Below are 141,768 nucleotides of genomic sequence, written 5' to 3'. Positions count from 1 at the left end.
TAATTCAATTTTCGATTTTATCCGTCGGGTTCATATTTTTTTACATCCCTACTTTTGGATTTTTCGACCCGGTTCTCAACTTAGCTCCTTAGACACAGAAAAGTACCGATTTTCACCCTCAACACCGGAAACTGACGCGTGGAATGCCTAATGTCGACACGTGGCAACTCCACACGTCTCCCGGTTAGCCACGTTGCATGGCAACCGCCCCCCCTTCGCCTCCTTTAAATTCACTACCCCAATGGTCCAACTCCATCATCGTCATCTTCTTCTTTTTCCATCTCTGAAACAAGTATAATCTGTTGCTTTACTTTTAACCACATTTTATATCAATGGCTTCCAAGGGAGTTCCGGTTTGGTTTCTCATTCTGTTCACAGTCCTAATCGCCACCACTTTCGTCAGATGCACGAGCGTCGGCCACACGCCGTCGACGGACGATGATGCTAAAGACTACTCGAAGATGAAAGCCAAGACGGAGGAGGCCACGGATGAGATCAACAGGCAAACACAACAAGCCAAGGATGAGCTGAAGAGCAGGACACAAAAGGCCACCGATAAAGCATCGAATATCGGAAAAGAAGCCAAGGAGTCGACCGAGTCGTGGACAGGATGGGCTAAAGACAAGATATCCGAAGGTCTTGGGTTCAAGCAAGACGACAATGCTAAGGATTCTGTTAAGAAAGCCTCTGATTCAGCTGCAGACACTGCCACCAAGGCCAAGGACAAGTTATATGACATAACCTCAGGTACACTACTAAATCGCCGTCAATTGGTGTCGACTTGTAAATGTTGCAGACGTTACAATATATATGTTACAATAATATATTATAATATTATAATGTAATATTACGATACGATTGATTGTTATACGGCGTATATCAGTTTATCGATTTGTTTGATATTGGGCAGGAGCTGGTGAATACAGTGCAGGGAAGGCAAAGGACATGAAAGATTCGGCCTACAAGACAACCGAGGACACCATGAGTGCCTCAAAGGTAAAGGCCAGTGACTTAACAAACGCCGCAAAAGAAAATGCGAACGCAGCTACAAGTAAAGCTAAAGAGGGAATAAACACGGCGAAGGAGAAAGCCAAGGACATAGCGGATACAACCAGCGAGATGAAGAACGAAGCCAAGGAAAGGGCTGATCGGAGGGTAGAAGAAGCGAAGGAGAAGGCGGCGGATGAGGCCGAGAAGAGGAAGGCTCAGACGGAGGAGAGTCTGTCATGGGCGAAGGAGAAAGCAAAAGAAGGCTATGATGCGGCCAAAAACAAAGCCGGAGAGACCATGGAGGCGTGGAAGGAGTCGATAGCATCGAGCTACGAATCGGCGAAGCAGAACTCGCAAGAAATGAAAGATAGTTATGTCAACGGCGGAGGGCGTGCGCGGGATGAGGAGCTCTGAGTTGCAATGGCATGAAGTTGAAGGACTATTAAGACCTGATGTATAAACTAAACCTGCTGGCTTGCGCTTTAATTTTGTACCTTTCTTTTAATAATAATTTTTGCTTTGTTAGGAAACTAGAAAAAGGTAAAAAGAGTTTCAGTTAAAAGTAAAATTTTATTTTATTGGAAAACTAAGGTAAAAAGAGAAATGGGTTTAATTTGTTGATTTTTTTTTTCAAATGGGTAATTTAAATTGGATAATTTTAAAATATAAAAGGGACAAATTTAATGGGGTAAGGAAAATATTATTTTTATCAAATTCACATATAATATTTTCTCTATTTTTTAATAATATATTAATATTATTGTTAATTTTCAATAGATAATTAAATTAAAAACTAAAACTATTGATAAATTAATATTATTATTAATTTTAACAATAGATAATTAAATTAAAATTAAAACGTAACATATTAATATTATTCTTTTAATAATAGATAATTAAATTAAAAATTAAAAATATTGATATATTAATATTTTTCATGTTTAAATGCTTGTTCATTGTTTAAATTCCTAGATTTGTAAGAACTTTCAATCTAGAACTTTCGAGAGATAATCGTTATCTATGTTTTATCTTCAAATTGTGACTCTTATTCTAAAATAATCTTTAAATTTCTAAACATTATAAATTCATCTCGAAACTATGACCTGCATTGTAATTTAGTGTTCCAATAACGTTCTTCAAAACCATTCAAAATTTTGGAGATGAAATTGAAATACTCAAAATTTGGGATCAATATAGAATGGTGGTTTTAGTTTGAGCATGAATTTAGAACATTCAAAAGTTTGAGAATTAATTTAAAATGAAAAATATAATTTAGGGATGAAATTGAAATGTTAAAAAATTTATGCACTATTTTGAATCAAGGATTATAATTTGAGGATGTACAATACAATTAATTTAAATATTATATATATTTACAATACACCAATTTGTTTCCGAACAATGAAAACGTAGACATTATACATACATGTTTCAAATCTAGATAAATTCATGCATACTTATATAATATAATAGGGATGAAAAATTTAATTTAAAATAGACATTTCAATTTAATTTGATAAGATTGATTTTTTTTTTATAAAAAATCGGGTTAGGGTCAATTTTTTTTAAGGAAATGAGGTTTGGTCGAATTCGAGTGGAGGGTAAAAAACTCTAACTTGACCAGAAGATAATAATGTATTTTTCTTTAAAATTATTATTATTTTTAATTAAGTCATTATTTTATACTGGATCAGATTAGGTTGGGTCGAATTTACACTCTAAAATTATAGGTCGAAATCGGAGTCAGTAGAGGATACTTATTTTTGGGTCAAATCAGATTGGATCGAATTGATGATATATACTTTTTGAATAGAGTCATATCAAGTTGAGTCCATGTGGAAAATACATATTTTATGAATCGAGTCGGATTAACCAAAAATCTAACTCAATCAAACTTGTTATCATCCCTAAAATAAACTACTAAAGTTTAAATAACTTAGGATAAACATACGTATACTACTTTTTATCACTTTGATCACTCCTATACAAAAAGATAAAATTTTAAATGCGTGAAAATACAAATAGAAAAAAAATTATATACATGTAAAAATTTACACAATCCTATCTATTTGAACTTTAAAATATAAAATTCTAAATCTTAAATTCTAAATAAAAGACATAATATTTAAAATAAATATATTTATATAAACTTTACTTATATATTAACTTTTTTTAGTACATTTAAATTTATGTCAGTGGTAGTAGCCCAGTTAAAGGTCATGACATACTTAAGACTCAATTAAGATTTATATAGAGTTTTATAGATTGTCCACCGAAAGTGACGGTGAAAAAATTCAAACTTAATCTTACAAATTTAAATTCATGAATCTCCACCATTTATGTCAACGTTCTCATTCAAAAAGGACGTTTCAAAAAGGGGTCGGACTTGAATTTAGCCCAAATTCCCCCACCACTCTGTTCAAATAAAAAACCCCGCCTTTTTCCCCCAAATAGAAAAACCCTACATTTCATTTCTGTTGTTTGATCTGTGTTCCTTCTATTCGACCATTTCTCAACGCTTCAATCATCAATGGTGGACTCCCTCTCCCTCTGCTACACCGAAACCCTAATCTATAACTAGTAATAAACTGGATCATTAGTCGGTATTATCTCAGTGTATTGAACTAACAACCATGGCGGCCTTATCGACCAGAGGCCTCATTTCTCGTCTCCACCACCACGTCATCTCCCCAAATCCCGTCCCTTTTCATCTCTTAACTGGAAGATTCTTCAGCTCCGATGCTTTACTGGATGGCTCCCAGATCGTCCATCAACAACCCACACGCATCATTACGGCCACCCCTTCTATTATGACCCCAAACTCCAAGCGAACCGGGATCATTGCCGTCAAGTGCGGCATGACTGCTCTTTGGGACAAATGGGGTGCTAGGTTACCCATTACTATTCTCTGGGCTGATGACAATATCGTCACTCAGGTCAAGACTGTTGAGAAAGAAGGAATCTTTGCACTTCAGGTAATTTCATTCCATTTATTTAGCTAGAGGTGATAGAGTAGTTAAAACTTTTTGATTTATTCGAGTTGATAGTTATATTCGAAATTTTTTCTTCAAATTTTTCGTTTTGAATTTATAAAATTATAGTCAAATTATTTGAGTTTTTTTAAAATTTAATAATAAATATTTATCATCAGATATTATTTAATTCTAATTTAAAATTTATTCTATAACCGTATGCAATACATATATTTTTATATATGATATACATATATCATAAAAATTTGATAGAATCAACTCAAATTTAAAAATTAATCCACTAACTATTAAAAATTTCACTTTATTTGATTTCTATTTTATAAAACAACTTGAATTTGATATTTTTTCAAGCAGTTTATAAAATTATAACTGGAAATATTTTGGAGTAGAAAAGATCGATTCTCCGAGTTGAATTCTGTTCACCCTATTTTTAGCTTTACTGGTCAGTCATGTTAATGGAATCGTGGGTAAACAATCACTTCAAGTGCTTTGATATATGGCGTTGCTTTAGATTGGTTGCGGCCACAAAAGGCCTAAACATTTGACGAAGCCTGAAATGGGTCATTTCAGAGCTCAAGGTGTTGATTTGAAGAGGAAATTGAAGGAGTTCCCTGTCACTGAAGAATATGCTCTTCTTCCTGTTGGTACTTCCCTTGGTGTTCGCCATTTTGTTGCAGGCCAATATGTAGATGTCTCTGGAACTTCTAGAGGGAAAGGTTTTCAGGTGATTCAGTTAATTGCTTCGATCAATTTTCCTTTTATGCTTTCATCGAAGTTCATTTTATATGTTGTTAGGACTTAAATGATGCATATATTCTGTATTCCAGTTGTTTTTAACAGGTTTTTTTTCCCTTGGAACTATATGTGTAGGGAGAGATTAATTGAGCTAGCAATGGCAGTTCAGATGCTTTTATAACTATTTATAGTATTGCAAATTTTATTAGTGAGACTTTTTTTTTTTTTTGAAAGCTTATTAGTGAGACTTGATTGTGTTGTTGACAGTCACTTTTAAATCCAGTGATGTTAATTCAGGCATCGAGCGAATTTTTTCTCATGTTCTAAACACAAATCAATTGTCTTGTTTCTTTACTTGACCAGGGTGGAATGAAAAGGTGGGGGTTTAAAGGAATGCCGGCATCTCATGGTGCATCATTATCACATCGGAGTATCGGTTCTACTGGCCAGAGGGATGCTCCTGGAAAGGTTTGTATTGCTAGTTTTTAATTTGCAATACCTTAAATGTATTCCAGAATACTTGATTATTCTGGAGAATGTGTAGCATTCGTATTTTAGCATTATTTTAGTGTAACCACCCCTCTTTTGCATACATATACCAGTATACCTTGGGCTAAACAATAGGGAGTAGCATTGTACTTGAGCCTCCTGGGCAAAAGGCTCAATTACTAACTGTTAACATTCCTTCTTGGAGCATCTGAATAATTTCTATTTTAGAGGTTCTTTGTTTTGCCTCGTCTACGATTTATTGCCTTGATGTCGATGGAAGATGATGATAACTTCTTAAGCATGATAAGAATATGTGCAAAGATGATTGGATCAGTGATTATGTATTTCGTATGCATGTATGGGCTCCTTCATGTTGTTTGAGCTTTCGTATTTTTGAATGACAATAATATATTACTTGTGGAATCTCTATTCAATCACGTTGGTTTGATTGATTTGTTTCCTATCACTTCATTGGCTCTTCATTGATCTTTTTCAAAGACACCGAAGCAGTTATGTTTATCTGAACTGGTAACTTCATCGTTGAAAGCAATCGTTGGGCCTATTACATCGCATCAGTAGTCTTAATATCCAGTTTGTTGCATTCTGTATAGTTTTTCAGTAGCAGCATTGTCAAGTGAGTGCGTTATTGTTTACAGGTCCCAGGTGCTGAAGGTAACTTTGTTTTCATAAAGGATTCCGTTTACAAGAATCCCGATGTTTCAACGCTTCCGTTCCCAACACACTTTGCCGGTGAAGACGAGGGCGAAACTAATATAGAACCTCTGGTTGCTGATCTTGGAGAGGTAGATCCATTTCTGGTAGCAGATTGAGGAAGATCCATTTTCCCGGAATCGGAAGAAGTTGTCAGTTTTCGTCTGCCGGTTATTTGGTACGACGAAGGAATGTAATACGAGATTTACATTCGAGGTTGCGGTTATAGAGACGAGCATCGACGTCTGAATTTTTGAAGCAATTGACCGTTGATTTTTCTGTAACAGGAATGAAGTTGCTTTAAATAAATGGGACGATTGCAAACTCAACAGCTCTTGATTCAATCTTCCTTTCTGCAGATTAAATCTGCAAGGCTTGACTCTGTAAAATTACACATGATTTATGCAGAGAAAGAACAATCGACTGTGGTGAATTCATTAAGGCTTATATAACAATTAAGTTATATATAAGTAATTAAAGTATACTTTTATTTTCATTTAGTATTTTTTTTATCAAAATAAATATCTAAAGTTATTTTTTTAGTCAAAATAAGTATCTAAATTATTAAAAAAAATTATTTATGTATTTAAAGTATTTTTTTAATTAATGTCACGTGTATGCTTTTTTAGAACTTAGACAAAAAAATTAGAATAGTTTAGGTTAGGGGTGGGTTGGTTGGTTGGTTTTTTGGCCGCCACAAATCTGACCCCAAAATCATCGCTTATGCTCGGTTCTGTCTTGATAATTTTTAGCTCTTCTCCCGTCTCGAACATGTTTTGATTTTTAAACTAAAATCCCGACCAGACCAGATTATATTAATATTTTAAAATAATTAAAATAATGTATTTTATATTTATAATCCTTTATTATTTTTTATATTATTAAAATAATATATTTTAATATTATAAAAATAAAAATATTTAAAATATATATATATATATATATATATATATATATATATATATATATATATATATAATCGGGTAGAGTCAATGATTTTTCGTCTTAAATCCAGTCTTATCCCATCTCGAACCTACCTATTATCGTTTAGAACTCTGAAATTTTCAAAAAAAAAAAAGAAGAAAAACCCGCTCTTATAGAGTCGGGTCAGGTCAAATTAGGTCAAAACCTGTTGAGTTTAGATATCCTAACCATCCTTAGTTTAACTTAAAATAGATTATTATTTTGATAAAAGAATAATTTTAAGTAATTATTTTATCTATAAAAAATGAAGTAATGGAGGAATATATATTACATGTCCATTTAAGAAATCAACAACGATAATGATTCAACTTTTATTTGTGGATTTCATTAATAAGATATAAAATTATTTGTTCTCTCTCCTCATGATATAAGTGGCGCTAAAATGATGAGGACTACTTAAACTCTTAGCCATGTTTAATTGAAAAGGAATGAGAGATTTATGTACTTTTGGGGGGGAGAGAATTAAAGTGACTCTCGTATTGATATTTTTTTAATGCGATTTTCAATTCGGAAAATAAATCGAATGTGATTTTTTTATCAATATTTTTTTTGTTATTTACTGTTACGGCGTTGACATGTCAATTTACGGTGTTGACGTGACAATCTATCTGTAATGTTTGAGTTACCAATTTAGTCCATATATCATGTCATTTACAACATTATCAACCACTATAGAATGTCACATCTGCACTGTGGACTGTCACGTTAGTACAGTAAATTGTCATGTCAGTATCCTAACAATTATTGACGAAAAACGTTAATAAAAATATTATATTAAATTTATTTTATGAGTTGGAGGACTACATTAAAAGAAAAAATAATACGAGGGTTACATTATCTTTTTTAAAGTACAGAAACCTACTATGCTCTTTTGCCTAAAGTTTATAATAATCTCTAGAGCACTTACGAGACCTATAGTAATATTAAATAATGATATGAATGGTAAAATCTCTAATATAAGAAAAGAAATTATTGATTCATACAAATGTATTTAACTAATTATTTCATAAGTTATGTCTTATTTTTATGTTTAATTTATAGTACAAAATGCATTATGTTCAGATTAAAATATTGATTTTTTATTCATTCAAATATATAAAAGAATTATTATAAAATATAAAATTTTCAAAAAAACTAATGGTAAACTATGCATTTAGTACCTAAACTATCAGTTTTGGCCTGTTTTAATACTTAAACTTTTAGTTTTTTTTTCTTCAAAACTATACCTAACGTTTAGTTCTCATTTCATTTTAATATCTACTGTTAAAAACTTAACGCGTTTTGTATCTAAACTATTAGTTTTTGTTCATTTTAGTACCCAAAACTTTCATTTTTTCGGCAAAATTTAACTTTAAATTTTGAATGAAGGTAATAAAATGAAACAAAAATTAAAGTTTTTAACGGCATATATTAAAATGAAACAACTAAACTTTAGGTATAATTTTGAAAAAATTAAAAGTTTAGGTACTAAGATGAATCAAAATTGATAGTTTAGGTACTAAATGTGTAGTTTATCCAAATATTAAAAACTAGTTTTTCTAAAGGCTTAAATATAAAATAAGTGCCCAAACTATAACATTTTTCATGAATAGGTGCCTAAACTATTTTTTGAATGATCTTAGTGTCTAACATTACAAATGTTATCACTTTAGGTATATGAGCCGTCAACAACGTTAATTTTCTCTAAGTGACACATGTTACAATCTGGTGATTTTGAAATTTATTTTTTTTAAAATTTTAAAAGTATTATTATACTTATAAAAAAAACCCCTAATTTATCTTAAATTACAAAAAAACCAAAATCCTTAAAATCTCTTTATCCTAACCCTAACCTATCGATATCTCCCTTTCAGACCACGACCTCCGCTATCGACGTGGTCCCTGCAATCCTCCTAGTCATATACCACCATAATTTGCGTCAATTAGTTGTTGGAATCATTTGACATCGCGATTTTCATCATAGAGTTTACAATGTATAAAAAGTCGATTAGTTGTCTATTGGTCACGATTTCAGAGGGGTTTGGTCGTCGAGGGAGGTGATGTCAGGTGGAACTTTGTCGATGGAAAAGGGTGGCAATCGACGTGGGTTAGGGGTTGAAATTAAGATTTTTAAAGTTTTGGGGTTATTTTATTTTATTTTGTATTTTTATTTTAAAAATGTATAATTTTAATTTTTTTAATTATAAATAAAATTTTTAAAATTACCAGATAATGAAACGTGTTATTTAATGAATGAAATTCATATCATTGATAGTTCGGACACTTAAAGTGGTATCGTTGGTAACGATAGACATCGAGATCATTCAAAAAAAATAGTTTAGGCATTTATTCATGAAATGTGGTATAGTTTGGGCACTTATTTTAAAATTAAGCCTTTTCTAAGTTCAACCCAATAATTTTCGGTCTTCATCCTCTCCTCTGAATTTTGTACCGTAACTGTTGTGTACTGTGACAACACAATTAAGTCGGGTCTTCCCCGACAGCCACACTCCATAGCCTACTCAAGGAGCCCCCACCGCACATACTCTTACATCTTCCCTCCATTCTCCCTCCATAGCCGGCCATGAAGCGGGATCAGCTCTCCGAATGCGGCGGTTGCGGCATCCCGGAGCGGTTCTTCCTCCACAACCTCCGCCACAGGGCTAGTTACCGACGCCTCTGCACCAACTGCGTCCTCAAGAACCACCAGGGCCTTTTCTGCCCCATTTGCCTCCAAGTCTTCAACGAGCCCCCTCCGCCTTACCAACGCCTCATCTGCCTCAAATGCCCTTCCGTTTCCCACCTCTCCTGCTCCTCCTCCTCCTCCTCCATCTCCCAATCCTTCACTTGTCCCCTTTGCTCCAACCCTAATTTCTCCTTCTTCAATCTCACCAGCAAGAAACCCAAGTCAACGCCGGAGGATCCATCCCGGACGACGACGACAACGACAACGGCAACGGCAACTACCTGTCGGCGAAAACGAGGGTTATCGACAAGGAAACTGCCAAAGCGCTTCAGGCCGCTGCTAAGATTGCTGCCGTCTCCATGACCAAAGCTGCCACCGTTGCTAAAATGGAGGCTGAACGGAGAGTCAAAGAGACTACTTTGGCGAAGAAGAGAACCAAAGAGTCTCTCGAGAAACTCGGCTTGTTGGCCCGTAAGGACAATGATAGACATAAATCGTCGCTTTTAAGCACTCCCAAATCTAGAGCAAAAACGAATACTTTAACTCTTCCTTCTCGTATTCATGAAAAGGGAAACAATGGGTCGTATTCTGTTTCTGCTGCTAATGTACCCAAGTTGCAGCTTCAGCATAGCGCTCATGGTATTCCTAATTGACCCATTGGTGAGATTCCAACAATCTCTGTAAAACTGTTTGTTTTTTGGTGGTATGTTTAGTCTGATGTTTATGGAACCATTATGTCAAATCTTTGTAGAGATGATTTAGGAAGCGAATAGCCTGTTTATTTGTACTCAAGCAGTTTGTTTGCATTCCATTGTAGTTTTCTCTTCTTCCTTGTATGTATTTTCAATTTTCATGAAGCTCGTTGTTTATGTTTATCCTATGCCTCAAAACCGAATTTTCTGGATCCCTTCTCTGATTAAGCTTATCTGCCCATTTAAGTTGTTTCGCAATAGGTTCAGTTTAGGCAATGCCTGCTTACAAGGGGGAAAAAGGTCAAAAATTGTCTTCGGATGCTTTGCATCCTTGGATATGTCCGTTATTAATGCATCGCGATAGCATATCTGGGTTTGTCTCACTTTAGATGCTGTTATTGTTGTATTGTCTGAGTGAAGCAGGTTATTATATTGCTTCTAAGTGATGTTAGTCCTGGAATAAGTTGATCAGGATTTGAGCCTTGATTGTTAACTTATCCAATATCGTGTATACGTTGTTGTTTCGGAAGCTTTGTTAGAAAGCCATCTACTTCTAATCAAAATGTCTGGCATTATCCTTGTACTTTTGTTTATGTGGCTTGGTTCGTATATGATTGATTACCTTCGTCTACATTGCACTAGAGAATAGTGGTAGAGTGCAAAGAAGAATAAGATTAAAAATAAGGAGAATCAAATTTCTGGCCTTTGTTCAGAGGTTGGTTGTGCAATGTTAGTGATAATCATTTTTAGCAGTAATTGCCTATGAAGAAATCAGTCTCTTTCTAGAGTGACTGCTGAATCCATAGGATTATATATTGTCAAATGGATTGAAGGTTCTTTGGGGATATGGTTTTGTTGCTCTACTAAAATCTCTGATAACGGGGAAAGGCCATTCCCATGGTAGTACTACGGGGAGGGACATGCTGAGTTTAATAATTGTTAAGGACATGGCATTAAGATGAGGATGAGGGTCACCATGCTGATGTTCACATGCCGGGGCCTAGGTGGAGCTCTATTTGCTTTTCAAAGTTGAAGAGGATGACAGTCACCTTGCCGGATGTTCACGTACCAGGGCCTAGGTGGAGCTTTATTTTCTTTTCAAAGTTGCATGGCAAGATCCAAGACCAAAGATAGGCTTCAAGCTGATAAATGTTTTGGTTTGCAATATGAGTTACTTCCTGGTTGTGTTCTGAAATGTTGCTGGAATTTGGATGTTGAGAAGAATACGTGCAATACGCATTCGATCACTAGTTTGTATCTCTTTATTCTGCTTCTTCTTCTTTGATGAATTTATGCCTTAGAAAGTGAATTTGCTTTGTGATGCAAATGTAAAAATGTTCAGAAGGCTGACAAACGACGGATCAACGGCCTACCTGTGGCATTGTCAACCCTATTTATTGATTGTATAGTGTATGTTGTTGGGTTGAGGTTAACATTCAATCATCAATATCTTCCACCGAGTCAAAAGAGCCTAACTGTTTAATGCCAGAAGCCAAGGAGAAAAGGTGCAGCGCAGCCTGGAAACCATGTCTGTGATGCAACAAGCTAGAGTTGTGCTAAAAATTATTGAAGAAACGATTTTAGTTATTTTGTACAACTAGTATGATGGTGAAATTCTTGAATATGATTGATTCTTCTTTGCTTTATTCATTTTCTTACTAATTACTTTTGCCCTTAAAATTGTTAAGGGTATTCATTCTAGTCCTCGAAGTTCGTTAACTGTTTTGACAACAAAACTGTGAAGCATTTACGTCTATTGACTAAATGATTAGGTTAAAATATTTATTAAACATAATGATTAAAATAAATTCTCAAAAATTCATTATTTATTTCAGTGAGATTAAGGAATTACATAAAATTTTTGGAGATTTTTTTAATCGTTGTATTTAGTAAATATTTTATTATTTATTTTTTTAATACATGTCACATCATCATCAACTCACATCAATAATATTAGGTGATCTAGAATTTTCTGGTGTTGAAAAACGCAAAAGACTAACAATTCTGTTATTCAGAACGGACTTTAAGAATTAAGATGAACACCTTAAACAACTTAATTGATGGAAAAGACAATAAGAATAAAATTGATAAATTGTGTGTACTATAGATGCAACAGTAACCCATAAAAATATCATATAATCACGGAGTTAAAGAAATGATGACATGATGATTAAAAAAAATCTATATTTAAAGTTTAATGATTAAATTTAAAATATTATTGTGGGTAGAGTTAATCATCCATGTATCCAAAGTTTATTCTCTATTTTTCTATAATAAATCCAAAACAAAGTTGATTGGTTTTGCAGATGTACGATTTATGTTAGATTCTCATAATGGTAAATCACTGACTGAATATGTTTTTACATATGGTGGTACAATAATCTCTTGGCGCTCCATGAAGCAAATAATTGCAACAATTTCTTCTAATCATGTAGAAATCTTAGCAATCTATTAAGCTAGTCGTGAATGTGTATAACTAAGATTTATGATTCGGTGCATACGGAATAACAGTTGTTTATCATCTGGAAAAAAGTTACTAATGTCTTGTTTGAAGATAATATAGCATGCATTGAACAACTTGAGAGTGGATATAGCAAATGTGATATAACAAAATACATTGCACCTAAATTCTTCTTCACTTATGACCTTTAGAAGCTTAAGGAGATAAAGGTTAATTAGATCAGTTCAAATGGGAATTTGATAGATTTATTCACTAAGACACTTCTAACAACTGTGTTTTAGAAGTTAGTACACTACATTGGAATGCGTCACCTTAGAGATTTCAAGTGATGTATCTATTAGGAGGAGTAAATGCGTGTTGTACTCTTTTTCCTTTAACCTTGATTTTATCCCCCTGGATTTTTCAAGTAAGTTTTTCTTAATGAGGCAGCACGTCAAGCGTATAATTATGTATTTTTTTACTAGATTTTTATCTCTCTCGATTTTTCCTAGTAAAGTTTTAACGAGAAACAATTAGATAATAGACATCTAAGGGGGAGTGTGATGAATATATTATGTGGATGTCATTATTACTCCTATTCGTTAATGTGATTTTTAGTAATCTTTAATAAATTGAGAATATGAAATGTCAAATGACTTAACTCTTCATATGTATTATAATTATTAGAAAATATATATCATCCTTATATATATACAAGGTTCATGTACTCATAAAATTAAAGAAATAAAAATAAAAATAAAAATAAATACATCTATCTCTATTTTCTATCCCATATAGAGATCATGTCTAATTATATTTTTATCGAAATTTTTTTCTATAAATTTCTAAATTATTTTTATTAAAATATTATTTTATTAATCGAAAGCCAAAATTCCCCTTCAAAATTCTCCAGAACCACCTCACTTCTCTCTTGACACGATCCCTGCCGCCAGACAAACGGCTCACCATCCCTCTGAACGGCCTCGTAATCCAAGTCTTGCCTTCAAGCTTCCGTCAGACCACGAAAGTAAGGTAATTTTCTGAAACCCTAAACTCAAATTGAATGTTAATTCATACCGTTTGTTGCCCACTCTCATCTCATACTATCCCTCTGGTTTTTTAAGTGGTGTCGGTTTAGGGAAATAGTAGACCTTTATTGCTCCATTCCACTGCTATTTGCGGCCGGGATCCGCCGCTACCGAGGTCTTTAGCGGTGGCGGGCAGCGCCGTTTAATATAAAATAAGTTTCGACTGTTATGAAACTGGTAATTCAATATTCAATTAATCTCTTCTTCTTTTCCCTATATATATTAGAATGAGCGCGAAAAGGAAACGTCCGGGTCCAGCTGCCGATCCCGGCGTAACAGAACATGAAAAGACTGTTCATGATGTTATCCGAAGCAAAAAAGACATGGGTGTGTCGCAATGGGACCTTAAACGAGAAATTAATATTGCCGAAAACATAATCACCAAATGTATTAAGTCACTTGTATCTAAGAGTCTGGTAAAAGAAGTGAAAATCATCCAAAATCGGGGTAGGAAGCATTACATGTCTGTGGAATTCGAGCCTTCCAGTGAAATAACCGGTGGGGCATGGTACGTCGAAGGCAGCCTCGATACGGAGTTCATAAACGTCTTGAAAGAGCAGTGTTGGAGGAAGATTTATGCTGTGAAAGTTGCTACTTTGGAAGGGATTGCAGATGCTATTAAGAGGAGCAATGTTTGTCAAATCGAGTTGACGAAACAACAGGTCGAAGAAATTGTTAAGGCTTTGGTTCTGGATAACGAAGTTATGGAGGTGAAAAGTACAGGAACCGGGGAGTTTGCTTCGATTCCGGTCGGGAAAGTTTGTTATAAATGCATTGGTAAGAGAGGTTATGGAGGAGAACCCAAGCTTGGCGCATTGGCTTCCATTCCTTGTGGAGTTTGTCCGCAGATAAGTCGTTGTACCCCTGATGGAATAATCTCTCCTAACACCTGTGCTTATTACCAGAAATGGCTTGATTTTTAGTTTGATTGCATGCTTTATAGTTTTAGATATTTGATGGACTTGAGTGAATGGCCTAAATTCTGCATTCATGAATGTCTCCTATATTCTAAGTTTATATTCTAAACTTATATACACTGCTCATTTGATTTGTTGGTTATTGCTTGTTTGGCCACTTGAATGTCTGATTCTTTCTGGGATTGTGAACTGATCCTTGATGAGGAATGGAGCCCAAGGTTGCCTCTTCAATCTCTTTATGTTTTGAAAACCTTAAACAAGTATCATCTGGTAATACATTGTCGATACCTGATAATCTTCTGAATGGATAAAAACATGCATGGTACTACTGCATTGTTTTGGAGTTGCCTAGACCGGTTCTCTTGCAGGTCACACATCGAAAGTTTCATGTGTCTTTGTACATTTGACTCATGGCTTCTGGTGGATATATAAGACCAGACCACATTAGGACACGTTAGATTTAGAAAGAATATTTCAGGCATATTTTTATCGTAGACCTCGGTTAGCCATTTGCTAGTTGCACACAGTCATGTTACATGTTCGATGGTACTTTGAATTCTGATGATCTGAATTTGGGAGTTTCTGAGGTAGAATTACAAAGTGACCAAGAAACTTGTTAAGTTAGTTTCTTCTTTTGTTCACTGCAAATAACAGATCTTTAAGAGTTTAAGTACACTCAAACCTATAATAGCTTCTTCTGCATTGCCGGTTAGAGGCGAGCTTAATTCGATTAAAATCGAGTTTACTGAATGAACCTAAGTAATCAAACCTACTTTGATAAAGGAATAAATTACGAACAAAAATGGGGATATATGCTGGATGTGGAGCATCCATTATGCAATTAGGATTACATGTACCTTCGCAATGTCGTCTTGTAATTTGTCGTCGACTCTAATATATATATATATATATATATATATATATATATATATATATATATATATATATATATATATATATATATATTTGGTTTTTTCTTTTAGAATTTTCACGTAAATTTGTACATTCTTGTATTTTTTCTTATTACTTTATAATAATTTATTCGTCCATATTACGTAATGTTTGACATGTTTATTTGAACACTTGTTAGAAACACTTGTTTCATTTAGGGTTGAGAATTCGATTGAGTCGAGTCAAAAATTTCAAGTTAGTCGAGTTGACGAGTCTTGTTTTAAGATTCAATTCTATTTGATTTTTTTAGGCAAATTGAATTTATGAAAATGAGTCGAATTTTCTAGTTTATATCGAATTGAGTTGTGAATGTTTATAATGTAATGGTGTGGATGTGGATTGATCCGGTTTAACGACATTCTTTAACCATAAGTATATATATTTATATATATTATATTTATTTTACATTGCAATGTTATTTAATAATTCAAATGATATTTAAAATCATAAAATATATTTATATTTTTTAAGAAAAGGTATTTTAGAAACAAATATCGATGAGAGCATAGAGTTAGAGAATGATGGGAAGAAAGAATTTGTAAAAACTCTACATTTAAAAAGTAAATTGAATAAAATATAAAATGAAGAGACTAAATTGTAAAATGAATAAATTTATTATAAAAATAAGGATTGGAAGTTATATAGATATTTTATATGAATTGAAGTTATATAGATATTTCATAGCGTTTGAGGAGCATGTTATTCAAATTTGGTTAAAATTAATTTTAGAGTGATAACGGAATTAGGAGTAAGAAGAATTAAGGGTGAATATCCGAGTTAATATCGATAAATAATATTGAGTTACTCGTGTTGATGAAAATAAGTAAAAATGAAATAAATACTTTGGAATATTGAGGTTTGAACGTACCCTTTCAGATTGATAAAGGACCACGAAACACTTTAATTGTGTAGAGAAAAAAAAAAAAAACAAAAGAATGATCAACGGCGTACAACACAACTCTTTAAGAAACAAGCAATGAGCTTCTGCATCTGTTTGAAAATCAAGATGCTTCCAAACAGAATAATGGAGGCAACAAAAGAGTCGATAGAAAACAAAAAAAGAATGGTTATTTATATAGAGATTGAAATTTAGATATATGTCAATTAAAAAAGATTTGGTTACAATTTTTTTTATTATTCTACCAATGATTAGTTATTTAAATCAACAAATTATTAAAAAAATATGAACATATACTACATTGTAATCACTACTATTTAAAAAAGAGAAAATAACCTCAGTGACCGAAAATGCCTTATAATATACGATTTTAACCAATTTTTTTTTGGATTTGCCAAAATGACCAACAAATTCGCAACGCGAACTCCAATTTCGCAACCCAGTTTCTAATATCGCAACGCGAATTTGTAAATCGCAACACAGAAGTCAAATTCACAATGCGATAGTCAAATTCGCAACACTGAATTTTAAATTCGCAACACAAAAGTCAAATTCGCAACACAAAAGTTAAATTCACAACGCGATAATCAAATTCGCAACGCGAAACACAATATTAATTTCGCAACACAAATGTAAACAGTATTATCGCAAATCATAACCTAAAACCCTAAATCACGACTCAGTCCCATCTTCATCTCTCACTCTCTACGAAGACATTTGTCCCCATCTCCGACGAAATCCGTCCACATCTCCGGCGAAATCCGTCTATCTCCATCTCTTAGAGCAACCCTCACAACCATTCACAGTCAGAAATGGAAAATCAACCACTGAGGGTTAGTTTTTTAATCTCTTATTTTTATTTTGAAATTTTTGTATTATTATTAGATTTTTCTTATATTGATGATAAATTTACTGGTAATTTCAATATATATAAAGATTAACCATTTCACTGAGATTGCTTAGTAAATTCATTCGGTTGCTGCCAATACTGCTAAACTGTTTAGTCTTTAACCCTGTGAAGTTAGTATTTGTCTTTGTTTTGTCTTTTTGTTGAAGAAATGTAATTCATTCAAGTTTCAATTTGTAGAAGAATAGTTTTTTAAACTTAAATTCGCAACACGAAAATGAAAATCGCAACACGATTTTAGTTTCGCGTTGCAATTTTCATTTTCGCGTTGCGATTTTCTCGTTGCAATTTTGGTGTTGCGATTTTCATTTTCGTGTTACGAATTTAAGTTTCAAAAACTATTCTTCTGCAAATTTAAACTTGAATGAATTGCATTTCTTCAACAAAAAGACAAATACTAACTTCACAGTATTGTTAATTTAAGTTTCAAGAATAAACTATTACTCTTTATGTTGTCATTGAACCTGCACTAAACCTATATGTTGTCCTTTTAAATGTTTATATAAGTGCTTACTTCTTGAATGTTACTTGATGCATTTTGTGAACTATGATGGAATAATGACAACATGTGAATACCGTGCTAGTTTGAAACATATTTGGCTTTGTTTTCACTGTTTAATATCATGTCTGTTTATAGTGTATAATTTATAGTTTTTGGTATATATAACTTGATATGTTTATTGTTTTTGTAGAAATTTTTTTCGGCTGTATTAACCTTAAGGAATAAATTAAGCCTAGCCACTAAAATTGCGTCGACGCTTACACCTCTACAAAGAAAATTGTTTGAGGATACTTGCTTCAGGCCATGGCTGAAAGTACAACATACGGGTGGAGATGTTATGTTGACACATTTGTTTCTTAAGACCATGACTAACGATCTACCCAAGAGGATACAATGTGGTGATGAAGAGATATTGTTTCATTTTCCTCCGGCACCGGTGTATACTTGTTTTGGGTGGGAGGAGTTTTGCTTAATCATTGGTCTACGCTTCGGGCACGATGAAGTAACCCGGTACACTAGTCATATCTCCTGCCCATTATGGTTATCTCGGGTTTTTCCTGAGCTGGCAAAGTCGAAGCCGAGTTTACATGTCGAAGACTTGAAGAGATTATTTGTTAAAGATGGTTTTACTCGGATGGATGACCTTGATGTTGTCCGAATATGCCATTTATTACTTTTGCATGCCGACTTTTTAGGCAAAGAGGGAAGACAACCTATCACTGAGGACCTAATATTATTGGTAGAGGACCTAAATGCATGGAACCTGTTTCCGTGGGGTTCATATATATGGAAAGCTACCTGAAAGAAGTTGTCGTCTGCCTTTGAGGACCGAAAAAGTTTGCGGGGCGATGGCTCTAAATACACTTTGACAGGCTTTACTTGGGCCTTTAAGGTAATAATTTCTATATAATGTTTCCAAAATTATAATTAATTATTTAACAATTACTAATGTTTGTGTATTATATTGTTTGTAGATTTGGATATTTGAGGCTTTCCCCAGCATGCAGACATATGGGATAAAAAGATCAAATGATATTCCTAGGGCTATTACCTGGAAGAGGATCTGCATGTTGGATTGGGAAGAGTTACTCCCATATACGACGATGAATGATGTAAGTTAACACACAAATAATACCATATATAAACAAGTTATTACTAGTACAAGTTTAACTTTGTTTGAGCTTTTATATTGTTAGGAGGCCAATTATCCATTACAGAGGCTGACACCCACAAAGGCTGAGCTTGCCACTGATTGGCGGCAAGCTAGTAAGCGGTTTTTTGATGGGACGGATGATGAGCACCCACCACTTCGAGAGCCATCACGTGATCGGGCCGATTCTACAGCTTGACACCCGGAGCCATCACCTGATCGAGCCTCTTCTCCACCTCCACCATCACCTATTCCATAACATCATCGAGCCTATTCTCCACCATCACCTCATGATAGGCGACCGACAAAGAGGCCATGACATTTATCTCCCTGTTCTCCACCTCCACGGGATGAGTTACGGGAGTTACGTGATGAGGTCGATGCTTTGTGTAATGAGGTTGATACTTTACGTGAAGATAATGGTGCATGGCGTGACGAAGTTCGTTCTTTACGTGGTGAGGTGGATTTTTACGCGATGACAATGGTGCGTTACGTGGTGAGGTATCTACTTTACGTGATGAATTTGCCACTCTACACAAGATTGTTTCATCGTTACAGAATGAGGTTCATACTCTACGCAATGAGGTAAATTTGTTTAATACTATACTAAAAATGCAAATAACTTTTTTTAGGCATTATTTATTTATTTATTTACTGATTTATGTATTAATTTATTTTCAGTGGCCCGATAAGGTAGATGTTTTACGTTGGATTTTTCTTGTACGACGGGGTTCACGCATCAGACGTCGTGCACGTGCCATTACGTCTCCGTTCACCCCACTAGTGCCAAGACTCCGTAAGAAGAAGCCTGATGCACCTATCATCATTCAAGAGGCACCTCCTATCGTTCAAGAGGCCCCTCTCATCATCAAAGAGTCCCCTCCCACCGTTCAAGAGGCCCCTATCATAGTTCAAGAGGTCCTGCTGGCCGTTCAAGAGCCCGATTCACATGGCGTCATATGTCGACATATTGATAAACCCCCTCTCGTACCCGGTATAATGGATGCGAGTTGGCTTTCATATGTTTTACCGGCCAGTATCATTCCTCAGCAGGAGAGGGAAACACTACCGGACACAATTACAGATAATACCCTTTGGGCTAAGACCGCGGTTGATTTTTATCTACATGAGCGGAGCAAGGGGTGTTATTCTGACCTATGCCAACTCGAAGATGTTATGCATTTGTTTCTTGATTGGTCTTGGTGGGGTATTTTATTAGAGGTTGAAGATAATGGCTATCTCGAAGGGGTGGTAAGTCTTATATTCTTCTTATATTGCATTTTGATTAATTTTTTTAAAATTATTAATAAATTTACTAATATATGTATTTTTTTATAAAATAATATATTGATGCATGGGTGTCACGTCTTCTAATAATAAGAAAATTGAGGAAAATAAGAAATACTCGATGGACTATTATGCCGACGTCTTTTCACGTAGCTCACTTGAAGGATCCGAGAGATGCTTCATATACGTTGGGTAATGGAAAAGCTAAACTTTATCATGAAGATAATGGTATATGATAGCATGTTGAATTACATACCATTGTCTGATTTGAGAGATATTATTTGTAAGGGATGGAGCGCTTATTTGGTGAAATACTTGGACACGATTGATTATTGGACTAATTCTGGAAACAAAAAGCCAAAAAAGTTCAAAGTTACAATGATCAGAGACGATACTGCGTCACAACAAACGAAGGGAGCCAGAGGGGATTGTGGTCCTCTTGTATGCATGTACTTCGAGTGTTTGACGACAGGAAGTAAACACCTTCTACCTCCCACAGATAGAGATAGAGCTGTAGTAGGCTTATGGTTTCGGCATTTTATGGCTCGAGCGATATATGCGAGACGTTGCCTACCTGTATCCGCGTGCTGAAAGTTTGCATAAACAATTGGTAAGTTTGAGCAAGTGTTGTTAACATATATACTCTTTGTTGGTTTGAAAATGTTTGGTTAAGTACCTAGAATTCAATAATTTGTTGTTTGTTGGTTTTAGATGTGTAGAAAGTGTTGTTTGAGCAAATGTTTGGTTTCTGCAGGTTATTCCTGACGTGAGCTGTGTGAAATTGATGTATTTGTGCATAAACAACAGTCTAGGGTACACTTTTTTTGCTTGTTTAATTGAATTGTACATTGAAAGTTGATTTGTTTAATTGATAAGGAAATAAGAATTATTTTTTCTTGTTTAATTGATTTGTAAAAGTTGATTTGTAAAAGTTGATTTGTTTAATTTGATGTGTAAATAAGAATTATTTTTTTGCTTGTTCAATTGATTTGTAAAAGTTGATTTGTTGTTTTAAATTTAATCTGTATTATGTTGAAGGCAAAAAAGACCTGTTGAAGGTATAAATTCGCAACGCGAAATAAGCGTTGTGATAGTCAAATTCGCGTTGTGATTTTCGGTTTACGATTTCGCGTTGCGAATTTGACTATCTCAACGCTTATTTCGCGTTGCGAATTTGACTTTCGTGTTGATCGCAACATACAACATCAAGTTATATACAACATCAAACACATTCCAAGCTATAAATACAAGCTAAGGACACTTGAAGAAGCAAGAGAACAACTATCCAAGCAATCAAACACAAGAGAAAATCCCAACATGATAACAACTGAACAGATCATAGCAATGTTCAAACTCAAGTTACTAATGAATGTCTAACTGAAAATGTATGCATTCACACATAAAATACACATAATACAACGTTTGCATTTAAAAATCACCTAAGTTAATAAGTCCCAAAAAGTGAAGCCGGTTTTGATTGGGATTTTGATTTTGATTTTGATTGTGATTTTGATTTCCTTTTGCTTGGCACCATATGAACTTTGGATTTTGATGAGGATCCATTTTTTGGTAGAGGAAAAGATGATTGTGATGGCACTAGTGATCCACATGTCGATATCCAAACATGATCAACATTAGATGATTTCATTCTACAAATTGTAAATTAATTTACTAAACAAACGAGCTATAAACTATATATTATCACTAACTTAGAGAAGAACATACCTTTATTAAGTTGATAGTTGATAATTTGGGAGAGAAATGATTGAAAAATTATATAGAAATAAAATTATGTAAAAAAAATGACTTCCGAATATTATCCATTTCATCCAACTCATGAAGATAGGATAACCGTTAACCGAAACAGTCTGAGAGAAACATAGCTGATGTAGAAGCAGCTGCATATTTAAAATCTCGGAGGCGATCTATTTGGTTCTCAAACATTTAAAGCATCGGAAGCATTTCAAACTTATGATTTGGGTGGTACTCGGAAGCATTTCAGCCTTATTATTTTTGTTATTATTACAAGTTATATCCCTCAATTATCAGGATTTTTAGTTGCCATTTGTTGCATTTCTCGTATACCACCCAGATCATACGCCCGAAACGTTTCTGACGCTTTAACTATTTGAGAACCAAATGCATCACCATTGAGATTTTAAATCTGCAGCTGCTTCTACATCAAGTATGTTTAGCTAAGACAGTTTTGGTTTAGGGTTAAGCTACCTCAGTGAGCTGACTGAAATGGATAATATCCGAAATACATTCTTCGGATATCCAATCTTCCTGCTTGTTAACCAAAAATTACGATGGTCAGGATTTCCCTCGCGTTTAAAGTTGAAAAAAAAACAATGGAAATTAGGAATAATCAATGATAACATGCATATTGGCTAAGTTATTCCATTGAGTAAGTTGTTGTTTGGATGGAACAAAGGCTTGGCCTAATATTTACAGTGGAGCCGAAATTTATATTGAAATTCAAATTCAAACTCCAATTACATATGAAATGAATTTGAAATACAGTGTTAAATTTAACATGGAAATTGTATAATTGATTCATACTGTTCAAGTATCATGCTTTATGAACTATCAAGCTAAAAGACAATATTGATTGAGTTCAAAGCTGAGTTGTGAGTTGATGGGGTTGTCACACTTGTCACATGGTTGAAATAAAGTACTCACATGGAAGAGATAGATTGTTTTGTTATGAACATCCCATCTCATCTGAATGAAAATATACATATAATATAATCAAACCAAAACATACATACACAATAAATTTATACATAACAATGTTCAAATAATATACCCACAAAAATGAAATTAATCCGATGAAAAAGTGTTATTTCTAACGAAGTTCGGAACATTATTTTCCAAATAATATACCCATAACAATGTTCAAATAATGTACCCACAACAATTTTTAATTGATTTGTTGTTTAATTTTCAATCTGCATTATGTTGAAGGTAAAAAAGACATGTTGAAGGTAAATTTTCGCAACGCAAAAGTCAAATTTACAACGCGAAAGGTAAATTCGCAACGCGAAAGTCAAATCCGCGTTGCAATTTTCGGTTTGCGAATTTGACTTTCGCGTTAATCGCAACATACAACATCAAATTATATACAATATCCAACACATTCCAAGCTATAAATACAAGCTAAGGACACTTGAAGAAGCAAGAGAACAACTATCCAAGCAATCATACACAAGAGAAAATCCCAACATGATAACAACTGAACAGATCATAGCAATGTTCAAACTCAAGTTACTAATGAATGTCTAACTGAAAATGTATGCATTCACACATAAAATACATATAATGCAACGTTTGTATTTAAAAATCACCTAAGTTAATTAGTCCCAAAAGGTGAAGCCGGTTGTGATTGAGATTTTGATTTTGATTGCGATTTTGATTTCCTTTTGCTTGCAACATATGAGCTTTGGATTTTGATGAGGATCTATTTTTTGGTAGAGGAAAAGATGATTGTGATGGCACTGGTGATCCACAGGTTAATCTTGTATGACCAATTTCCTTGCACCGACTACATGTCGATATCCTCTTCTCTTCACCCTTAGACGGTATACGATCGTGATTTTTTGGTCGGCCAGGTAGCATGCTGTCCATGACTGGTGGCAAAACTATTTGTAAGTCATCTGGTATGTCTCACTCAGAAGGATGTGGACATGGGTAGACAATCTCGGCATAAGTCTGTCGATATACTTCTATAGTGTAGCAATCCATGGCGTATGCGATTGAATCATCTTAGTTTAGATGAAGAGCAACTTTTATAACATGGCCACACGAATAACCAGATGTTTGTCATTTTTTACAACTACACGTCTTTGCATTTTGATCGACAAGCCCATTTAAGTTATTATCCAATACTTCAAACAAAGTGTTTGAACATGGTTCAACTCTCCATGACGTTGACTTCACAACACGTTTCGTTATCTTTTTTTTCAGTCCATGGTGTAACACGACGTTCCAATGTTCCTATAAATTTAAATAAATAATACTTAGTAAAATATATGATAAGTTACGAATTTAAAGAAATAATACATGCATGATTTCTTTTCTTGTAGTACCACTATTGAATAGAGGCTCGAAAAAACTCCATTAACATAGTAATGGGTAATTTCCGGGAATAACGACTTAGAGCGTTGATTGATTCTACACTATTAGACGTCATGAAACCATATTTTGCTCCAAGTTGATGTACTCTTGACCATATTTCAAACCCGACATCTTCTAGTGTTTGAGCACATTGAGGCAAAACACGTCTTAAACAATTTATATGCTTATTAAAATCCACTTCCCGATAAGCTTTTACAGCCTTCCAGTATGTCCATTTGTGATTTTTATACCAGCAGACATTGATTTTATATTTCTGTACAAATGAACACCACAAAGTCCATGAAAAACATCTGGGAAACACCTTCTAACAGCGTTGTCAATTGAGTTTTCCCTATCGGATATGATTGTCAGATTGTTAATAGGACTTATATAATCCCTAAGATGCCCCATAAACCATATCCATGAATCAGAGGTTTCAGATTTGCAAACCCCATAAGCTATTGGCAGTATCCCATTGTTAGCATCAATGGCTACTGCTAATAAGTTTACTCTAAGGTATCAATCTTTCAAATGTACTCCATCAACTATAATAATTGGGCGCATGCAAGTAATAAACGAACGAATCTACAAAATCATATACACAATAAATATAATCATTTAAATGTGAAATGCATGCAACTAACAAAAACGAGTCAACAAAATTATAATTATTTACTAACCGCAGCACCAATAGCGATAAACAGCAACTCAAAGCGTCCATCTCTATCTGTTTTGATATGAGTTACCGACCCAGGATTTTTCAGCTTTAAATTGTGACAATAAGCCGACAGTTGGGCAAACGATGCTTCTGGCGACCCCCTCAACAATTCCAAGGCATAACATTTGGCTCTCCAAGCTTGAGAATATGAGATACTAATCTTGAACCGAGCTTTCATGTCAGTCATAATTTCATGTCCCCGATATACCATTCCATTCAAAAACATTAACTCAGCCAGAAAACCACCAAACACCTTTTTGTTTGCCTGTCTATGGTGAGGAAAAACTTGGGTTCTTGATCATGTATGTTTATCAATAAAAGTCCTAACTTGAAACATTTCGCAATCTTTTATCCTCTTTGCAATCATACGCCACGTACAGTTTTTGTCAATCATACACATTGTTTCGAAACGATCTTTGCATGATTTGTTAACTTTTAGTTGATAGCCATCTTCCACACATTTCGTATACAAAGCTATCTTCAAGTCTTCCTTTGTATCAAAACAATCATCTTTCTTGATGCGAATAACTTTTGTGTAACAATCAACTGCTATCTTTACCAACTCTTCTTCCGGTATCTGAAGTAATTCTGGCATATTCCAGTTATACTCTCGTGGCATTTTCTTCTTTTTCTTTTCTTCGGGGACTTCTTCTTCTTCTTTTTCTTCTTCAGGGTTATATGAATTACAGAATGGATATTCAACATGTTCATTCACAGTCGTAACTTCCTCCTCATTATCATCAACATCTTCCTCGGTATCGGCTGTTTTATCATCAAAATTCGAGTATTGACCAATATCAAAATCATTACATGTAGGGTTTGTTTCTTCTTCCATCACATCATCAAAATCCGAGTATTGACCAAGATCAAAGTCCAGGTATTGACCAAGATCAAATTTCGAATACTGACTAGTACTCACAATTTTTTCTGTTGGCTCATAATCATCTAACTGGTCAATACGAAAACCGAAATTTGGTACTGAAAGTTGATTGGGATTTGGATTAGGAAAAGGTTGTGAGTTTTGAGATTGTGTTTGATATTGTGTTTGGTATTGGAAATGTGGTGAAACAAAATTTTCTTGGTGATGAAATTATGGTGGAACCATTAAATTTTGAGGTTGATAACAACGTTGTACATTGTGAGCACCATAAACTGGGGTTGAAGAACTTAGTTGATTACTACCCACTACTGACCCAACTTCACTACTTCTAGGTTCAACAACATACAATGTAACATCATCTTCTTGCGAAACACTAATGTAAGCAATGAATCGTTCAACATCTTCATTGTCGGTTAACAAATAAACTTTACCTTTTCTCTGATAAGATAGCCTAAATCCACTTAGAGGCTCTAAATTCAATTTCTTTGCAACACGTAACATTAGAGTTTCATAAGTTAACTTTTTAATGACAGTTTTAGTTGAAGATTCATGGGTAAAGACACATATTGTAAAACACCATGCACATTCTCTCATGACCCTCCAAAACACAAATCTATCCAAACATGATCAACATTAGATGATTTCATTCTACAAATTGTAAATTAATTTACCAAACAAACGAGCTATAAACTAGATATCATCACTAACTTAGAGAAAAACATATCTTTATTAAGTTGATAGTTGATAATTTGGGAGAGAAATCATTGAAAAGTTATATAGAAATAAAATTATATAAAAAAATTAGAGATGGGGAAGGATGTCGTTGGATATAGGAACGGATGTCGTCGGCTAGAGTGATAGATGGAGATGGAGTGAGTTGCGATTTAGGGATTTAGGTTATGAGTTGTTGTTGCTGCGTTATTATATACCCAAAACATTTGTGTTGCGAAACTAAAACCTGTTGCAAAATTAAATTCGTGTTGCGAATTCGAAAATCTAGTTGCGAATTTGAATTTCAGTTGCGAATTTGAAATTCCGCGTTGCGAATTTGACTTTTGTGTTGTGAATTTGACTATCGCGTTGCGAATTTGACTTCTGTGTTGCGATTTACAAATTCGCGTTGCGAAATTGGAAACTGGGTTGCGAAATTGGAGTTCGCGTTGCAAATTTGAGATCGCGTTGCGAATTTGTTGGTCATTTTGGCAAATCTAAAAAAATTTGGTTAAAATCGTATATTATAAGGCATTTTCGGTCACTGAAGTTATTTTCTCTTTAAAAAAAATCAAATTTTATCAAGTTAGAGAACTAAATCTTAAATTTAATTATAGTAGAGAGACCAAAACCGTAACTTCACCATTGGAAAAGAAAACACATCTTCATCATCTGGTAGGGTGTGCTGATCATGAAGTGATGATGCCGTGTTTCTTCATCTTCACGGCCACGGATGCAGCAGGCTGGAAAATCTCACAACACAGTGATGGATACCCCTTTTTTTCTCTTTTGTTTTTGGATTTTTTCTATTTTGTAAGGTGCAAATGGCGCACATGTGAATTCAGGTTGAGAATATATATATTATACCTTTAGTTTGTTCATACACAGGCATTGAGAAAGTGGCAATAGAATAATGATGAATTCCCCCCGTGGATGGTCATGATTGATGATAGATAGATAAAGAAGAAAGAAAAATGAATTAACATCTCATCATCATCTCTCTGTACTGGTAACTGATATCTGAAGCAATCTGGGGGCTTTGGCTTAGTTGAGTTCTACAATAATCATTGACCTTTACAAGGTAGATCAAAACATTGGATTATCTACACACAATAACACACACACATATATTAAGAAAGAAAAACATTGGATTATCAAAACAACCACCATTCCTCTGCACCTTATCATTCATCCTATGTTTCATTATTACAGCAAATTATGCCCTTCTATTCTTATCATCATTGTGGGGTTTAGCCTTGGAATGAATGCTTCTGCAAACTTTGTAATGCCAACCCCACTTTTTAACTTTTATCTATGGGGACTATGCTTGATTCCTCAATCATACATACTTACACATGGCCATCCATCTTGTATATACCATGAATATGTATATGGTCAATCAAAAGGCCGGTGGTATTCGCATCCAGTGTGTTTCTTTGACTAATGCATGCAGATCTAATACATAAAGACTAACCTCTATTTCAAAAGAAGACTGTTGAAATTACAAAATGAACATCTAAAACAACAATCAAGGATTTGGAATATATGGTCATAATGAATCAATATAAAAATTTGTGACAGATGAAGAAAGAAAAGTGAAAAACGGCAAAGAAAGCAAAGGGGTTTTTCAGTTGTTTTGTTTTGTTGTGTTGTGTAAGCTGCTTCCGTTTCACTGTTACTGTAAGGGCATGTCTTTCTTCATTACATACCTCTGGCAATTCCACGCCTTCTTCTTGTGAATAATTACCCATTTATCACATGGAAACCCCACAAAAATCCCATCTTTTTTATAGTCCAACACCCCCTTTTCTCGCCTCTCACTATGCTTTCATTTCCTCTGGGATTTACCAATGTCTTCTTTATAAACACCCACACGCCTAAATTTTGCTCCTTTCTTCTTCCTTTCCCCCCTTTGCCCCTCATATTAGCAGTGGTTCCAGTCTTTATTTGTGATGATTTGTCAAATGTAGAGTGTTTATTGGAAATGTGATGCCTGGTTTTTGTTTATTGTGTGAAAAAAAGGGTTCCTTTTTTGCAGGTTGAAGGGTCTTTTGGGGTTCTTTCTGCAAACTTGATTGTGGTTAGCACTCTATTTCTTCTTATTTTTTCGATTTTTGCTTTCACTCTGCACTTTTTTGCTGTCAAATAGATTTGATTGATATTTCCTTTTGGTCATAAACCACTTGATATATTGAATGAATGCAGAAATATGTATCTGTTCTTGATTGTTAAGTTATTTTAGTTAAACGTGTTTCAGGCATCTTGGTGTTGGTGAACAATGGCATCTGATCTAAACAAAACTCTGTCCAAAGTATACATTGGTCTGCAATTGTGGCTTCTTATTGTAATTGGCTTAGGGTTGGTGTTTGTAGTTATCCTTAGCGTGTCACTGTGGCTTAGTTTTCGGAAGAAAACCCGAAGGGGGAATGCCATGCTTCCTCTGAGCCAAGCGCCTCGTGTGTTGGAGGAAATTAAAGAGATAGGAGTTGATCAAGCATCGGCGAACAATGGTAGGGTGAACACCCTTAATGAGAAGTTCAGTGATAGAGATTCGGAGAAGGTTTTGTTTAATGTCGAAAATGGAAACGATAGCAGCCGGCCGGGGTCTTTTAATAATCATGTGGAGAAAGATGTTAAAGGGTCTCAACCATCTTCGCATCCTTTGACTGCTCCTTCGCCTTTGTCTGGCCTGTCTGAAACTTCACGTCTAGGCTGGGGTCATTGGTTCACACTCAGAGACCTACACCTTGCAACTAACCGGTTTTCGAGGGATAATATTATCGGTGATGGTGGATATGGAGTTGTTTATAGAGGCAATCTGATTAACGGGACTCCCGTAGCTGTCAAAAAGCTTCTTAACCATACGTATGTTGCAGTGAAGCTTATTTATATGGAAGATCAATCCTTTTGTCTATGTTATGCTGTCTGCAGATTGTAGCGTTGGCTGATAATGATTCTATGTTTTCTTTAGGGGACAAGCTGACAAGGATTTCCGGGTGGAAGTTGAAGCCGTTGGTCATGTGCGTCATAAAAACTTAGTTCGACTTCTTGGGTATTGCATCGAGGGCACACAAAGGTACTATGTTGTTCTATGTAGTCCCCAGTTTCGAATATTTCCTCAAGCATTGTTATGTCTGTTATTAGTGTGAGTATAATATGCAGAATAGAAAGAAAACCGATATTTACTGTTGTTTTCTAAACTTTCTGCTATAAAATCCAGGTTATTGGTTTATGAATATGTCAACAACAGCAATTTGGAGCAATGGCTCCGTGGGGATATGTCTCACAAGGGATATCTTACCTGGGAGGCTCGGATAAAGATCATTCTTGGCACTGCCAAAGCGTAAGTCAACCACTCGGCCTTAAACGAAAATCTTGGTTGTTAATGCTTACCTTGGTTTTAACCTTAATTGTTACTAAAATCTAAACTTTGCAGGCTGGCATATTTACACGAGGCGATTGAACCAAAAGTCGTGCATAGAGACATAAAGTCAAGTAATATACTGATTGATGACAACTTCGATGCGAAGATATCTGATTTTGGTCTGGCCAAACTGCTAGGTGACGGGAAAAGTTATATCACTACGAGAGTTATGGGTACCTTCGGGTGAGAATAGTGCCCTTCCTTTATGATATATACTGTTACTAGATAATTCATTCTCTGGTTTATTTTATCATTGTTTTTCAATTCTTTTTGTTTTTACTTCGAGTTAGGAGTTAGATCATTCGAGATGCTAAAAAATTGTTGGTTAATGACATCTTTGTCTCCTGTTTGCACGGTCTTTCAGTTATGTTGCTCCAGAATATGCCAACTCCGGCCTCCTGAACGAGAAGAGTGACGTTTATAGTTTTGGCGTTGTGCTCTTAGAAGCAATTACTGGAAGATGCCCCATAGATTACGGTCGTCCTAAGCCCGAGGTACTTAACAACACTTCTTCATCGGCATAGGCTTCGAAAAGACTTGGTATAACATTTTTCACATGACCAATTGTACCCTGAAATCTCAGGTAAATATGGTTGAGTGGTTAAAGATGATGGTTCAACTCAGACGTTCGGAGGAAGTAGTTGACCCTAACATTGAGACCAGACCATCAACTAGTGCCCTTAAACGTGCCCTTTTGACTGCTTTAAGATGTGTTGATCCTGATGCCGAAAAAAGACCAAAGATGAGTCAGGTTGCTCGCATGCTTGAAGCAGAGGAGTATCCTATTCCTCGAGAGGTTTGATTCTGATACTTTACTAGCTCGCATTTAGATTAATTGTTGTACAGGAGAATGTCTAGTTTACGGTGAAAGCTATAGCTTGACTCACTCCGAATATGTATCTGGACGGAATTTTCAGGATAGAAGACGCAGAAGGAATCAGTCAGTTAATTCAGATGTTGATACACAGAAGGAAAACTCCGATGCTGATCGGAGTGATATTCCGGATCCGAGGTTGGGAGCTGAATGAAAAAATCAACTGTAGACTCGGGGATAACACGGGGTTTGGAGGCTGAGAACAAGGGAAACCACCGCCATTGCATTCGATTCTATTCCGATACCTTCAGATGGCCCTTTAGTTGAATTATATATCTTCTTAAAGGTCATTGCCACTAGATTTTCTGTATATATCTATATGGATTCTATATAATTTTGGCCTGTTATTCAGATTAGGCGAATTAGATCGATATTATGAATTCTTTGTTGCTGGGATGGAGAAGAATGAAAATACTAAGCTTAGCTGAAAATTACGACCAAAAAAGATGCTGTTTGTTTGTGTGGCTGTTGCAGGAAGTACCATTATTGGTTCTGGTCCATACCTAAGCTTTAGCTGTTGTTTCTGCTAAATCTGTCAAATTTCGATACTTAGGTAAAAAAGAAATGTCCATTTGTTAATTTTTAAGGTTGTTCGTGCTCGATTTATGTTGGTTTACTGCTGCAGGAGTTACCTTAACTGGCAGATAATGTCGATTTTTGGCATCGCATTCCATGTTCTGGAGGAGGGGCAAAAATAAGTGTGCCCTCGAAGAAGATGGATGGCATCGGCATCTTTACACATGGTTTTAGGTCCAACGATAATGACATTACAGTTTCCAAACTTGTCCAGTCTGCAACAATTTCCTCAAGTGTCACAATCGTATTCTTTGGAATGAAAGGAAGATCCAATGTAAAAATACAGACAGGCAATACGTTAGAAACACTCTTTGGCCCGCACTTCATTACCATGATATTCCCTACAGATTCTGCCAGCACCTATCTACAAAACCAATCATAAGACAGATTTTTCGACTTCGACTAGTCTCGAGACGATAGCTGCTCGTCTTTCATCACAAACGTCGCCTGTCACTTTGGGCGTGGGAAGTTGTGGGGCGACTTGTGTTCAAAAGAGGCTGAAGAGCTTTCACCACGATGCTCATATTAGGTCGAAAATCGGCTTCAAATTGAACACACAACGCGGCAACTGAGGCCAGCTGTTGTCGGAAAAAAGCAGACGTCTGTTAAGGCCAATGCTTTGAACCGAAGCTCCATTATCTCTATCAAAATTCAACAATTACCTTTGCAAGTGCGTTGGGAGGGTATTGCCCTTCTAGTCTGCCATCAACACACAGCTTCACCTTGTCTTCGCTTAGTTTTGGGGTTGCCTAATGCGGCCGCAAATGAAAATATACACATGCAGATAAGATATTATTGTGAAGATACGGTGAATACGAATTTATCAAATAGTAATAGTACCCATGTAACGAGACTCTGCTGTCCGCGTGGCATCGTATGATCAACTGGTTTACGTCCAGTTAAGAGCTCCAGAAGGATGACGCCGAAGCTGTAGACATTGCTCTTCGAAGTAAGCGTTCCCGTCATTGCAAATCTACCATTCAATGTCACAAGCTGGAATTAATCACTATCATACTGTCAACTATCATGTGGCTGGTTTATATATTTGGCAAAGGGCAGCTCAAAAGAGATGAAAGAACATGTAGATTACATATGCCAACATACTTTCATTCTTGTTAGTTACTTCTGTTTGACTGATCGATTACTCGAACTCAGCAAGATGCAAAATCGAAAACTTAAAGCCAGAAAGAGGTGAAGGAACAACTTACTCTGGAGCATGATAACCAAAGGTTCCAAGAACGCGTGTGGAATGGAGACGAGCGGTTGCATCAGGGGCTTGATTCGACAAATCGAAATCAGCAATCTTGGCAACATTATCATCGAAAAGTAGTAGATTGCAGGACTTAATATCACGGTGGACTACACGAGGACGTGTCTTTTCGTGCAAGTATTCAAGGCCTTTTGCAGCCTCAACTGCAATTTTAACTCGCTGTGTCCATGACAGAACTGGACCTGGCTGTGCTCCTTTCACACCTTTCTTCCCTGTATATGTTAATTAACCAAATAATCGCATTAGTCCACCATGCAACACACACAGACACTCACAGATTGCTTACCGTGAAGCACATCATGGAGAGATCCATTAGGAGCATACTCATACGCCAAGAAACTGTGGGATCCATCACTGCAGTAACCGAGAAGCTCAACAACGTTCTCGTGTTTCAGTCTCGATACCATGGAGACCTGTTAGTTACGTTATTCGGAATAGCGAAGTCATGCATTCTGCAATACATGTCAGCATCGTTTTATTCGATGAAATTTGTTAAGGGAAGGTCCAACCTGCACTAGAAATTCTTGTTCCGGTTGCTTACTGGAGTCCAACTTTTTTATGGCAGCAGCCTTCCCATTCTTTAGAACGCCATAGTATGCGCTTCCATAAGACCCCTCTCCGATTAACGATTTGTTGCCGAAATTATCGGTCATTTCCTTTAGCTCATCGACCGACAAGGCAGGGACGGTAATCGGTTGAATGATAACAGGAGGCTGTGGATCCCTTGTAACAGCTGCTGCCCTTTCTTGATATCCATATACTCCAACATTGCCTACACACATATATGTTAATAATTTAAGCATATTTACGCATGAAACTTTACAAAGAGATGAGACTGTATAATTACTTGCAGGGTTATTCGTCATGAATGGTCCGGTTTTAGAAGCTTTATATGTGTCATCTTCTTCACAACAGCAAAAGCAACTCATGTTTCTTTCCTTTTTCCTGCTAGTTAGCATATAGACATTAAGAAATGAAATATTGACAGACAGGAAGGATGAAACACGTGATCATTTCGAAAATTATTATGTATATATTTAAATACCGAGCGCCTTCGTCAGCTAGCATCGTTATTGGTTCTTCAATTGACACCTAGTCTCAGTTCAAACTCCGGACAATCCGAAAAAAATACCAATGTCTTCTAGGACTGCAAATGTTTATCTCTCAGACTCAGGCTTTGGTCTGGTTTGCAACTACATAGCCTATATCCTAACCTATGAATATAGTCTGTTTTACCATAGCCTGTATAACATGGTAAAACATCACACAAGTCAAAAATTATCATTAAGATGATCGAACTCTTCTCGGATATTCGGTTTTTCCGTCGAAAAATCGACCCTTCAAGGTTTAGCTTATATCCTAACCTATCCATATATAGTCTGTTTTACCACTGCCCCTATAACATTGTAAAACATCACACTAGCCAGAAATTATCATTAAGATGATTGAATTCTTCCTGGATATTCAATTTTTCGTTGAAAAATCGAGACACCCTTAAAGGTATTGTCCCCCCGAGGCCGAAGGGACACCTCGGAAGTTCCTCAACGGCACCTAAACATGTTCATACCTCTATATGATGAGCATGATCAACAAAAAAGGCCAGCAACACAGTTCCTACTTCCATGATTGAAACCTCTTACTCCCATCAAGCTTATACTTAAAAGGAACCGTTTCAGTTCAATCATCAAAACATATACACTACCAGCAGATAAACAGAACTCTGTTCCGAGAAAGAAGAAGAAATAAACACCAAAACAAAACCATAGAAGTAGAACAAACCTTGAAAATCAGCAACTATGTCAACTCTGTCTGTTTGCAGAGTTTGGTCTCTGTCTGCGCTTTAAAAACAAAGTTTTTGTTCAGAATGAATTTGTTTATCAAAGCATACGGATGCTTGAAATATACTTTTACCAAAGCATTGATTATTATAACAGCGATGTAAGAAAGATCAAAGGGAGAGAAAAGGAGGACGAAGAAGGCGGCTGTGGTACAGAACCAAAGCAAAACACCTGTAATAAACTAGTAATGACAAATTCCATGCGGGTGTTGATATGTCCTTTTCAACTTTTATCAATTCTTTGACTTTGAATTTTGGTTTTACTGCAGAATAGTAATAGGGAAATGGCTTGATTCTATCCTTCCCATGAATGGATAAAGCAATCAACTTAAAGATTTAGTTCTACCAATATCATCATTGTCATGTAAATATTTGTGGAGCGAACAAGCATGGAATTAAAGAGTTTTGCTTGTTGTTTATTGAGCATGGAAAAAATATACTTGGAATGATGTCAAAAGCAAAGAGAAAAGAAGAAATTATTGAAATGAACACTTGAAGAAAGAAATACATAGGAACAGGCTGTTCCTGTGGCGGAATTGACTGGAAAAGGATGAATCCCATGTGCCATATGCAGTTATGCACCAGTTAGCATCTCATATTCATATGCATGCCATTAAAATGGCAGTTTACTAGTAGTTCCTTATTTTTATATATTTTTTTTAAAATAAAACGGGTTTTATAAGCTTAGCCGTTAAGGGCATCAGTAATAAGTACATCCGAAATATATGGAGGGTAGGTAGTCATAAGCAAAATACATAGCATCAGAAAGTGATAACGCATATTGAGCTACAATATGAGCTGCTGCATTAGCCGGATTCCATGTACACTGAAACCCCTATTGTCAGAGAGTAAACGACGTGCACCAGTAAGATGGAGGCCAATAATGGAGAGATCAAGCTGTGAACCTGTTAATTGACAGACTACGTTGGAAGCATCACTTTCCACCCCAACCTGCTTGTAATTGAGCTCAATTGCCAAGCGTAATCCCCGAGTTATAGTAATAGCTTCAGCAACCCCAACATTATAAGAGCCTGAGATTGGAATTGCATGACATTCAAGAACTAACCTATGATCACGTACCACAACCCCGTAGCTGACTTTCGATCTGAGTAGGAACATGCAGCGTCCTCGTTGATTTTGATAGTGGACACGGGCGGTTTGCTCCAATGGTCTGAAAGGTAACCTGCTGCAGACAATGGTGTACCTGAGAGTCCAATAGCAGTGTCAAATGAAGCTAATAAAGACTTGCTGGAAATTATAACTTGTCATCCTGGAGTTAATCGGCTGTCGTTGATAAAAGCGTTCCGACGATTCCAAACAAAATACAAGATTACCAGCAGTAGTCGATATTCATCATGAGATAGAAGACTCTGTAAATGATGTAACCAATCGCCACAAGACTGTCTTGGGTTCTGAAAAACTGAAGAATCGAAACCAGCATATTGCAAAATATTCATTGTATCCACACAATCTCGGATTGCATGTATGTTGGAAGCGTAGATAGACACTCAATAATTTATAACTCGAACTTTTAATTAATACGAAACAAAATATTTTACAACGACACTACCTTACTAATACAATACTGCAATACTAGCTGCTGCTAGTTTACAAACACAACCTCACTATTTTAAGATTTGCTAAGCTCTCTCAATTCTCTCTATTTTTTCTCTCTCGTTATTCACTCTTTTCCTCACTTTCCTACACTACCTGTTTGCTTTGCTCACATATATATATATATATATAATAAACCGACATTACTTGCTCTGGATGCTTCTCAATTCTTCTTGCCACCTCATGTTTGTTGCAACAATTATTGCTTTCATTAAAAAATCTTTGCCAGACATACTAGTGCATTGCCACGTTTTTTTCTTTATTATTAGCATGCTTCCAAAACTAATAAAAGTTGCTGCCACCTTTCTTTGTTTCTACATTTTTCTATAATAATTGAGTTTGACTTCAACACTCCCCTCAAACTCGACTTTCCATTCCAAGCTTTTCTTCACTTGTCTTTTCCAATTGATTCTTCATTTGTTATGAGATTACTCTTTGCAAAAAGACTGAATAGTGAAATATTATTTAATTCATAATCGTTGTACCTTTCTGGCATTCTTCTCTCTCTTGTGGATCTTCGAAGTTCTGTGGGAGGTGCTTCAGGATCTTCTATTATGTTGCTGGCATTGCTGCTGCTGCTTGAAGTCGATGGTACATTTTGTTGAGTACCTTGTTCATCATCTTTATCTTCATTAAAAAATAGTCCTTCAACTTTCTTTTCCTCTTTGCTCCATCTCCAATAGTCTGCTTCATCGAACTCGACATCTCTTGAAATTATTACTTTCTTGGTAAGAGGATTATATAATCTGTAAGCTTTGTTTCTTTCATCATAGCCAATGAAAATACATTTTTCTCCTCTGTCATCAAGTTTTTTTCTGGTCTGTTCAGGAACGTGGGCATATGCGATGCATCAAAAAATCTTGAGGTGTCCAACTCCTGGTTTCTGACCACTCCATGCTTCGTTTGACGTCATATACTTCACACTTTTTGTTGGACATCGGTTCAATAGGTAAACTGCACATCGAACTGCTTCAGCCCAGAAATTTCTCGGTAGTTGCTTACCTTTTATCATGCTTCTCGCCATGTCAAGAATTGTGCGATTCTTTCTTTCTGCAACTCCATTTTGTTGTGGCGTGTATCTGGATGTCAGTTGATTGATGATGTCATGCTCTTTGCAGAATTCTTCAAATAACTTTGATGTATATTCGCCTCCTCTATCTGATCTGAGTATCTTCAAATATTGACCGCTTTGTTTTTTCGCCATTGCTTTAAATTCTTTCAATTTTTCCAGCGCTTCTGACTTTTCTTTCAAGATGTAAATCCAACATTTTCTACTAAAATCATCAATAAAAGTTAGATAGTACCTATTACCGCCAAGCGATGATATATCAAAAGGACCAGCTATATCTGTGTGTATTATCTCCAACGGTCTTCGGGCACGCCAGGATCTACCAACTTCAAAGCTTTGTCTATGTTGTTTTCCTTTGATGCAAGCCTCACATATTTGATTTGGAGGGTTGATCTCTGGTAGTCCTTTCACCATGTTTGTTTTTTATAACAACTTCAAACCAGAAAATCCAAGATGTCCATATCTTAGATGCCACCTCCATGAATCATCTTTGATCGCGGTCTTCATGCACTTGACTTCTCCTGACTCGATATCAATTGTAAAGAGACGATTTCGAGTCATAGCAGCTTGGGCTATCAATTCTCCTTCTTTATTTTTGATGGCAAGCGAGCGATTCTTCATCTGTACTTCATATCCTTTTTCCAGGAGTTGATCAATACTTATGATATTTCTTTTCAAAGCAGGTACATAATAAACATCTGAAATATATTTATTTTCTCCATTTCCCTGAGTAATCATGACTTCACCTTTTCCTTTTAGTTCTGCGTGCGAGTCATCTCCGAACGTTACTCGTCCATGAATTGTTTCATCTAATTTCACAAACAGTTCCCTTTGACTACACATATGGTTACTGGCACAATTATCAAGATACCAAATATTTTTCTTGAATTCTTCATTTCCTTTATAAGTGAGGAATACATGAGATTTTTCAATTTTTTCTTCTTCAGCTGCTGCTACGTTATTTCTTTCTTTTTGTTTAGGAGCAGATCTACAGTCATAACTATAATGACCATACTTATTGCAATTATAACATTGTACCTGGAATTTATTTCCTTGCTGATATCTACCTCTACCTCGGCCTCTGAATTCTCTTCCACGACCTGATGTTGGATTGATTTCACTCATTTGATCGGTGCTATATGATCGGCCACCACGTCCACGAGTTCCTCGTCCTCCTCTGTATCTTCCACGATAACCACCACGATTTCCTTCACCTCGTGTGTAGCTGCTGGTAGCTTCTCCTTCGTTGACATTCATTTTGCTTTGTAGAGATTGCTCCAAATTTTCTGAATCTTCATTTTGTTTTATTTTCTGCTAATGGGCTTGAAGTGAACCCACAAGCTCATCGATCGATATCTGAGATAAATCTTTCGATTCTTCGATTGCCACCACCACGTAATCAAATTTTCTTGTCAATGACCGCAAAATTTTTTCCATCACTCTAACATTGTCGAGTGATTCACCATTTCTTTTCATTTCATTTACGACTGTTTTCACACGGCTAAAATAATCATCGATGTTTTCTGTATTTTTATTTTTAACATCTCAAACTCAGCTCTGAGAGTTTGTAAGCGTACCTTTTTTTTTTCTTTTTCGGCACCTTGTAGAGATTTTTGCAAGATCTCTCATGCTTGTTTTGCGGTCTTCGCATCAGAAATTTTTTCAAAAGTAGATTCGTCTACTCTTTGAAAAATAAAGAACAACATTCTTTTATTTTTTTCGAGATTCCTTCAATATCTTTTTTTCTTCATTGGCCAGGGCTGCTTCTGCTGCTGCATTTTCAGGCTCGGTATAACCATCCTCGATGATATCCCAACAATCTTGAGAGCCTAGTAACGTCTTCATTTGAATGCTCCAATTGTCATAATTCGTCTTTGTCAATCTCAGGATTTGAGGTTGAATCATGTTGGTCATCTTCTCCACCACGTTGAACTCAAACCAAGCTCTGAGGCCACTTGTTGAAAGCGTAGATGGGCACTCAATAATTTATAACTCGAATTTTTAATTAATACGAAATAAAATATTTTACAACGTCACTACTTTATTATTACAATACTACAATACTAGCTGCTGCTAGTTTACAAACACCTCACTATTTTAAGCTTTGCTAAACTCTCTCAATTCTCTCTATTTTTTTTTGTCTCTCGTTACTCACTCTTTTCCTCACTCTTTTCCTCACTTTCCTACACTACCTGCTTGCTTTACTCACATATATATATATATATATATATAATAAACCGACATTACTTGCTCTGAATGTTTCTCAATTCCTCTTGCCACCTCATGTTTGTTGCAACAATTACTGCTTTCATTAAAAAATCTTTGCAGACATACTAGTGCATTGCCACGTTTTTTTCTTTATTATTAGCATGCTTCCAAAACTAATAAAAGTTGCTGCCACCTTTCTTTGTTTCTACATTTTTCTATAATAATTGAGTTTGACTTCAACAATGTAAACATGTCTTTATGTAGCCCTACAAAACGGACAGGTTCCCATTGTCATGCCAGCCAGCTGAAGACGTCGCCCGATTGGAAGGGTTTCATGCGCCAACTGCTAACCAAACACTCTGATCTTAGGAGGGATGGGCAACCTGGACAAATGTAACCAAAGAGATTATGGAACAATGTCACGACGGTGTTGGCGAAGAAGGAAGAAGTAACTTGATCTGACTGAAAAAACCCTGGAAGAGTGACCACTCCAAATCAAACTTTCTTGCATAACCGGAGCAATGGGACAACTGACAAGCAAGGATTATCGCTGCATCCGCAGGCTGAAAAACTTCATGCGCCAAGTTCTCATTCCATCGTGATTCATTCAGATGCATAAATTGTCCACAACGAAGAGGGTTGAGACTATTATCAACATATGTTGTCTCAAAAGTAATCAGAGATGAAGCCCCCAACGATCTACTAACATACGGACTGTGCTATTTTGACCAACACGCCAGTGAAACCCCACACGAAGAGCCAAAATGGAGTTGTATATACCTTGCAAGCATAAGGTCTCACACCTAACTGGGCATAAAAAATGCAGCCATTTGGAAAGTTTTTCGAAGTTAACACGAGTAAGCAAACTCGATGTGGAATGACTGCAACGCCATACGAGCTTGCCCAATAAAGCAAGATTGAATTGGCGGAGATTACGGAATTCCAGGTCTCGTAGATGCTTCGGTCGACAAATAGTTTCCCATGCCACCATCGGCCATCCTCGCTCGGTCGGGTTACTCGCCCACCAATAAGAACGAAGAATAGTCTCCAAGTCTGTAATCACTCATTCTGGCAGCAAATAGCATCCCATAATATAAGTCGGGATAGCCTGCTCGACGGATTGAATGTAAGTTGCCCGACCACCGAATGATAGGAGATGTTTTGTCCAACCTCGAACATTTGCCAGCAATTTATTCCGGATGAAACCAAATGCTGTTGTCATGTTTCGGCCAATAACTAGAGAAGCACCTATATATCTGCCTGGGTCATCAATTACTGAGACCCCAAGAATAGCTCTTAAAGCAACACGAACGAAGATTGTTGTGTTAACACAAAAATAGACACTGAACTTGTTAAATTCACATGTTGAGTAGAGGCTGCTCCATAAGTATGAAGAATCTCCCTAACACAATTGAATTCAGCATTCGATGTGTGGAGAAATAATATGCTATCATTTGCATAAAATAGATCAGTGATGCGCGTCACCAATCGTCAAACCCTTAAGCCTTGAAGATGATGAGAACGCTGCTCATTATGTAGGAAACACGACATCCCTTGAGAGCACAACAGAAACAAAAAGGGTGATAATGGATCACCTTGCCTAAGATCACGTGATAGCCGAAAACGTTCTGTAAGACAACCATTAACTCGAGCACAGTATGTGACTGAGGTAACACAAGACATAATGAGCGAAACCCAAGAGAGAGCAAAGCCAAGACGAAGCATCATATTCCGGAGGAAAGACCACTCAACACGGTCGTATGCGTTTTCCACATCAATCTGCACTGCCGCACCCCGACTAACCCCGAGAGACGCAGTCTTGAGATAATGCAGTAACTCATGAGCGATAAGGACATTATCAGAGAAAAGCCGACCCATCACAAATGTCGCTTGATTTTCATCAATACAAGTAGGTAACAATGGTCTGTTTAATAAAAAATAGAGTAAAAACTCTAATTGATTGAGAAAAAGAAAAACTCTTTAGAATAATATCACAAAATTATGAAAGGTAAGAACTCTTAAGAAAACTTTCAAATGCTTATAATTAAGCTTTGATTGTTGGATGATAAAACTCAAATACAAGTAGGGTATTTATAGGTTACAAGAAACAATCTAAACCACTCATTAAAATAATCACAAAATAATCTAAACCATTGAAATTAAAACATGAGAAAAATATTTAATTTTCACCTAACTAAATTGATGTAAGCAATGACATCAATACTAAATTGATGTAAGCAATGACATCAAATTAATTTAGGTGTGAACTTATTTAGGCTAATATTGAATTTTCAACACTCCCCCTCAATGTTAGCCTCCATTCTTTGAATCACGCTATGTTGATGACGGAAATGTTCAAACTTTCCAACACTCAAGCTTTTTGTAAACAAGTCAGCAATTTGCTCATCTGTCTTGATTTGCCTCATCTCAATCTCTTCTTGCAAAACTTTTTCCCTAACAAAGTGATAATGTACTTCCACATGTTTAGTTCTTGCATGAAAAACATGATTCTCCGCCAGCCGAATTGTCGATTGGTTGTCACAGTATAACGGAATTGCATAATTTACTGGTTGATGTAGATTATTCATCAACTGTATCAACCATGTACTCTCTTGAGCTGCCATTGCTGCTGCTCGATACTCAGCTTCAATGGTTGACAATGATACAGTTGGTTGTCTCTTGCTACACCAAGAAATTGTTCTGGAGCCAAGCTTAAACACATACCCAGTTGTCGATCTCCTGCATAATCAGCATCACAATAACCAACTAACTTGCAGTCTTCACCTTTCTTGTACAAAAGACCATAGTAAATTGTACTCTTCACATATCTCAGTATTCGTCGAACTGCTTCCAAATGAGGCTTCTTTGGATTTTGCATATACCGACTCATCACACCAACTGCATAAGAAATGTCAGGTCGAGTCAAGGTTAAGTAGATCAGACTACCTACCAATTGTCGATACATTGTTTCATCTTCCAAATCTTTTCCTTCATGTGCACACATTTTGACATTTGGTTCCATTGGCGTTGAAGTTGACTTGCACTCGAGCATTCCAAACCTCTTCAACAAATCTTTAGCATATTTCTGTTGACACAAAAATATTCCTTCGTGTATGCGATCAACCTCTAGACCAAGGAAGTGCTTAACTTGTCCAAGTTCCTTAATCTGGAAACGAACTGATAAATTCTCCTTCGTCTGAAGAATTTCTGCCTCATCATCACCGGTTATGATTAAGTCATCCACGTACACTAGCACGATAGCTAGCTTACCTTTATTGGCTTTGACAAACAAGCTAGAATCTGTAGGTGTTACTGAATAACCACTTTTCGTTAGAAATTCAGCAATCTTACCATACCACGCCCTAGGTGCTTGTTTCAATCCGTAGAATGCTTTTCGCAGCTTACACACATATTCAGGATGATCTTGACTCTGAAAACCCATTGGTTGGGTTATATAGATCTCTCGATCTAGCTCTCCATGAAGAAAAACATTCTTCACTTCCATCTGCCACAAGTTCCAGTCTTTGTTGGCTGCAAGTGCAAGTAAGACTCGTACGGTTGTAAGTTTTGCCACTGGACTAAATGTTTCATCATAGTCTAGTCCATACTGTTAAGAGAAACCACGAGCTACCAATCGCGCTTTGTACCTCTCGATTGACCTATCTGGACGGCGCTTTATCTTGTAAACCCATTTGCAAGATATGGGTTTCACATCTTTTATCTTTGGTACAATATCCCAAGTTTGATTTTGCTGAAGTGCATCGATCTCTTCTTTCATAGCTATCATCCACTCAAAACTCTTCGATGCTTCTTCGAACGTCTCAGGCTCCGTTGCTTCTTCAATTATGGCTGCATTGGCATATTTGGGATTTGGCCTTCGTATTCTTGTTGACCTTCGGAGTTGAGATTGTGGAATTGATTCTTCTGTTTCACTAGGCCCACCTTCTTCGTTTCGTTGTTGATACACGCCAGTTTGCCAAGGATTCTGAGTCACTCTTTGTTCGATATCATCGTCATTTGGATCTTATGATTCATCTGAACTTGTTTGAAGTTGAACAACATGCTCCCCCATCTTTTGTTGTAGTTTGTCTCCAAATTCTCTCGAATCTGGCAACACCTCCTTCTCTGAGGACCACCAAGAAGATGCTTCATCAAATACCACATTTCGTGACGTGTAGCATCTTCCACTAATTAGATCACAACATTTTCACCCCTTTCTCTGGCTGTCATATCCCACAAAGATACATCTAACAGCTTTCTTGTCAAATTTGCTCCGTAAATGATCAAGAACAAACACATAACATACACAACCAAATACTCGAAAGTAGCTAACTGTAGGTTTTATGTTCCATAGTTTCTCAAAGGGTGAAACAAATCCTAACCTTGGTTGAGAAAGTTTGTTGATCACAAAGGCTGCAGTCCTCATTGCTTCAGCCTAAAACCTTCCAGGTACATTCTTTGCATGTAGCATACTTCGACAAATTTCTGCAAGATACCGATTTTTTCTTTCTGCTACACCATTCTGTTGTGGCGTGTTGGCACAAGTGTACTGATGACGTATTCGACATTCCCTTAGGTATTGAGAGAACTCGTTTGATCTATATTCTCCTCCGTTGTCTGTGCGCAAGCAACATATCTTCTTTCCCACTTCTCCTTCAGTTGAGTCTCTGAACACTTTAAACTTTGAGAAAGTATCAGATTTTTCTTTCATAAAGAAAACCCACACATACTTGGAGAAGTCATCAATGAATGTTACCATGTACCGCATACCGCTAATTGACTGTTGCTTAACCGGTCCGAACACATCAGAGTGAACCAACTCCAACGGTTCTTTTTCTTTAAACTTCGACTCGTCATATGATAATTGGTGTGCTTTACCATACTGGCATCCCGCACAAACCATGTATGTTCTCACGTCTAGTTGAGGAAGCCCCTTAAGCATCGACTTTTTCACCATCACACTTAGCTTGGAATAGCTAACGTGACCTAACCGTATGTACCATAGATCTGATGTCTCATTTTTTCTTGTCCTGTCTACATATGCAGACTCTGCTGACATCACGTAAATTGACTCCAAACGTCGTCCCTCCATTGTTGGTCTTTCTGAGATTTTGACGTCACGATAAACCTTCATGTCTTTGGGACCAAATAAGACATAACGGCCTGATGATGTTAGTTGAGCCACAGATAGCAAATTTTTCTTCATTCCTGGGATATGGTAAACATCTTGAAGTTGCACCTGGTTAGTATTATGTCAAGGTGTAACTATCGTCTTACCGATGTGAGTTATCGGTAACCTTGAGTCGTCAGTTGTCACCACCACACGACCTCCATTATACTCAGACAGGTTTTGCAACTTCTGTTTGTCACCCGTCATATGATTTGAGCAGCCCGAATCTACGATCCAATCATTCTTGTAGTCAATCCGTTCTGGTGTTGTTACCGTGAGAGTTAATTCTTCTTCTTCTGTAGCAAATAACGCTTCAGCATCCCAACCATCTTCACTATTCTCCTTCGAACTGGAAGTAGCAGTATTGCTTTCAACAGGCTTTTTCTTGGTCCAACAGTCTTTTTCCATGTGACCCATCTTTCCGCAGTTGTAACACTTGCCATCGAACTTTCTACTATTACCGCGATTCTTGGATGCTCCCCCTGAATGAGGGCCTCCCTTTCCTTGGTAATTTTTCACCTTGTCACCATCCTTTTTAGATCCACTGCCAGTATATCGCTGAAAAGTGCCTCTGCTTTTGCTGGTGTAGAGCGCTTCCTCTTCACCCTTCAGTGAGACTCATCCCATTTGCTTGGCCATGGTTGTGTTGGCCATCCTTGTACAGCGGCAACAAACCCTCGATATTCGGGTCTCAAACCATGGACAATTATTCTTTTTATCCTGGCTTCCCCAATAGCAGCTGTCGGATCTAATTCTGAAATTTCACGACATATCGACTTCACCTTGTGAAAGTATTGGGCAACCGCCATGTCGCGTTGCGCCATTGATAGAAGTTCATTCTCGAGAAGTTGCAATTTTGTATCGTTCCTCTTCGAAAAGAGTGTAACAAAAGTGTCCCATGCTTCCTTTGGTGTTTTAGCATCCCGGATGTGCTCCAACATTTCTTCTTCAATTGTGGTCTTTAAAGCAAACATTGCTTTGCCTGCTTTAATTTTCCACTTTCGCAAGATGCCATTGGCATCTTCTGTCGCCGGTTGTGTAACTTCACCACCACTGACAACCTCCCAAAAGTCTTGACCCTGTAAGTATGACTCCATACATGTTGCCCACGTGTTGTAGTTTTTGTTGTTGAGCTTCTTGATTCCTCCAACTACTTGAAGATCACCCATCTTAACGGCAAGACTTTGACTACACCGAACCAGCTTGAGTAACAAACGTGCAGAGTACTAAATTACTCTAAACACAAAGAAGCTCCATAAGGTTTGTAATAACCCCGACAATAACTCAAGAAATATTTTCTGATGTGGAAGATCAGTTAAAAACTACAGCCACAGAGCATACTCATAATTTCAAGAGACATTAAAAACGTGGCTCGGATACCAATTGTTGAATAAAAAATAGAGTAAAAACTCTAATTGATTGAGAAGAAGAAAAACTCTTTAGAATAATCTCACAAAATTGCAAAAGGGAAGAACTCTTAAGAAAGCTTTCAAATGCTTATAATTAAGCTTTGATTGTTGGATGATAAAACTCAAATACAAGTAGGGTATTTATAGGTTACAAGAAACAATCTAAACCACTCATTAAAATAATCACAAAATAATCTAAACCATTGAAATTAAAACATGAGAAAAATATTTAATTTTCACCTAACTAAATTGATGTAAGCAATGACATCAATACTAAATTGATATAAGCAATGACATCAAATTAATTTATGTGTGAACTTATTTAGGCTAAAATTAAATTTTCAACACGGTCGTAAATGATCTGGACTAGAAACTGTCGGAATTAACACAAGCATAGTTTCATTAACTGCCTCCATAGAAGTTCTTCATGTTAATAGATCCATGCATAGATCAATAACATCGTCTCCCACCAACTGCCAAATTGTTTTATAAAAACTCCCCGGCAACCCATCAATTCCATGTGCCTTGTGCGGTTGGATTTGTAAAAAGGTCGAATATACTCATCAGTCAATGATGCATTCATAGCCTCGGTTATTACCGGAACAACCGCTACCAAAATCTCATATGAAGAAGCTGGAGAGGAAGAGTGGTAAACAACTTGAAAATACGTGTACTTCATCAAGAATGAGTCTAAATCATCCGCCCATGAACCATTAGCCCGGTAAAATCCTCGTATAGTATTTTTCGTCGACAGCCAGATGAACGTGCATGAAAATAAGCAGAGTTGGAATCCCCATGTTTAAGCAACTGTATACGGGACCTTTGTCGCCAGTAAATCTCATCGCAGGCTAAGCGATGCATCAAATCCTCCCGAAGTTGAGTGAATTCCTGTAGTCTTGCTTCCGTGAGAGGATGCTAAAGGAGGTTGTTAATACAATGGTGTAAAGGCACGTATACTGGTTTGATCGTCTGTCCTTCGCAGATGTTGCCATCCCCGTAAATGGCGCCCAACAGATTGAATTTGTCAAGAGTGGTGCCAATCCCCAAGTAGTTTGTACACGTTCAACACAATTTCATTAATCCAACAATCCACAAATCTGAAGAAGTCTTCCCTGTGAGATGATCGTACGTGAAGGGTCGGTTTGAGTAGTGTCTAGCAACACAAAGCAATGGTCTGACGATTGAATAAATTCGCTGTAAATTAAACATGTGGTATGATGGGCAAGCCATGAAGAATTCCCAAGAAAACGATCAAGCCTCTCACAAATGATGGTCGAGGTAGAGCCCCCTTTAAACCATGTGTACCAACCTCGATGCGATCGAATGTCCCGTAAATTATTACAATCCAAGCAGGAACGGAAATCAGCCATATCAGTACGGGACCGTCGATAACCAGAAGTTTTATCCTCATCAGAAATACTTTTATTAAAATCTTCCCATACCAACCATGGAAGAGAAGATTGCATGCTTAGTTGATCAATCAAGGACTACGTATCAACATAACTCGTTTAGCAGGAGCAGACGATTCGCCCGTTGCAAAAGTTGAAGGCGTGCGTTTAAAAGACCTTAACCCTTTAGATCATTGTCCAGTAACCTTTGGTGGGTTAGAAGTGCCTGAAGCGTTAGGCTCGAGGGAGACATCAGGCACTGTAATCGCAGAAGACGGGACCAAGCTAACAATTCCTGGGCGGCCGCGAGGTTGATTAGGAAAACACGGAGGAGGAGGTACACGGATCCAATTAAAAAAAATAAATTTTAAGAGTATATAAAAATTTATCTAAAGTTTAATTTTGTGATTGTACTAGTTTTTATGATCGTTTTCGGGATAAATTAAATATTTGAAATTATAAGTGGAGAAATGTTTTGGAGAAGAAGAAAGTTGGATGCTGAATGTCGGAATAGGTATTTGATTAGAATTCGACGGATTTTGATTTGGTTGTGTTAATTTTTTTTAATTTAAGTTTAAATCATGTTGATCAATTGTTTTTTAAAGATTGAGATTAAGTTTAGGTTTAGAGTGAAAATTTTGATTCAACCCGATCTGATTATATATATATATATATATATATATATATATATGAAAGTTAAGTGCGTATTTTTAACTCAAAAATCGAATTGGATCCCAAATTAAGTAAAACTCTTAAATTTAAATTACATTAGATAACCAAAAATTAAATTAAATTCAACCCATGGCATCCCTATTTCCATGGCAGTGGCTTCCCAATTTCTTTCTGTTCTTGTCAGAGTTGGTAACTAGTAAAAGCAAACTACAACCTTGTCGGGTTAATTAAGATTGTCTTACTAGTTCTTATTAAATGGTAATCTTGTTTAAACTGATTTATAGACAACTATCGTCATCATAGGTTTGACACTGACCGCTCTATCTGGTACAGATATAGGATTTTAAGCTAAGGGGTTAACTTATAACATTTTAGGAGGAGGCGTATAAGATTTTAAGAGAGAGAAAAACAAATTATCAATTAAAAATATAAAAAAATATAATAGAATATATACTAATTTAAAAAATTTTAAAGGTGACTGCCCTCACGCATCCTTCTTCAGTTCATCCTTGCACTTTATAGTTAAGATATTTATGATTTAAGAAAAGAAGTACAGAGAAGATTTTTTCCAAACTCCTTAAAAAATGTCCATATTTTTCCTCACGACATCCTCGTTTTCTCTTATTCTCTTACATAGAATCATTGGCCAATGGTTAATCTTCTATCGGTCAAGATTAAGGAGTAATCCGTCAACGACCGATGAGATAAACTTATTCTCATCAATAATATATATAAATTATCAACAATCAATTGGTCCAATTAGGATGAGATAATAGATCTTTTAAATAATATTAGAGGTTCAAATCTTGAAATTGTAAATGAAACAAATTAGATTAAAAAATAATCCTATAATACGCTTTTAAAATATATATGTTGAGTTAATCGATTAATAAATCAAATACAAGCGATTAAATAATCACACGGAGGGCATTTCATAATTCGGATGTCTTCTACGGAACCTGCTCTCAACCTGGTGTTGGGGACAATCTACTATCTTACCTCCCCTTATCCCATTACATATGGGAACAAGGGACAATCATTAACTTAAAAATATTTCCTTTGTTCCATGACGATTTGAAGCCATTTTCAAAATTTAATGATGATAAAGGGCTAAACTTAAAATAAATGAATTATGAAAGTTTACTTTTTTTATTTATTGAAAGGAAAATACAAAATCTTAGTATTAATTAAGTTATGATTAATATATATTACCAGCGTCCCGCGACGCTCCAGGAAGAGCAAAATTCAACGGGGTATCGTCTGCAATATCAGGAAGAAACTGTGGATGTTTTCCCCGAGAAGGACATTGGCATATTTTTAGGGTTAATTTTACGAATGACATCTTATGTTTTCAGTTTATCTGATTTTAGTCATCAGTTTAAAAAAAAAGTGATTTTAGCTCCATGCGTTATCTTATGTCAATTTAAACTTTTTAGATTAACAAAATTTAACGTTCTAGGGATTAAAATCGAATGGATCGATAATGTTAGATGTTAAAATCATTTCTTAAATTGGTGACCAAAATTGGCCGCACAAAAAAAAGAGAGAATATTCATGTAGTTAACCCCTTTTTTTTAACCAACTGCAAAATTTGACTCCGGTGCTCCACTTTAATTAGAGGGAATTTTCCCCCAACCATAAACTTCCAAGAAACACAACTTTATTTCCCGAAAACGCCATTGTCTGAAAAGGCTACTTTTTTTCCCCACGAAAATACCATGTCGACGCCATGTATATATATGTATGAGAACCCCCTCCCTATGATTTCATCGATCGTTTTTCTCAGCAAAAACGGTAATTTTGTGTGTAATGGATTCGAAGAGCGGTCTATCTTCATCATTGAGTTTTGGTGGTTCCATATCAGGAACCCTTGAATTCGATGGCAAAACAACTGCTGCTGTTCTTCTTTTTGGTGCGATTATCGTCTTTTCTGTCGCAAAAACATGTATCAGAGGCCGCAACCGAGGCGGTCTCGACGACATTCATGGTGATTTCGACATCGAAGCTGATGTTGAACTTGGTGAACCAGCCCCAGAATGAATTCCAGGTCAATATATCTCAATGACAATACAATCTTCATATAAAATTACAGTGTCCGGTTGAATAAATATAACATTATAATGTTTAGTATCCCGATATGGCAACTGATGAAACCTCCATCTTCGCTTAGAGTCTTTTGCCGCAATGGACAATATATCAGCACATGAAACTTCTACTCCTTAGTCTTGTGTGATTATTATCAAACCATTCCAGCTCTTGTTACATTTTTATTGTTCTTTTGAGATTGATACCTTATAAGTTGTCCAAAATGGAACTGATAACTCACATATCTTCGTTTCATTTTCATCAATTTCAGGTTTTCATGTGTCCCCCCAAGGCCTGTCTTACCACGTACTGTAGATGGATGAGTTGTTGTATTTTATAAATAAAAAATTATGACGCTTGCTTTTGCTGTTATCATTGATATTGTTTTTGTGTGATGAATGACTCGTTTGTTAGATTTACTTATTCAAGTGTTTTAGATGGTCAACATAAACATAATATTTCATTCCATGAATCTTTATCTTGTATTATGTTATTTTTAATTATTTTACTGTGGTTTGGGTTTTTGTTACTTTTTTATAATATATATTTTTGGTAAACTATGCCTTTAGTACCTAAACTATAAATTTTGATCTTTTTTAGTATCAAAACTTTCAATTTTTTTCAAAACCATACCTAATATTTAGTTTTTGTTTCATTTTAGTACCCCACTATAAAAAATTGAACACGCTTAGTACCTAAACTCCAACCTATATCCAACTCGGATACGAATCTCAGGTGTCACAATGACTTTTCAAATCGTTTACTAAAAAAACTAGTCAAAATTTAAACATTTATTGATATAAAAATGGTGAAACCCTTAAATTAAATGAAAATATTTACGAAATTCTTATTCAATTTGAAAATAAAAACTTAATAATTGTCATAGATACAATAAAATAAGTTTACAAAAATTGATCAGAGCATATACTATTTAAACATTCATTTACATTCCAACAAAATTCAATATAACAAAATACATACAACTTAAATCGATTATGATCTGATCTTCTGTAGAGCTATGTTGTCTTGACTTGCACTATTCTTGATCTCTTGACTTCTTTGAACCTACGTGTGAAACACTCACACGCTAAGTCTTTGACTTAGTGAGACATATAATGCATAAATAAAATATTAACACATATAATCATATACTTAACTTTTAATAAACATCATAGGGTACATAAACCATCATACATTTCACCAAACAAGAACATATACATCATGCATTGTCAATTATCTTATTCTTTTAATAGCCTATGGTACATTTCTGAGGACTAAGGTATGTGAGTATATTGAGATTGTGCACAAATGTTGTCACCACAGCTCATATAAATTGCATTGAAGTGCCGCGTAGAATATGCACCAAAGTGCCACATAGAAATGTCCCGAAGAACAACATAGATATGTCCCGAAGGACCGCATAGAAATGTCCCGAATGACCACATAGAAATGTCCCGAATGACCACGTAGAATTGTCTCAAAGGACCGCATAGAACCCTTGACTCTTGGCATTCCAATTATACTTTTAGCTCTCATATCACATACTTATGGACTTTATCATTTACATATTTCACATAGCTTGTATTACATTGATTTATAATCACATATATCCTTGTCACATAGTTTATATCACATTTTCATATAATCACATAGACCATGTAACACATAGGATGACATGTAACATATAGATCATGTAGAACATTACATATAACATGTAGACAAATGTTGGTATTCATGTTCACATATAGACCATATCAACAACATACTAACATTCATGAGATCATGAAATCCAAACATTGGAAATAAACTTATTGCAAGTCTTATTTCCTATATAACCATATACTATAGTAGTATGCACTCACCTTAGCCTCACTTAGTCAAGCAAAACACTTAATACTCTTGATTGATCTTATAACTTCGAATCGTCCTGAACTTGCCTTCATTCGATATCTACACAATAATACGATTGGTATAAATGTATGAATTCACATCACTATAATCAATTCTGAATAACATAAGCTAAACGAAACACTTATTTCACAATTTTAATCTGAATAGTATCGGTACCCAAGGTATAGTACCGATACTTCTTTACTTATAGTATCGATACTATACTTCAGTATCGATACCCATTCTCGATTCTGGAATTTCATCTCTAAAAATGGTACTGATACTTATATATTGGTATCCATACCCTTGATATCGATGCTACTCCTTCGGTATCGATACTGATTAAAGGATTCATAAAAATTTACCTTATGGTATCGATACTGTTCTTCCAATATCGATACCTAACCTACATTTCACTTATTTTTATATTGAAGTATTAGTACTGTTCATCCAGTATTGATACCCCTTGCTCAGAACTTACTCATTTAACCTGAAAATTTTCCAAAACTTTGCTAAATTCCTCACTTTACTCTCCTTTTAAGCCTTAAACTCAACTACACTTATCCAAATCAACTTATAACACTTTAACACATTTTAACATCCAATATCTTACTAGAACACTTGAACCCAAAATCGTACCAAATAATCATCATGTCTCAAATCCATATCTAATACTTTAGATTTTTTATTTCAACTTATGACAAGTCAAATTTTACTTCAAAATCCATTAATTAACTTTTTCTCATCAATTCACTTAAAAACTCTTTATATTCAATCTCCCATAACTTGTACATCTTTTAGTTTCTACTTCCCTTTAAGCTTACTTAAGTTTTCCTAACACTCTAAGAATCAAAACCAACTTAAAAATGAAAGGAAACATCAACTTGAGACCAAATCACCTTACCAAAGGAGTCACAGAAAGAGAAGAAGAAGAAAAGGGTTGAACCAAGTCTCCAGATTTTTCTTTCCTTCACTCATCCTCCACGTGTATATAATACACTCTTAATGAATTTTTAATTAATTTCTTGTCTAATAACCATTATGCCCTTCTATCTCTAAATCTTTGTTAAACAATCCTACATAAATAAATTTCAATTAAGTCCCTAAATTTTTCAATTTATCATAATTTAACCACCAAGTTTTAAAATCGTACAATTTGATCACTAGCCTGATTTTTTGGATGTTACAAATCTAAACTATCAATTTTGGTCCGTTTTACTACCTAAACTTTTAATTTTTAAAAAAAAACTTAACGTTAAATTTTGAACATGATTACTAAAATGAAACAAAAACTAAATTTTAGGTATGATTTTGAGACAATTGACAGTTTAGGTACTAAAACGGACCAAAAATGATAGTTTAAATACTAAAGCGTAATTTTCCCTATATTTTTTTAATTAAAGCTCATTTGCATAACCCTAACGCGAAATACAAATCATTTTATATTAACTTGATTTATAAAATCAGACACATTGAATTGAATTAATTCATATAGAAAAAATGTAAACTAACATATGATCACTAATGTTTGAGTAAGTTTTTTTTCGCCACTAATGTTTCAAAAGTCACGTTGTTGAATCATGTTTTATAATTTTTTGATATAAAAAATTAAGGAAAAATGTTTTTAGAGTTGAATTGAATTTGTTCAATGTTTTCAAAAATAATTCAAAGTCCATTTAACTTGGAATTGAGCACAAATTACTTCTTTGTACAAGAAGTACCGATATTGTTCTTATAGTATCGATATCGCATGAACATTATTGATACTGTTCATATGGTATCGATACCAAAGGTAAGGGAAGTATCGATACTCACAAGGTAGAATCGATAATACCAACATTGCTCAAATTCCAGAATGCAAAAATGGTACGACACCCAAAGAGGTATCGATACTACTTTACATGGTAATATCGATACCATAGGCTTAGTATCGATACCATCAGGCCCAACGGCTAGTAACGACTAGTTTTATTTAAATATAACAAAGATAGTACCGATACTCTCTGTAGGAGTACCGATGCCCTCTGTTCTGGGCAATTTTATTTTACAAAGAAAAACATCCCCAACGGCTCCAAATCACTCCTAACGGCTAGAAATGGTTACAAACTCATTCCAACATATAAATACAAGTTCAAGACACTTGAAGAATGGTTAGAACACCTATCCAAGAAATCAAACACAAGAGAAGAGTTTTTCATTCATATTTTACTTTCTCTTGTAAATATTTTGTTCTTGTGAGCTTTAACTTGTAAACACCCTACCTTGTAGAGGTTTCTTTGTTTACTTCTTTATTCCTTTGTAAAAGGGGTTTTGGTTCTATCTTAGCCAAGTGAAAAAGATAAGGAGTGTAAATGTTATATTTTGATCCTTGAAAAAGAAAAGAAAAAAATTAGTGAATTTGTTGGAAAATCCTAAGTGAGGAGCTTAGGTAGTGGATGTAAACTTCATTGAGGGAGTTGAACCACTATAAATCCTTGTGCAACAATTTTATATCTCTTTATTTCTCTTTACTCCCTGAAATTCCTAAAAAGATAATTCACCCCCTCTTGGAATTTCCTTCTGTTGTTCAATCGAACTTCTTCAAATCTTAACAATTGGTATCAGAACTTGACTCATTTGAAGGTCTAACAACCTTGAGACGATCCTTGAATAAGTTCTACTAATTCTCGATGCAACCGAGAAGATGGTTTCGACCTCCGGTATATACTTCATCGAATATTCTCAATCGGTCAACAAGCCACCATATTTCAATGGAGATAATTATGTATATTAGAAGAATAAGATGATGTTCTTCATTCAAGTCAACGATCTAGAAGCTTGGAACTTAATCATGAATGTATACTCCATTCCAACCGATGAGATGGATGATTGGAGTGATGAAGAAAAGAAGAAGCTCCAACTCAATGTTAAGGCTATGCACATTTTATTTTGTGCATTAGGCTCAGATGAATATGGAAGAGTCTCATCATGTTCTAATGCCAAGGAGATTTGGGACAAGCTCCAAGTCACTCATTAAGGAACAGATGAAGTGAGAGAAACCAAAATCAGTCTTCTCAATCATAGTTATGAGAATTTCAAGATGAAATCAGATGAAGATATCAAAGTTATGACGGATAGACTTTTCGTGATTGTCAACGGCCTCAAGGGATTCGGGGAACTAATCCCTAATGAGAAGCTTGTGAGGAAGATGATTTACTCTCTTCCAAAGTCTTGGCAATCAAAAAGACAGCGATTATTGAAGCTAAGAACCTAAAGTCTCTCACTCTTGATGAGCTTATCGGTTCTCTTCTCACTCATTAGTTGATGGTAAAAGAAGGGGAAGAAGATAAAGAGAAGCAAAACAAGAAGAAGAATGAGGTAGGCATTGCTTTCAAAGCCACCAATGAGAGCAATCAAGAGTCAAATAAAATGTTGGATAAAGACGATGAAGAAAAAGAATAGATGGCTAAGCTCTTCAAAAGATTCATGACTTCCAAGGAAGTGAAGCATGAACCAATCAAAAAGAAGAGTCCCCCGGTGTGCTTCGAATGTCAAAGAATGGGGCATGTCAAGTATGATTGTCCCCTCCTAAGGAATAAGAGATATTCTAAAAAAAGGTATTTGTGGCTGCATGGAGTGATGAATATAACTCCAATGAAGAAGATGAAGTAGCCAACCTACATTGAAGAAGATTCAATGGTATCCTCTAACTCTTGTGATTTAAATTATTATTTATTCAAAGAGTTTCAAGATGCTTATGATGAATTTTATTTGGAGTTTGAGACCATGAATTCCAAATATAAGAAATTGATTTCAAATTCAAAGTTGAAAATGGTTTTATCTTGAAAGCAAAATTAGATTTTGAAAAATAAAATGAAATATCGAAAAATGATTTTAAAGTTTCAAAAATCAAAATCAATGATTTTGAAAAAGAAAATCTTGATTTGAAAGTTAAGCCTAAATGCTTAACAAAAGAAAAAGAAATTGTTTCTAAAAACAATTCATCTATGATAAAAATGCAAAAATGCTCACATTGCCATTTTCATGGTCATTTGAAACATATTTGTCCTATAAAGAAAAGAAAATCTTTTAAAATTAGACAAGTATGGGTTCCTAAGGGTACAAGGGGCATTGAATCTAATGTTCAAGGATCCAAAGCAATTTGGATACCAAAATCTATTTAAATGTCTCTTGTAGGTGTGTGGGAGGAATGGTGATGAAAGAGAAGTTATTCAAATGCTCTAGCCACACTTGAAAATGAATGGGTAACCTCTAAGCTTAATGATTTTATTTTAATTAATTGGTTGCTCATTTAGTTTTATGCATGCATGAGTTTTGATCTTAAATGATTATGCATTGTTTTTTAATCTCGTGTATGTTTAAAAATGTATTATGATGGTCATTTAAAAGTTTTAATGATTTTTTATAATTTTTAGTTCATGATTTTCAATGCAAATGATATCTCTCTAACAATAGATATCAACTTTTCTAATGTTTTGATTTTACAATTTTTTTATCTTTGACCTTAATTTTAAATGTTTATGCATATGTTTTATTGCAAACGATATCTCTCTAACAATTTATATAATTTTTTAAAATGTATAACATTTTTAGATAGCTTTATACACTTGCACTCAAATTCAACAATTGGTTTTGCATAAAGTTTATTTTAGACTTGGATATATTGAATTTCATATGCTACTAATATGTTTGTTCATGTTTATTCATCTTTGTTGAAATTCAATTTTTTAAGTGTCAATATTTTAAAGTCAAATTTTTGTTTGGAATGCTTTTATTGAGGATCCTGGCCCAAGCGCTCGAAGAATGTCCAAGATAAACTTGTCTATTCCACTAAGGCCCGCCAACTAGGCACTTGGATCCTCATGCTAGGATCTTTTACACGAATGTTCTTTCTACTTAGCTTACATGGACACCACAAATATGTGCATGGACTCACGTTTACTAATGCAACGTTATCAACCAAGATCTTGTGAAACATACTTGACATCTAATCTGCGACAACAAAATCCTCCAAAAAAAATCCTACGGTGATATATCAAAATAAGACATATGCAACTAAGTTTGGAGTATGTCGATCAAAATTGAAATAATAGAAAACTTGTTATCAACAAGAGGAATTAAAAAAACATAGGTATTCTACGATGGTTTTGGAGCATGTGGTTTAAATTTGGTTAAAAAAATGGACTTAAAATGAAGGATGAGAAGGAATAAAGAAATCAGAGACTAATATGCAAAATTGTCAAAATACTTAGCTAAAATTTTAATTTTTCGAGTGATTCAAAATTGTCAAATTTCAATTCGAAACAAACTCAAAAATCGAGTCGATAATTTATGGCTGCATGGAGTGATGAATATAACTCCAATGATGAAGATGAAGTAGCAAACCTATGCCTCATGACCATTGAAGAAGATTCAATTGTATCCTCTAACTCTTGTGATTTAGATTCTTATTTATTCAAAGAGTTTCAAGATGCATATGATGAATTGTATTTGGAGTTTGAGATCATGAATTCCAAATATAAGAAATTGATTTCAAATTCAAAGTTGAAAATGATTTTATCTTGAAAGAAAAATTAGATTTTGAAAAATAAAATGAAATTTTGAAAAATGATTTTGAAGTTTCAAAAATCAAAATCAATGATTTAGAAGAAAAAAATCTTGATTTGAAAGTTAAGCCTAAATGCTTAACAAAAGAAAAAGAAATCATTTCTAAAAACAATTCATCTATGATAAAAATACAAAAATTCTCACATTGCCATTTTCATGGTCATTTGAAACATATTTGTCCTATAAAGAAAAGAAAATCTTTTAAAATTAGACAAGTATGGATTCCTAAGGGTACAAGGGCATTGAAACTAATGTTCAAGATAAACTTGTCTATTCCACTAAGGCCCGCCAACTAGGCACTTGGATCCTCATGCTAGGATCTTTTACACGAATGTTCTTTTTACTTAGCTTACATGGACACCACAAATGTGTGCATGGACTCACGTTTACTAATGCAACGTTATCAACCAAGATCTTGTGAAACATGCTTGACATCTAATCTGCGACAACAAAATCTTCCAAAAAAAATCCTACGGTGATATATCAAAATAAGACATATGCAACTAAGTTGGGAGTATGTCGATCAAAATTGAAATAATAGAAAACTTGTTATCAAAAATAGGAATTAAAAATACATAGGTATTCTACGATGGTTTTGGAGAATGAGATTTAAATTTGGTAAAAAAATGGACTTAAAATGAAGGAGGAGAAGGAATAAAGCAATCAGAGACTAATATGCAAAATTGTCAAAATACTTGGATACAATTTTAATTTTTCGAGTGATTCAAAATTGTCAAATTTCAATTCGAAACAAACTCAAAAATCGAGTCGATAATTAGAGTTGATTCGAATAAATCAAAATTAAAAAATGATTTTCGTCTTTTTAATAGTATTAACTAATATTATCATTAATAATGCAATTACAAATTTGCCCCATAGTAGTTACCGTTGTGCTCATGCAAAACGGCTATTAAAACCCCTTTCCCTCCCTATTTTAAAAAACCCAATTACTTCGAGAGATCGAATCAAAGTCCGGAATCTACAGATCGAAATCAAGAATCTTAATCACCGATTGTAAGTTTTCTATAGTCCACATTTCTTTTCTCCCCCTTTCTGTGCTCTTTGTTTACTTTGGGGGAATTAATGATCTAGGGTTTGTATAATTTCCCCGATTGAAAAAAAATCAGAGTATGAAATTACTAAAATTAATTTGAACTTGTTTGAATTAGTTGTCCTCTGGAACAATCCAACAAGTTAAATTTTGGGTTCTTCCTGTTCACTACATGTTTCTTTATGAACTGATAAATTTACATTTTCATGTTGGTTTGGTATAATCACCACTCTTTTCTGATGGTTTTTATCTGTTGTGGTGCTTTTCTTTAGTTTGTTTAGTTTTATGATAGGGCTTGTGCTGTAATCTTCACACTGTTTTAGTCAATATCTATGTTATTAGGACTCCGGTGAGTGACCGGGTACGGATATTTGTATGATTTGTATGATGCAATTGTTCTGTTGATCTGGATGTTGCTTGTGTTTCACACCTCTTACACAATCTCAGACCTTGGTTTTTCTTCCCCTTTTGGAGCACTGCAAATCTCACGGGTATAATCAGAGGATTTGTTTCTTCCGTAATTTGCTCAGATGGCATTGCGTACGGTTGGTTTGATTCGAGATCAGAAATGTAAATGTTCACTACAATGTTACTATTCCCAAAACTTTCTCTTCTGTTTTTAGATTTTGTTTTTAGGTTTAAATTGATAACTGAAAGTTCAATATCCTGGCGCTTCTGTTGCAACCAAGGAAAATATGGCTACTGTACCGAGGAAAGGCGGTATTGGTGGAAGGAAACATCTACAAACTCATTTAACAAGGAGAACTCTAAAGTCCTTTCTTTCACTGAGAAAGTTACCACTGTCTCAAAAGCCACAAGCAAGAAGAAGAGTGTCTCCAAAGTCTCAGAGAAAGTGCAAGTTGGTGGCCGGAAGGCTCTCTGTGACATTTCAAACTCGGGTAACCCATGCTTGAAGGAGACGTCAAATAGAAATCAAACCTCGAACTTTACCATTTTGGCAGAGAATCCAATTGAACCCGAAGACATTGCGATGGAAAGATTTCGAAACAATCATGATGAATGTATCAAAGCTCAGAAAAAAGCTATGGACTGGGACGATCTCACTTTCGAGTTCTTTGGATCACCAAATGAAATGGTTGGTTTTCGTTTCATTTGTTTCCTCCCTTTTAGTTGTTTATATGCATAACGAAATGATCGGTTTTGGGGCATCGACTAGCTTTGGCATTCGGATTGTCATAGTGAATACTGGTTTATTACTTGTGTTACAGCCCATTGAATATAAGTCTGCTCCACCTAGTCCAGAGCCCATGGATTTTTCTGTTTATAAAGAGATGGCTGGTCTGCTTACCATAGATTGGTCTCCACCGGAGCATGAGAAGTCGACAAAACTCAACTCAGCTCCACCTAGTCCAGAGTCAGTGGACTGGGGCGATTCCCCTTTCGAGTTGATCCATCACCATGACGGGTGAAAGCATTGTTTTCTTTGCTTCTTGTTTGTTATTTTGGTTGTTGTGTGTATCTAGTTGAATCGAGTGCTACATTTTACAAATTTTTTATTTGTTCAATTAATGCCCTCATTTTTGTATTTCTTCAATTCATCATTCATTTCAAGTACGTTTTTTTTACTAAATTTAAACCATATTCTCCCCTACCACTCTAGAATACCTATATATGTAAAATGTCCTAACAATTATGTTCTCTAACCTTGTGGTTAAGCAGCACCCCCTCTTTTCTAAACTACTTTGAGTTTACAAAAGGCCCACAATTAACATTTTATCTAAGGTTCAAGAGTTAAAATAAAAATTAAATCTTTTTATTAATACATCACGTCGTCAAAGTAGCGATATTTAATGTCCCAGACTTAATAAAACGGGTTTAAACTTAAATTTTTTTAAATTTAATAAGTAAAACTGTACAAATATAAAAGATAAATTACCATCTTAGCGATATTTAATGTCCCAGACTTAATAAAACGCATATATGCATTTGTTTTCGAAACTAACAAGGGTTTAAACCGGAAAATGGTAGGTTGGGACTTAATTGTCTGCTTTCAAAACTAAAAGGACCTAAAAAGAAATTTCACCAAAAAATCATCTAACTGCCTTTGTTTCTATTTTCTTTTCTATAGATTAAGCAGTCAGCGAGGCATATGCAAATGATTAGGTCTAATCTAACAACTTCTTTGATCGAATAAAATTTATTTATTTATTTTCTATTTGTTTTGGTCTAATATGGTTGTAGTCTTTCTACTATATTGAAATTCAAAATTTAATTCTTCTATTTTAATTTAACATGATTTGATCCTCTACTTTGACAATATTATCATAGATCCAAGTCGAAATCACGTATATTTATATATATTTTTTATTCGATTTCATAATTAGAGTTTACCAACATCTCATGTCGATCGAATGTTCAAGACTATTCCAAAAACAGATTGTGTCTCATCAATTTAACGACGATAACTAAAAAGATGCGATCGATATTGAATGTTACAAAAACAGAATCAAATTAAATTAAACTAAAAGTAAAGAGCTTAAATTCAAATATGGAATAGTAGACAGACTAATATAAAAATTAGACCTTTTTCCCTGAAAATTGATGTCGTATCAGCTTGGTTGAACTGAAAGCGGTCTCTTAACCGAATGAAATTTCAAGCTGAAAAGGCGACATTTTCTCTGTCGGCTTTCTTCTTACAGAACTCTGGGTTTTGTCAGAGACATAAACAAAGGAGATTACTTGATATTGTTCTTCAAACTCATCAGTCAATGGGGAAGCATCAGCCTTTTCTAGAGGAGAGAACACTTGGTAAATATTATATTTTCGAGATGATATTATTGTTGAATTTTCGAGATTTTGATTTTTTTTAATATTTGCAGAGCAACGACAAGAAGAATCAAAAACTATTTTAACCAAATACCCAGATCGAGTTCCTGTAAGTTTTGATTATATATTTGTCTTAATTCATCCCAAAGCATTACACTATGTGCAACTAAGATAAGCATATGAACTGCAATATGGTCAGTCTATTGGAATCTCTGATCGAACAGCTAGGAATTGCTCTCTTCGGATGTCGTTGTGCCAAAAAGTGACTATTAAATAGCTGCGCTTCGGCTCAACGACACCCAAAGTGATTGTTTATCACCTTTTGCCTGCCTGTCATATGTTTGTTTATATCTCCAGGTGATGATTGAAAGATATTCAATGACAGACCTCCCAGATATAGAGAAGAATAAGTATTTTATTCTTCTTTTCTTGTCATTTCTTTGTTAATAGAGTTTGAACACCAAGCTTGTTGAGTGTTATTAATTGGTTTCTTGCAACTATCATGTTTTCTTGACTCTCAAGGTTCCTGGTTCCTCGAGACATGTCGGTGGGTCAGTTCATTCACATTCTAACTAGGAGGCTGCAGTTGAGTCCTGGAAAAGCTCTCGTTGTGTTTGTGAACAACACATTGCCTCAAACAGGTAAAAGAACATATGTATTCATGGATGGTTCTTGCTTACCGATCGATTAATCGGAACTTGTTGACCCTTTTTTTCGTTTTATAATTTCGACCATTAAACATCTGCAGCAAGTCTCATGGGGTCTGTCTATAGTTCTTTCAAAGATGAAGATGGGTTTCTCTACATGTGTTACAGCACTGAGAAAACTTTTGGCTAAAACTCTCATCTCTATCTTTAAACTCCAATGTAAACATTGCCAAATATATATATGTACATGTATATGTATGTATGCATTGTTCCAATTGTTTATAGCTCAACTCAACCCGTTGATCTGTAAATGATGTAACCTTATTTAAATAAAAATGATGATTACGTGATTTGTAATTGTACATTTGTGTTTCCTTTTTGATATTTTGAGGATTATATCCTCCTATATGCATCAGATGGAGTGCTGGATGCAAATACTTGAAGGAAAATGAAGACAGAATTCATTTGCATCTCGATTCGCTTACTAGATGATGAGTCTCAACAACTTAACTTGAGTGTTGAACATAGGTATGTATCCGACACGGACATTGTTATGTTTTTCTAAGTTTTTCAATGTATTCGGAGGATCCTTGAAGCTAATATTCGTATATTAAACATCGGTTACAATGTATTGGCAACGGCGTGGACAGTTACCTCTGCTTCCACCATGCACATATCATTCACTAGGCACCCACTGCTCGTATGATGGAAATAAGCCAAAGAAAATTAACATTTTCAGCTTCATACACACACACACACACATACATACATATACATAATTTAGGGTTTTAAACCTTTTCCAGCAATGTGTCTGCTCTGTTGTTGGTCTTTAATACGCAAAGTGAACTTATTATTTGATTAAAAAAAATTCCTGATTGTTAGCTGAAAAAAAAAGAAAAAAAAAGGATAAACTTATTATTTTCGGGATAAATTAAATATTTTAAATTATAAGCGGAGAAATGTTTTGGAGAAGAAGAAAGTTGGATGCTGAATGTAGGAATAGATATTTGATTAGAATTCGACGGATTTTGATTTGGTCGTGTGCGTGCGCACGCGCGCGTGAAAGTTAAGTGCGAATTTTTAACTCAAAAATCGAATTGGATCCCAAATTAAGTAAAACTCTTAGATTTAAATTACATTAGATACAAATTAAAGAATTTAATTTTGAAATTAAATTTGAATGAGCCAAAAGTTATATTCAATTCAACCCATGACATCCCTATTACCATGGTAGTGGCTTCCCTATTTCTTTCTGTTCTTGTCAGAGTTGGTAACTAGTAAAAGCAAACTACAACCTTGTCGGGTTAATTAAGATTGTCTTACAAGTTCTTATTAAATAGTAAGAAGGCTGGAATCGAAAAAGTGAGGTCTCGTATTAGAGCATTAGAAATTATAGTATAATTGAACGTTTATTATTAAATAATTAAGAATCTTTATAGTAGATATTATCACTTGCGAACATCCTAGATTAATAAAAAGAAACTATAGAGACAAACTTGTGACATCTGTAATCATCTTGCTTAAACTGGTTTATAGACAACTATCGTCATCATAGGTTTGACACTGACCGCTCTATCTGATACAAATGTAGGATCTTAAGCTAAGGGATTAACTTCTAACATTTTAGGATGAGGCGTATAAGATTTTAGGAGAGGTAAAAACATATTATCAATTGAAAATATAAAAAAAATATCTAAAATATATACTAATTTAAAATTTTTATGGATGATTGCCCTCACCCGTCCCTCTTCAGTCCATCCTTGCACTTTATGATTAAGATATTTATAATTTAAGAAAATATGTAGAGAGAATATTTTTCCAAAGTCCTAAAAAAATTGTCCATATTATTCTTCACGACATCCTCGTTTTCTCTTATTCTCTTAAAGAGAACCATTGGACAATGGTTAATCTTCTATCGGTCAAGATTCTTCGACCAAATCAAAAGGAATAATACGTCAACGACCAATGAGATAAATTTCTTCTCATCAATAATATATATAAATTATCAACAATCAGTTGGTCCAATTAGGATGATATAATAGATCTTTTAAATAATGTTAAATGTTCAAATCTTTGAACTTTCTAAAGTAGGGTTAAACTCATAATACAGAACTAACTCTTTCATCTACTGAAGTACTCGATGTAACACCATTAACTCGTGTACGCACTTCAATACGAGTTAAAGATGTCACATCAACTATTTAAAGACACTTCCTAGTCGAAAACTAATAAAATTTTGTTTTTTAAATTCATCAATCTTACTTCAATCACTAAAATATTTAATCGCATAAAATAATGTTAAAGGTTCAAATCTTTGAACTTTCTAAAGTATGGTTAAACTCGTAACACAGAACTAACTCTTTCATCTACTGAAGTACTCGATGTAACCACCATTAACTCGTGTACGTACTTCAATACGAGTTAAAGATGTCACATCAACTATTTAAAGATACTTCCTAGTCGAAAACTAATAAAATTTTGTTTTTTTAATTCATCAATCTTACTTCAATCACTAAAATATTTAATCGCATAAAATAAAAATAAAAATAATATTTTATCATTCATTTCAAACCCGATTTTAGGTAACTATGTAGTCGTTCGATATTGTTTGATATAAAGATTAAAATTACCTAAAATATGTCTAATTTAAAATCCATACCGACATCATTTAAAATGTAACTTAGTAACTACTATTCATGCTCTACTAATTATACCAAGTAATGTCCATATTTAGTCGATATATTTAACAATTTACAAACTGACTTATAACTATCATATTAGAGCAACATAATACTCATACAATATATGTGTCAGCTAGAAAAGTCAAAACATTATAAAATAACATATTGATATTGGAGAGCAGATATGATCTTCAAAAGTGATTCCAAATCACATTCCTTCATTCGCTTTTCTTTACCTACGCATGAAACAATCACACGTTAAGTCTTCACTTAGTGAGACATATAAACTAAGGTAAGACATTTTAAACTATGAAAATATTATACATAACCAAAGTGTTACCACTGTCGTAAAAAAATTATATAAAACTGATAATTCAAACGTTTTTCCTTATACTAAAATCGTAACCTGTAAAATCATCCTTTCACATATATATATATATATATATATATATATATATATATATAAGGTATATAATGCCAAATCAGTGAATTCATAAAAACTTTAGCTTTCTTTCAAATCGTAAAACATATATAGGCTCTTTATCACAATAAAGGCATATAATGCTAAAATCATCCTACATAGTGAACCATTTGATTTCATCAAAATCAAATAATTTGTATTGTTCACATATTTAGATCATGTAACTTTTACTTTTCAATTTCATATAAATATAGTCCAATGTGCGTTAGATGAGAATGCAATGTACATGAGTCATACGAGTGTGCGCAATATGCACTCCAGGTGCCATTATATATCAATTACACTCGAAAGTGCCTTATATAACTTGCACCAACGGTGCCACATGTAATGTACACAAATGTACCAGTTCAGTAATCACTCCACCTCGTGACATGCCAATTGTACCTACGACTCTCAATGCATATACAACATGCTTTTATGTCATAATCATATCCCATTCATATATCCAATGTATTCATATATACTGACATGTCCAAATATCATATAAAAGTGTGTTGAGCAGTTCATACCGGAAATAATCCATAACCATATATCAGAAATCGTATAAAATATTTTGAATAGTTCATACCATACAATCATTTCGAAACCATTTACAGATACTATTCAAATATTATTAAATAAAATATCATATAAAAATGTATTGATTAATCCATACTCAAATCATCTAAATATCGTTTTGTAAACAATATAAAACTAAATCAGAATATAATTTAAATACTTTTTTTCAAATCATTTGAGGTTGGCTCATCGCAAGACGTCCTCATATCATATACGTTAGTATAAAAACAATAATGCACTCACCTTGTAATGCCTCACTAGTGAACCCTTTATTCTCGTACTTTTCCTTAGCTTTAAGCTTACTCATCTCACGATCTCGAGTACAATCTACACGAGTATAATTTACCAACATATAAAATTCAAAGCATATGTTAGTTGTATCTACACTAACATAATATGTGTATATTAACATGAAAATTACTAATTGTACAATTAATGTATATTCAATATAAATTCCATTTCGCGTTTTCAATACTTCTTTTAACACTTTAAAAATACAACTTCAATCTTCTTACTACCCATATTCATTCACTAATCCCCATATTCATCTCAATTTCACATTCTTGACCAATGAAATTAATTCTTTTAGAATTCACCTTAACTTTTCCAATTTATTCAAAAATGGTCCCTTGACATTTTTCTTCAATTCAAAATTCAATTAACTTAATTAAAAATTCCAGCATTATACCTCAATAATTAATTAATTTTCATTTAAATGCCCAACTTTTCCATATTTATGATTTGGTCCTTAAACTTTACCAACTTCCCAAAACGGTCTAAGTTCACTTTCTAATATTGAATTTAACATTCTAACATTAAATTCTAGCATAGTACATCAATTATTGAATAATTACACTTTAATCCCTAAATTTATCAATATATAAATAGGTCCCTAAACTTTTACAAACTTCTAAATTGGTCCAAATCACATTTCAAAGCATGTAGAATCATTCTAATACCATTTCTAAGCTTAGGGAAAATTTTCAATATTTTCCCTAATTTTTTTTTCATGGTCGAATATAATAAAGTGTATCTAGCTTGATTTTCAACTTGATTCAAACATGAATTCATCTTCTCAACATCATTCTCAAGCAACCTCAATTATTTCCACATCGTATTCAATTCAAAATCAATCTTTCCTTTAATCCCTAGCCTTAGCCAAATCCTTATACATGTATTTTCAATTGATTTTATTCATCACACATACTTGGAAACAACTCAACTTCTACTAAATCAAAATCCATCCTTAAATCATTAAAATCCAACTTGTTCTTGATACACTCTAATTACCAAACCAATGATCCAAGAAAGAAAACCATGAAATATTTATACCAAATGATAGAGAATTTGATGTCGATTAATTCTCTATTTCACATCTTAGTCCAAAAACTTAACAAAATGGCTTAAAAATAATTTTTTTACCTTAGCTATGGAAGCCATGGTTTGGAGGAGAAAGAAGAGCAAATATCTTGATTTTTACATCAAAATATCATGATACACTTGTCTAAAAAATAATTAAATGAATTTAAAATTCATTTACAGCTAGTTTATCATTTTGCCATTAATGAAACTTGATAATTTCTAGTATGCCACCATAATATCTTTCATTTTAATAATAAAAAAATCAAAGATGAACAAACATAATTCACTTTTCACCTTTGCCCTTTGTAATTTTCAAAAATTACAATTTAGTCACTAAAAACTTCCAATTCGGCTTAACATAGAAAATCGATCTTAATTCCAACGATCCATTTAAAATTTCATCATTCTAAAATATGGAAATAATATTCCTAAGCATTTTCTATCATTCTTCATAATTTCTTGAAATTCTGATTCGATTAGATTATTCGATATCCTACTCGACTTTACTACTTTATAGTTTTTAATAAGATCCCAAATCAAAATTATGATTCTCACGAAAACGTCAATTTCATAGTAAACTATTCATTTATGGGATAAAACCTTTTTTGGGGAAATTACCTCTTTAGTCATTGAACTTTTCCCAAATTTTTTACTTTGACTATTAAACTTTCAAAACTTACATTTTGGTGACTTGCCAAAATTTTGGGGTATTACACTCGATGTGTAAAATATATATACACAAGTGTATATTTGGCCATCTTACCTCAGGATTTTAGTAAGTGTACTAGAAAAATTGTCTAACATTTTTCATAGAAGGTGGCTAATCCTTCTCACTTACGAATGTTATTTCATCATGTTTATCTCAATATAAACCACCCTAAAATCGGCATATGAAATAATTAAGAGCCTTTTACAATAGCTCAACCTCTCAAAGGTTATGGTGATTTTCTTCAAGTTCATTATAAACGAACCACCCAAACTCTGGGATAAAAAAATCATTAAGAATAAATATTCAACTTCATTAATCGGTGAATTTGATATGTCATTCTCACTAGGACATCCAAACTCTTGGATTTGAATTCATTAAGAGTTTTCATAAAAACTCAACCTTTCTAGCAATAAGTTCATCTTGTTATTCTCAATTAGGACTACCCACTCAACTCTAGGTTATGAATTTATTAAGAATAAATATTTAGCCAAAGTCAAAAAAATCATCAAGTCTTTCTCACTAAGACCACCCAAAGCATGGGCTATGAATTTATTAAGAATAATCAAGCACATCATGTGCTTGTATATTACTCGTCATAGGGATATGTAGGTAAATATACACTATAAGTCTTTTCATGGCTTTGTTTGACCACATTGAACTTAGATAACTAAGTTGGGTATTCACCATGGATTTCTCAACCAATGGGCTTTAAACCCACCCCTCGATGAATCTATGATCACTTTCCTACTTAACATTTTGGTAAGAGGATATGCTAGGTTCCTTTCCGACTTCACATACTCTAAAGAGATTCATACCTTATGTAAATATGCATTTTCTTATCATTGTAAGCTTGGTTCTTAGCCACACATATCTTAGCTTGTGAATCGTAAAGTAAGGAGACTAGAGGAGTCGATCTTCCCCACAACGAAATTTCTGCTAATAAATTCCTAAGCTACTCAGCTTATTGCCCGGCTAAGTCAAGAGCTATAAATCTGACTCCATATTGGAACGAGTAATACATGTTTACTTCGCAGACTTCTATGAGATTGTTGTTCCACCTAAGGTGAAAAGATACCTACTCATAGTGCTTACCTCATCATTATCAAAAACCCAATTGGCATCATAATATCCTTCTGAAACCATATGATATCCAATATACTCAAGTTTTCAATATATTGTACCACATGATAGCCAATAAACTCAAGCTTCCAATCTATTGTACCCTTAAGATACTTTAGTAATCATCTAAGAGCAATCCAATGTTCACCACTTGAGTTATGAGCATATTCTGTTTGGGAAATGCTACTTCCTTTGTTTTGTTAATGGACTCAATGTTAGTATTAAAAATCAACATGTCATCAACATATAAACTTATAATGATACAATCATTACCAAACATCCTTGAATACACATATGTATCTGAACCATTCACAACAAAACCAAAAATATGGATAGTTTTGTAAAATTTATCATAATACTATTTATGAGCTTGCTTAATGCCATAAAGTGACCTTTTAAGTCTACACACTTTGCCTTCAATGCCAAACGCCTCGAAGCCAAGAAGTTGCTCCATATAGATCTCCTCATCTACATCTCCATTTAGAAATATAGTCTTTACATCCATTTGATGTACTTGCAACTTGTGAATGAATGCTAGTGCTAATAATGCATGGATCGTTGAGATTTTCAGTACGGTAGAGTAGGTGTCGAAGAAGTCTAAACCAAAATTTTGAGTTAACCCTTTAACAATTAGTTTTTCCTTGTACCTCTGGATTGAACCATTTGGTCTGAGTTTCTTTCAGAAGACCCATTTGTTGCTTATAGGTTTAAATCCTCTATGCAAGTCAACTAGTTCCTAAGTATGATTAGACATTATTGATTCTAGTTCATCATTAATAGTGTTTTTCCAAAAACTAACATCAATGGATTTTATAACTTTCTCATAAGTCTTAGGATTTTCATCTAACAGAAAAACTTGAGCTTTAGGATCGAATATGGAGTCTAAATCATTTATCTTATAAATAAAGGAAGTTATAAAGTCTGGTCCAAAAGAGGTTTCAACTCTTTGTCTTTTACTACTTCTAGGCTTAAATTCAATATCTTGAGAAGTCCTAGTAGATACACTAGAATAAGTGGATGATATTTTTTCTATTTGTGTTTCTTGATTTAATCTATGTTTCTTTAGAGGAAAAGTATATTCAAATAAAACATCATCCCTAAATTCACAAATAGAGTAGTCATATAAAAACATAAACATGTATGCGACATTATTTGTACCATACCTTATAAACATTGCATCGATTGTTTTAGGACTGATGGTGGATTTTTTAAATTCTGGCAAGCCCACTTTAGCCAGACACCCCCACACTTTCAGGTATTGTAGATTTAGAGTGTTGCATTTCTATAATTTGTATGTTGTAGAATCTAATTTCTTGTGAGGTACTCGGTTCAAAATATAATTTGCCAATAGAATGACTTTTCCCCATATGTTGTCAGACAACCCAGAACTTATCAATAATGAGTTCATCATCTCTTTTAAAGTTCTATTTTTCCTCTCGACTATACCATTATGTTGAGGAAAATATGGAGCAGAAGATTCGTGATTTATGTCATTTTTCTCACACACATCTTTTAAAAAATTTGATCCATATTCACCACCTTTATCGGATCTAATCCATTTAAGTCTCCTATCTAACTGATTATCAACTTCTGTATTGTTAATAAGAAAGAAGTTCTCAACCTTATCTTTAGTTCTTAGAAGATATACTTTTGTATATCTCGAATAATTATCTACAAAAGTGATGTAATAGTGTTTTCCTCCTTTAAAGTCTGCTAGATCAGTATGTATAAGTTCTAACAGTTCAGTATTTCTCTTAGAAACAATCTTAAAGAGAGGTTTAGCATGCTTGGCTTCTACATAAGTTTCATATTTGTTAGAGTTAGTTTCGTCTAGTTTAGGCAAAATATTCTTTTTAATCAGTTTCTTTAAAGAGTGAATATTCATATGTCCTAATCTAGCATGCCACATATCAATAATTTCAACAGTGTAATTAGAAGTGGTAACTTTGTTCTCATTAAGTTGAGTTTCTATGACAAATAAACTCTAATATAAAAAACCTTTCCCAACATAATCACCATTTTGGGAAAGTACAAGTTTACATGCCTCAAAAACTAACTTAATGCATGCCTTATTTAAAGGTTCACCACTTATTAAATTTCTACGCAAGATAGGTACATATAGAACATTATTTAGGACTAAAGTTTTACCGAAAGTAAACTTGAGTAAAACCTTACCTTTGACTAGCACTTCAAAACTGCTAGAGTTTCCCATGTACACATGTTTACCTTTGTCCTCGTCCTTGAATTCAGTGAAAAACTCATTCCTTGTGTAGAAATGTTTAGAAGCGTCGATGTCCACAACCCACTCAACATTGTTCTCCACAATATTTACCTCTGAAACCACCGCTGCGATGACATTATTAGTATTGTTCTCCGTAACGTTCAATTATGGTTTGTTCTCATTCTGACGGTCTGACGATGTTGGCACTAGTAAGCTTTGTGGCAGACTAGACCGCATACATAACACTTGACTAATTTTTCTTCAGCTGTGGACTTCCCTGGTTTTTTTAAGGTAATGCCCTTCTGAGGTTTTGTTTTCTTATTTCAATTCCCTCTTTTTGCGGTCTTCTTAAATTTAGACCCTAAGGCAGCACCATATTTAACCAAGTTAGCTTTAAAGGACAATTGACCATTAGAGTTAGTAACCTTATCTTTCAAACGATTAGCCTTCTCTATCTTCATGTGGCCCACCAACTCCTCAAGTGAAATGTCATTCCTTTTGTGTTTGAGAGAGTTATAGTAATCGGACCAAGATTTAGGCAACTTCTTGATTAGGACATTGGCTTGCAACACTTTGCACATTTTCATTCCTTCAGCAAGAATGCCAAAGACCAAGTTTTCATAATCATAGACTTGATCTATTATCGGTTTGTCTTAGGTTATCTGGAATTTCAACCACTAGCCAATGACGTACTTCTTGATGCCCTCATCATCAGCTCTTTACTTCTTCTCAAATGTATCCTATATGACCTTGGAGCTTCTTTATTTGAGGAACATGTCGAAGAGCCTATTAAACATGAGGCTTTGGAAATTGCCTCACACAACCTTGTTATATTTCTCATATTTTACAACACCAGAGACGACAGCCGTAGTGGAGACAAAAATAGTGATGAAGTCAATCATGACCTCATCACTAGTGCAGTAGCAACACCCATAACTATACTGGTCGTCGGATTAGTATGTTGTGGCTTTAATAGCACATAGCCTAAATCAAGTTGCTTGAAGAATACTAAGATCCGCTAAGACCACTTTAGGTAATTGGACCTATCTAGTGCATCGAGCTTGGACAGATCAGGAATCAACTTGCTCAAAGGTGCCGACATTTTTACAGTAATGAATTTGTTTCTAAATTATTGGAAATGAATACTGCAAAATCACATTGTTAGCACTGACTTGACAAATTAAAAAATATAATCAACAAGTGAACAACCAAAATTGTGTCGTGGAGAAAACCATTTCCTTAGAAACAAATTCACCTCAATGTGTGTAATCGATGCGATAAGCGGATCGTCCCCTGTGGTTAACACAATCGCTCCATGAATTCATGCACCTAAAACTAGAGTGTATTGCTGGTGGTACTGCTCTTCTAATAGCAGCAGAGAAAGCCTTTGAATGTTGAGAGGATTTGTGAGTGTTGAGTGAGTTGAGAATGTAACATTGCTTCTTTTATAGGCCGAGTTCAAGGACAAAAACATCCAAGTAAAAGTTAGATATAAATCTGATTTAATTCCCAAATTAATCTATGTTAAAACTATTGTCATAAACAAATGAGGCACGAGCCACAAGCAAGAAACGAGCAGCAGCGCGCAAGATGGTTTCTTGTTCTCTATCACTCAACAAGAGAGGAAATAATGAACACTATAAATACTCATGTGGTATTTCCTACTCAACGTGGGATAGTGTCGAAGCATTCCCAAACAATAAGGATAAAGTTATAAGAACAAATACATATTTAGACCTTCAAATTTTAATTTATTTTGATTTGTTCAACTTTTTTATTGTTAACTATATTTTACTCCCACCATTTTCTATCGCGAACGATAATTCGATCCCTTTGAACTAGCATTTTGGCTTCGTTCATGGAAAAAACAGGGAAATATGCATGATCTTACATTTGGGGAGAAGTTATAAAATTTGAGGATACGAAAAAATATTATCAATTAAAATATAAAAAATATATCTAAAACAATCCCCACTATTCTTTTTCGATCCGATACTAAATATAAAATCATGGTATTGTCCACGACAACACGACTCCCAAGCAGTTGACATATGACATATGGAGCAAATTGAAATCAAATGGTGTTTTGACATTATATCATTCTAACACCATTGACGTATGAATATTGGATTGGCTGTGGCATGGGCTGAATGGCCACTCGATTAACAACATTTTGGGTGGAAGAATATAATTGGTAGAATTGTTGGTTTGTAAAATAAGGTAAGTGATTGGTGAGGTCCAAAAAGTAAACATAAAAAACAATATAGCCCTATCATCACCTGTGACGTGTGCTTCTTCAACCTTCCACCTCCACTACTGGAATCCCAAGGCTAGACGTTTATGCTTTCATTGTAGCTCCTTTTTCATAATTTGGTGGTGGTTAGCTTATTCATTATTTTAAATAGGTAAAAAAATAACAAAAAATAATTATCTAAACACCAAAAACAAAATATCTAAACAGCATAGATTATTATTCCAGATATTAAAATAAATTTTACACAAATGATAAAATTTAATTTTATTTATCTTATAAATAAAAAAATCAACCGCTAGAAATTTGAGAGAAAAAAAATAACAAAAATGATATTAACATAAAATAATACAGGCAAAGGAGACAATATTTAATGTGATTTTGCCTTGTCTACCTCCACGAACAAGATGAACAACAATCCACTACAAACGTAGAGAACATGAAGAATACAAATATAAATACATGATATCACATGTTTCTCAAAACATACCACAACTCGATATATCCCAAAACACTCTTCCAACATCCCTACAAAACTATCTCTGCAACATAAGTCCCAAAAGTTACGTTGCATAAATCCAAAAAAAATTACATATCTCCAGAATAATAATTGTCTTTCACGCTAACTTAAAAGTTAATATATAATATCTATTTATAAAGACATATATTTGATCATCGAAAATTTCTTTTACAAAAAAAAAAGAACTTTTACCTAAAATAAATATTTATTTTATCAAATAAACATAACTACCAAATAATCTTTAATCATTAAAATTATAATAAAATCAAACTTAATTATCAATTATAATTTGGGTGAAGAATATAACATTAACTATAAAGATAAAAATAGTAAGAGTTCATGTATAAATCAATTATCTAAAAATTCAATATATTTCAAAATATTAAAAAAAATTATCTTTTTTAATATATTTTTTAAATTAAAAAATTATTATTATTTATCTTTTTACAGCAAAAAAACAAAATAAATAAATAATTGTAGTCATTATAATCATTATTATCCAACAGATTGTGAAGGTAAAAAAGTCAACTACTCAATCCCCAACCCAATCAAGAGCAAAGCTTAACTGTAATAAGGGTAAATACGTCATTTCACGTATTCACCTCAGGTATAAAAATATCCATCCCCACTCCATCCAAAAACCCCACCTACACGTGCCGGTCACAATTACCGACTAATCCCGTTTTCCATATGGCCTTACCATATAATATCTATAAATAAAAGAAGAATATCGAGCACATAACTTTCCATCTTGGCTAAACCCTAGAAAGTGTTCATTTGATATTCTTGAAAAAAGAAATAAAAAGAGTTTTGTTAACCAAGGGGACGGAATTTGTCCGATTCGCCGTTGTTCTTAGAGATGATTGTTAGTTCTAATATGGGAGCGGAAGCCGATATCGTTTTTCGTCACCAAGCTGTTGATGTAATGTCCATATCTACCCAGGTTTCTCGCTTCGATTCGGTGAGTTTTTTTGTTAAAACCTTTTTTCTTCTCTATTTCCTTGGTTTATCGTTCGTTTTGATTGTGGAATTCTTGGGTCGAATTTTGTTATGATCAATTCTTTTGATTGAGCGGTGTTAGGGTTTGGATCTTATTTATTGGTTGATCGAAAAAGAGATTTCCCCCTCGAGTTTTGGGGTTTTTTAATTATTTTTTTGTTGAATTTTATCCATAATTGTACTCAATTTCTACCTTTTTGGTGGGCAATATAGAATTACTAGATTTCAATTAGGGTTAGCAAGAAAAGGAGGGAAAATGATCCTGCTTTGCTAACTAGCATAGATCCGAAGTTCAAGCATAGATTTCTCATGGGTTTTGTGGTTTATGAATGAATTATGCTTCTTTTCAATTAGGGGAAAATAATTAATGCCTTGCTAACTGGCATAGATCCAAAGTTCAACCGTAGGTTTTCTGGTTTTTGGATGATTTATACATATTTTTTATGAATCTGACTAACATATGGAATCACAATGTGAAAAATTTTAGTTTTGTTTTATGTGTAAGAACACGGCTTACCTTCTTCCTATCCTTTGTGAAGGTTGCAGCTTGTGCTGAGAACATTGAAGATGCTGTTATTGAGACATCTGTTGTCAAATTTGTGCCAAGAATTCGATCTGGGAGCTGTGTGGATATTGGTCCTAGGAGATTTATGGAGGACGAACACATAAGGATTGATGATCTATCTTCTCATCTGGGTTCTATCTTTAATCCTTTGATGCCAAGTGCTTTTTATGCTGTTTTTGATGGTCATGGTGGTGCTGATGCAGCTGCTTATATCAAGAGCAATGCTACAAGGTTATTTTTCGAAGATTTTGATTTTCCACAGGTAGCTGATATCGATGCTGTTTTCTTGAAAGCGTTGGAGGATTCTCATAGGAAGGCATTTTTGCTGGCAGACCTTGCCTTGGCTGCTGAAAGCAGTGTTAGCAGTTCTTGTGGAACAACGGTGCTGACTGCTCTTGTACTTGGAAGGCATTTGCTAGTTGCAAATGCTGGTGATTGTCGAGCTGTTCTTTGCCGAAAAGGTACCGCTGTTGAAATGTCCCAAGACCATAGACCATCTTACTTGCCAGAGCGCAAGCGAGTTGAGGAATTGGGTGGCTACATTGATGATGGGTATCTTAATGGTTATCTTTCAGTCACTCGAGCTCTTGGAGATTGGGACATGAAATTCCCTCTTGGATCGGCATCGCCTCTGATTGCAGAGCCAGATGTTAGACAGATTGTATTATCAGAGGATGATGAATTTTTGATCATTGGTTGTGATGGCATTTGGGATGTCATGTCAAGCCAGTTTGCTGTCAGCCTGGTTCGCCGAGCTCTTAGACGACAAGATGACCCCAAAGAGTGTGCCAGAGAATTAGTCAATGAAGCAACACGCTTGAATTCATCAGATAACCTCACTGCAATCGTTATCTGCTTTTCTACACCTGCTCGTGTTGAGTCATGCCCTCCCCAAAGGCGAAGGTTTAGGAACTGCAATCTATCTGAGGAGGCCAGGAATAGGCTGAAGAGCTTGCTAGAAGGCAATTGAATTTGAATGTGCATACAAATTAATTTTCTCGTCTATTTACCGTTTGTTACTCCTAGAAAACTTTTGCAATCTGTTTTGGGCTGTTTCAGAGAGTTTAGAAAGGAAAACAAAAACAAAAAGCAGCCTGCGGTTTTGTAGGTGTGGGAGAGTGCTAAATATCGGATTGTGTTTTTTTTTTTATGTTATAATGTCTGGTGGTGTAAAACTACATTGCCGGATGTTTTGAATTGATTGTAATGGGTTTTCCTCACTGCAGAAATGATGTCAGAAATTCGATGACATTCTTCGCCAGAAGGTGTTCTTTCATGAGGTGTTTCTTCTTACGACTATAAGCTTGACCTAACCATAACATGTTCTATGTTTGCCATGTTTTCATATACTTGGGAGGATATTTAGAAAGTTATATCTTTGATATTTATGTTTGAATGTGTCTGACATAAGTGGTAGTAACAGAGCTTGAGATTCATGGTTGAAATTGGGTTAGGATTGAATAATGTTATCGTTGGGGTTTGGAAGTTTATGCCAAGATGATGGGTGGATGGTGCAGAATAATTTTAATATCCTTGGCAGGAAATCCTACCATGCACACAGTTGAGGGTGTGACTATGAGGCCACCATTTATTTTCTGGGTTTCTTTATTATCTTCTATTATTACATGCAGAAATAAAGAAAACATTAGAGATAGGACAAAAATAATCCCATGCTGCAATCAATGAAACTCATCCCATCATCTAAGTTCTTAAGCCTCATTACACCCTATTGATGATGTTTCTTGTATATTATGTATATAGTATGAGATGATTATAAGATAATATTTGTTCTGAAGATTTTTAACTATTTTAATAATAAATGTTCAAATATTCTTACAGACGATGAGCTCAAATCTGAAATCTCTAGAAATAATGATCACTCCTTCAACTACCGAAGTCGTCATTTAGTTAATGTTTCTTTTATACATAGAATTTGAGTTTTAATTATATATTTCGAATATAAATAGTAAAATCGATGCGAAAAATATTAAAAGAATCACATATGATATTATCAACGGTTCAGCTCGGTAGAGAAGTTGTGAAAAAAGAGACCTCGCCTGACTCCCAAAATTGGTCAACTGATCCAAGTTCCACATCCTTATCGTACACGTGTCTTATTCCTATTGGGAAGAATACATCAACCTCATGTACAGCCGGCACAGGGAATAATAACCAATGAGACGTATTTGGAGGAGCATAGATGGGCCATTTTGATAGAATATTGCCCTCTAAGCCGCATTCTGAAAGTCTAAGAAGAAAGCCGCTTTGATCAAAATCAGACCCAGATTTTCTTTCGTCGTTCATAGAATAATACTTACAATTTTCTCAGGAAAAAAGAGAGATTAAAAGAACATGGCTTTGGCAAGCTTGGCCAGGAGAAAGGCATACCTTTTGTCGAGAAACCTATCGAATTCGCCTGCAGATGCGTTGAAGTATTCGTTTTCTCTCAGCAATTTCTCGAGGGGTTTCGCTTCAGGATCTGAAGAAAACGACGTCGTAGTCATTGGCGGCGGACCCGGTGGCTACGTGGCGGCTATCAAGGCGGCACAGCTAGGTCTCAAGACTACCTGTGTAGAGAAGCGCGGTACTCTCGGTGGGACTTGCCTTAACGTAGGTTGCATCCCTTCCAAGGTATGCTTTTCGGTTCCATTTTTGGATTTTTCTTTTTCTTTTTTATTAGAATATAAATTGTTTAATCGATTTTGATTATAAATCTCTAGTGAGATTTGGATTTGTTTGCTTGGTTTTTTTGTTTTTGTCCTTTTAAGATTGTGATTGGTCGTGAAATGTATATAGCTGGTCCTGGTATTCAAATGGTGGCATCACTCTCTGTTGTGAAAACCATAAAAAACTATTACTATATGATTTTCTATCTGTAAAACTGAGACTGGGTTTCTATCTGTAAAACTGAGACTGGGATTTGCCAATTGTGTCCTTTTGCCCTTTTGGGCATATTTGTTTTATCAAATTGAAGAGAAAATTTACTGTTCTCTTTAATAGAGTCAGTGCTGAAAACTCCTACTTGATTCATATTAGTACTAAATTGCGTCTGCGGTATTGCTGTTGCAGACTTTACAGCATTTGTTTCCATGAACTTTCTTAGTTGCCGTAAGAGTTTTTGTTTTGCTAATGTTGCATTTATTTATATCTAGGCACTTCTTCATTCATCCCACATGTACCATGAAGCTAAGCATACATTCGCCCACCACGGTGTGAAACTCTCCTCTGTTGAGGTTGATTTGCCTGCCATGATGGCCCAAAAGGACAAAGCCGTTTCGAATCTTACCCGGGGTATCGAAGGTCTATTCAAGAAGAACAAGGTAAACTATGTCAAAGGCTATGGCAAGTTCATTTCTCCCTCTGAAGTTTCTGTAGACACTCTTGAAGGTGGAAATACTGTTGTAAAAGGCAAGAACATCATAGTTGCCACTGGTTCTGATGTCAAATCTTTACCTGGTATCACCATTGATGAGAAGAGGATTGTGTCGTCGACCGGAGCTCTAGCTTTGACTGAAATCCCTAAGAAACTGATTGTCATTGGGGCAGGCTACATCGGGCTTGAGATGGGTTCAGTTTGGGGCCGATTGGGGTCAGAGGTTACTGTTGTTGAGTTTGCCCCAGATATTGTTCCAACAATGGATGCAGAAATTCGCAAACAATTCCAACGATCACTCGAGAAGCAGAAGATGAAATTCATGCTCAAAACTAAGGTTTTAGGCGTTGATACTACTGGAAATGGTGTGAAATTGACAGTTGAACCCGCAGCTGGAGGTGATCAGACCACACTTGAAGCTGATGTTGTTCTCGTCTCTGCTGGTAGAAGTCCGTTCACATCTGGACTTGGCTTGGACAAGATAGGAGTGGAAACCGATAAGGTAGGAAGGATCTTAGTCAATGATAGATTTGCTACAAATGTGGCCGGTGTTTATGCCATCGGAGATGTAATTCCAGGGCCTATGTTAGCTCACAAAGCAGAAGAAGATGGTGTTGCTTGTGTGGAGTTTATAGCTGGTAAACATGGCCATGTTGATTATGATAAGGTCCCTGGAGTTGTCTACACTCATCCTGAGGTTGCATCTGTAGGAAAGACAGAGGAGCAGGTTAAGGCACTCGGTCTCAACTACCGTGTTGGGAAATTCCCTTTCATGGCAAATAGCCGAGCCAAGGCTATCGATAATGCTGAAGGAATAGTCAAGATACTGGCTGACAAGGAGACGGACAAAATTCTTGGAGTCCATATCATGGCACCAAATGCTGGAGAGCTCATCCATGAAGCCGTCCTTGCCATTAATTATGACGCATCGAGTGAGGACATCGCACGAGTGTGCCATGCACATCCTACAATGAGCGAGGCATTGAAGGAAGCTGCAATGGCCACCTATGACAAGCCAATCCACATCTAGAAATCTGGATTTTACATGTTATTCTTCATTTTGATTCATGTTTGATAATTTTCTCGAGTGACTCGGCGGCAGTCAGTACAAACTGCTCGCTCATCTTCTTGTTTTTCACAAGCATATGGCATGCTTGAATAGACGTTTTCCATTCGCGCTTTACATTTTCTCAGTGACAGAATAACTCAGCACGTTCTGTCATTCGTTTGAACATTGATCTGCAATTAATAACTTAATACCTTCAAGCAGATTTCATGTTCTGATGATTCACTGTTATACATATATTGCAGTTTTCTCATCTTGAGTGAATATTTTGTTGGCCAAACAATACATGGTTCACTATGAAACTGAATGTGCATGTTTATTGAGTTATTCGATTTAGAGTTTTACTGTAATCGAATAAAAAGAACCAATATGATGTCGTTTTACACCGGGGTACAGGATATATTCTTTCTTAACAGAAACCAAAGGTACAGGTGATGTCTACGCTTCAACCAAACAGCTGTGCAATAACAAACATGATTCGATGGGGGGAAAGAAGAGGGAACTAGAAAACATTCACTAGGAAAATATTCACTCAGAAATGTCTTTGCTCTAGGTTTCCATACTAATCATGGGAATAAAAGGCCCCTGTTCAGTTCTCAACAACTCTGAGTCTTTCCAACAGTAGCTTTCGGCATGGTGGACCAAGAAAAAGAAACTTAAGGATGTACGCATTCAAGGGTCCTCCCGCATTTCCGGTCTCCTCCTAGCCTGTAGAGCAAGCCTAGCATCTCTCTCCCTCTCAAATTCGCGATAGTCAGTCCTCTGCAAGAAAGAAACCTTATCCAAATACTGGTTAGAACTCTTCTTATATGCATCCAGTTCCTCCTCCATCCCCTGATTTTCTTCCTTGAATTCTCCCCAATCTTTTTTCGTATTGTCAAGCACACTGAGCTTTTGCTTCTTCTTGATTTGTTCAAGAATGGCATCAACTGCAGAACGTGTAGTTTTTGCCTTTTCAGCTGCCTCTTTTGAATCGGCATGGATTCGTTTTTTAATTTCAATATCTTGACCAGCAAAGTCTCGAACCTCAGTTATCTACAAAAGGGAAGATCGAATCAAGATCATTGCTCAGGTCTGCTCATCTACAGGCATTTGAATTGCTCCAATATTGAAAATATATATGAAACCTTTTGCTAAAGAAAATTATGAAGCTATCGCAGAAAGAGGTCCAAAAACATACTTGCATGCTCTAATAAACCATTAAATTCCATGACTATGGCATTTTCTAATTGCCACCATTTTTTTCCTAACAGGGTGAAGGATGTGCTTACAGCTTACCTCGATTTTCCCTCTATTTGAGGCAGCTGCTGCAGCGGCAGCCGCATCTTTCACTGCTGAGAGGGAAGCAGCTGCAATCTTCTTTGCCTCTTCACTGATATTGTTCTGGACTACAGTAGTTTCCTTTAGCGCTTTATCCTTATTTTCGGCAACATTTTCTTTGGTCTCGCTCGAAGCCTTTGCCTCTGTCTTTCTTTCTTGATATCCCGCAGGCGATGCCGGTTTCATTTGCAGATAGTTCATCCAATTCTATGATTCAAAATCAAGGCAAACAATTACTACACAACACAATCTAACATGTAGTTGAACTAAAAACGACAAGCATATGAAACTGCTAACGTTTGAAGGTTTTTGTGAAACTTTATGTGTGGGTGTGGCTGAAGTATTACTGCTCGAAAATTGTCTCAGAGCATTCTTAGGTATTCCCTTATTCATTTGCTCCCACATCGATTCCACCCGTGATTCCGCCTCTATCATAACAAAACAAACAACAATCCATATGATAAACATAATTCCCACTCTCACAAAACCAAAATCAGGATCATTTAGGGGAATATTACGCTGAAAAAACAACAATATTTCACCAGTATTTGCACATTGGATCTCTGAATTCAAAGCCATAGCATCTTCTTTCCCAGACTTGTTCATTGTAACCTCTTTTCCATTTGCACTACCTGAAACATTATATATATATCACATATCAGGAAAACAGAAAATGAAAAAGACCCATACATTAAAATTCTCTAATATATAGAAACTATTACAACTAGAGGTAATAACGTTAAAGTTTCTTTTCCTAGAGTGATCAAAGAGTTAACTTTGTGCTTTTTAAAAATAAGAAACCTGAGTCGTGAGGGGCATTCGAAGTCGTAGCCATTGTTGAGACCAAATTTAGGGTTTTGTTTGGAAGAGAGAAAATCCAAATTTCTGAAAGGTTCAGCTGAAGGCGCTGTTTGGGTGGAAACAAAACGAGAAAATCAGAGAAAACTGGAAACCCTTGCGAGAAAGTGTGAGAAAGTACAAAAGAGTCGGAAAGTTGACAGATCTTTCGAGTTACAGTTGTCTTAAAAGGAATGAAACGGTGTCGTGTTCTTTATAAATTGTCTATACTTCTCTATAAATTTTAGATTATTTTATAATTTATTGTAAATTTTGAAAGGGTAAACTACATATTCAGTACTTAAATCATTACCTTTGTTCCATTTTAGTATTTAGTTTTTAATTTCAAAATTATACCTAACGTTTAGTTTATGTATCAAATTGTTACCTCGTTGTTAAAAACTTAATGACATCGATGACATGAAATTTACATTACAAGACGCGTGGAATATCAAAAAAGAGAAAATAACTCCACATCATCATTAACGTTAAGTTTTTAATGGCAGGTACTAAATTAAAATATAAACTAAACAATAGGTATGATTTAAAAAAATAAAATTTATATACTAAAATAAAATAAAAATGATAATTTCGATACTAAACGTGTAATTTACCCCTAAAAATATAACAAGAACCAAATATTTATATATGAACTTAAATTTAAACATATTATCTTAATCTAAGAATTTATATACGAACTTAAATATTTATATATCAACGTGTTATTTAATTTTTAAATATTAAAAAAATCTTTTATATAAACTTAAATGTAATATGAGGTGAATAAAAATTTAATAATATAAATATAAATAAATATATCTATTTTAGTCTTAAATATTAAAATTTAAAACTTTAAACTTAAAAATCTAAGATACTAAATTTAGTATCATAAACTCTACAACCTTAAAATATCAAACCTTAAAATCTCAAACGGTGATATTAAATCTTAAATAAAATAAATAATATTAAAATAGAGATTTTATAAATGTATTGAAAAATTAAATATAAATAATTAAATTTGTGAATTGGCCCAAATTTGACTAAAATTTACTAACATAAAATATTTATTATTAAGTAATTTGATAGTTAATAAATTGTTATACAATATGTAATATTTGTAAAAAAAACATAAATCAAATATTTACCATTTTTTTTTCATTATTTACATCCAAAATGGCCACGTCTGACTCACTCTTCTTCACCTTATGTCCTTATCTATCTATTTATCATTTCATCAGTCGAGAAATCCGAGAAACAGTAAACGAAGACGACCCTAAAAATGGCGTCTTTGGCTCAACAATTCACAGGTCTAAGATGTTCCTCACTCTCCTCATCTCGCTTCTCGGTGAATCCAAAGAAAACCCAGAAAGTGGGCGCTTTTTCTTCTCCGGTAGTTTCAGCCGTCGCTGTCTCAAATGCACAGACCAAAGACAGGCTCGAACTCAAGAAGATGTTCGAGGATGCCTACGAACGCTGTCGGACTGCTCCTATGGAAGGCGTTCCTTTCACTCTTGAAGATTTCCAAAATGCTCTTGAAAAATATGACTTTGATTCTGAGCTTGGAACCAAGGTTTTTCTTTTTATTTGGTTCTTTCGTTTAATTCGAACTTTCAGAATTTATCTGTATTAGCCTGGATTAAGAATTACTAGAGGGTTGTGTGAATTGGGTATTTATTTTACTGACCAATCATTTGAAAATTATCATTCAATGTTGTTGATGGTAATGATAGGGTTGTTAACTCGAGTTTGAGCTTAAATCGAGATAATTAAATAATGTTTTGAGTTCAAGTTTTTTCAAGTTGAGTTGAGCTTCAATTTTTTATTTCGAGTCAGCTTAAAAAGTTTAAGCTCTCGTGCTTTCGAGAGCTTCAAATTTTTATATCGAGTTTGATTCGAAATTGAAAACTTTAAGTTCAGGTTGAGTCGACTCAACTTTATATTTTTTGAGTTGAGTCGAGATCAGTATTCTATTCGGCTTAATACAGCCCTAGGTTCACCCCTTCTGGTTTGGGCAGAGAGCCTGAACCGGTGGTTTTTGTGGAGAATGGTGAGCTGAAGATGAGTAATGTCGATTGGGATAGTAAGGATAAGTAAGGTTGAGATTGCATGTTGCGAATATATAATCCAAAATCATCCTCTTTAGATACGCTTGGATCCTTAATGTTTTGCCACCCTTAGAGGCGGTGCTTCCACCGGTACGAGTCCTGGACACAAACTAGTACTCATTTGTGTGCTATGTTCCGGATTTAACTTCATAGAGATACACCAGAGGGTGACAAACCCTTGAAGGATCAATGAGTACTGAGAGGACAATTTTGGATTATGCTCTCAAAATATGATCCGATGGATTTGGCCGGTTTGTGACTGAGATTTTTGTTAATGCATGAGCTCAAATGAGGTGTTTTATGTGAATTATGTTTCAGGGTGAGGTTTGGTGGGCTTTTGAGTTAGTTTTGTCTTTAGTTGTGAAGAAGATTGATTGAACTTCTACAGTTTTACTTGTGTTGTGCTTGAGGTTTTGTATTATGGATAAAGAAAATGTATATGTTTTCAGGTTAAAGGAACGGTTTTCGCCACAGAAGCCAATGGGGCATTGGTTGATATTACCGCAAAGTCTTCTGCATATCTGCCGGTCCAAGAGGCCAGCATTCACAGAATCAAACATGTAGAAGAAGCTGGTATATTTCCTGGTTTGAGGGAGGAATTTATGATTATAGGTGAAAACGAGGCCGACGATAGCTTAATCTTGAGCTTAAGGTCCATTCAATATGAGCTTGCCTGGGAAAGATGCAGACAACTTCAAGCTGAGGATGTCGTCGTGAAGGGAAAGGTGCGTATTTCTGACAATTGTATCCCGATTTAGTAATGATATTGAAACTCTTATAAGTCTAGAGCTTCCCGACAATTTCATACTTGTTCAAGCATTTCATACTTGTTCAAGCATTTTCTCGAACTGCTCTTTGACTAATTTTACATACGAAATAGGTTGTTGGTGCAAACAAGGGTGGAGTAGTGGCATTGGTGGAGGGTCTTCGGGGATTTGTCCCTTTCTCGCAGATATCATCGGTTAGTTATGAGAACCCAACTGTTTCGTTTCTGTATGCTGTATTTCGCTTTACCGAATTTGCTTTGAGATCAAAATTTTGCACTAGTAGGTTAGCTCTGCTATTTTGTATACAAAATGTTGTATGGTGCCAATAGTTTAGTGTTATGAATCTTTCATTGTAGACTGATTCTTTTGTCTCATCAGAAATCCACTGCAGAAGAGCTTTTAGATAAGGAGCTCCCTTTGAAGTTTGTTGAGGTCGACGAGGATCAGTCCAGACTTGTCTTCAGTAACCGCAAGGCCATGGCTGACAGCCAAGCACAGCTCGGAATCGGATCGGTAGTGCTTGGAACTGTTCAGAGCCTGAAACCATACGGTGCATTCATCGACATTGGCGGAATTAACGGCCTTCTTCATGTCAGTCAAATCAGTCATGATCGTGTTTCGGATATTGCTACCGTTCTTCAACCCGGTGACACTCTAAAGGTGACTCATGTTACAACACTAAATTCTTGGCAATAAAATCCTGCTTTCTTATAACTATATTCTAAAAACCGTGTAAAAAACGGTGTAGGTCATGATATTGAGCCATGACCGTGAAAGGGGACGAGTAAGTCTTTCAACGAAGAAACTCGAGCCTACCCCAGGAGACATGATTCGCAATCCAACTCTTGTTTTTGAGAAGGTAGATCTCGAACCCCTTCTTTGTTGGTCGGAGTGATCGGAGCATAACTGCAAATTTGGTCATTCTTTTTTTCCAACAGGCTGAAGAGATGGCTCAGACGTTCAGGCAGAGAATCGCTCAAGCAGAAGCTATGGCTCGTGCAGACATGCTGAGATTCCAACCCGAGGTACGGTTTTAGTTAGACGGTGATTGTAGAAACAATGGTGTTCGATTAGTATACTTGTGTTAACTCGGTGATGGAATGTTGCAGAGTGGGTTAACTCTGAGCCCGGATGGGATATTAGGTCCCCTTACCTCAGACCTGCCAGCAGAAGGTTTAGACCTAAGTGATGTTCCTGCAGCAGATGAAGATTCTTAATTTATTTGGATTTGCTTTGTTTAAGTCGATCCAAATGCGTTCTTGCAACCAAATGACATAATTCAGCTGTACAACATAGCTTTGAGCTTTTAACCATTCGATGTTATTATTATTATGTTTGTTTTTGGGACTTTATTACAGCTTGCGATCAGATTGTTTAGCTGTCTCCCTTGTTGCTGCTCTTCTTGCTTTTCTTCTGCTTCCGTTGAGTAAGACTGGCTTCCGTGATCTTCACATTGCCGACGATAGCCGCCACAAGCTCGGGATCCGTGCATGCTTTCATCAATTCCTTCTCTCTGCTAATTGCTTCCCCCATGTGGCTGAACAGATTCATGGCAGTCTTTGCAGCTGTACATCAGAAAACCAACAGTTACAATCGACGACGATTTAATTTCGACGTGAAGTAGAGAACTTTAAAAACCTTTTCCTTTCTTCGCTGCTCCGGGAACTATCTTCACGCGGTACTTGTATGATTGAACTGCACTATATGGACCGCAGACAGGCACGGCATACAAGAATGTCATTGGGAAGAGGATTCCCTGTCAAGTAATCCACATCATTTAATCTCCCTTTGTCTTCTTCACCGATCTCGTTGACATCGTCTTCCTCCTTGGCCACTCGGTCCAACTCATTCGTATCATCCAAACCTGAACCGCGATCATCTTCAACTCCAGTTGCATGATGCGAGGTGGCATCAGGATGTTCAGGACAATCCCGGGATAGGTGGCCTACCTTTTTACATTTATAACATATTTTAGGGGCATCTTGAGGGCCTGAAAATTTATAAACAGGATTTTATGCTCCATAACGGAGGATTCTCTACTTCAAATTGCTAGAGACTCGGAACATATAATTTGGTATCAATACTTCTGGAAAGTGCATACCGCTAGCGTTGGCTTTCTGGTTATTGCTGGTAGTAGTTTTCCCATCGTCGGACCCTTCATTTTTGTTAGCTTTCCCAGAAGACTGCAATTCACAAAATTATCGGTGAGGCACGACTCCACAGAGAGAGAGGGAAGTCCACAACATTTATAGATATTTTTCTAAGTACGTAAGAAATAATCATGTTGGGGTACTAACAGCCAGCAACGCCATCCGAATGCTCCTCTCTTCCTCATCCTGGTCAGCATATTTCTCCTTTATTTTCTTGAGTTTGCCTCTCTGCCCACGGCTTATTTTTCCACCACCTGGTTTTGAGTTATTTCCAGTTACATTAACAGCATTAACATTCTCTTTTGTCTTCTCATTGCCCTTCTCAGTGTTGGCATTGGCAGCAGTACTGCCTGTTCCTTTCTTGAGCTTTCTTCTTTCTGCTTTTGAAATATGAGGCTTCTCCTTAATTGTAGCATTCTTCTCCTCATGGTTATCTTCTTCGGCCAAATTATTTTGGGATGTTTCCAGAACCGAAGATTTACTTGAGAGATTAGCAGATCCAAGAACTAGGGCATGGTCAAGGAGCTCCTCAAGTTGGGGACTTACAGAAGCAACAGTACTGTCTACAAGGTCAGATACGGTTGCATTATGGACATCATTAGAACCAGTATCGTTCTCAGCTGCTACTTCAGGCACATCAAGCGAAACAATAATCCAAATCCCATTATAAGAGGATGTGGAGGTAGAAAATTCTTCTTCCCGCGTATCATGAAACTCCCGACAGTAAGATATTCCCCTGTAGGAGCAGTTTTACTGACCTGATGGGGATAAACCCACCAAGCACTGGTAACAATCTTTGAATCCCATGCCTGGCTATGACAAACCTATTTCATGAAAAAGAAAACAAAATATGAGCTGCTTGTATTGTACTTTGTTCTTCCTGGAAAATAAAGTGTATTAACTAAGGAGCAAGGAAGATTATTTACGGTGAAACATCCTGCTTGGTTTAACGTGAGAGGTTGTACTGGCTGCTCGGGCCTGTGATTCTTGATTACTGTACTAGAAGCCCCATGCAAATCCGCATGAACGTACCTGTTTCATTAAGCAAGTAACTATCAAAATAATATTATAAACCATGTTTTTAAACTAGAAACTAAAGAAATACTGAAACAATAAAAAAATTGTTATTTGTCAATAAAGAAAAAGCAGATTTCAGTTAAAAACTCTTCCTCAACTCATGTTCTCCACTTGAGTTACTTTTAATGAAATTCTTCCCCAATCCAAACTAGAAGTATTGATTTTCATGGTGAACTCTATTGCATAGCAATTCAGACGAAGAACATCCATGAGAAATTCAAAATGCAATAGCTTGGAAGTAAAGAGTGAACAGAAGTAAACCTTTAAAAAAAATACTTACAGATCCCCTTTTGACATATATCTCTTCACAATCATCTCATTCTGTTGAGCATCACGTCCACTAATAACTAAATAATTTTCACTGCTGATGAACCAATTAAATTTCTCAAACCAATGAACTTTGCGCATGTGTGTAATTGTTGCGACAGTTATTTCCTGCAATTCATTAATGATGCACTCAGCAAGCTAAACAAGGGACAATTAAATAATGATCTCAATCATACAACCACGGAGCCAATTTGAAGTTTGTCAGAGTTGGAGCAGAACCAAAACCTATATCCTTTTAATACATATATATTTTATTATATTTCTCCACCAATAAAACTTGAGTTGTGTGTCAAGCTGGAAACAGGAATAATAACAGTTACAGCAACCAGTGAAAGCTGCAGACGAGTCTTTCTCTCAGCTGCTTTAAAAGCCTTCTCGTGAGCTACAATAGTCTTCTCCTGTTTGCTCTCTTGTTTTTTCTTCATCCCGTACCACCATCGAGCATTGGCATGAGCTGAAAGTGCCAAATCAACTTCAACCTTTTCAAAGTGAGAAACATCAATAGCAACCAGATAATTAGGGTGCAGTTTGTGGGTGTTACATCAGTTCCTGTTTATACATGCATGAGTTTATGTAGATGAAGAGAACACCCACATAGGAGGGAAAACTAATGGTGAGAATGCAGGTATTTATGAATAAGAGAATAAAAACATCAGAGTTCAATATCTAAGACTTCAATTTAATCAAACTGAACAAGATATGATTTGGACAATGCAGTAATTTTTTCTATGTTCCTCAACTCGTCGAAGTTATTCAAATTAACTTACAAATATATGCTGCAAGAACTACTGAAAATTGCCAATATTCGGCAAAGTCAGGTAATAGAAGCAGATTACTTCAGAAGCAGATCAATATGTGCATCGAAATTAATAAAAGCATAAATAAGCGTTATAGAAATGTGTAAGCATAGAGATGAAGCACTGGCAAGGGAAATCTAAATTTAAACTGAAATAGCACCTTATCCGCTGGGAGTGTCTTTTCATCATCATCCACTTCATCAAGATTGTTGCTCAGCAGCAATGTCATGCAATTCCTTTCAAGGTGCAGCTAGTTGATTAGGCCAGCCACAGGATTTCCAGATTTCTTCTCTTCCTTTACCATACGAGCAAGATCTTCCCAACTCATACCCTTTGCAAGAGCTACACGAACAGCTAATATGGCAGCATCCAAATCTTCTAGGTTGTACTCTATCAGTTCTTCCATTCTGACACAATTACCAACTTCTTTCTTCAGCAGATGAACACGGTTTTCCTGCAGCAAAACATGACCTGCATTAACATGACAATAAAATATTGACATGCCCTTGATAATCAGCATAAAGATAGCCATGCTATCAAGATTATAAAGAAACAACATGTAGAAATCATATCACAAACCTGATCCAAGCGAATTTTGTTTAATTTCTGACTGGCTGCGCTTTCCTTGGTCTTTTGCTGTTGCTCGGCCCTTTGGCTCTCAATTTTGCTGTAGAACTCATCCAAAGCTGCATCAAACGTTTCAAAATTCACATACTCTCTTGAGTTGAACTGATTCAATAGAATAGGGCAGCATTCATCATACATCTGCAGAAAATAACCAGAGAACAATTAGCAAGAACACACATGAATCAGGGAGTTCAATCAATACAATAGCTTCAGTCAATTATTTGAAGGATCAATTATCAACTCGGTCCTACAGCAAATTTGATAACTAGTAATACTTAATAATACAAGTGCAACCTGGCCAGTAGTTCCTTCAGAGGGGTGGCCATCCTTTCCTGAATTCCTTTTCTGCATTAAAATGTATCCTTCAGGAACCTTCTCACCAGAAATATCATCTTGCAGCCAATCCTCAAAATTTTCAACAGCTTGGGCCAAAGCTTGAATCTTATCATCATCTAACTTGTTATCTTTAGTTACTTTCGTGTTTGAAGCCAAGCCAGCATCTAAAATGATATGTTCAGCGAGTGCAGGACCGTAACCCAATGCCTCACCAAGAACATTCTTCAACGTAGCCTGTTTGGCACGAGTATTATCACTGACACTTTTGTTTGACTCAGAAGGTTTCCCACCTTTTTTACCACCCTTTTGACTAGCCTTCTTTCCTTTTTCATTTCCTTTAGCTGTATCAAGCGAATTATTTTCATCTTCAATACCCTTAGTAGCTTCATTCTCATCAGTTTCACCAGAAGAAGTGAGGACCGTATGCAGCTTCGAGATGGTGGTTCGTTCAAAATGCCGACATATCTCAGTAGGGTATAGGTGGCGAGACATGATTGCAACACCCTTATCATCATCCCTGCCATGAATGAATGTGTACAATTCCTTTGTCAAACTAATTGCCTTAATTTACAAACTAGAAAACATCCAAAGATCAAACCACAAATTTTCAAAAAGGAATAAATTGCCACACAAAAATAAACATCACCAAGTCCAATATTCTTACTGCATTTCCAAATTGCTGAGGATAATGTTTCCTTGGGCGTACAATTCCAAATTGCTGAATTTAAAGAGGATGAGAACAACAGCTACCTATGGGAACGAAGAAGAGTCAAAACCATGAATTCAGAATCGGTGAGGATAATGTTTCCTTGGGCGTACAATTCCAATATCACATAGTGAGCATTTGCGCCTAAGCCGAATTGAAAAAGGATTATCTGCAAACAAAATCTCCTAAAATTGAGACCAAAAAAAGAAACAAAAATCAAAGCAAGCTAATAAAAGATACCCTGTCATAACCGAGCTGCCGGACATCTTCAAGCCTTCTAGTTCTAATATGCTTTCTTAATTTGAGAGTAAAGCCAGAAGGAGTATTGCTCTTATCCCTATAAACATTTAGCACCGATTCGTAGTGTAAATTTAAAACAATCAAAATGAAATTTTATATTATAATAAACAAGAAAACATAAAAAAAACAGACCGAACATAAGCAGTTGTATGTAAACGTACGCCGCTCTCCATTAACAAGAGTACTTTCTCGCTCTCTCCCGACTCTGTAACGCCGCTGCTATTCATCAGATTGAATATATACGTCTACAAGCGTAAATCCATAAGCATTAATCATCAGATTTTATATTTAAAAACAAAATGGAGACTCCTGATGAACTGAAGAGAGGGGAAAGGGATTTAAGAAATGAAAAAAAAACCTTAGGAGTGAGATCGTAGACGTTTGAACAACGCATGCCGATCAACAGTCGCAAGCATTTGACTTCGGCGGCGACATCGGCGGTGTTAAGGCTCACCTTCACCATTTTTGCTACTCTCTTTTTCTTTTTCGTCGCTCGCTCGGTTTAGTTTTGGGGTACGTTCGAGCGCAGGAGAGGTGATTATGGTGTTGCTGTGAAACTCAGCGTGGGCTTGGAGTTGGGTTTTCTCGACGACGCTTTGCTAGAGCCTATATATTGAGACTTTTAAACCCAATATGATTGGGCTCTTCAAGTTATGGTTTAAAATTATATATTTAGTATCTAAACTATTAGTTTTGGTTCGTTTTAATACTTAAATTTTTAGTTTTTTAAAACCATACCTAAATTTTAGTTTTTGTTTTATTTTAGTACCCCATTCATTTAACGTTAAGTTTTGAAAATAATTGAAAGTTTAGGTACTAAAATGGACCAAAATTAATAGTTTAGGTACTAAATTTGTTAAGTTTTAACGACAGGTTCTAAAATGAAATAAAAACTAAACATTATATATGATTTTAAAAAAATTGCAAGTTTAGATACTAAAACGGACCAAAATGATAGTTTATGTACTAAATGCATAGTTTACCCTAAAATTTTAAGGCATAATATCAACAAATATCCCTAATGTTTGATTAAATAGTCATAGTCACTTTGATCCTTATTTTTTTGGAACATTTTGACCTCTAACATTTTGTTTTGGGACAAAAATAGAGTGTATATCCCTCATTGTTTGATCTTGATTTCGTCCCTACTCATATTTCAAGTATAATTTTTTTATCTGAAGAACTCATCAAGCAACTTCAGTGATAAAAGAGAATATTGTTCTCTCTAGAAGTCTCGAGTTTGAGCAACTATGTTAATTAAATTATAGGGTAAACTAAAAAAAATTATAAATATATACTACCTTATAATCGCAAGGAATTATTAAAAATATATATATTTTAAATGGAATCCTCAAAATGACATACATTTGACATAAGAGGTATATATATTAGGATAAGTGTTGAAGAGAAGTGGAAAATGCATGTCGTTTCCCATGGAGTTGATGAAAGTGAAGTGCCATTGAACCTGGACTTGGATGCTTTGGGAGTTTATTTTCTCTCCTTTCTTACATGTCTCTTGAAAAACCTCAATCCATGCCTTAAGCATCACCATATTTTTTTTAATTAATCACTAGTATCTGATCTACTGACCGACTAATCCAGATCGGGTACTGCAGAGGCGAGAGAGACTCTCCCAACCCAGTTTTCTCCATTCTTATACGTCAGGATTCGAACTTCTGACCTTACTTAAGGGACCTAATGCTTCATCCCACTAGATCAACTGATTGTTGGTTAAAAACATCACCATCTTCAACCCTTTTTCTATATATACATAATGTAGGGTTTCACCTCCATTTTCGAATGTCAACTTCATCATCTTTATCATCGTCACTTTTACATCTACTCTTATCGTCATCCTCTTCTCATCAATCATCAAGAGAGTTTATATGATAATGGTAAAATATATCTTAATTAAATTATGGGGTAAATTATCATGGAAGTAACTAAATTATAAAATTTATCAATTAGGCCTTTAAATTTTCTATTTGATTTCAATCAAGTTACTATACCATTAATTGTTAATGAAATTACTAACGCGGTAGTTAAGCACATTTTTACAATAACACGTTTGATGTTTATTAACTATTGATTGTTATTATATTGATTAGAAATGATGAGTACCAAATATATTATTATACAAATTTGTTTATTTATCACGTCAGTAATTCTGTTAATATTTAACAGTCAGTGGTTTGATTAAAATCAAATTAAAAGTTTAGTGACCTAATTGTCAAAAAATATGTGCAACTGTCAAAACAGAAACAACATCGTTAGTGACCCTGTACATCAGAAAAACACATCAGAGGTCCCTGTACTTTAAAAAATTGTTCCTTTGGTCAGACCATGATAGAATTTTTATACCTAAATTTAATACTTCATTTGTGAAAAATAATAATAATATAAATCCATGCCTAAGCTAGTCAAATAAATTGTTGTTTATAGGGACCTAAAGTTTGGGTCAAAGACGCTTCAGATTGCGAAGAATATTAAGAGAGAAAAAAATCAGAATATTATATATTATATGAATGCATCTTAGTTATCATTGGGTATCGATCGGTCACGATTTTGAAGGGTTTTTGGTCACTAGTGGAGATAAGGTCAGGTGAAACTTCGTCGACTGCAAAGGATGGTGGTTGTTGTGGGTTTGGGGTTGAAATGAAGATTTTCAAAGTTTTGGGGTTATTTCAAAATTTTATGTGTGTTTTTTAAAAATATAATTCTATTTTTAATTTTAAATAAAAAATTTAAAATCAATATATTGTAACACGTGTTACTTAACGGAGGAAATTAAGTCGTTGATGATCCGGACACCTAAAGTGATAACGTTTGTAACGTTAAAACCAGAATCATTTAAAAAATAATTTAAACACCTATCGTAAAAAGCTCTATAGATTGAGCACTTATTTCATGATTAACCCTATTCATAATGCAATATTCTTGTATTGCAAATATCCCATAAGAAAGGTTATTAGGTGGAATTTAAAGGGCAATGTGTCCAAGGGCAATGAATTTGTTCCATTTTGTATTATGCTTTTTCCCGTCAAGTTCCCTAACGGGGGATTAAGCAACTAGAAACAATTAAATAATATCAAATTTATTTAATTATAATTAAATTTCACAGCTCTTAGAATCTCTCTAGAAGTTAGAACCTCTACTTTCTTTTTTCTATATTTTGTAAAAGAAAAAACCCTTTTCACACTTGAGAAATCATCTAGTCTATATCCATTCTTCTAACTTAATGATATTGTGGCATTTTTGTTTACTTTTTATTCATTTTAGGATGTTTTTGAACGCTTATCATATAATCGGATTGAGTTGTAATTATATAGTTGCGGTGTATTTGGACAATCATTATAATTTGTAAATTGAGTTAGATTTAATGTAATTAGAGAGCCTTAATTATATTCTTTATTTTTTTAATAGTCTGCAGTGATTATAAGGTAGCATTTGTTCATAATCTTTCTTAATCATTGACAACGCACACACACTCTGCATATGCAACTGCTCAAACCTAAAACTTATAGGGAGAACAACAATCCTTTAAACCACTGAGATCACTAGATGGATTTGTTAGTAATGCTTTAGAAACTAAAAAAAAAAGCTTTATCCTACATTGGATAGAAATATACCTTTGGGAAGGTATTTAAAGGGACACCATTTTCCTTTTAAATTAAATGTGGCTAGATAACTCCCATGCGCGTTGTCGTTATCCGACTGGGTCAAGTTGGGTCATGGTTGTGGTAATTACGTGTTGAACTTTAAGGAAAATATTTTTGAGAAAATTAAAATGAAATTTTTGATATTGTATTTATATACACATTTTCTCAAGTGTGAAAACAGAAGTATGAAACAAATATTTTATATGAATTGGCATGGCAGAATTTTTAGAATTTTATTAATGTAATTTAACAACTATTATAGCTGGTTTCTCCTGTGCATTTTGACTATGAACCTAGACTGTTTTTCATCTAAGTTCGTAGCTGACAACTCTTTAATTTCCAGCTGTTACAACCTTATATTCTTAATGAACTATACTCGGCCAGACATTGCTTATGCTTACTGAAATACCTTAGAGGTACAATGGATTGAAAACTTGAGTTTATTGGCTATCCTGCAATCTTATAGGGTTAGTGTGATGCTAACTAAGTTACCGATGATGATGAAGTAAGCTCAACGAGTGGGTACGTCTTTACACTAGACGGAGCAGCGATCTCGTGGAAATCTGCAAAGCAAACGTGCATTGTTCATTCTGCGATGGAGTCAGAATTCATTACTCTCGACCTAGTTGGGTAAGAAGTCGAATGGCTTAAGAATTTATTAATAGAAATTCCTTTATGGGGAAAATCGACTCCTCTAGTGTCCTTATTGTGTGATTCTCAACCTGCGATATGTGTAGAGCATAGCTAAGCTTACAATGGTAAGAAAATATACATTCGTATAAGATATGAATCGATAAGACATCTAATAAGGAATGAAGTACTCTCTTTATAGTATGTGAAGTCGGAGAGGAACCTTGCTGATCCGCTAGCCAAAGGGTTAAGTCAAAAATTGGTTTAAGACTCATTGAGGGGGATGGGTCTAAAGCCTGTTGGTTGAGGAATTCATGGTGGACACCCAACTTAGTTATCTAAGTTCAATGTGGCAAACGAAACCATGGAAAGACTCATAGTGTACATAATCTCCTATCTCTATGACGAATAATGTACATGCACAAGGTTGAGTTGTTATGCTCTTAATAAATTCATAACCCATGATTTGGATGGTCTTAGTGAGAAAGACTTGATGAATTTATCAATTTTGGTTGAATATCTACTTTTAATAAAGTTCATTACCTAGTGATGAGTGGTGATTATATCGCGAAGAATCAAATGAACTTACCGTTAGAAAGGATGAGTTTTTAAATAAACTCTTAATGAATTCAATCCCAAGACTTTGAGAAGAACTTGTTGATTTCAATGTTTAAAGAGGTTGAGTTGTTTATTCTTAACGATTTCTTATCTCAGAGTTTGAGAAGTTTATTTTAAATGAACTTGAAGAAATTCACCTTATTTAATTTAAGGATGAGTTGTTGTAAAAGCTCTAAATTATTTCATAGCTCTTATTCGGGTGGTTTATGTTGAGATAAATTTGATGAAGTAACCTAGGTAAGGGAGAAGGATTAGACATCTTCTATGAAAACATTGGACTATTTTTCTACACTTACTAGAATCATGAGGATATGTAGGCTATATATATTGTATTGTATTGCATTGCATTGCATTGCATTGCATTGCATTGCATTGCATTGCACTGCATTGCATTGCACTGCATTGCACTGCATTGCATTGCATTGCATTGCATTGCTTGTATTGTATCGTATTATTGTTTATTTGTCGCGGACTTTGGTGGATGAATGAGGTTAGTTGTGTGTCATGAGTTCACTCATACCTTAACAAGTTCAAGACTTGTTCACTTAGTTAAGAGAAGAGTTACTTATTGTCACTATGCACAAGTTCAAGGTACGTCCACTAGTGCTTAAGCGATTAGTCTCGCTATTGCTCTTCACGTATCTAAAAAAAATTCTAAAAAAGATATTTCTTACGCATTAGTAAGGGATGTTAGTAATACTTTAGAAACTAAAAAAAAAAGCTTTATCTCACATTGGATATAAATATACCTTTGGGAAGGTATTTAAAGGGACACCCTTTCCCCTTCAAATTGAATGTGGCTAGATAACTCCTTTGCATGTGTGTGCCACCACTATCATCGTCCAAATCAGGTTGGCTCAGGCTCAGCTCGGCTTGGGTTGTGTTAACTATGTGTCTTTGACACGTACCGCAATTGTATTCTCTTTTTGGAGAAAATTCGTAAGAATTTCTTTAAGGAAAAATATTTTCAAGAAAACTAAAATGAAATTTATGATACTGTATTTATAGACACATTTCTCAAGTGTGAAAAAAAAAGTTTGAAACATATATTTTATCGTAATTGGCATGGCAGAATTTCTAGAATTTATTGTTGCAATTTAAAGGCTATTACAACTGGTTTCTCCTGTGCATTTTAACTATGAACCTAAACTATTTTTCATTTAAGTTAGTAGCTGACAGTTCTTTAATTTCCAGATGTTACAGCCAGTTATGCACATATTTATTGTTGTAATATTACAGCCAATACATCAATCTTGTAACTCATGTCTTTGTTTATGTTTCTTGTCTGGAGAATGCACTTATAAATACAGAACCTTTGTGGCATTTTCAAATCATCTCAACAAACATTCTCCTCTATGCTTTCAAAGTTTTTCTCTCTTCCTACAAACTATTCTTCAAAGTTTATTTCTTATGAAATTATAAGCGGTGAAGAGCAATACCACCTTTTGTCAACTCCAATCTCTTAGAGTTTTCACACTTGAGAAATCACAGCACAATTTTCACTCTTGAGTTTTTAGAGAACCGTGTTAACCTCAAGGGGCATTCCCCTTGTTGCGATTACATTCATCAGGCCGAATTAGCTTCTAAAGCAGTGGATTACCACGACACAGTTTATTGTTACGATTTATTTTATTTATTTATATTCCCAGTCAGTGCTAACGACTTTGTTTTTGTAGTTACTATTTCCAATAGGGTTCATATTCTCTAATTCCTAAATTTAGGTATAATTGTACATTTGTAGTGTGTTTGGATAATTATCGTAATTTTTTAGTCTTCACTCCATTTAATATATTGAACATGTGATTTTTTAAAAGATTTTCAAGACCTTCAAAAATAGATTAAATATTTTTACAAGGTTACATGTTTAATTTCTCTGACATTCGAAAACCAGTAAAGGGCACGTTAACATAATGATCAAAATAGAATGATATTTGAGAGTTTGAGAGTTAATAATAATATTTTAAAGTTTAAAGACCAACTTAAAATGAAAGTTATAGTTTGAAGACTGGTATAAAATTTAAAGCTTAGGAACTTATATGGAATGTGAGTCATAATTTGGAGACCTCCTGTGTAATTAACCCCTTTTTTTAAATCGGAATGGAGTATTTGAACTGCAATTTGTCCATAAAATATTTTACATAATTACAATCCTAGATAGGCACAATTTTAGATTTTCCCATATGGTGGAGGAGGACTAGTGAATTAAGTGAATTAAGTGAATTAAGCTTTAATAGAAGGTGGAGTCAAAAGTGTCTAACTTTTAATGCCTTTCTTGCTCTTTTCAAACCATATATAATATAATGTTAACTAGGGATGGGCATAGACTCGGATTCAACGGGTTCCAATTCGATCCTATAAGATTAAGTTTTTTTTTAAATAGGTTTAGTTTTATTTTTTAAGTATAATGTCGGGTGAGTTTAATTTAAAGTGAAAAATTATTGACCAGACTTCGCTCGAGAAAAGTATCCCTTATATATTCATGGATAATTACAAAAAAATACATATTTATATATTTTCTTTCAATTAGGTCTTTATTTTATCTTATATATAATTGTTTCAAATTGAATCGATTTCGGGTGTTTATTTTTACCCCAAAAAAAGGGTTGGGTGGAGACATGGAGCATCCCTAAACTTGGGTCAAGTCAAGTGATTAGCGGAGGGGTAGAATGCTTGAATCGTGTTCTAGTAGACCAAAAATCTGATCTGACCTGACCTATGCTTATCCCTACAACCAAGCTTTAATTAATTATAGGAAAAAATAACTTTTAGTCCCTCAACTTAACATTTTTTCTCAATTTAGCCCCGGATTTTATTTTTGGATCCACATTAATCTAAAGCTAACGTTTAGAGATTATGTTACGTCATCAAAATGACTACAAATAGTAGAAGATTCAAGTTCACGTCTATTGCGGACAAATAAATTTTAGGGGCCAATTTGAAAATATTGTCAAGTTTAGTCACTAAAAGTAAGTTAACCTCTTGATTAAATTTAGGCCAGAGCATATTAGAAGTCATTGGACTATGTTCAAATGATCATTTTAGTTATTAAAATTTTAAAAAGTATAAAATTTTCATTAGATTTATTGAACTATTATAAAATTTTATTTAGGTTTATCTAACTGTTACAAAATACTCATTAAATTTTATCAAATTATTAAAAAAATTGTCATGAAAATTTTAGAATCATTATAACATAGAAATTACCATTTTGTAGCAAATTGACCAAATTTAATCATTAGTTTGCAACATTTGAAAGTTCAATGGACAAAATAATAATTGCAGAATAATTCAATGACCGCTAGTATATTTAAACTCACAGTTAAGTTCTATTGCGGCTGTGCTTCTCTCTCTCTCTCTCTAAAAAAGGCTTAATTACCATCTTTCCACCATTTTCAATCCAAACTCCATCTATAAAAGCACCCCAATCATCTCTTATAATCAAAACCAAAAGACAAAAGAAAAAGAAGATTTGATCCATTTTGTGTCCTCAAATGGAAGATTTTAAAGCAAGGGGTCGCATGAGAAAGGTTCAAAGCAGTGAAGAAGATCAAATGGATTTGGTTCTTGGTCCTTGGACTGTTGAAGAAGACTTCAAGCTCATCAATTACAGAGGTTTTTGTCATGTTGATGATGATGTTTATTTTCAGACAATTTACAGAGGTTTTTGTTGTTGTTGTTGATGATGTTGTTGCTGCAGATGGTCGAAAATCGCACAGCATTTTCCGGGAAGAACCGACAACGAGATCAAGAACTACTGGAGAACTCGTGTCCAGAAACATGCTAAGCAACTCAAATGCGATGTCAGCAGCAAGCAATTCAAGGACACCATGCGTTACCTATGGATGCCTCGGTTAGTCGAAAGAATTCAAGCCGCCTCCGTAGCTACCGCGACCACTAACTCTGCGTCGCAGATGTTCTCTCGACGAGGGGTTATCTGCGATGAATATACGGCGCAAGTGACCCCGGAGAATTCAAGTACTGTGGCATCATCGTCGAACTCGTTCGAGGCACAAGTTTCGCCTGTTTCGGATTTAACCAATTGTTACAACAACGGCTTTCACGTTAATAACAACCCTAATCCTGGTTATAGTTTCCAATACGGCAGCCAAGTCGATTACTCCGATCTATCGGAAAAATATTACAACAGCAACAACAACCATGGCGATGTCGGCATCGATTTTCCGACCAACAATCATCAGCCCATGTTGGATGGTGGTGATCTTTCGGACAATTTGTTGAATGCTGATGATTTTTTGTTCTTACAGCAACAGTTCAACTTCAACATGTGAAAAAAAATACCTCTTTATAGAATTTGGGGTTAAATTCAACTGTATAGAAACTTAAGGGGGCAATAGAATAATATCCTTAGAATTCTAGATGTAGATTGTAGAATTTGTCTACTGGTGGATGAGTTTAGTTTGTATTTTGATACTTTTGTCTCTTCTTCTTTTATTGGGGAAATCTGTAATTTGAGACCTTTGTTTTCAATTATTCATTTTAATTCCAGTCATGGATATTGGTCTTATTTTGGTTTTAGTTCCTCTATCATATTGAAATTTTTGACTTAATCCCTCTATTGTCGTAATTTTGTCCTTCCATATGTTGATCTTAATAGATTTAAATCGATAACCTCGTGATAGATCACTGAGACACTAGAGGTGTTATCGTACTCTTGAAAATTTCAAATCTTCGTGTAGTTTTGTTTGTGATTTATGTGCTTCTCGTTTGGCGGTGATAACTATGGTATTACGTGGTTTAGGGTGTAATTCAAATATAGTCCCGCTTGAACATAAAATAATCCAATTTATAATGAAAGCCATAGTGGGGGGTGAAATTATATTATTTAAAAGTTTAATGACTAATTTAGAATGAGTCATAGTTTGGAGGTGAAAGTAGAACGTTAAAATATTTGAGAACCAATTTAAAATAAAGAATATAGTTTGAGGATTTATTATTGGATTAACTTTTTTCAATGAAAAAAAATATATAGCCGGTTATAGAACCATCCTCGTCTGTGAATACAAACTTTTGTACTATAAAGGGTTAACTACATGGATGATGACTTATCTTTGTGTTTTGTCCATTTTGATCACTGATTTCAAAAAAACATAAGATATGGTCATTTTTATTTTTATTTAATTAAGATATGGTTACTTACGTTTTTATTTAATTAAGTTTTGGTCACCGAGTTAACTGATGGGAGTTAAATATTTTTGATATAATCACACATTTAGTCCCTATTATTTATATATTCTCTCAATTTAGTCATACTTTTAATAAATTAAAATAAATTTAATCCTCCAATTGAACAATGCCACATGTCATGCCAGTAAGGTTGTTCAAAAATACCTGACCCGTTTACCCGCTGACCCAGTTAAAAAATATCAGTATTTATAATAAAAATACCCGGTTTTTTGGGTCGGGTACTCGGTCGGGTTTTTTGGTCGAGCATGGGTCATAAAATATTGGTTAACCGGGTACCCTCCGACCCGGTACCCGATTAATTATATACTTTTTATTTTTCATTTTTATTTTATATTAAATTTTTATTCATAATTCTCAAATTATTTCACTCTAACATTCTAAAGTCCTAATGTTTTAAATTTTGACACCATAACGTTCTGAATTCTTGATTTCTTAAATTATTTCACATTAACGCTCTAAATTATTTTTTAAAATGTTTATTTTAACTTCAAAACATTTGAAATTTAATTATATTTCTTTATTCTAAATTTTAATAAATTTTATTTCAATTATGTAATTTGAATTTTTAAACTTTATGTGTGGATTATATATATTATAGACTTTTAAATTCTAAATTTTAAATTTTGGAATTTTTATATAATTGTTTTAAAAATAATATAATTTTAAAAAAAGAATTATGAATCGGGTACCCGTGATCCAAATTATATATAATATAATTATATATATTAATTTAAAATATTTTTATTTCAACTTATTAAATATATTTTATTATTAACTTAATTTAAAAATGTTTTATTTTTATATTCATTTAAAAATATATAATTTATTTTAATTTATTAAAAATGTGACTAATTTTTATTTTCATTTAAAAATATATTAACTTAAAAAAATTATTTCAACTTATTAAATATATTTTATTATTAATTTAATTTGATCATTGAGTTGTTAATCTCTTATCATTAATGACGAGACATATTAACAAAAAAACATTAATTTCTAATTTAATCCTTAAAGTTTATATAAAATATCAATTTGAACATAAAATATTATTGTTTATTATTTTTCACATTCTTAAACAACCTAAAGATTATCTCAACCTCATAATCCAATAAAATCTCCCCTCACCAACGGTTGTTGATCATCGTCATTTGATCCATGATTTCTCAAATAAGGACTCATTTAATCTATGACAAAAAAAATAGGGACTTAATTGATTTTGTGGTACAATTGAAGGACATTATTCGGTTAAGTCCATAAGAACTTACAACATTCTAAACGCTATAATAATAATGATGTCAATTGAATTAAGATTCAATCAACTAACAAGTTAGTGCCCATATTTATTAACCGGTCTTGAAATAAGAACCAAATTAAAGTTGACTAAGAAGTTTGGGACAATATTTTGTATTCGTACAATTTTTTTTAATAATCTATGGTGATTATATGATAATATTTATTCAAAATTTTCTTGATCAGTTAACGACACACACTCGCTTCATATGTAGTTGTTCGAACCAATGACCTCTGGGAAAACAACATTCTTTTTATCGCTGACGCCACTTAATGGATTCACCCTACACAAAATGTATTAGAATAGAAATTTTAATTAATAAGTAACTTAAAATAACGATAATTTAAGTAACGTTTGTGATTTGAATCTAAACATTATGAATAAAACAAAATAAGTTAAATTGGTCGTCTCTGTAAGAATCATTAGATCAAATTTTAATAGGAAAAAATGAAATAGAGAGAATAAATTAATGGGAGAGACAAAGATATGGTTGCTTTTTTTTTTGTCCTTCAATTCTAAAGTTTTGTCATGATTAATTTAGACCAACCTGAGTCTCACGCCTGATTTTGGTGGGTGAGTCTCCCAACAAGGATTTTCTACATACACAAGAACTCGAACTTAAAAACGATATCAAGCTGCTTACCATTTGAACCGCGTTGGTAAGATAGGATTGCTTTTAGTTGCGTGATAAGAGGGAAAATGATAGGGCATATGTTAAACATGTTGTGCATTTTAATCCTCAAATATTTTCGGATAAGACTTAAGACCATCTTTAAATCACGACAATCACTTTTGTCCCCAATTACGCCATTTTTAATAGAGTTTAAGGAAATTAACTGTCCACAAATCTCATATTTCCTTGATAAAACACTTTATTTTAATCAATCCATTCTTCATTACCCTAAATGGAAACTGGGGTTGTCTATTTGGGATAAATCAATTTTAGCCCCCATAATTTCTCCAACTTCTTTCTTATATTAATCCCTAAACTTTATTTTTTTTATTACACCGATGATGTCAAACTCTCGTGTTATGCCATATCATCAAATGTACTAAAATGCAAAAAAAATCATCAAATTCGGGTACTTTTGTAAATAGAAATTTAGTGATCAACGTTGAAAAGAGTTTTCAAGTTTAAGGACTAAAAATTAACATATCCCTTTCTAGGGAAAATAAAATTGAAATTACTATGAATTTTTTTTACTAGCCTAGTATGACAAAGTCCTTCAATCAATTGACGATAACTATTTATACATCTTTATATATGCGGTGTTCAAACTCAGAACCTCAAAAGATAATAATAATAATAATATGATAATTATTAAAGTCTTTCGGTTCATGTAATTAGTATAAAATTGAATTCTCTAATCCATAAAATTAACACAAAAATTCTGAATTTAAAATGCAAATTCAATCTATTCCATCAATCAAAACTCAAATAATTTGATATTGACCTCAATAATTTAAATTTAAAGTAATTTAATCTCGAAAACATTTAAATTCCAAAATTAATTAATTAAATCTCTAACGATGGACGTGGTGTAAAAAAATTACAATAATTACAACAATAAAAACTTATAACAGTGGCGAGAAGATGGGTATATAGCAAAAATTACAGGAACTCCTTCCTTGCCAAGTTTCATTAAATTTGCTTACCACCGTACTGACAAATCGTCCTTTTCTCCCACTAAAAGTTTCATGTTTTCTTCTATCTCTTTGTCTCCTATTCTATAGGGAACATGGTCATTATATTTGACTAAATACTAATAGAGTTGACGATCAAAATCTCCAAGTAAAGATGAAGTAATTATTTGCTTTCTAATGGAGTGTGAGTTTAATTACATTTTATGACCTTTCACATTCTTCTCTCTGGTAATTGCTCTTTCCTTGACTTTCCTTGCTTTATCAATAACACAAAGATGAAGTAAATATGATCTCTCATATTCTAAAGCCTATTATGTATATGTATATATATATACTAAAAATAAAGGTGGGCTTTTTTATAAATGGGCAAACGGGTCCGCACCCGGTATCTTAGTATCAAATTTGAACTCGGATCCGTAATTTAGTCAGATGATTTAGATTCGGTCCAGATTCATTCGGTCTAAAATTTGAGGATCATACCTTATAAAATGGATCTAGATCTACGGATTTGGGTCGATCCGGGATCCATTGTCATGCCTACACGAGAGTTGGGAAATAAAGAGTGAAGCTTTCCATTGGCAAGGTAACGGTCTAATCTCTTATGGATATTACCTCTCGACCAGGTAAACGACGGATCTTGAAACCCCGTATCAACTAAACCAGCCTTATCGATGAACTCCCCAAATAAGTTGTTGGTCCTTAGAGGTCTTCCAGAGCCGTCTGTTCGTTCATCCGTGCTGATAATGGAGTTAAAGTCTATAAGCCACGGTTCATTCCCCTGGGGTCAAGAGATAGAAGAGATGACCATAGAGACTTTCGTATAGTTCGACTAGGGCTCGCATACACTACTGTGAGAGCAATCCAATCACGACTATTCATACTCCGCAATCATCCATGGAAAAATTGATTGAAAATAGTCGGAACTTCAAAATCGACATTATTTTTCCATAAAACCCAAATCTCATCACCATAGCCGTGGGCCTCCACTCGAAAAGAATGGGTATATTTCAAACGAGCCATTACTTCATCTGTTTTCCTGCCACTGTTTTGGGGTTCAAGTAGTGCAACTAAGTTTGGTCGAAACTCCTGCATGAAATTCATATAGATTCTGCGACTAGTGGGACTAGCCACCCCTTGGCAGTTCCAAACCATACAATTCATCAGTAGTGACAGCGAAAGAAGATGGACCAGAAAGCTCTCAAAAACCGACATTTCCAGCTCTTCCTCTGTACCCGATTCATCTATCTACTCACCTTCACTCATGAGCCCCGCTTTAATAAGCCTAGATTTTCCTTGTGCTTGTGACTTGTGAGATAGGGTCCTTCAAATTCCCAAACTCCTCTAACTGCTGTGAGAAATCCTTTAACCAATCTCTAGCTGACGGTCCCAGATCAAGTTCCTCCCCGCCTATGGCCGTTTCTCGCCGAACATTCTCCTTTGATAGTTTTGTCATAATCTTAGGGTGGGACATTATCCTAACGCTTGTGTGACCGTTATGCTCCTTTTCCTTCTCATTAATTGAAGCTGCCTTATGGTTGTCAGATACGTGTTCTATCGCATGTATGGAAATTGTCGTGTTCTGCCCCTTCTGAGTTGGTAGCACGTGTACACCAACTAATCCTTTGTCCGCGTGTTTCTCCTTCTTCCCCGGGTTAGAAGCATTACAGGCAGCCATAGGGATGAAAACTTTCTGGGTTTTGCTGTTACTAGCTGTGGCTATTGCTTGTTTCCCATTATTGTTCTTCTTCTCTTTCCCATAATTCAACGAAGCAGGCTTGCTAACCAGTCGAGCCTCTTGGCCTTCCTCACCTTGCAAATCCGAAAACACTGCAAAGCGTGAGGAGCCAGCACCTCTTGTGGATTCCACTTTCTTTGGAATATCCTTTGCCTCGACCACTGGCTTACGCTTCTTCTTCTCGACAACCATCCATGGACAAATGATTTTTCTTTTTCTTATTTTAATTAGGCAAAACTTTCGAGATAATGTTCTGGAAAAAATTAATTCACGAGATAAAGCACTCCCAAGATTAATTGCTCAAATAAGGTGAAATCCACAGTGTTGGCCGTAAGTCGCCATGCCTTCCGGGCGACCTACTAGGTCGCCATGCCTTCCGGGCGAGCTACAAGAGATTGCATGTGCCATGCACGTCCCAACACGCTGGGCATCCGAGGCCATCCGACCGAGGCCATCCTACCGAGGCTATTCGAGAGCATCCGAGGCTATCCGAGAGCATCCGAGGCCATCCGAGGCCATCTGTCCGAGGCCATCCGAACGAGCTATGCGAGGGCATCCGAGGGCAACCGAGCGAGCTATACGAGGGAATCCGAGGGAAGCCGAGCGAGGGTAGGTCGCCCGGAGTGCATGGCGACCTACAAGGTCGCCCGGAGTGCATGGCGACCTACGACCAACACTGTGGATTTCACCCTATTTGAGCAATTAATCTTGGGAGTGCATTAGCTCGTGAATTAATTTCGTTCAGAACATTATCTCGAAAGTTTTACCCATTTTAACTATATAAATTGCAATTTTTAAAAATAATAAATATATGATTATTTCCGATTCACTAAATGAGCATAAAATAAGATAATGAATTTCTAAATAAACAAAATAATCAATTTAAAAATATAATATTTATTATTATTTTTGAATAGTATGAAGTGATAGAATATAATATTTGTTCATAATTTTTTTAATCATCGATAAATTACACATCATGTAGACACAACTATTTAAATTTAGGACCTCAAAGGAGAACACTATTCCCTTAATCATTGAGGCCAGTTAATGGGTTTAACATATCATTTTTATTATAATACCAAATATTAATTCTCATACCGTAGTTAGTCCGATTGATTAACTTTAATTATGAGTGTTCATTGATAAGTATTTACGAAATTTTAGACATTGAATCTTTTAATAATAAAATGTGTGATTTGTAAAATTCATTCGGTGATTTTAGTGATAATAATTAAAATAAAATAACAACCTCAAAAGATTCAAATTCAAACAAAATTATTTAAAAGACGCATGTACATTATCGAAGATTAAAAATAATTTTAAATAATTATTACTTTATAATCATTCCATTTCAAAGATATTATTTGGAATGTTTAAAAGTGACATTGTTCAAATAATTAACCCTTACCCAAATACCTATCAGAAGAATAGGGTTAACCAGGAATAGGAGCCTCAAAGATAGAGCTGAGCAACCAACCAAACAGACCCCAAAAACAATAGCCTTTTCCTCTCTGTCTTGGGATTGGAACAACACAGCCTTCATCTTTCAGCTTCTTGTATTCAAACACTACTCCCCAAACTTTACTTATACAGTATCAAGAACAAAATAATATCACACTTTATTTTATGCCCATTTAATCCTCTAATTTTAGGGTTTATTTTATTTTGATTTCCTATTTTCTGGGTATCTCTCATTTTCCTTCCTTCTTCTTCTTCTCCTTCTCCTTCTCATCCGTTGTCATTGCACTTCACCAGTTCCCTTGGTTCAAGGTAATTGCTCATTTGCCTACCTTTTCGCCTATTAATGTCAACTCTTTGTTTGGTTTATAAATTTCCTTTGTTCTGTTATGAAATTTCTTGATTTTAAGATTCCTAAATGGGTTCTCTTTGTTCTTTTCTCTTGGTGTTTTGAATTTGGCTGTGTTTACTGTTTAGTATCAGCTTTTTTTAGTATAATAAATTGGAAGCAAGAGTTTGGTTTTTCTTCCCAGGACTTAATATTCCCTCTGATTAATTGATGAAGTTTTTGTGTAGTTCCTCAATTGACAATATCTTATCTCTTTTGCTTCCGTTTCCGGTGTGATATCGAGTGATGAAAGCTAAAAAAATCTCTGAAGTACTGTGTTTATGCACTTATATTGTATATGTTTCGGCTAACTATGTCTGTTCTTCGGTGGCAGGTGCGATGTTATGTTAAGGGGAGAACTTGTTCTTTTTAATTTCGGAACTCACTAGTCACTACCATCTTCCATGGTTCTCTTGATAGGCTAGAGATAGCTTAAACTGATTTGCATTTCCAAGGAAGCGATTGGCTATAATAATTTTATGGCTCGGAAAGGTAATCAGCAGAAGAATGGGAAGCAAAAGGGTTCAGAGGCAGGTCATCGAGTCTCCAATGTGAAAGGAAGAGGAAAAGCAAATGAGAAGGTGGTTTTTCATGGAGAGGAACTACCTAATGGTAATACTTCAGACAGTACTTTAACAGAAACAATTAGCAAAGGTCATCAGGCCGGGACTGAGAATTCTGAGATGTCTGCGACAACAGAGAAGCATGGTGATGCAGCTGAGGGTCTTCGTCAATCAATATCTTCTGGGAGTAATTCAGGGAATTGCATTGAAAATGAAGCTTCGGACGAAGCTTCAACTGGAAAGGAATGGAATGAAATAGCACCCGATGGAAACCTTAATCTGAAACATAAAAACGGAGTTTGGGGCTGTTTGTTGAATGGTTCTCACCTTAAAGATGCAATGGAGAATGTAAAGTTTTCAGATTATTTGGCGGTTAGAAATATGAGAGCAGTAGCGAGAGCGTCTGCTGCATCTACCTTGAAGGTGATAAGCCAGTGGCTCGAGAGGCAGAGGCCAATTTTAATTTCCCTAACGGCTAAAATGCATAGTGCTCGGGATCATGTTAAAGTAAAGGTTGAGTGGTTGTATCCCATCGTATTGACATGGCTTAGGCATTTTGGAAATATCATGCTTCTTTTGTCAATAGTCTGGTTCGACTGTACTCTTAGGGGAATTGATTCCTTTCTCCGAATGGGTACAACATCGCTTTTTTCAGTTATATGGTGTAGTATATTCTCAGTGATTGCAATGATTGGGATGTGGAAGTTTCTTATGCTCTTGGTAAGTTCTGGTTGCATCTCATCTTTGTTTTTCTTAATGTTTCTTTGTCCACGAGACCCCTATGCCTCCATTTGCATTTTATGAATCCCATGAGCATCGACTGCATAAAATTATTTTCACAAGGATTTATTTGATATTGTCAACGACTTTTTAGCCATCGATTGCCCAAATTTGTGTAATTCTTTAACAATGATTTATTGATCCTTTGGGGTATTTCTTGAGCTATTAACGAATTAGGCATTTACTTTTTTTAAATGCTGGCTACACAGGCCATAGCTGCTCTGACAGCAGTTTTTATCGGGTTTACTCTCACGATGTTGGTTGTAGCTGTTTTTGGATCTATTTTCCTGTGGTTTTATGGAAGTTTCTGGACAACACTTCTTGTGATCTTCCTTGGAGGTGATTGTATTTTTCCTTTTCCATTGGATTTGTTCCATCTGCAAAGTTATTCTTTCAAATGTATGGAATTCTAATGCTTGCTATTATTCAGGATTGGCATATTCGTTAAGCCATGAGCGTCTTGCATTATCTATTACCACTATATATTCCATATATTGCGCTTGGATGTATACCGGCTGGCTCGGTTTGCTTCTGGCTATAAATATATCATTCATCTCAAGTGATATTTTGATCTACTACATAAAGAACAACATAGATCAGCAAGCAAGACCTGATGTGAACCCAGAACAAACAAATGGAATGCATGCTTCCTTCTCTGAAAATGCTCCAGGGTTTTCAGCAGATCGTGGTCCTGGGATAGCTTCAACCAGTGGGGTTGATACCGAGATAACTTCTGAAGAAGAAGTTGCTCGATTATTGAACTGCACTGATTACTATTCTGCGTTGGGTTTGTCGAGATATGAGAATGTTGATGTTAATGTACTGAAGCGAGAATATAGAAAAAAGGTACATCCTATGTCTTTTTCACACTACTTGGATATGATCATACATCATATTTCTTCTAGTTAATAAGTTCGAGCGAGCTTCTACGAAAGTTCTATTGGATCAGTTTACACCTGGTATCCACCGTTTTTTTTTCTTTTTCTGATCGATTACCATGAAAATCGAACAAGACATCTGTGATATTGAAATTTGTCAACTGTTTGATAGGCAATGCTGGTCCATCCTGATAAAAACATGGGTAATGAAAAGGCTGTGGAAGCTTTTAAAAAACTTCAAAATGCATATGAGGTAATCTCTCGGTTTATTACGTATTTCCTCGGATATAGTTTTCATTTCTTTTCTGAGAATAATAATAATAATATAATTCCATATCTAGGTCTTACTTGATTCCATGAAGCGGAAAGCATATGATGACGAACTTAGGAGGGAGGAGCTGCTGAACTATTTCCGTAGGTTTCAAACTTCTTCTCGAAAGGTTTGAAATGTTCTTCACTTAAATATAAAGGCCGAATATCTATCATGTTCAAGTTTCTTATTTGAAATTTGATTATATATTTGCTTCATACTCGACCTTTTATTGCTTTTGATTGCTCAGAATGGTGAACATGGTATTTTTCCTTCTGGATTTGGATGGTCCGAGGCTGATGGGGAGGAAGCTTTTGGAGAACCTAGGCGAATCGCCTGCAAAAAATGTGGTAACTTTCATGTCTGGATACAAACAAAGAAATCAAAATCTCGAGCAAGATGGTGCCAGGTATTTTCTTTTCCTCCTAAAATATCGTCTATACTTTTTAAGTTGTCCTTCAAGCACAAGACCCCGATTTTGATAACATGGTGTCTTTAACAATAAATTATTTATGTTTTTTGGAATATCGTCTAAAGGAATGCAAAGATTTTCATCAAGCAAAAGATGGAGATGGATGGGTTGAACAATCTTCACAGCCCTTCCTTTTCGGGTTATTGCAGAAGGTATGCACTTTCCAGTTTCCAGTTTCCACCCCTCATCACATGCCAATACATTTTCTTTTCGTTTTTCTACATCCTTTCTTCAGCATATAATCGATTATACATTCTCTAGAAATAAAGTTGAAAATAAGAAGAATGAGAATTGCTTCTAAATACACAGCTAGTTACTTCCCCAAAATGTAACCTACTAGTTTATGGTTTAGTTTTTTTCGAGTTGATAGTCTTAAGATTCTATTCTGCATGTTTACATAATAGTTATTTCGTTATCGGTGTAGGTGGATGCTCCTGCTGCCTACGTCTGTGCCGATGGCAAGATATATAATGCTACTGAATGGTATATTTGTCAGGTAAAGCGAGTTTATAAGTAGTATTTGGTTATTACAAACGAACTATACAAAGTATATGCTGGAAGTTTGACCCTAAATACATGTTGGAAACTGGTTAGTACGAAGATATCCGGAGCTGAATACAGTTCTAGAACGGGTTTTGCATGGATTTTTCATTCGAAACTTGTAATCTGCATCCTTGTCTAGACTCTCTTAACCTCGATTTTATTGCAGGGAATGAGATGTCCACCGAACACACATAAGCCGTGTTTTCACGTCAACACTAGTTTGGTATCCAAGCATAGTACCAGCAAGGGCTCTAGTTCTGGACAGAGAGGCGGAAAAATACCGATGCCTAATCCGGAAGAAACCATGACCGAGGCAGAATTCTTAGAGTGGTTACAGAATGCAGTACAAGCAGGCATGTTTGACGATTTTCTGAGTAGCTCCTCCGTGGAGAGCCCTGTCACTAAACCCGGAAGTGGCTCGAAGACTAGTGGTAGCAACACTGGTGGTGGTGGTAGCGGTAGCGGCAGTGGAAACAAGAGGAAGAAGAAAGGAAAGAAACAATGGTAAACCGTCATCGACCAGTTCGGTGACTACGATGATTAGGAAGGCCCCGATGAAGCATAAATCATGCAGATTTTGTATAGCATTATATCTTCATCCTAACTTCTTATTTTTCGGTCAAATAAACAGATATGAAATAGATTGCAAAGGCTAGGCTTCGTTTCTTTTTCTCGTCTTTGAATGGAAAGAGCAGCTGACGATAGCTTATAACAATAGGAGAGGTTTTGCTTTAAAGGCTTAATTATTGTTTTAGTCCCTTTGTTATGTTAAAGTTGAACGATTTAACCCCTTCTATTTTTTATAATTTGGTCCCTTTATTTCTATAATGTTTATAATTATGTTTTTAAATTATAAATATGCTTAATTATTTTTTCATAACTAAAAAATCCCTAAAATCTCTGATAAAAAATTATTAAAAAACCCTTGTGATGTTAAGTTAAAAATTTATGTATAGTACAAGGGTCAAAATAGATATTTAACCAATTAAACGAGGTTCGATCTTATTGTTTTAAAATTTCACAATCTGCAAAAAGCTGCAACTGTATGCGTAACTTTTTATTGGTGGGGACCTTTATGTATTTTTAAAATAGTTTAGGGGAAATAGAGGAATTTGTTAAAAGTGTGAGGCTAGATTAATAAAGTGCAAAACAGATATCGTCTGCTATCTCGAAGTGAATTCTCAGTAGCAGAACAGAAGAACAAGCAAGCCTTTCACATCATATTCTCCGATCCTCTGGGTAAATCTGTGTCTTCGTTTTTCCTTTAAATTTCTTGTTTATGATTGTAATACACTGCCTTCTTATCGGAATCCGCTTTTTATTTATTTAAATTGTTTGTTTTTGAATGATTTCTCGATGCTTAGATCTAATACGATCCCTGGGTTTGAATTATCTAGGATGTGAAAAAATCACGTTGATTTTTCTTATTTTCTATCTTAGTTCGTGCTAATTAATTGAAATTTTGGAAATTTTGATATCTCATGTTCTTTTGAATCAAATCTCTAGAAGTTGCCGCCCTCACTTCTCTTGGGTTATTGGAATAGTAACGTTTAGCTGTTTTTTTTCTTTTTGCTTCTCTTCAAAATGCCTATGAATTTGGATTATTTAGTTTCTATTGGTCACTTCTTCTGCAAATCTCACTTTTTGATTTGTGTCTTCGAATTCGAAAAAACCTTGTTAATGTTCCTTTGGGATTTGACGTTCCTATGCTTTGGTCCAAGTAATTGTGTTCTACATCATTAGGTAATTGGCCTTGTGAGATGGCTGTATCGAGGGGGTGACCGTAAGGGCATTGGCTTCAATTGGCTCCTCAAAGTTCCTTCGATCTGTGAATTTTAACTAACATAAAAGCTTTGGTTTTGTTCTTGCCTTGCAATATATGAGCCCTTCTTTTTTTATTTGTTTCTTTAATATTATTGAATCTGTATCATTTGTGGTTTGTATGATATTCATGGTTAACTCCTTTATCTGTTTTCTTTCAGAAAGTTGTAGAGCACATAAATAATACATTATGACTGGACATAGTGATTCCAGTTCGTCTGAGAAGAAATCAAATGAAGAAATGAATGATGTACCGGTTTTTAGTGCAGAGAATATGCAAAATAATATGAAAGTTATATACTACAGGTTTGTTTTTCTTGTTTACAAGAATGCGAAATTATGTCCTGGAAGCCAATTTCTAAGTTCTGTTCTAATTTGCAGCCGAACATTTATGTCTATCATCGGAGGGGTTATTGCTGGGATTTTAGGATTCACAGGCTTTATGGGGTTTGTCTTTTATTTTCTTGTCATGACAATTACTTCAATTGGACTCATAGCAAAGGCAAAGTTCTCGGTTCATTTATATGTTGATAGCTGGAACCGGATTATACTGGATGGTTTCATGGGCGGACTTATGGTAAGCTTTATGTTTCGAGTTACCCTACATATTCCATGTTCTAAATTTCCATCAGCTAACAACGTACTTTAAATGTTTGCAGTCATTTGTGCTATTCTGGACGTATCCTTTCTTTCTATTAATGCTATATGGACACACACACACACACTATACACTCGATGTTGAACCCTAGTTATTAAATCGTATTATTCGGCTTTGCCTCTGCTTGTTTTTGTTATCTTAGTAGTAATCGATTGCCAGCATCCTTTTTGCCCATCGGTGCTTTCTTTAACATCAACAGATTCGCCTACGACATTGTGCATATATTCTGAAGAAGAATCTGCAACACCTCACCGGAAAGAGAAGCCGTTCGATCGCAACCGAATTCTAAGGTGTTTTTGTTTTCGATTCATGAAACCATTAACGGGTTTACCCTTCGATTACTTTGTTCTGGACCTTTTCTGTACCATTTTCTTGGATTCCCAGATTGAATCAAACGTCGGGGGAGGTATTTACATTTCTTAAATGTTGGTGGTGTTGCCCATTTCTTTATTTTTCTATAAAAAAATGCTTTAGAGCAGGGCTGAGTTGAGGTCTCCGAAATTCACCGTGTCCATACAGACCGAAAGTATGGACACCGAATGAGTTGGTCTTTGAAAATTTTAAATTCTCATATAATTTAAGTATTTTTTCTTCGTATTTTTTATTAATAATATGTTTTCGACATGTAAAACACCGTGCCATGTTCGGATCGTTGTTGTGTCCATGCAAGGGAAGATGAAACATCTTTTTCAATCATGCTACATGAATTCTGTTGGCACACGTCTCAGTTCAATCATTCAAATATTAGACTGTCTTGTGTTATTTATAGATTTCATGTTCGTTTCTGCTATTTATATTCAAGGTTCATGTTTAAGGTTTGTGGGGATGCCTAGGAAAGGTAGCCTCAGTCCATATAAGGTTAAGAAAAGACGTTACCGAAAATGTTAATATATTTTAAAATTTTCGGTAGATTGTTAAAATGTTATTTTTTTCTACCGAAAATAATATCAGATGCTACCTAAAATAACAACGAGTGCAAATCTAATAAATTCTTTTGGTGACAGACCGGGAAGTATGAGTTGCCTACACCAGTAATTGGTGATACTAAATTTTATTCAAATAATATTTTTAATCGGATAATCCGAATACATGGACAGTAACACCATGGCTTCGTTTGTCTATTTAAAGATGAGGGAGCATGTACAAAAACCCCAAAATCCTTGTCTTCCCTTCCATCACAAAAACACTAAAAAATGAACAAATTCATCTGTTTTTCTCTTCACTACCTCATATTTTCCTTCACTTTCTCGCCCGTAAATTCTCGAGAAAATAGAGCAAGCCTGATCGGCACGACTTGCAAAACAACGCCTTTTTACAACCTCTGCGTCTCGGCACTCCAATCGGACCCTCACAGCTCGAGCACCGACATACCGGGACTAGCTCAAATCGGAGCGAACAAAGTAAAAGCCAAAGCCACCGCAACGCTGAAACAGATCACAAATTTACTCGAACAATCCAAAGATCAAAGCTTGAAGAAGGCTTTGCTCGACTGCGTCGATTATTACGACGCCATTGTCGAGTACGACTTTCCGACCGCCATCGATGCCGTCGTGAAGGGTGACCCTAAATTTGGTGTACAGGGTTTAAATGATGCGGCCAATGAAGCTCTGGCTTGTGAGAGGAGATTCGAGAAGCAGCCCAAGTTCCCGATTGAAGGTGATAATAAGGTGGTGCATGATCTTTCGGCTGTGGCTTCTTCCATCGTTGCATTGTTGCTCTGAATCTGAGTGGCTTCATCTTTTTTCTTTTTCTTTTTGGTTTTAATGGTGTAAGAAATACTAGATGATTTAGCTTTATATTTGGAATTTACAGCTTATGGGTGGTGAAATGCATGCTTGCTACTGAGGTGTTATATCAAAATCTAGGAAATCAATTAAGTATTCATGAAAAATTTACACATATTTAAGTTATTATAATTTAAAGGATTAATTAAAAATAAATGTCGAAATTATACCTATTATAATATATTGGTTACGCTCCGAATTTCGGTTCGATGAAGAAGATCGCGAAGATGCTTTGGGGGAAGACGTCTCTGGTGAAGGTAAGCTTGGTTGGCCCTTGTCTCTATGACTTTTCCTTTGTCAATTCGATTGCTCGTGACTAGGTTTTAGAGAATGCACCCTGGCACATTCAAAACAAACCTTTGTTTTTGCGAAAATGGGAGCCAAATGTGCGTCGACTTGAGTTTGATCATGTTCGTATGCCTGTTTGGGTCCATCTATTTAACGTGCCACATGAACTGTTTTCCAAGAAGAGTCTGAGCTATATCGCAAGTGCCCTTGGCATTCCTTTGCACATGGATTCTGTCACTGCATCGAGGCAGCGTTCGGAATTTGCCAAAGTTTGCATTGAGATCTCTGTTGGGGCTGTGATTCCTAAATCAGTGGAGGTATTATTGAGGGATGGCTCTTCATTTTGGATTAGGGTTGAGGTTCCATGGCTTCCTTCGAGTTGTTCCGAATGTAAGATCTTTGGGCACTCGATTAAGGCTTGTCCTAAGTCTGGGGGAATGGGGATAAGCATGTTACTGTTAAGAAGGGTCAAATGAATGTGAGGGCTCTCATGGGGTTTCTGGTAGGAGTGGTTTAACGGATGTGCAGCCTGATAAAGATTCTGTTCGGCCTGTTGCTAAAGCCAATGAAGGTTCTGGTTCAGGCATAGTGGGTACAGCTGCTGGGGTATATTCAGACGCTGCTTTGAAGGAGGTACAATCTTCAAGGAGGGTTTCTAGTTCTGGAGGGAATTTGGTTGAACCTATTAATGTGGGTGAACCGTTTGAAACTTCTGGATGCAAGTGTGTTTCCTTTATGAAGAAAACTAAAGGAAAACTCAAGGAGGATACTGGGAAGATTCAATTTACTAGCCCGAAGAACAACTTTACTGTGTTAGCTACTATTGATAGTGAGAATACTTCTCTAGTGCCTGAAATTCCTGCTCGAAAACAAAGAGCAGCGGCTTTGGGGGTTGCTCATCTTCTTCATGAAATGAAAACGAAGAAGAATGAGCATTTGGAGAAGTCAAAGAAAGCTGGAGATGTCGTAGGCACTAGTGCTGGAGGTCCTCCAAGTAATTCTATTCCATGAAGATTTGTTTCTGGAATGTTAAGAGTAATGAACGATCCTCATAAACAGAATAAAGTTTTAAGCAGGTTGAATGCTGTGAATGTGGATGTGCTTTGTCAGTTTGAAACCAGAATTAGGGATTGCAATATTCCTACTGTGGTGGCTACTAAGTTTAAGGACCGGAATGTTATTTCCAATCATACGATCTCTGCTAATAGTCGTATATGGGTGTGTAGTAAGGAGGATTTTGGTGTTGCTGACTACCAAGTTACTGAGCAGGTTACCACTTTTAAGTGCTATTTTCAGGGAGTTGTTTTATATGTTTTTGCTGTTTATGGAAAGAATACTAGTTCTGAGTGCAAGGATCTTTGGCAGCAGCTGAGGAATGTTGGGGTTATGATAGGTTCTTCTCCTTGGATTATAGGGGGGATTTTAGTATCATTTTTGCCCCTAATGAATGTTCTAACTTTGATTGTTCTTCCCCTCTTTTTATGAGTGAAATTTTGGAGCTTTCGAAGTGTTGTGTTAACTTGGGTCTGTTGGATCATTTGTACACTGGACTGAAATTCACTTGGTCCAATAAGTAAGTGTAGACACCCGTTTTTGTTCGGATCTATAAAAATATTTTACTATATTATATATTTATTTATTTATTATTAATATATTTTTATTTTATTATTTTTGCATGCACCGCACTCAACAACCTCAAATTTACTGAGATTCGGAAAATAAACCAACATATTTGAGTCTTGTTGAAACACTAAAACCAACGTATTTGAGTCCTATTGAAACACTAAAACCGAAGCATTTTGAGTCCAAGTATGACTCTAAATCTGAGCTAAAAATAGGTTTTTTTAGACTATAAATAGACTCGTGCATCAAGAGGAAAGAACACAGAGAAAAAGGTGAAACCAAAATCAGAGGAAGGGGCAACGATTTAGAAAAACTGAGGGAAGAAAATGACAAAAAATAAGTGTGGAGGATCCAAAGACAGTATCTAAAAGCACGAGGAATGACAGAGCATTTTCATTGCAAATCTAGTTTCTTTACACGTAAAACATGTAAGATGTAACAACTTTTGACTTATTCTTTTTATTTTATTTTTTATTTATTTACTTTATATATATTTTTCATTTTCTCCTAATTTTAATATTTTTTATTTCTTTTTACATTGTTATATATATATATATATTTTCTTTTTTTATTAATATTATTATATTAATATTTTTTATTATTCTTTTCTCATGTTTATTTTCATTTTTACAATCCAATACTTTTTGACTTTTTAGGGATACTTTCAATCGATCAAAGATAATTAATTCGAATTGAATTTTTAAATTTCAATTTAAATTTTGATTTTCGCGATTAAGACACCCGATGAATTAATTGGTAACGAAAGGGTGGTTCAAGGGTGCTAATCCTTTATTGACCATAACCGACTCCCGAACCCGACACGTTTCTGGTACAACGCAGATCAAGTAAGGTGGTGTCCAACCTACCTAAATTCGTTTTAAATGGTCGGTGGCGACTCCAATTCATTTAATCCAAGTTGAAGCCCAATTTGGGGCCCAACCGAAAGACGATTTCGATAGCTTGGCGACTCCGCTGGGGACATGTAAGTGAGTCAGGCCAAAATTAATTTTCGGTTGTATTTTTTAGTGAAAATTACAAGTTTAAATTTTAATTTATTTATTTGATTTTTATTATTTATCTTTGATTATTTTTTCAAATAAATAGTTGTACTAACGTTTTTTTAATGATTTTAGATATTTTTCAAAATTGTCATCTCTAGCTCTATACCCGAGCTCCGAACCCTTTTAAGTGGGGGCGAAAGCGACGCCTTCGTGGGAATTTATTCTCCGTATGGGCCTAGCAAGTAACCTTCGGGATTCATATACCTTATGTCTTTGTGTGAATATATTCTCCGTATGAGCATAAGGGAATGTATCCTCTCGAGTTTAACTTAGTCCACATAAGCTTGTGATGGGCTTAGGACTAAGGGTCTGGCAAGCTCAAGGGGGCACCAGCAAGGAGAACTCGAGTACCTTTTTTAGAACCTAAACCGGGAGAGTACAAGGAATTAGAGCTCACCCCAAAACCTCATTCCAAACCCTATGCTGCTTTGTTTTCTGCCTTACTTTATGTTCAAAGCATCCAAACTAGACAAATATACGGTTAGGATTTGTTTGAAATTAGCATGCGGGATAGAGATCATGTCCGGGTAGAAATTAAAGCATATGGAGTACACATCATGTAGGGTATGACTTTTAGTTTTCATGATTATTTTTTATTATTTTAACCTCACTAACTCTTTTCATTTTCATTTTATTTTATTTTCATCACTTGCATCATTTAAAAGAGGTGTTGATCCACCAAAAATGTATTTGTTAAACATGAATAATCTGCATTAATGGACAAATAGGTTGTAATACAAGAGATGAAAATACAGAGGACAATCTACAAGGCGATTATGTGTCGCATTCAATCCAGAAGACGTTGTACCCACAATTGAAGAGTGTATCACTCTGCTGCATTATAAAGGACTCAGAATGAACCGGGTCTACATCAAGCACAATGAAAGTCTATCTTTGAAGAACTGTCTGGCAGAGGTTGCAGGGGCAAGATGAAGGGAGTCCCTTCAAAGACAACAATGGCAAAACGATAGCTGAAATTGGAGACCCTTGCTGACGAATTCAAGAAACAGACAAATGAACTTCACATAGTTCCTATCAATTGAGGGCTCCAATGATGTATTCGTTGGGAACAGGTTCAACAAAAGATAAATGCCAGAGATGCAACCATTCGAGACTTCTTGGGCCAGTACAAAAAGCAACTCAACATTTGCACGGTTTATCCAGAGAAGCCAAAGCGGTTCGACAGGTTATTTAACCAGTGACAGACGAAGGTAGAAGACTAATCAACATGTCAGAAGCTATCAGAATATTTTTGTCTCTTAAAAGATAAAACAATTTTTCCTCCAATAAGGATTATTTCTAATAACAGATACATTTTTTGATCAATGCCTCGAACATTGCATGCATCATGTAATCCTGCACATTTCGCATTATTTTTCTTTTTTATTACATTAACATGTCTCATAAAAATGAGAATATTTTGATTATATTCCCAGGACATACAAAGAGCTTTACTAGCAACTTCTTGACACCCATGTATTGTCACGATACCTGGTGGAAACCATGAAGTCCCCATACCCCAAGTGGTATGACGAGAATGCTCATTGTGAATATCACGGCGGTGTCCCAGAGCACACAATTGAGAATTGTTACGCATTCAAGAGATTCGTGCAGAATATGCGTAACCAGAACTGGATCGACTTCAATAACTTGGGGGCATCCAAGTGAGGAAGATCATTTCATCATTTGAGGTATTCTGTTTGAATTTGTTTTTCATTTTTTTTCTCAAGTTTTTGTAAGGACTTTTAAATAAATTTATGTTACTTTAAAGACGTTAAGTAATGAATCACATTTGCAAACTTGCAATTCTTTGAATATCATCTGAATTAAAAAACTCTGTAAATGGTTCAAAGTTACAGATCTTTGACGAAATAACATGATTTAAAATAAGGAATTTGACTTTACCCAGAATATGCACTCAAACACCGTACCCTGCTCTTGTAATAAACCAATATAACCTTTTCCTTTCATAAGGTACAGACAACATGGGACATCATTTTGCATATAACATTACTATACTTTTTATTTAAGGCGTTCAATGATGATCATTATCTTTACAGATGGAATAGTCGAGTAGGTAAATCTAGTTTAGGTCAGTTGCTTGGAAATTGAACTCTAAAAATGAGATTCCATGACTTTCAACAACACCTAGACTATAACAGGTTCTTCTTGACAAACTTAAGAAATTAAATCCGTAAAGTTGAGCTATTCCACTAAGGCAATTGGTTATAGAGGAAACTTGAAAGCCTTGGCCTTATGAGTAGATTACGTTTAAACCATGACATTGCTCTAACACTTGGAAATTCGGTGTTTGCTCCACTGCTATTGTCCGACCGAAGACTTTGTGATGAGATGAACCCTTCAGTTAACTTGATAAAACTGATTATAATGTTAAGTTGTCCCTCTAAAGCAATTGGTTAAACGCCCTGGCTTTATGGATTCAGCTAGCCAGATAACGACAAATTAAATCAAATTTATCTAAGCAAGAAATTTTCGGTAATGATGGACTAAGGGAGTTAAGGAACACCTGTTATAGTCAACTTCACACGAGCACTCAGGAATTTCATTTTTAGATCGATATTTCTGCACTACCTTTGTTAGAGGAGCTTACGAGGCTTAAACAAATAGAAGATTTCAGAGGACCGAAATAAAATATCTAGTAATTGATCATGCTAGTTGCGTCATTTTTTTCGCACCCAATTAAAATGCCAAACCAAAAAAAAGCACGTTGCAATAACAAAAAAATGACCTTTTTATGGCTGAAACCTTAGGTCAACCTAAAGCCAACTCATCCATTTGAACATTTGTCAAAGAGCTGTAACTCTGAAAGCATTAAAAGAGCTATCGATTCCTTTGATATACTTTGAACTCATGTTTATAATTTGATTCAATTGCAAACAATATTTTACAGAATTTTTATCATTTTCCCTCCTAAAACAAGAAAAATGAGAAAAATATTTTCAAACAGGACAGTCTCAAATATGAAAGGTCTGTAAAGCCAAAGCTTGAAATGGGGCATGGTCGATTCCAACGACAAGACCAGCAGACAAAAATGAGGCTCCATCCAAGAGATAAAACAGAATTAATTCATGTTGCATGCATCTTAGACACACTTAAGAGCATCACATTTATCATTTTTAGTACACATATTTTTTTTTACAGCTTTTAGAGTCAAATTTCAACTTCAAGATGAAAGATAATCGATTCAAAAAGTGCATTCGGAAATTGATGGTGGTTGCTCAACTTCACAACGAAGGGGCGACTGACGGTCAACAAACAAACTTTTCAGTTTCATTCAGAGTCAATTTCAACTTCACAGCGAAGGATATTGAACTCGAGACAACACAAGCTCAACTTCACAGCGAAGGGGCGACTGACTGTCAACAAACAACTTTTTCATTCAGAATCAATTTCAATTTCGCAGCGAAGGATATTGGACTCGAGACAACACAAGCTCAACTTCACAGCGAAGGGGTGACTAACTGTCAACAAACAACTTTTCAGTTTCATTCAGAGTCAATTTCAACTTCACAACGAAGAATATATGACTCGAGACAACACAAGCTCAACTTCATAGCGAATGGGCGACTGACTGTCAACAGACAACTTTTCAGTTTCATTCAGAGTCAATTTCAACTTCACAGCGAAGGATATTGGACTCGAGACAACACAAGCTCAACTTTACAGCGAAGGGGAGATTGACTATCAACAAACAACTTTCCAGTTTCAGAGTCAATTTCAACTTCACGACGAAGAATATCCAATTCGAGGCTCAACTTCACAACGAATGGGCCATCCACGGTTTCAACTTTACGACGAAGGGAATCGTGCCCACCAAAGGCCTTTGAGTTCGATTACGTTCATCTCCAAGGCACATCATTTGTAACATAACTTAAGTCAAGAAGGGTTATCTGCCAACCGAAGACCCTCGAGTTCGATTACACTCAGCTTCGAGGGCACATCATTTACAGCATAACTCAAGGTTAGAAGGGTTATCTGTGACCAAAAGGCCTTCGAGTTCGACTAAATGGTCGATGGCGACTCCAATTCATTTAATCCAAGTCGAAGCTCAATTCGGGGCTCATCCGAAAGACAGTTCCGACTGTAAGATAGCCAGTTTTTGGCTCAAAAGTTAGATAGGGTTCTTATCAATTATGTTTGGTCGACGACTTTTCCAAATTCTTTTGTTGAATTCAAGCACTTGGGTTGCATGTCATTGATTAGCTCTGGTTTGTTAAAGTATAGTTTTGTGTTTAAAACTAATAACGAACTTTACTCAAGTATGAATGAGTATGAATGAGTAAATGTACAAGAAAATTTGTTTACACTTTATTTAAGACACTTAAGGATTTATTTATATCTTAAAATTTAGTAATGTAGGGTGCCTTAAAAGGATTATTAAAGTCAGAGAAGAATCTAGTATATCCGCTTATTAAAGGTTAAAGTAAAGTTTTGTGGTTAAAACTAATAACGAACTTTACTCAAGAATGAATGAGTATGAATGAGTAAATGTACAAGAAAATTTGTTTACACTTTATCTAAGACACTTAAGGATTTATTTATATCTTAAAATTTAGTAATGTAGGGTGCCTTAAAAGGATTATTAAAGTCAGAGAAGAATCTAGTATATCCGCTTACTAAAGGTTAAAGTAAAAAACTGGTTCTTGATTCATCGAGGGGATGAGTCTAAAGCCCATTGGTTGAGGAATTCATGGTGGATACCCAACTTAGTTATCTAAGTTCAATGTAGTCAAACGAAGTCATGAAAAGACTCATAGTGCACATTTTTATTTTCCTATCCCTATGATGAATAATTTACATGAACAAAATGAGCTTAATTGCTCTTAATAAATTCATAGTCTAAGCTTTGGGTGACCTTAGTGAGAAAGACTTTTTAATTTACTGATTTTTGGTTGAATATATATTCTTAATAAGTTCATAACCCAGTGTTGAGTGTGTAGTCCTAATCGCAGAGGACTTTATGACTTACCGCTAGAGATGATGATTTTTATTTAAAACTTTTAATGAATTCAAACCCAAAAGTTTGGGTGTTCCTAGTGAGAATGACATATTGAATTCATCGATTAATGAGGTTGGATATTTATCCTTAATGATTTCTAATCACAGAGTTTGGATGGTTCATTTATAAATGAACTTGAAGAAATTCACCTTACCTGTTGTGAGGATGAGTTGTTGTAAAAGCTCTTAATTATTTCATAGCCCGATTTCGGGTTGTTTATGTGGAGATAAACTTGATGAAATAACCTATGTAAGTAAGAAGAATTAGCCATCTTCTATGAAAAATGTTGGGTCATTTTTCTAATACACTTACTATAATACTAAGAAACAGGGCTACACATATATATACTCTTGTATATACTCTTTGTAGAAACATCACATACTTCTGTGGATGAAGGGATTAGTTGTGTGTTATGAGTTCACCCTAATATTAGAAAGTTCAAGATTCATTCACTTATCTAAGAGTAGAATTACTCATCATCACTATGTACTAGTTCAAGACACATTCATTAGGGCTTAAGCAATTAATCTCGTTATTGCTCTTCTCGAGTTTTAACTTCAATGCTCTCATTTTTACGAAAGAATTATTTCGTATTAGTGGAGATTGTTGGTTAATGCTAAAAAAATATAACTCATTACATAATGATATTTAATTCTATTTTAATAGAATTAAATTGTGTGTTTGAAATGATGATTTTTCCCTCACTATTTAGCCTATAAATAGTGAGCAATTTTTCTCTTTTTGAGATACATCCTAAGCAAATGACATTTGCTTTGAAATACTCTTTCTCTTTTGAGTGTTGTTTGAGTTGAGAGAAGAGCAATACCACTAAGTTCACTCCATCTTTCGTGTGTACGAAATTTTGAGAGCCGTGTTACCTCGGGGGACCATTTGTCCATTGTAGCGATTACACACATCGGGACGAATTCGCTTCTAAGCAGTGGATTTCCACGACACGATTATCATTCTATTAAAAATATTTTATTTATTATTTTTAGTCAGTGTTAATACCTCGTTTTGCAGCAATCTATTTTTCCAACAAACATAAATAACTCAAAATTAAAAATAAATTCCTTAGGTAGAGTCAAGTTTTACTCACTTCTAACCATCACCTATTTACTCGTTGTCGCTCATCTATTGACCAATTATCTTCCTTATTACCGTCTCAAATTTTAATTTCATTCAAGTTTTTAGTCCTTATATTTTTCCATTTGATCCAAATTTCTTAAGTGTTATACGACTATTATTTTTCTTATTTCTAATGCTAAACTGACTCAAATGGAATCCTTTTACATAAGTGAAAAGGCCGTGACAAAATTAGCTCTTAATATTTGTACATATAGTTACTTTGATTTATATTTTTTTAAAATATTATAACAGCTAATGTTTAATATTTGGTTAAAATAGTTTATATTAGATAAAAATTATTAATCGACTAATAATCAATATATGTTACTGACGTATTATTTCTATTTGTTTAATTATTGATATATCATGTGCCACACCATAACCTCGAATGACAAGGTATACGTCACACCATAACTTTATATAATAAGTATATGTCATATTATCATTTTGAAAGATACGATACATATTACATCATTATTTCAGATGACATGACATATTCTATGTTAGCAATTAAATATATATGAAAATAACACATCAATAATGTGTTAACCATTAGTTAGCTAATAATTTTCATCCAATAAATGTTATTTTGACTTAAATTGAAATGTTGATAAATATAATGTACTAAAAAAAAATAAAATTCAAAATGATCATTTATGCAAATACAAGTCAAAATTTTCATTATGTGTTTGAGTCATCGACTATAAACGCATGATTTAAAACGATAAAATTTAGCAAATTTCTCCTCAATCGTGTCCTTTCCCAGATTTTCGATCTAAAACCCATTTCATAGACTTCAAAACCGCCCAAATCCGCCATGAACGACGACTACATCACCATCTCCCGCCATTACGACCCGAACCCATACAGTTTCAGGACTTTCACCGTAAATTTCTTCTCGACCCCCATCACAACCACCGTAACCGCTACCCCTGCCGTTGTCCGCGACTGGCTTTACAGAGTCCTTTCCGTCCACCGTTCCCGCCGCCACAAGCTCGTCGTCGGCCTCGGCGTTCAATGGAACGCATTCTCTTCTACTACTCCTCCTCCGGCAGCCACTCTCCAGCTCTGTATCGGACGCCAATGCCTAATCTTCCAACTCCTCCACACAAACACCGTGCCCTTATATCTCCGTCGCTTCTTGGAAGATCCCACCATCACTTTCGTCGGTGTTTGGAACCACAGCGACGAAGAAAAGCTGTATTGGTCGAACCATAGGCTCTCGGTTTCGAGGCTCATCGATGCTCGTGATGTTGCCGCCGATAGACATGGGTTTAGCCGGCAGTTGTCGATGGAGAAGCTGGCTGAGTATATTTTGGGTACCGGTGGAGTTATGAAGCCTCAAAGGATTGGTCTCAGTGCTTGGGATACTTATTGGCTTTCTTTAGAACAGGTCCAGTATGCTTGTGTTGATGCTTATATTAGCTTCGAATTGGGCAAGGAATTGGAAGTTTGGGATTGGGATTGGGATGACGATGACGATGCTGATGCTGATGATTATGATGATGATGATTACGAAGGCTATTAATTGGGTTTGCTTCAATGGGTAATGATGGTTTACTTTTTATCACGCTTCCTTTTGCTTCATACAAAATAAAAATATGATAGTGCAAGTATGAATTTCATATGAATCATGATGTTCATACATGATATTCTATGAATTTTGGATGAGAAATGCAATAAATTTTCTCATGTTAACTAATTAGGGTCATAGGGTATATGTGTCATGCCATCGAATCTTAGCAGTTGCATCATGGAACATTAGTGTATCATGACACACTTGTGCATCGTGTTGTTCTTTATAGTTCACTTCGGGTTTCATGTTTATATAAGTTATAATTGGTAATTCATGAGTGAAATTACTATGTACAACATTGATTTCAATTGATGGTAACATGCTTATAGCTCAATATATATGTCATTTATAATTTATGATGTTTTTTATTGTTGTCATTTACTTTATTTAATCACAATTGAGTTGGAATTCAGCTTGTGATTGTTTTTTAAGCGTAGGTTGATCGTGGCATTCGATAGTAGATTTTGAAATTGCAACGTCCTAAGCAATCACCGCAAGCGGAAACTTAGTAATGACTTCTCTTTTGTTATACGAAGTCGAAAGTGGCATGTATATGGGATAGATGTTAAGCACATGTTTACACTTGTTTTTTTTTTGTTACTATGATCAAACTTAAGCTCTACACGTTATATTGTACCCACACACCCCCACTTTTGCTTGATGGTTATGATAATGATGTTAATGCCATGATGAATATGATGATTAGTTGGTTCATTGCATGCTATACTTTACTATGTTTAAATTAGTGTCCATTATTTGAAACTTTGAGGTAGAGTTTGAGTAGTATAGTTTAGCCATTGATAGTCACATCCTGAAGATGTAGTTGTTTAAATCCTAGACTTTTAACGATAACAACACTTCTTTTCTTTTAACTACTAAGATCGTTTGATGAATTTATTAGATAGATCGTATTAATTGTAAATATTTGTGTCTATTATATTTAAAAACTAAATTATCATTTATGATATTTAAAAGGGTTCCAAAGTCATTAAAATAATACAGACAATTTTGGGTTTTTACATTTAAAAGAAAATAATTTTTCTTTTGATGACTTACGGAATGGTTTGATTAATTTAGTCAAATTTAATTTAATTGATTTTAACTTCAAATTTAATTTAATTGATTTTAACTTTATAATAAAGTCAAATATATTAGGTTACTACTTACTACAGCTGCTAAACATGCACTTGAACGATAACTACGTCAGTAAAATTTTATGGTCCAGTTAAGTCGAGTCGGACGACAATGGAGTTAATTAATTAACAACACGGCAATTCTTCCGAATCTGGCCATCTGTCCCGGTCAGTACCCCTAAGCTTCCCATTTTCAGCATCGAATCCTTGAAGTCCTCGAAGAAGGCCAAAGGGTCCTCGGCATAGGAGAGTACCAGTTGTCGAGTTTGATAATCATCCGTGACGAGCACCTGGTCGGACGGCAGCAATCCCTCCCCAGAAAGAAGGTTAACATAATATTGGTTGTCGAATGTCGCGGGGCTGACCAGATCGAGCTGTGCGAGCCTTGTGTTCCCGTCCGTTTGAGAGCACAGTTGATGCAGGTTTTGAACGAAATCGACGTTGATATCCGGGCCATTCGAGCCCTGAAGCCGCGCGCTGAAAGTCGAACATCGAGCCATCCCCAGCGTGTGTGCACCTGCAACAAATGCCAATGGTTTCATGCTCATTTATGCACTTTAAAACATCTGAGACATGTAAGAAAAAACACAGTACCAGAAAGCACAATCATGTCACTTAATGAGAGGCCAACGTTTTGGAACTTGGTGACAAGTGTTGGCACTGTCGAATTTGGGCCTGGAATGTTGTTTGCTGCTGCTTCTTTACTAGCACCCAAGCTGTCTTTTCTCCCCATTTCCACTTCCCAACTTGGTCCCCCTGACTGAATACTCGAATATATGTTCGACACGGATACATGTTAGATACGAATATATTCGACATAGATGTTTTCTGTATCTAAAAAAGTTCTCTTATGTGTTTGCAACATGCATGAACTCACAATAGCAACGGAGTCTCTGGCAGCAGTTGCAAGAATATCCGCACAAGAAACAGTCTGAGGGCAGACAGATTCGAGCTCCGATTTAATAGCGTCGATAACTTCAAATCCCCTCAGCGAATTCAAGTTTGGCGGTGCGGTTTTCTCGCCGACGAAATCCTCGGTATCATCCAACAACACCGAACCATCACAACCCTGCAAAGCCACAACAACCAACACCAATCACATATATATACACATGTTATAGTAGGACAACCTAAAGAGTGACTTGCATTAACAAAGCAATCGTGGAAATGGAGACGAAGCAACGAAGCCGCCATTCTAGCATCTTGGGACACTGCATTTTCGACGAAGGAGAAGATGATGGATTCGGCCTCGGGGCAGCTGTTTCGATACAAGTCGATCTGCAACACTATGGTAATGTCGTCGACGCATGTTTCGTTCATGGCGCGAGCCACAGTAATGGAAAGCATTACCATGCATAGACATAAAATCAAACACCTGGTCATCTTTCTACTCTTTTTAACACTTACAGACTGCAACTTACGGGTCACACACACACATATATATATATATAAGGAGTGGTTGAAATTTTGAATGAAGAAGCAGTCAAGCGATGGACGGGGTCAAGTTTGTGTATTCGTCATTAGAGTAACAATATGATACCTAACACCATGTGCTCCTGCAGATTGAAGATTTTGAACTATCAAAAAGCATGGATTCAAGTTGTGGTTGCGATTATGGTTTTTTTTTTTATTGTGATGAGGTTATCATGATTGCAGATATAACAAATGTTATTGTGGTCGCTAAGGGTACCGTAGTCGTACAATAAGGACTTCGGACGACAATATTATTATTATTATATAATAATCATTATTATGATAGTAGACCGCTATTTAAATCGCTGATAAAAGAAAAACTTAGGGAAATGTGTCATTTTTGAGTTAGTAGTGTTGGGCTTCGAACTGAACCCAGAAAAGTTAACTGAGAATCTTTTGTTTTTCAGTCCTCATCATGTCCAGCAGCAGTGTGGCTAAGGTCTAAGGAAATATTCAAAACAGCTCATGTAACAATATTTGAATATGCGATGAATTAAATTTATTGAGTGGTTTCAGATAAAAAATATTATTTTTAAATAACTTGAATACGAGGAATTATATAAATTAAAAAATATTTTAAATAAATACTACTTTAGAATCACATCAAACTAATAGAAAAGTATGATGCGTTGATGGTGTGTAATTATTAAATAAAATAACAAAATTTTCAATATATATATATAAGATTACAGAGTTCTAAAAGTGAAAAAAATTAAAAAAAAAATAAGAAAATAGCTTTAAATATATACAAAAAAAAAAGATTACAAAATTCTAAAAGTGAAAGAAAAGAATAAAATAAAATTATTAAAAAAATAATGAAGGTTATAATAAAATATCAGTAACAGTATCGTCTTCTTAAACAATCAAACAAACAAAAAGTTAAAAAAAATAAAACTTTAAACATCAATACTTTTAAATAAGTATCAAACACCAACATAAATACAAAATTTAAAATAACTTGAGTAGTCTTTTTCTTTTTTTCTTTTTTTTGTTTAGCTGACGACGACATTAATAATGTTAGTTTTTGATCGTCGGTGATTATTAATTCTCTTGTTTTTTATATTATGTCTTTTTTTTTCTTTTTCTTAAGTCTTTTTAATTTTGAATAAAAATATCTATCATTGTGACACGTTTTTCTCTATGGCACGATTTTTATTTGTGACCGTTTTTCTTCTCGCACAAAAATCATCACGAGTTCACGACATTTATTTTCTGATTGGTTTGTCGTTGATTACGTATAGTCAGTTTATCTCTTTTGGTAAAATATTGTTTGTTGATGTAATCAGAATTATGTAGTGAAGCAGCTTGCCAGATTATTTAATTTGCTCACCACTCATTTATTACTTCATAAAGCATCTTGTCGTCACCGTTTTTCGTCCATATGGGGAAAAACTAGTACGACTTAAGGGTTTTTCTTTGAAAAAATCTTGAAATGTAAGGAGTAGCCACCAACCATTTAAGGTGTGATTAAAACACCATAAAATCGTGTAATTTCAATAAAACACTTTTATTTTATAAAAATACAGAATTTGGGTCTACGAAAACTAGAAATTAGGTTTGGGAGTCAGTTACGCGTGGGGAAGGATTAGCACTCCCACAGAGCCCAAAAATTTGTACATGGTTGATTACCCTATTTTTTAAAAAAAATTTGGAAATCTTAAGTTCGAACTTTATTTAATAAAAAAATACTATAGATATACAATTGAAAAGGATGTTCGTTTATTTAAGTCAATAGTGTTTACCCCTAGCATGAATGCGGGAGATCAACTATTATGCCCACTAACCGGACATTGTCTTTATTTTAAGAAATAATGATGCAGTCTTGAAAAGGATGTCGACTCATTACGGGAATCACTAGTAGTCGTCCCCTGACCATTATAGCGAGAAGTATACAATTGATATCCTAAATGAATGAACATTGCCTCGGTTTTTTTAAAAAATGCAATCAAACAATCGATTTAAAAGCCTAATTTTACTAGATGAGTGATTTAAGGGGTTTCCTACCTACAGTTGTCAAATTATGTAATTAAAGAATATGGATGACTAAACCTAAAACGAGTCTCTAATATTAACCCTAGCTGATTCTATAAACCAATGATTGAATCGGATAATTGATTTGAGCAATCGAGCATTTTCTTGTGGAAACTCAAATCGAATCATCCCATAAGTAAAAGACTAAGATGAAATTAAACCTAAGGTGTAGGCTCTAATTGTTAACCTAATTGATTATGTTAATTTAAAATTATAATTAAAAGTTTAAGGACTAAAATGTGAAAACTCTAAAGTCTAGGGACTAATCTAAAAAGGCTCTACTAATTGTTCTAATTAACTATTAAGGAATTAAACTAGGTAGACTTTAAAAATTAGTTAATGATTAACAATTTATGGATTCGAACAATCGACTCGAGTAATCTGGCATTTTATGCGAAACCTCGAATCAAATTGTTTCCTAATTAGAACTAAAGTGAAACCCTAATTACTAAATCAAGTTATGTATTGGAATGTAACAACCCGAATATTTACAAAATAATATTTAATTGAAATTTTAGAGGTTAATTGTGAAAATTGGTAAATTGTTGATGACTAAATCAAAATTTATGAGAGTTTATAGGCCATTTTAGAAGTGAAGGAAATCCAAGGACCAAGCCTTGAATTTACCCTAAAACTATCGGCAGCTTTGATTATAAGCGTACATTTGGTTCTGATTTTCAGAACCAAAATGCTCCCAATTTTCCTTTCCCATACGCAATTTCCAACTCCGATTTCGATGCCGTCCAAATTCCGATCATCGTTTTAAACCCACCGTTGTGTTCATCATCGAGCGAGGAACAAACCCTTCAAATTAATTGAAGCGAAACGCGGCCAAACGTCGGGAATTTCCAGTCAAAGTAGCGACGGTTTTGTTAGCTCTATCGCCGAGGAAATCTTAAATTCACCGCTGATCGTTGCTCCGTTTACGACACCTCCCGCACCATCGAGTTCCTTGTGCCGTTCCGAGTTCACCGGTGTCAACCTTGTCCGCCGTAGATGGCGGCGCGTGAGGAGGTGGTGCAGTCAAAGATTCGGCCGATTTGAAATCGAGCTCTCTGCCGTTCAAAAATTTGAACCGATCGTTGTAAGTATCTTGAAATCGCTCAAAATAATTTTTAGAAATTTTTCCGGGATTTTTAGGGCCCCGGAGGACGCCTCACGCGCCACACGCGCCGCTGCAGGGCGAGTGGCTGCTGGAAACCGGTTCTGATCGGTTTGACCGGTTTCAACCGGTTCGAACCGATTTGACCGGTCTGAACCGGTTTGACCGGTCTGACCCGACCCGACCGTTGACCCGACCCGACCCGACCGTTGACCGTTGACCGTTAACTTTCTTTGACCAAAACTTAAAATGGCTTTGACCGAGCATTAAACGACCGTTAATCTTTTCCGAGTATACCTATCCTGATAGTTTTCGACGTGCCGAATCCGTTTCCGTGGTCCGTTTTGTCAAATTCGAATCCGAAGGTCTCCAAATCTACGGTCAAAGTGGTTGACTTTGACTTTGACCAAGAATTTGAATTTTTGAAAAGTCATACTTTATGTTTTTCGACGCCCTGATTCCGATTCCGCAATTCGTTTGGCCAAATTCAGACTCAAAATACCTCAAATTGATAGTCAAACCCGAAAAATGCGTATATACTTAAGAAGTTTAGCTTTGAACAATTAAATAGGATTTGAGACTGATAAATATTATTGTTTGAAGGTACAAGAGACTCTCCGGATCGTTCGACAGCTCGACCCAGCTCTTCTAGATCAGTTAAACCACGTGTGCCAGTATTCACCCGTTCGAAAACTGTAGCAGAGCGTGGTGAAACCAACAATCAGTAGATTTGTTATTTGAATCTATTGTCGAGGTGTGTTCCCTACTTGTTATTGAACTGTTTTATTGGTTTTAATACGTGGTACACCGAATTCATTGGCTATTGTTTTATGGATGCACCAATTTAATGTGACAATTTATGGAATATGGCTGCTATCTAATTTTTGTTTTGAAATGGTATATGATTACCATGCTTTTGGATTTATGGAATTTATGTCACGGTGCAATTGAATTTTGGAATTGAAATACGATGGAATAGCTCTGATCAAGCTAACTGGGCTTAATGTGACTCTTGAGGGCCCCAAGATGTTTCATTAGGTCGGCTTTCCTTTGCTGTGTGCTTAGGGTAAGCTATATGGACTTATTGACTTGGGCTTAAGGATACAAGCTTCAGAGCCTATCCTTAAGTCGGCTTTCTTTTTGCTATGTGCATAAAGTAAGCTATATGGAAAATAATTTTGGGAACTACTGATGGTGTACCAGAAAAGGGTTTAAACTATGATTTTCAAAAAGTTAAACTCTTTTACGAATTTGTGAGATTATTGGACTATGATTTGTACCTATTGTGATTTTATGGAAATGTTGGGACACACTGAGCCTAGCTCACCTTTTGAAAATGTTTTCCCCCTTTCAGATACTGTTGGGTAGATACTTTGGTTCGAGCACTTGGAGGATCAACATATCTCTTGAAGTAAATCAGATTGTAATGTTTTTATCTGGCAAGTTGACTTTATTTTGGTGACATGGACCTTATTTTAAAATATCGGATTTTAGAATGATAACACTTTTGCTACTACTGCTCGGTTTATTGTGATTTTGAATTTGAAGACATGTTTTAAATTAAATTATTATTTATTTGTACTATATTTACGAGTTGGATTTTGATAGTATAAATTGTTTATAATTTCATGTTATTTATAATGTGATTTTATATTGATGGAATAACGGTTGCAAAAAATGTCTTTAATAATTATAATGTGATCCACTAGACTTAGTCGAAACGCATAGGCCGGGTCTAGGGGGTTACATGGAAGATCCTAATCGAAGGTCAATTAAAAAATGCTAATTAAAGTAAAAAAAAAGTAAATCGATCATACAAATTTAAATATAAAAAACAAATGGATGAGTTAAATGTAAGCAAAAAATAAAATAAACAAACTAATTAAATTAAATGGAAAAAAACATAAATTAGTCATGCAAATTTAAATATCTAGAAACAATTAAATAAATCAAATACAAGAAAGAAATAACCTAACATATGCTTAAATTAAAATCTAACAAATTAACATGCAAGGGATTAAATTGAAATAATATTAAATCATGGAGGATTAAAAATGAAATAAAGCATTCAATTAAAATAAAGTGACTAAATTAAAAATAAAATCAAAATCGAATGAATAAATGACAAATAGACTTCGGGACCCAAGTGCAAAAACACGCTGAAACAGGGAGGGCATAAATGAAATTAAGCCAAAATTATACAACACAAAAAAAATGGGAAAATAACAAGATTAATACAATTGGAAAGCGGTAAATATCAAATTCGGTCCTCACAGGTGACCAACTTGTAAAAAATCGCGAGACTTTGGGGGACTAAACAAAATTTCCCATTTTCCTTTATATAAAAAACCCTAATCCCTAATTAACTTAACCCTAATTCATTTTTTAACTTTCCCAACCATCTGAGGAGAGAGAATCGATTCTCTCTCAACTTCTCACCGATTTTCTTCTTGGTCTCCACTCCTTTGTGCTCTGGTCACCGTTCGTGGTGGCCAGGAAGGCCAAAAGATGGCCCCAAACGTCCTAAATCTTTTTGATACTTGATGGAAGAGGGGTAAAAATGTTTTACCTCGAGGCACGTTTGGTCGTTTCTAGTTACCACCGTAACTAAAGACGACAGTAGCATACCTCGGGGACGTAAGAGGGCTAGGGTGTGTGGCTTGTGGAGGAGCACGTGGCAGTCGAAATGGCTCGTGTGTGGGTACGTGAAGCGGATGCAACAGACTTGGTTAGGGTGAAACCCTAGCTGGGAGTGCATCTGGATTGTTGGATCTGGGAGAGATCCAACGGCGCGGATGGCAAAAATGCAAACCTTAGCTGTACTAGGCTTTCCAACATTGGGCAATTTAATTTTGGGCCTTGTAACTTTTCGTGTTTTGGTGTAGATATTTAATAATAATAATATATTAATTATAATAATATAGTGATACTAATAATGATGATGAAAATGAAAATGGTGATTTCACGTCTTATTCGACAGAGACAATGAGTTTTATGAAGGTTATTGGGTTTTGATGTTGGTCGTCATTCTCAATGGAAGATTTTATTTTTCTTCGTATCTTTAAATTGAATATTTTACTTTTGTATGAGTATTTTGGTGACTCCAAAATTTTCTCTATATTGTAATGCGTTGTAATTTTAATTCCTTTCAATATTAATAAAATCCCAGTGCCATTGTTTAAAAAAACATGGTATGAATGTTTAAATATCTCAAAATATATATGATAAATTGAATTAGAATTTTAATAAGATAGAAATGTATAAATGATTGAATTTATAGTTATAAAAATTAATAATGATCACCTTTTGTTTTAGAAATTTTGATCCCTTACAACTCAAGATAGCATCTAAGTGCTCAAAATTCAAAAAGACAACTCAAATTTATTCTTCTGAAATATATAATTTTTTATTTTAAAAATGGGATGACAAGATTGGATGCTCAACCTCATCTACATGTATACAACCCCATATGTCTCTACAGAAATTAATATACCTTCTTTTTTTTCTTTATTTAATTCCAAGATTATATATATACATATATTCGAGCTTACCTTAATCTCTTAACTGAATAAATATGTTAAACTGTATTCGAATTGAAATATCTTTGGCATGCATACAGAATATGAGAAACTTTTTTTTTTCTTTCCTACCTTTCTAGTTCGATTAATTATAGTGGTTGCATTAGAAAGTTTCCTTTTTTTCTTGGGAAACAAACAAGACTTAGCTTTCTATCTTTTTAACTTTCCAACAATGTCTGAGCGAACCCTATTGAGCCCACCAATTAAGGAAGTGTTCATAAACACGAGGCAAAAGAGGAAAAAAAATATAAAAGAAATCCTATCCCTTAAGAATGAACATCCATATTATAAAAACTTTATAATATTAAAAGTGATATATATATATATATATAATGTTTTTATAAAGATTATTAGGTTTTGATGTTGGTCGTCATCCGACTGAGACAAATAGTTTTTATAAATGTTATTGGGTTTTGATGTTGGTCGACCCAATTCTCTCTATATTTTGATACGTTATAATTTTGATTCATTTCATTATCAATGAAACTCAGTTGTTATTATTAGAAAAAGTATTGTATAAAAATTTATTAGATTATAAATGTATCCACAGGTGAATCAAATTAAGTCCGAATAATAGAGGAACTGTTTTGTTTATCCTTTGATTTGAGATATTTCGCTATTTGTAATATTCAATATTAAAAAATTACATTAATATCGATTGTTTTTCAATTACAATACCATGTTATGTGCCAATAATGCTGAGTGTAATGGTAAGACATGTTGCACTCATAAAGGGAAAACCCCATATTCGAACCTTTGAGATGGTATATTATTGGGAAGGACAGTTATAAACCCTAAACATAAATCATAAAACAAACATAAAAAATACTAATATATATATATATATAGTGCAATTCCTTGAGTTATATCTATATATAATACAAATACATTACACATTAATATACATACATACACACCTATATAGAAAATGCTAGTGCGTGCATAACTTATTTCCAACAAGAATATATGCCATATGAAATATTCTTTTAAATGATATCCAAAGGAATGCATGTAAATAGGATTGTTCTATATCTTATATATATATGATCAACAAATACAATATCTTTATACATACGTATATATGACCATATACAAATTATTGGTAAATCATCTTCAACTTTATAGAAACATTTCATTGGCCTATCGTCTCCTACATTCATTATTGTAGAAATGCCACCCCCCCCCTTTTTTCCCCATAAAGTTAAACAATTTGATCTTCTCCCATTGCAATAAATATCTACTTTTTTCCCATAAGAAAAACCCTAACCCTAATCTATATCCCCATCAATATGCATGGGTGCACACATTGGAAAAGGAAACAAAAAAGTAATAAAAACCCAATATCTCCATGATTGAATACTTCTCTACATACAAAGAATAGCCACAAGAAAACCCAAAGTACAAATCTGATTATTTTACAGAGATGATTAATTAACATATGAATAAGCAAGTTAGAAAACTACATTCCCGGTGCTAAGCACATAACTGATTAAAATCCTCATTTTTTTCTTCCTACTGATCATCTTCTTCCTTTGCCTCTCTCCTCATTGGTGTGTGAACAATATCTTGAAGAAGGCCATGGTCTCTAAGTGCTAGAGCTGAAGGATTCGGATTGTTAAAACGAGGTTTCTCTTGGAAGAAACCATTGAACGAGGGATTATGGATCAAGTTTGAGCTCATTGTGGTAATATTCAATGAAGGAGATGATGTGTATATATAGGGTTGTAATTGTTGCTGCTGCTGCTGCTGCTGATGATGATGGTTGTGGTGTAGATACTGAGGTTGAGGAACAACGAAAGACGGAGCACCGAAACTCGAGGAATCGACAGCAAATCCAATGGCTCCTCGAGGCATTATCGGACACGGATGAATATGCTGGCCTTCGTACGTCGTCACGACGGTAGTCGGATCGTCAGACGATCTCTCGAATCTCTTCTTTACCCCACACCCTGCGGTAGTGCAACGATAATAGCTCCTGTTTTTTTTTCCCAATCATATATTAAATTCCCACAATTAAACCAAGGAACATATTCAAAAAATGACATAATAATTAAACCGAAAGTTGATTCATAGATTTTATATTAGACTTCAATATATATATATATATATATATATATATATATATATATATATATATATATATATATATATATATATATATATATGTATATATATACCTGGGATAAGAGCTGTTCTTCACAGCTTTTTGACCATACTTTCTCCATCTATAGCCATCATCTAAGTGATCTATTTCACTCTTGGTCATGAAGGCAAATATTGGTTCCCTCTGCTTCTTTTGATTCTTCTTTTTGGGTTTCAACCTAAACCCATCAAAATTTTACTTCAAAAAACAATCAAAAAGTGTATATATATATATAATACATGGCTTAAAGGAGATCAAAAAAGCTTACGGTTTCTTTGTTTTGTCTTCATCATCATGATCCCCAGTTTTGTTCTGCTTATCATTTGCGGGTTGTTCATTGGAAAAAGAACAGATGGAAGAAGAGTTTGGTGTTGCCGGGTTGTTCAAGACCTCTGAAGATTCCGGCGCGGCGGAAGTCTCCGGAGACAAGAGGCTTCCCTGGTGGAGGTGCTTGGTGTTATTGTCGAGCTCGTTTAATACTAAATCGTGGCGGCGGCGGCGGTGGTTAAACACTGCAGCAAGCTCAGCCGACGATGGTGGTGGGAGCATCGGAGACTGAATGAAAGAATCGAATAAAGAAGGAGCGACAAAATCTTGATGGATTCCTAGCAAATCCATGAAACCTAATGATGATCCCCACTTATCACCACCACCAGCAGCTTCACATGATGTTCCCGCCATGTCAAAGATGCTTCCACCACCACCACCACCACCACCGAAGGCTGGCGGCGGAATTTCGTTGGGAAATATCATATTCTCCATGGGATTCTCTTGCTTCTTCTCCATTCAATTATTCACATATTCTCTTGCCTTTTATTGAACTGAAAAAAGAAGGAGAAAATGGGAGGAGTGTTGCATTTGCTTGTTTCTTTTCAAGTGTTAAATGTGAATGGATTTTTTTCTCTCCTAGAAATTGGAGAACAGCTTGGATTTTTTTATTCTTTTTTTTTGGGGAAGAAGCTGATCGACACTTGCCGGTTAATTATGAACAGCCATACAAGGCTAATTACTCCATTAAAAAAAATTTTGAGTTAATCGAGTTGTCCAATTATATTTTATAGTTTAAATTTTATTTACTTTTTTAATATTAAAATTTATAAATTTTGAGTCCTATTAAATTAAATTATTTCAGTTTTATTTAAATTTAATTATATTTTATAATATTATAGTACTAATTAATTCTAAGTCAATCGATGTTTTATAATCATTTATATATATATATATTTCTTCATATAGACTCGACTTGTACTTAAGAACTAATTCTCTAATTATTAAAGAATTTTAATTTTTTAATCTTATAATATAATTTAAATTCTTTTAATTTATAAAAGATTCTGATAAAAAAATTTAACGTTAAATTAAATAAAAAATCAACTTTTTAATTCGAATTAAATTTTGTTTCTCTTAATCGTATTTTTTTTAAAATTAAGATAAATATATCGAGGGCATTTATTGATTTTAGACCGCCCTCTCGTTGTTTGGGTCCACATTTGCGTACGCGTATTGTTAACCGGTTGAACCGGTTGTGTGTGAAGCGGGGCTATGTCCTTTTTAGTTCTTTTCGCGGTTCGTCGTTTTAACTTTTTAATTTTTCCCCCAAAGGATTAACTAAAATTATATTTGACAACATCAAAAACTAGAAATAGTTTATGTAAAAGATATATATTTATAAAAAAATAATTTAATAAAATTATTAAAAACGATGTGAAATAAGATTTATATATAAATTTATATATTATTTTGATCTTTAAATAAAAATTTATTTTATTTAAAAATTATATGAAAATATAAATGTATTAATTATCATTTAAATTTCTATGTCTTTTCATAGTGAGTTTCCTTGTTTTTGTGGCGTTATCCCTAAAAGATTGGTATAATTTCTCTTAATTATGAAACCATATATAAAAACTCTAAATTGGACTTGTTCATGGTATGAATTATTTATCCAATTTAATAGGTTTGGTCCTACCTAAATTCAGTTATAATAATAGAAAAATATTTATAACTATAAAAATATATAAATATAAATATTAGGATATATTTTTAACATGTCACACTAATGTATAACTAATAAAATAATTTCTGATTAAGATCAAATTCAAATCTAAATATAAAATATTATTGTTATAGAATCAAACTTAACCCAACCTAACTCATAAACAAATATAATTTAAAATTTATGATTATTTTTAAAAAAATTTATGTGTGTGACAAAGAAGAATTCACCATTTCAATTGACCCATTTTGTAAAATTATCATCTAAGCATCAAATCTTATGGGTATGAAGTCCATGTATTATACCTAAAAGTTTGTTTTAGTTCTTATGTGTATGAAAAGTTAACATTTTAGTTATTATTTGTTAGCTTAAATAAGTACTCTTTAGAACCCTTTAGTTTTGAGTTTGAGCAAATTAATCACTCTCAAAATATTTTTTATGGATTTTTTTACATAAAATTACTTGTGAAATCTAAATGTAAAATTATTACTATTCTAACTCTATTTTTTTATCTTCACTTACGTAATATTGCAATTACAAATCAAAACATTAAAAATATTTAATTGTAAAAAGAGTACATAGAATTTTCTTAGAATTTGTAGATATGGAGTGAGATGTAGGTTTAATAAAAAAAAATACAATACAAAAATAAAAAAATATATTTAAAATTTCATTGAAATTTACAAAATTATAAAAATAGTATTATAAAATATCATTAAATTTTAAATTTTACTTTATTAAAAAAACTATCCATTCATAATTAGACGTGTCATGTACTGAAATAAAAGATCATTATCTTCATAGATCATTTCTTTTTTTATTAAGCTAAGATGATTACAAAGTAGTATATGTTCTAAATACTCTTAATCATTTGACAATGAACGTTCAATCACCCTGTTGCAGCCGCTGGTGCTCAAACCCGTGACCTCTAAGAACAACAACGATTCCTTTAACTACAAAGTAGTATCTTCCTAGATCATTTTTATTTATTCTCTTTCAAAATACACATCGAATAAATTGCTCTTTTTTTAAGAGAAGTCAATTTATTCAATTATAAAATTTGACAGAGTTAAAAGAATGTTTAAGCTGAAATATTTAAGCCAAAACCACAACTTTAAAATTTTAAACCAAAGTATTCACTTTTCAAATGTACATGAACTAAGTGTTTTTTAACATTACAATGACTACTATAAACTTCTAAGTATAATAAAATGACTAAAAACCAAAGAACTAAATAAGCATTTAAATATAATAAAAGGACTTCTAATACACTTTAAATTACTATTATTATTTTTGGATAATCTGGAGTGATTAAAATATAATATATGTTTAGAATATTTTTAGTTATTAACAATATGTGTATATCAAACATAATTTTGCTCGAACTCAAGAAATACCGCTTTCTTTACTACTATTATTATTTAATTACTTTGACCAACAAATTATTGATATGAGATACATATGTATTTAAGACTCAAAATTTATTGCATTTCTCTAATATAACTATTTTTTTCTTCTAA

General features: G+C 34.8%; 18 protein-coding genes and 1 pseudogene across 19 annotated transcripts; 13 read left to right on the top strand and 6 right to left on the bottom strand.

The window, feature by feature from the left end:
* The first annotated feature begins 332 nt into the window (after positions 1-332).
* On the top strand, positions 333-1,407 carry LOC120219514 (late embryogenesis abundant protein D-29-like). The gene is made up of 2 exons (XM_039216332.1): positions 333-747; positions 911-1,407. The coding sequence occupies exons 1-2, from the start codon at positions 333-335 to the stop codon at positions 1,402-1,404; spliced, it is 909 nt and encodes a 302-aa protein (XP_039072263.1). The 3' UTR covers positions 1,405-1,407.
* A 2,097-nt stretch (positions 1,408-3,504) lies between these two features.
* LOC120219503 (50S ribosomal protein L3-2, mitochondrial-like) lies at positions 3,505-5,256 on the top strand. Its single transcript, XM_039216327.1, has 3 exons — positions 3,505-3,965; positions 4,495-4,707; positions 5,082-5,256. Exons 1-3 carry the CDS (start codon positions 3,624-3,626, stop codon positions 5,205-5,207), a joined length of 681 nt encoding a protein of 226 aa, XP_039072258.1. The 5' UTR covers positions 3,505-3,623; the 3' UTR covers positions 5,208-5,256.
* A 4,114-nt stretch (positions 5,257-9,370) lies between these two features.
* On the top strand, positions 9,371-10,629 carry LOC120219494. The gene has a single exon (XM_039216316.1). The coding sequence runs from the start codon at positions 9,466-9,468 to the stop codon at positions 9,928-9,930; it is 465 nt and encodes a 154-aa protein (XP_039072247.1). The 5' UTR covers positions 9,371-9,465; the 3' UTR covers positions 9,931-10,629.
* A 2,962-nt stretch (positions 10,630-13,591) lies between these two features.
* Positions 13,592-14,846, top strand: LOC120219484 (DNA-directed RNA polymerase III subunit RPC6-like). The gene is made up of 2 exons (XM_039216307.1): positions 13,592-13,731; positions 14,014-14,846. The coding sequence occupies exon 2, from the start codon at positions 14,015-14,017 to the stop codon at positions 14,708-14,710; it is 696 nt and encodes a 231-aa protein (XP_039072238.1). The 5' UTR covers positions 13,592-13,731; position 14,014; the 3' UTR covers positions 14,711-14,846.
* Positions 14,847-28,801: 13,955 nt separating this feature from the next.
* On the top strand, positions 28,802-31,529 carry LOC120115011 (probable receptor-like protein kinase At5g18500). Its single transcript, XM_039135791.1, has 8 exons — positions 28,802-28,904; positions 29,082-29,689; positions 29,796-29,900; positions 30,045-30,167; positions 30,261-30,431; positions 30,613-30,742; positions 30,832-31,044; positions 31,166-31,529. Exons 2-8 carry the CDS (start codon positions 29,103-29,105, stop codon positions 31,274-31,276), a joined length of 1,440 nt encoding a protein of 479 aa, XP_038991722.1. The 5' UTR covers positions 28,802-28,904; positions 29,082-29,102; the 3' UTR covers positions 31,277-31,529.
* Positions 31,530-31,925: 396 nt separating this feature from the next.
* On the bottom strand, positions 31,926-34,939 carry LOC120115000 (pto-interacting protein 1-like). 2 transcript variants are annotated; one of them, XM_039135778.1, is made up of 8 exons: positions 34,748-34,939; positions 33,816-33,913; positions 33,478-33,740; positions 33,255-33,381; positions 32,907-33,180; positions 32,539-32,671; positions 32,361-32,447; positions 31,926-32,276 (listed from the first exon to the last, which is right to left on the bottom strand). In XM_039135778.1, the coding sequence occupies exons 2-8, from the start codon at positions 33,895-33,897 to the stop codon at positions 32,133-32,135; spliced, it is 1,110 nt and encodes a 369-aa protein (XP_038991709.1). In that variant the 5' UTR covers positions 33,898-33,913; positions 34,748-34,939; the 3' UTR covers positions 31,926-32,132. The 2 variants fall into 2 exon arrangements, with proteins under 2 accessions (XP_038991709.1, XP_038991701.1); XM_039135770.1 differs by having other exon boundaries at positions 33,478-33,913.
* A 5,176-nt stretch (positions 34,940-40,115) lies between these two features.
* Positions 40,116-41,574, bottom strand: LOC120219121. The gene is made up of 5 exons (XM_039215986.1): positions 41,194-41,574; positions 40,867-41,098; positions 40,592-40,749; positions 40,430-40,503; positions 40,116-40,341 (listed from the first exon to the last, which is right to left on the bottom strand). The coding sequence occupies exons 1-5, from the start codon at positions 41,572-41,574 to the stop codon at positions 40,116-40,118; spliced, it is 1,071 nt and encodes a 356-aa protein (XP_039071917.1).
* Positions 41,575-61,588: 20,014 nt separating this feature from the next.
* Positions 61,589-62,761, top strand: LOC120114990 (autophagy-related protein 8i-like). Its single transcript, XM_039135760.1, has 5 exons — positions 61,589-61,737; positions 61,809-61,864; positions 62,113-62,165; positions 62,278-62,396; positions 62,504-62,761. Exons 1-5 carry the CDS (start codon positions 61,698-61,700, stop codon positions 62,590-62,592), a joined length of 357 nt encoding a protein of 118 aa, XP_038991691.1. The 5' UTR covers positions 61,589-61,697; the 3' UTR covers positions 62,593-62,761.
* A 12,356-nt stretch (positions 62,762-75,117) lies between these two features.
* Positions 75,118-77,094, top strand: LOC120114978 (probable protein phosphatase 2C 13). Its single transcript, XM_039135751.1, has 2 exons — positions 75,118-75,265; positions 75,843-77,094. The coding sequence occupies exons 1-2, from the start codon at positions 75,164-75,166 to the stop codon at positions 76,836-76,838; spliced, it is 1,098 nt and encodes a 365-aa protein (XP_038991682.1). The 5' UTR covers positions 75,118-75,163; the 3' UTR covers positions 76,839-77,094.
* A 1,023-nt stretch (positions 77,095-78,117) lies between these two features.
* On the top strand, positions 78,118-80,538 carry LOC120114971 (dihydrolipoyl dehydrogenase 1, mitochondrial-like). The gene is made up of 2 exons (XM_039135739.1): positions 78,118-78,499; positions 79,021-80,538. The coding sequence occupies exons 1-2, from the start codon at positions 78,221-78,223 to the stop codon at positions 80,269-80,271; spliced, it is 1,530 nt and encodes a 509-aa protein (XP_038991670.1). The 5' UTR covers positions 78,118-78,220; the 3' UTR covers positions 80,272-80,538.
* Positions 80,539-80,663: 125 nt separating this feature from the next.
* Positions 80,664-82,607, bottom strand: LOC120219473 (craniofacial development protein 1-like). The gene is made up of 5 exons (XM_039216296.1): positions 82,429-82,607; positions 82,170-82,259; positions 81,925-82,055; positions 81,586-81,834; positions 80,664-81,342 (listed from the first exon to the last, which is right to left on the bottom strand). The coding sequence occupies exons 1-5, from the start codon at positions 82,460-82,462 to the stop codon at positions 80,980-80,982; spliced, it is 867 nt and encodes a 288-aa protein (XP_039072227.1). The 5' UTR covers positions 82,463-82,607; the 3' UTR covers positions 80,664-80,979.
* A 1,051-nt stretch (positions 82,608-83,658) lies between these two features.
* On the top strand, positions 83,659-87,118 carry LOC120114952 (30S ribosomal protein S1, chloroplastic-like). Its single transcript, XM_039135719.1, has 8 exons — positions 83,659-84,034; positions 85,019-85,294; positions 85,450-85,530; positions 85,715-85,996; positions 86,085-86,195; positions 86,275-86,361; positions 86,446-86,580; positions 87,104-87,118. Exons 1-7 carry the CDS (start codon positions 83,744-83,746, stop codon positions 86,551-86,553), a joined length of 1,236 nt encoding a protein of 411 aa, XP_038991650.1. The 5' UTR covers positions 83,659-83,743; the 3' UTR covers positions 86,554-86,580; positions 87,104-87,118.
* LOC120114963 lies at positions 86,661-92,161 on the bottom strand (annotated as a pseudogene).
* Positions 92,162-100,022: 7,861 nt separating this feature from the next.
* Positions 100,023-100,884, top strand: LOC120219461 (transcription factor MYB108-like). Its single transcript, XM_039216287.1, is given in 1 exon segment — positions 100,023-100,884. A coding segment is annotated over 1 exon segment (798 nt). The 5' UTR covers positions 100,023-100,054; the 3' UTR covers positions 100,853-100,884.
* A 5,535-nt stretch (positions 100,885-106,419) lies between these two features.
* On the bottom strand, positions 106,420-139,115 carry LOC120114910 (WRKY transcription factor 23-like). The gene is made up of 4 exons (XM_039135688.1): positions 138,521-139,115; positions 138,287-138,430; positions 137,626-138,084; positions 106,420-106,452 (listed from the first exon to the last, which is right to left on the bottom strand). The coding sequence occupies exons 1-4, from the start codon at positions 139,036-139,038 to the stop codon at positions 106,437-106,439; spliced, it is 1,137 nt and encodes a 378-aa protein (XP_038991619.1). The 5' UTR covers positions 139,039-139,115; the 3' UTR covers positions 106,420-106,436.
* On the top strand, positions 108,098-112,469 carry LOC120114899. Its single transcript, XM_039135680.1, has 10 exons — positions 108,098-108,211; positions 108,622-109,570; positions 109,840-109,969; positions 110,061-110,476; positions 110,681-110,761; positions 110,850-110,948; positions 111,069-111,227; positions 111,356-111,442; positions 111,715-111,786; positions 112,000-112,469. The coding sequence occupies exons 2-10, from the start codon at positions 108,767-108,769 to the stop codon at positions 112,339-112,341; spliced, it is 2,190 nt and encodes a 729-aa protein (XP_038991611.1). The 5' UTR covers positions 108,098-108,211; positions 108,622-108,766; the 3' UTR covers positions 112,342-112,469.
* Positions 112,995-114,736, top strand: LOC120114941 (ER membrane protein complex subunit 6-like). The gene is made up of 5 exons (XM_039135712.1): positions 112,995-113,072; positions 113,816-113,960; positions 114,036-114,231; positions 114,314-114,333; positions 114,512-114,736. The coding sequence occupies exons 2-5, from the start codon at positions 113,845-113,847 to the stop codon at positions 114,540-114,542; spliced, it is 363 nt and encodes a 120-aa protein (XP_038991643.1). The 5' UTR covers positions 112,995-113,072; positions 113,816-113,844; the 3' UTR covers positions 114,543-114,736.
* On the top strand, positions 115,476-116,085 carry LOC120114932 (cell wall / vacuolar inhibitor of fructosidase 1-like). The gene has a single exon (XM_039135703.1). It carries the CDS (start codon positions 115,506-115,508, stop codon positions 116,031-116,033), a length of 528 nt encoding a protein of 175 aa, XP_038991634.1. The 5' UTR covers positions 115,476-115,505; the 3' UTR covers positions 116,034-116,085.
* Positions 128,048-129,336, bottom strand: LOC120114922 (peroxidase 40-like). Its single transcript, XM_039135695.1, has 4 exons — positions 129,072-129,336; positions 128,803-128,994; positions 128,520-128,685; positions 128,048-128,442 (listed from the first exon to the last, which is right to left on the bottom strand). Exons 1-4 carry the CDS (start codon positions 129,306-129,308, stop codon positions 128,048-128,050), a joined length of 990 nt encoding a protein of 329 aa, XP_038991626.1. The 5' UTR covers positions 129,309-129,336.
* Positions 139,116-141,768: the final 2,653 nt, after the last annotated feature.

The sequence above is a fragment of the Hibiscus syriacus genome, unplaced genomic scaffold (genome assembly GCF_006381635.1).
Source record: "Hibiscus syriacus cultivar Baekdansim isolate YM2019G1 unplaced genomic scaffold, ASM638163v2 tig00000778_pilon, whole genome shotgun sequence".
Classification (NCBI taxonomy): domain Eukaryota; kingdom Viridiplantae; phylum Streptophyta; class Magnoliopsida; order Malvales; family Malvaceae; genus Hibiscus; species Hibiscus syriacus.
The sequence above is the reverse complement of the archived record's forward strand: the minus strand, read 5'-3'. Positions and strand labels throughout refer to the sequence as shown.

What these genes read in the sequence shown, in the direction of transcription:
- LOC120219514 (XM_039216332.1), top strand. Translation starts at nt 333, where the DNA reads ATGGCTTCCAAGGGAGTTCCGGTTTGGTTTCTCATTCTGTTCACAGTC. An exon ending in GTTATATGACATAACCTCAG is followed by an intron (nt 748 to 910) that starts GTACACTACTAA and finishes GATATTGGGCAG; the next exon opens with GAGCTGGTGAATACAGTGCA.
- LOC120219503 (XM_039216327.1), top strand. Translation starts at nt 3,624, where the DNA reads ATGGCGGCCTTATCGACCAGAGGCCTCATTTCTCGTCTCCACCACCAC. An exon ending in AAGGAATCTTTGCACTTCAG is followed by an intron (nt 3,966 to 4,494) that starts GTAATTTCATTC and finishes GCGTTGCTTTAG; the next exon opens with ATTGGTTGCGGCCACAAAAG. An exon ending in CTAGAGGGAAAGGTTTTCAG is followed by an intron (nt 4,708 to 5,081) that starts GTGATTCAGTTA and finishes TTACTTGACCAG; the next exon opens with GGTGGAATGAAAAGGTGGGG.
- LOC120219494 (XM_039216316.1), top strand. Translation starts at nt 9,466, where the DNA reads ATGAAGCGGGATCAGCTCTCCGAATGCGGCGGTTGCGGCATCCCGGAG.
- LOC120219484 (XM_039216307.1), top strand. Translation starts at nt 14,015, where the DNA reads ATGAGCGCGAAAAGGAAACGTCCGGGTCCAGCTGCCGATCCCGGCGTA.
- LOC120115011 (XM_039135791.1), top strand. Translation starts at nt 29,103, where the DNA reads ATGGCATCTGATCTAAACAAAACTCTGTCCAAAGTATACATTGGTCTG. An exon ending in AGAGTTATGGGTACCTTCGG is followed by an intron (nt 30,432 to 30,612) that starts GTGAGAATAGTG and finishes ACGGTCTTTCAG; the next exon opens with TTATGTTGCTCCAGAATATG. An exon ending in AGTATCCTATTCCTCGAGAG is followed by an intron (nt 31,045 to 31,165) that starts GTTTGATTCTGA and finishes CGGAATTTTCAG; the next exon opens with GATAGAAGACGCAGAAGGAA.
- LOC120115000 (XM_039135770.1), bottom strand. Translation starts at nt 33,897, where the DNA reads ATGAGTTGCTTTTGCTGTTGTGAAGAAGATGACACATATAAAGCTTCT. An exon ending in AGCAGAGTCTCGTTACATGG is followed by an intron (nt 32,448 to 32,538) that starts GTACTATTACTA and finishes CGGCCGCATTAG; the next exon opens with GCAACCCCAAAACTAAGCGA. An exon ending in CTCCCAACGCACTTGCAAAG is followed by an intron (nt 32,277 to 32,360) that starts GTAATTGTTGAA and finishes TTCCGACAACAG; the next exon opens with CTGGCCTCAGTTGCCGCGTT.
- LOC120219121 (XM_039215986.1), bottom strand. Translation starts at nt 41,574, where the DNA reads ATGGGTCGGCTTTTCTCTGATAATGTCCTTATCGCTCATGAGTTACTG. An exon ending in ATCATCTTCAAGGCTTAAGG is followed by an intron (nt 41,099 to 41,193) that starts GTTTGACGATTG and finishes CAATTGTGTTAG; the next exon opens with GGAGATTCTTCATACTTATG. An exon ending in GTGTGGGGTTTCACTGGCGT is followed by an intron (nt 40,342 to 40,429) that starts GTTGGTCAAAAT and finishes TGTTGATAATAG; the next exon opens with TCTCAACCCTCTTCGTTGTG.
- LOC120114990 (XM_039135760.1), top strand. Translation starts at nt 61,698, where the DNA reads ATGGGGAAGCATCAGCCTTTTCTAGAGGAGAGAACACTTG. An exon ending in CCAGATATAGAGAAGAATAA is followed by an intron (nt 62,166 to 62,277) that starts GTATTTTATTCT and finishes TTGACTCTCAAG; the next exon opens with GTTCCTGGTTCCTCGAGACA. An exon ending in CAACACATTGCCTCAAACAG is followed by an intron (nt 62,397 to 62,503) that starts GTAAAAGAACAT and finishes AAACATCTGCAG; the next exon opens with CAAGTCTCATGGGGTCTGTC.
- LOC120114978 (XM_039135751.1), top strand. Translation starts at nt 75,164, where the DNA reads ATGATTGTTAGTTCTAATATGGGAGCGGAAGCCGATATCGTTTTTCGT. An exon ending in AGGTTTCTCGCTTCGATTCG is followed by an intron (nt 75,266 to 75,842) that starts GTGAGTTTTTTT and finishes TCCTTTGTGAAG; the next exon opens with GTTGCAGCTTGTGCTGAGAA.
- LOC120114971 (XM_039135739.1), top strand. Translation starts at nt 78,221, where the DNA reads ATGGCTTTGGCAAGCTTGGCCAGGAGAAAGGCATACCTTTTGTCGAGA. An exon ending in TAGGTTGCATCCCTTCCAAG is followed by an intron (nt 78,500 to 79,020) that starts GTATGCTTTTCG and finishes ATTTATATCTAG; the next exon opens with GCACTTCTTCATTCATCCCA.
- LOC120219473 (XM_039216296.1), bottom strand. Translation starts at nt 82,462, where the DNA reads ATGGCTACGACTTCGAATGCCCCTCACGACTCAG. An exon ending in GAATGCCCCTCACGACTCAG is followed by an intron (nt 82,260 to 82,428) that starts GTTTCTTATTTT and finishes ATAATGTTTCAG; the next exon opens with GTAGTGCAAATGGAAAAGAG. An exon ending in CAAATAGAGGGAAAATCGAG is followed by an intron (nt 81,343 to 81,585) that starts GTAAGCTGTAAG and finishes TCCCTTTTGTAG; the next exon opens with ATAACTGAGGTTCGAGACTT.
- LOC120114952 (XM_039135719.1), top strand. Translation starts at nt 83,744, where the DNA reads ATGGCGTCTTTGGCTCAACAATTCACAGGTCTAAGATGTTCCTCACTC. An exon ending in CTTTCTCGCAGATATCATCG is followed by an intron (nt 85,531 to 85,714) that starts GTTAGTTATGAG and finishes TTGTCTCATCAG; the next exon opens with AAATCCACTGCAGAAGAGCT. An exon ending in CAACTCTTGTTTTTGAGAAG is followed by an intron (nt 86,196 to 86,274) that starts GTAGATCTCGAA and finishes TTTTTCCAACAG; the next exon opens with GCTGAAGAGATGGCTCAGAC.
- LOC120114899 (XM_039135680.1), top strand. Translation starts at nt 108,767, where the DNA reads ATGGCTCGGAAAGGTAATCAGCAGAAGAATGGGAAGCAAAAGGGTTCA. An exon ending in GGAAGTTTCTTATGCTCTTG is followed by an intron (nt 109,571 to 109,839) that starts GTAAGTTCTGGT and finishes CTGGCTACACAG; the next exon opens with GCCATAGCTGCTCTGACAGC. An exon ending in AACTTCAAAATGCATATGAG is followed by an intron (nt 110,762 to 110,849) that starts GTAATCTCTCGG and finishes TTCCATATCTAG; the next exon opens with GTCTTACTTGATTCCATGAA.
- LOC120114941 (XM_039135712.1), top strand. Translation starts at nt 113,845, where the DNA reads ATGACTGGACATAGTGATTCCAGTTCGTCTGAGAAGAAATCAAATGAA. An exon ending in ATGAAAGTTATATACTACAG is followed by an intron (nt 113,961 to 114,035) that starts GTTTGTTTTTCT and finishes TCTAATTTGCAG; the next exon opens with CCGAACATTTATGTCTATCA. An exon ending in TCATTTGTGCTATTCTGGAC is followed by an intron (nt 114,334 to 114,511) that starts GTATCCTTTCTT and finishes TAACATCAACAG; the next exon opens with ATTCGCCTACGACATTGTGC.
- LOC120114932 (XM_039135703.1), top strand. Translation starts at nt 115,506, where the DNA reads ATGAACAAATTCATCTGTTTTTCTCTTCACTACCTCATATTTTCCTTC.
- LOC120114922 (XM_039135695.1), bottom strand. Translation starts at nt 129,308, where the DNA reads ATGACCAGGTGTTTGATTTTATGTCTATGCATGGTAATGCTTTCCATT. An exon ending in CCAGAGACTCCGTTGCTATT is followed by an intron (nt 128,686 to 128,802) that starts GTGAGTTCATGC and finishes TCGAGTATTCAG; the next exon opens with TCAGGGGGACCAAGTTGGGA. An exon ending in TGACATGATTGTGCTTTCTG is followed by an intron (nt 128,443 to 128,519) that starts GTACTGTGTTTT and finishes CATTTGTTGCAG; the next exon opens with GTGCACACACGCTGGGGATG.
- LOC120114910 (XM_039135688.1), bottom strand. Translation starts at nt 139,038, where the DNA reads ATGGAGAAGAAGCAAGAGAATCCCATGGAGAATATGATATTTCCCAAC. An exon ending in GAAGACAAAACAAAGAAACC is followed by an intron (nt 138,431 to 138,520) that starts GTAAGCTTTTTT and finishes TGATGGGTTTAG; the next exon opens with GTTGAAACCCAAAAAGAAGA. An exon ending in AAGAACAGCTCTTATCCCAG is followed by an intron (nt 138,085 to 138,286) that starts GTATATATATAC and finishes AAAAAAAAACAG; the next exon opens with GAGCTATTATCGTTGCACTA.